The sequence below is a fragment of the Miniopterus schreibersii genome (genome assembly GCF_964146895.1).
Source record: "Miniopterus schreibersii genome assembly, chromosome: 1".
NCBI classification, from domain to species: Eukaryota; Metazoa; Chordata; class Mammalia; order Chiroptera; family Miniopteridae; genus Miniopterus; species Miniopterus schreibersii.
The window spans coordinates 133,424,436-133,538,883 of record NC_138101.1 but is presented as its reverse complement, the minus strand read 5'-3'; the positions used below and the strand labels follow the sequence as shown (position 1 = coordinate 133,538,883).

Below are 114,448 nucleotides of genomic sequence, written 5' to 3'. Positions count from 1 at the left end.
TGCACCAGGATAAGAAGATTCTGTGCTCGTCCGCCCACACCCAGGGATCTGTTGGTCACCAGTGTCCTGTAGTGGATTCTCCACTGGAGTCACTATGTTCCCTGGGAGAGGTGACCACTGCTCAACACCCTATGAGGCCCAGAACGGCTCCACAGCAAAAAGATGGGAGAAACCCTGGGTCTCCCAGGATGAGGCTGACCCCTGCCTTGGCTCCTGCTGTCCCCAGAGGACAAAAGGAATGCCGGGGACTGGCCTGGTGACAGCTGAGCCACCTTGGGTGCCCGGACATACACGTACAGGGTCAGCTTGGCCCCACAGCCACCTCCTGACAACGCTGGGTTTGATGCCAGACAGTGCGGTGACATCTGGACAAACAGGCTCATATGGAGATGGAGCCAGGGAGGAGACTAGTTAACCAGCAGGTGTCAGGGGCACGGGCACGTCAGGCGGGTAACAGCCCGTTATTCATGATGACACCAAGCTGGGCCACTTTCTTGCATTTTACGCAGCTTCTGTCATAGGCTCCCAGTCCGTGGAGCTCTGTCCCTGCCCCTTCCCAAACGGGGCTTGGACAGCCCCTCCTCTGGCCACTGGAGACCCTGCACCCTCATTGGTATCTCAGGGCACCTGCGGGGCCAGCTGCACTCGCTGCCCGGCCTCTCTGTCACCCCATCTCTTCTATCAGCAACAAGGGCCACGGACAAGGGGGTGTGGAGGGCTGGGCAGACTGTCCCCACGCAGGATGGGGCTCACGACCCAGAAATCGCCCGGTGCCTTCTGCCCGTGAGTCTCTCCTGGGTCAGAGCGTCTCCTTTGTGGACAGTCTCCTCCCGCTGCTCTACGGACCCGCCCGGGGTGGCTCTGAACGCGTCACCGAGCCGAGCTGCGTAGCATTTCTCCTGCGACCCCACCGGATCACTGAGTGCCCTCACCAGGCCCGCCTGACCTGAGGAAGGTGGAAGCTACTCTCAGCAGGACCGCCCAGGGCTCGTGTTTGGGGTGTCGTGGTAAAACACGTCGCACCCGACCGTGGACTGCGGCGTGCCGCGGGCGCCCGCCTGCGTGGTGCGGTGGTGGCGCCGTGCGGGGGGAGGACCGCATCGCCGCACCGGGACGCCCAGGTGCTTCTGCGCAGGACCTTGCGGCCCTCGGCCTGTCTGGAATCTAGCGCAGAGGTCACTGCGGGGCCAGGTTGGGGGCTGCGCAACACCCAGGTTCAGGGGTAAACAGAGGGGACCAAGAGAAAGCACCTAAAAGCAATTCATGAGCAGCTCTAAGGTCACTTGGGGGGAGGGGGGCGGGGGGGGGGGAAGCAATGAGCGCCGTTTGTCCCAGGTCTACAGTCACAGCGCCTGGCCTGAGGCTAGAGGCTAAGGATGGTGAAGGCTCTGCAGGGTCAGGTCAGGCCCTCCACGGGCGACCCAGCCTGTGGGTCATGTCACACTCACACTCCGGAGCCTGCAATTCTGTTCTTATGTATTTATTTTATCTTTTTAAAAAATATTTTAAAAAATTTATCTTTATTGTTTAAAGTATTACAGATATCCCTCCTTCCCCCCCCTCCCAGTGATCCCCTCCACCCTCGCATCTGCCACGCCCCCACCCCCACACTATTGTCTGTGTCCATGGGTTAGGCATATATGCATATAAGTTCTTTGATTAATCTCTCCCCACCCACTACCTCACCCTCGCCTTCCCACTGAGATTTATCAGTCTGTTCCATGCTTCAGTGTCTCTGGATCTATTTTTTTCCTTAGTCTATTTTGTTTATTAGATTCCACATATGAGTGAGATCATGTAAAACTGAATCAGGAAGAATCAGAAAACCTGAATAGGCCAGTAACAACTGATGAAATCGAAGCAACAATAAAAGAACTCCCAGCAAACAAAAGCCCTGATCCGGACAGCTTCACAAGGGCGATTTCTAATTCTTTAAGTTGTAGAGTTAGTTTATTAAAATTTTTCTTGCTTTTTGAGGTAGTCCTGTAGTGCTATGAGCTTCCCTCTTAGGACTGCTTTCTCTGTGTCCCATAGATTTTGGGTGGTTGTGTGTTCATTTTCATTTGTTTCCAAGAAATTTTTTATTTCTTTCTTGATCTTATTGGTAATCCATTCATTGTTTAATAACATGTTATTTAGCCTCCATGTGTTTGAATGTTTTTGAGTGTTTTTACTGTAGTTGATTTCTAATTTCATGTTATTGTGATCTGAGATGGCTGATATGATTTCAGTCTTCTTGAACTTACAGACACTTTTGTGTCCTAATATGTGGTCTTTGAGAATGACCTGTGTGCATTTGAGAGAAGTGTATATTCTGCAGCTTTGGGGTGAAAGATTCTGTAAATGTCAATTAAATTCATCTGATCTAGTGTACCATTTAGAGTCACTGTTTCTGTGTTGACTTTTTGTCTGGAAGATCTATCCAGTGAAGTCAGTGGGATGTTAAAGTCCATGACTATGACTGTATTGCTGTTGATCTCTCTGTTAAAGACCTTAAGGTTGTTATTGATAGGTCCTTATTTATTGCCACTTTAATTCTTTATGCCTATGTTTCTCTCTCTATTTCTTCTTATTACAGCAGTCTTTTTAACATTTCTTACAATGCTAGTTTGGTGGTAATAAACTCCTTTAGCCTTTTTTTTTGTCTAGGAAGCTCTTTGTTCCACCATCCATTTTGAATGATATCCTTGCTACATAGAGTAGTCTTGCTTTCAGATCCTTGTTTTGCATTACCTTGAATACTTCATGCCATTCCCTTCTGGCCTAGAGTTTCTGATGAGCAATCAGCTGACAGCCTTATAGGAGCTCCTTTGTAGGTAACAGATTGCTTTTTTCTTGCTGCCTTTAAGATTCTTTGTCTTGAATTTTTGACATTTTAATTATGATGTGTCTGGGTGTAGGCCTCTTTGGGTTCTTCTTGCTTGGGACTCTCTGTGCCTCCTGAAATTGTGTGACTTTTTCCTTGACCAGGTTAGGGAAATTTTCTGCCATTGTTTCTTCAAACAAATTCTCTATCCCTTGATTATTCTCTTGCCCTTCTGGCACTCTTATAATGCGAATATTGTTATGTTTCTTGTTGTCCCATAGCTCCCTTAAACTGTCCTCCTGTTTTTTAATTGTTCTTTCTTTTTGGATCTCTGATTGATTAACTTTATCTACTCTGATTTGGTCCTCAGCTTCCTCTAATCTGCTGTTCATTCCTTCCAATGTATTCTTTATTTCTGCTATGTTATCCTTCATAGTTTCCATATCTTTTCTCATGCTGTTGAGCATCCTTACAATCAGAATTCTGAACTCTAGATCTGATAGACTGCTTATTTCCATTTCATTTAGCTCTTTCTCTGAACACTTCTCTTGTTCTTTCATTTGGGGCTTTTTTTTTTTTGGTCTCCCCATTTTGGCTGCCTATTTGGGTTTGTTTCTATGTATTAGGTAGGCCTGGCAGGTCTTTTGGCAGGTCTCTGGTGCCGGCCAATGTCAGGCTCTCTTCGTGACTGACCTTGAGTACCCTGTTTGGAGCTATCAACAACCCACAGCTTGTTGTTCCCTCTGCTGAGACTGGATGCGTTTAAATAGGACCAAGATGCATACCCAAAGTCTGCTTTTCCAAGGCCTGGTCCAGAAGCAGATTAGGCAAAGACTCAAAGCTCCCGGAGGTCCGCCTCTGTCTGCAGGCTGATTGATCTTAATCTCTTAATGAGCCTCAGGCTGTAGGCCACAGCAAGGCATAAACTCCACAGGGTGAGGTGAGAGGTTTTCCAGTGGGTGGGGCAATTGCTTCCTTTCAGGTAAAAGCTGCCTAGCTGGCAAAGGGCTGCCTGAGAAAGATGTCCTCTTCAGAATAGGGGAATGACTCAGCACAGGAATCCAGATAGCCACCCTCTGAGCTCCATCTCCAGAGCCCCAAACCCCAGATTCTTCTCATACCACCCTAGTCCACTCAGCCCTCCCTCTGCGGAGCCCAAGGTGAGTGGCTGCACACAAAACTTTGTGTGTTGGCCCTTTAAGAGGGTGCCTGCATTTCCAGCCATCTCTCCCTGGCAGACAGAAACTGCTGCTTTTCACAGCCAGCTGTTATGTGGGCACCTTTCTCAGTTCTGGTGCTCTGGGCTGGGAAGCCCAGCTTGGGGTTTAGGTCCCAGCATTCTCAGTGGGAACTGCCCTCAGCTGAGATATCCCTCTGGACCTTCAGTTGTTGCCTGTGGGAGCCCAGCCAGCCCTCTTGCCCCTCCTCACTTCCTACCAATCTCTATGCGGTCTCTGCTTTTGGTCCTTGGTTATGAGGGTGCTCTCCAGCGAGTCTTCAGTTGATTATTCAAGATGGTTTTTCTCTATTTTAGTTGTAATTCCAGTTTGGTCCTGGGAGAGTGTCAGTATAGCTTCCACTCCATTTGCTGCCATCTCGGAATCTCATATACTTATTTTACAAAAACATTTACAATAATACATGCACAGCAGCTCTGTTTGTAGTGGGGGAAGGACCTCAGACTGCCTTGGGCAGCCTATATGCTTTCAACTTTTTCTTTACACTAAGCCTCTGTATTATTATTATTATTATTATTATTACTTCTTTTGTTTGTTAATTCTCACTTGAGGATAATTTTTCCATTGCTCTACAAAGAGAGTAGAAGGGAGGCAGTGAGAGGGAGAGAGGGAGGGGGGAGAGAGGGGGAGAGAGAGAAAAACATTGATATGAGAGAGATACATTGATTGGTTGCCTCCTGCATGCACCCTGACCAGGGCTGGGGAGTGAACCTGCCACCCAGGCACATGTCCTTGACCAGGAATCGAACCCATGATCCTTTCATGTGGTGGCGACAGTCTAACCACTGAGCCACACCAGCCATGATATTATTATTATTAATAGACTATTTTCCAGAGCAGTTTTAGGTTCACAGCAAAATTGAGTGGAAGGTGCAGAGATTTCCCCTATACCCCGTGTGCCCCCACATGCATAGCCTCCTCACCAACATCCCCACCAGATGGTGAACCTACACCAACACACCATATCCCCCAGAGTCCAGATTTTACATGGGTGTGGTACATTCTAGGGTTTGAACACATATAATGACACATATCCATCTTTATAATGTCACACAGAGTAGTTTCACTGCCCTAAAATCTTCTATGCTCCACCTGTTCATCCCCCCCTCCTGGAACCCCTGGTCTTTTTATTGTCTCCATAGTTTTATCTTTTCCAGAGTGTCACAGAGTTGGAATCAGACAGTATATAGACTGTTCAGATGGCTTCTTTCACTTAGTCACATGCATTTAAGGTTCCTCCATGTCTTTTCATGGCTTCATAGCTCATTTCTTTTTAGTGCTGAATATTCCAGTCTGGATGGACCATGGTTTCTTTATCTGTCATCTGCTGAAGGACATCTTAGTTGCTTCCAAGTTTTGGTAATTATGCATAAAGCTGCCATAAACATCCATGTGTCAGTTTTCGTGTTACTATTGTTTTTATTTCCAGTTCCAATTGTTCATTATTAGTATATAAGTAACTGACTTTTGTATAATGACTTTGTATCTTGTAACCTCACTATAATTGCTTATTAGCTCATTTTTTTGTCAGTTCTTTGATATTTTCTACATAGACAATCATCTGCAAACAAAGACAATTTTATTTCTTCCATCTCAGTCTATATACCTTTGGTTTCCTTTTTTACCTCATTGCTTTAACTAGCTCTTCCAGAGCAATGCTGGAGAGCAGGGGTGACAGACGTCTCTCCTTGCTCTTGATCTCAGAGGGAAATCATGTCACAGCACTAAGTAGATGTTAGCTGTAGGTTTTTGTGGATGTTCTTTATGAAGCTGAGGACATGCCCTCTATTCCTAGTGCACTGAGTCTCATGAATGGGTGTTGGATTTTGTCAAATGCTATCTCTCCCTCTAATGAGACAATCATGTGGTCTTCTTTTTGTGGCCTATTAATGTGATGGATTCCTTTCATTACTGACTTTTGAATGTGAACCAGCCTTGTATACCTGACACAGATCTCACTTGGTCATGGCATACAGTTCTTTTCATATACCTTCAGATTTGACTGTTTATTATTTTGTTGAAGATATTTGTATCTGTGTTCATAAAGACATTGGTCTGTAGTTTTCTTCTCCTGTATTGTGTTTGTCTGGTTTGGGTATCAGGGTGATGCTGGCCTCACAGGATGAGTTAGAAATATTCCCTCTGCTTCTGTCCCCTGAAGGAGATTGTAGAGAATTGGCACAATTTCTCCTAAAATGTTTAGTAGAACTCACCAGGGAACCCATCTGGGCCTGGTGCTTTCTGCTTTGGAAGGTTATTCACTGTTTATTCAGTTTAATACATATAGGCCTACTCACATTGTCTATTTCATTCTGAGTTTTGGCAAATTGAATCTTTTAAGGATTTGGCCCATTTCATCTTGGTCATAAAATTTGTGGGCACAGATGTGCTCATAATATTCCTTTATTATCCTGTCAGTGTCCTTAGGATCTGTAGTGATGTCCCCTCTTTCATTTCTGACACTAGTTATTTGTGTACTCTTTTTCTTTCTTAATTAACCTGGCTAGAGAATTATTGATTTTACTGATCTTTTAAGGAATCAGCTTTTGGTTTAATTGATTTTTCTCTACTTCAATTTCATTGATTTCTGCTCTAGTTTTTCTTATTTCTTTTTCTTCTGCTTACTTTGGATTTGACTTGCTCTTCTTTTTCTAGTTTCCTGTGGTGAAAGCTTAGATTACTGATTTTAGATCTTTCTTGTTTACTAACATTTGCATTCAATGCTATGTATTTCCCTTGATGCACTGCTTTTGCTGCATTCCACACATTTTAAGTTGTGTTTTCATTTAGTTCAAAATATTTTAAAATTTCTTTCAAGATTTCTTCTTTGACCCATGTTTTATTTAGATGTGTGTTTTAATATCCAAGTATTTTGGGATTTTCCAGCTTCTTTCTCTTATGGATTTCTAGTTTAATTCCACTGTGGTCTGAGAGCAAACACTGTATGATTTCTATTCTTTCAAATTTGTTAAGGAGTGTTTAAGGTCCAGAATGTGGTCTGTCCGAGTGAATGTTCGTGAGCTTGAGAAGGCTGTGGTTCTGCTTTTGTTGGATGGAGGAATCTGTAGATATCCATTCCACCCAGTTGATCGACTGTGCTGTGGAGTTAGGTTATACTTTCACTGACTTTCTGGCTGCTGGATCTGACCATTTATGACAGACGGGTTTTGAAGTCTCAAAATAATATTGGATTCATCTCTTTCTCCTTGCTGTTCTGTTGTTTTTGCCTCATGTTATTTTTTGATGCTCTGTGGTTAAGTGCATACATATTAAGGATTATTATATCTTCTTAGAGCACTGACCTCTTTATCTTCATGCAGTGCCCCTCTTTTTCCTGGTAGCTCTCCTGGCTCTGAAGTCTTCTCTGTCTGGAATTAACTTAACTACTCCTGCTTTCTTATGATTAGTGTCACCATGGTATATTTTCTTCCATCCATTTACTTTTAATCCTTATGTGTCTTTATATTTAAAGTAGGTTTCTCATAGACAACATATAGCTGGGCCATATATTTTTATCCACTCTGACAGTCTCTTGTGTTTTAATTACTGCATTTAGACCACTGACATTCAAGTTGATATTGACAAAGTTGCATTAAATTCCATCATATTTGTGACTATTTTCTCTTCATTGCTTTTTGTTTTCTATTTTTGTCTTCCACTCTTTTTCTGCCTTCTGTGGTCTCAACTGAGCATTTTGTGATTCAATTTTTTTCTCTTTTCATCAGTTCTCTCCTAGCATATCAGTTATATATTTTCTTTTACTTGTTTTAAGTGGTTGCCCTAGATTTTTAAATATACATTTACAACTAATCCTAGTTCGCTTTCGAATTACACTATACTAATTCATGGGTAGTGTGAACACCTTATAATAACAAAATAATCCCAAATCCACCTTCCCATCCCTTATATCATTAATTTCATTTATACATAAGCACATGTAAGTATATATATAAATAGAAGTATACAGTCAAATACAGTGCCCATTGTTTCATTTCCTCTCACCTACCAGAAGCACAAGAGATTGTTCTCTGAAATTTACTGTGAGAACCTAACAGAACTCCAAGAAATAAAATTCACAAAAGTGTGGGGGCCCCTTATGACTGAGCCCCTTTGGAGTTTTTAAATGAGCTATCCACACTTAGCCTCTATCACTTACAGAGCAAGGATCCCTTGGAGGTTCCTGCTCTGAGAAGCTGTGATTTTCTGTCTGCCTGTCAGTCTCTCCAATCTGAGGGTATCGGAGGTGTGCCCTGTGACCTCTCTTCTCTCATGGAGCTAAGAGTTACTGATTTTTCAGTTTGTTCAGCTTTTGTTGTTAAAACTAACTGGTGACTACCAGGCTTCTTATATGCCAGACTGGAAACTATTGTTTCTTAAAATTAAAGAAGGAAAGTGGTAGCTGCCCAAGAGTGGCTGGCCTACAAGAGCTATGTCCTCAGCCCCTCCTTGTAGGATGAAGGGGCTGGACACTCTGACCTCCAGGAGCCCCCATCCAATGAACACACTAACAAAGTGAGTTTGGATCTTTGCAACTGGGAGTCAGGCCTCACCCAGGACACTCCCAGGGAGGAAGACACCAGCAATGACTTAGAAATTTTTCTAAAGAAGGTACAGATATATGTGGGAACACAATGAGTACACCTTCCATCTCACCTGGCAAGACACCAAGGCTGAGTGAAGGTGCCTGGGGTGTACCTGCTGCTGGTATCCTCTGCTGGGAAGGGGCCACATCTGGGCCCAACATGAGGTTGGGGGTGCTGGGACCCAGGCCTGTGGAGTGGGGCCAAGGAGGCCAGGAGTAAGTAGATGTCAGGCCCAGGCCAACGCTCAGGGCCCTGGAGGCCTCCATGGTTCTGGGACACACCTAGGCCTCCTGCCTTTCACTCTCCTGTAAGCCTGAGTGTGGCTCATCCCAGGTATGAGTCACACCTCTGGATACCAGGCCTGGCAGTCACCCTAGGTCTCTCTACAGGGTGGCTGTGCCTGTCCCTGGCCAGTATGACCCTCGGTTCACAGCTCTACTCCACTCACCTTCTGGTCTGTGCAAGGAACTGTGCCAGGGTAATCCGTCCTCAAATGTCCCTCCCCCGCCCTCCCTCCCCCCCTTTCTGGGAATTACCTATCAGCCCAGCTAGATCTCATGTTGTCCCGAAGGAGCCAGCATAGCCCACACTCATCTCAAATCTGATACAAATAATCTAAAATCAAGCCTGTCTTCTTGCCCAGGGAGAGGTTCCCAAAGTAGGTGCCAGAAATGAGCGATTGTCACACTGCAGGGTGAAGAGCCTCAGAGGGCACTCACCTTGCCCCACACAGCCGACTGGACAATCAACAAGTCCCTTCTCCTGCATGCCGATGTCTGTGCTCAGCTTAACTGCTGGGCTGGACCCAGCTGAGGACGAACTCTGCACCTGCAAGGAGAGTCCTGTCTAGAAATCCTGACCCCCACAGTAGGCAGGAGGCAGAAGCAAGGAGCTACCTGGCCACCCTCCAAAACCCACACTCAGAGACTCCCGAAGCAGGTGGCCTTAAGTCATCCACAGCCACTTTGGACTTTAGCCTCAAGTGTTATTGAGGCTGGGGACCCCAGGACACATGGGAGTGGTGGGTGCAAACCTAAGTAAGGGTCAAAAGACCCTTTTCTTTTAAAGGAAAAACTATTCTAGCAGACCTCAGGTCTGCAAACACTGACTTAAAACTCAAAAGTTCAAGTATAAAAAGTGACTTCCAACATCTGATTACTCTCACAAAAAGTTTTGTCTTTATACCTGGCAAAAAATATATTATCAAAAAGTACACACAGCCCGGCTGACATGGCTCAGAGGTTGAACACTGACCTTTGATCCAGGAGATCTCAGTTTGATTCCCCATCAAGGTACATGCCGGGGTTGTGGGCTCAATCACCGGTGGGGGCATGCAGGAGGCAGCCGATCAATGGCTCTCTCTCATCACTTATGTTTCTATCTCTCTCTCCCTCTCCCTTCCTCTCTCTGAAATCACTAAAGATTATATATATATATATATATATATATATATATATATATATATTTTTTTTTTTTTTAAGTGCTTTTGGTATCAACATCTGTGAAAGGGAAGAGAGGGAAGCAGAGTTGGGCAGACCTTGAACTTTAGCTGCAGTGTAGTCTCAATGGAACACCTCAGTCATCTCTGTAGGGAGATCTGAAGATGAATGACCCTTCAGAGCTCTCCTGAGTTGGTGTGAGTGTGCTGGGCTCTTTATCACTCATTAATCAATCACTGGATGTGGGCTGCTGGGAAGGGGGCATGACCTTAGGCATGGCAGCACTCTTCAGTTAAAGAAATCCATGAGGGGGTTGATTTTTTTAAAAATATATCTTTATTGATTTCAGAGAGAGGAAGGGAGAGAGAGAGATAGAAACATCAATGATGAGAGAGTCATTGATGGGCTGCCTTCTGCACACCCCCGACTGCGAATTCAGCCCGCAACCCAGGCATGTGCCCTGACCTGGAACCGAACTGCGATCTCCTGGATCCTAGGTCAATGCCCAACAGCTGAGCCACGCCCAGCCTTGCAAGGGGTTTGATTCTTGAGAGCTTTCTACCAGAAGCACCCCCAGCAGCTGAGGTAATAAATCCTATAGTGCTGAAGGGTGACTGGGGCAGCAAATATTAGCAGCCACCACATAACCTGAGCCCTGAACTAGCCATAGCTGTTATCTAAACCCTTGGGTACTCTTTGTCAATAAAAAAATATACCTGGAGATTATGTGTTCTCTCCTCTGCTCATTCCTGGGAACAGGAACCCTGAGGGGTAATGTGTTCCTGACATCAAAGAGCCTGTGTCCTCACAGGTGGCAGAATATAGTACAATAATGTAATCATGTGGCTATATCAGTAGACTCAGTTCCCCACCAGATGGGCCTCTCCGTAGGTCTGAGTGAGTGTCCTCACAACACAGCAGCTGGCTTCCCCCAGAGCAGGTGGTCTGAAAGAGTGAGAAAGAGAAAGACTCAGCACCATTCAAGTCCTAATCTCTGACATCACAAACCATCCCTTCTGCCCTGTTCTATGCTTTAAAAGCAAGTCACTAAGTACATCCTATACTTAAGGTGACGGAGTTAGGCTCCAGCTTTTGAAGGAAGTAGTATCAAATAATTGTAGACATATTTTCAAACCACTACATATAGAGAAAAGGCTATTTCCCAAGTCAACAATGAGAAAGGGAATAAACTCGAGGAATCAAGTAAAAAAAGTTTGTTTTTCCTGTTTTTAAAAAATAATAATAAAAGTGATCTTGTCATACTTTTGTAATTGAAAAAATAGAAATATTATTGACAATTGAAATGTGGCAACCAGTGAAACTGGGTTAGAAGCTAGATGCTTATCTAAGGAGCAGTCTGTGATGTACTGCCCATCTCTGTCATGGTTTCTCCTGCCTGTCCCCATTCAAGGGAATGAGGGACAAAATGATCACTGTTAAGAGCTTCTCAGAGGAGTCATCATTTTCCTAGCAATAAACAAGGAGTCAGATGACTGCACTTTACTAAGAAGTGAAAGGTTGGAAAAAAACATTAGACCCATTAGTCTGTTTTCTGCATCCCCATTCTTCATCCACAGTTTCTTAATAGCTCTTAATCATCTTAATAGCTTTGATGGCTTGATTACAGGCTCTCTCTGGGGCACAGGCATCCCAGGGAAAATGTCCAAGAGGGTAGACTGAGGGATTCTACACCCGTATAGCCCCCCTCAGTCCAGGTCCTTGCGCTCATTCCCTTTCTTGTATCCCACATAGACTTCCATTCTCCAACATGCAGGGCCCACCCCAGTATCTCCAAGCAGGTAGGAGGATCTGTCAACGTACTATCAGGGAAACCACACAGCAGCTAGGCAAGGGGCCTGAGGGCCTTATTAGGAATTTTTTCTCTCCTTGGAGTCACCTTATGTCCACCCTTCCTGGGCCTTTGCTGACCCTTTCAGGCGAGGGAAAGAACTTCAGCTATGTCCACACCAGCTTAACACTCCTATCTACCCTGATTCCCAGCATCTCCCTTATCTGACCCTTTGCATAGGAAAGATTGCCAGAGTCCCCAAGCTTTGTGCTACATGGAAGAAACACATCTGTCATGGAAGCTAGCAGAACAAACAGGACCTCCTCCTGCCTATAGGAGAGTAATTTATAAATGTGGCCTATGACCTCATTGTACAAAGAACCATCCTTTGGGCCCCAAAGGCATTGCTCTAGCCACCCAAGATTCAAGTCATGCGTTTGTCATTTGTTTGTGACTCTTCCTTTTGAAGAAAATCATACACTGGAGAACTCCCAGCTTGGAGACTTTTTTGGGTTGGTCAAGGCTGTTTCCCAAGTTGGGCCTCCTGCTGGTGTGGGCCAGAGTTCAGGCATGAGGCAGCCACCCCGAGGCTGTGGGCAACAAGAGCACCACTCCGACTCCATCTGCTGCCCCTGGGGGCTAGTGAAGAGGCAAAGTCTCTCTCTGACCCCATTACCCAGTACAACATATCCTTTCCCCAGCCCCCCACTCCTCTGAGAAGGCTCACCAAGACCAGGGTCATGGGTCAACAAACCCCAAGAGTCATTGTCTTTTAGGAATGAGACTCCATCTCAGCAGCTTCCCTAGGTATAGCTCAAACATAGACAATGGTGTTTGCTTCCTACAGAGTAATTAGGTGGTGAAGATTTTCCCAAGGCCTCACTGGGTCTGACTACCAAAGACAGTGTTTTAATGGGGGATGTGATTAGAAGTGAGTTAACAAAGGGCAGATTGAAGCCTATAAAATAGGGATTAGTTTTGGAAAAAATGGCAACATTTGTCTAAAGGATTATCTTTTCCCCAACCATCCAAGCCCAAGTGAGAATGAGCTTGAAATGTTTAGGCTGCTACACTGAGGGTGCCTTTTAATTCTGCACAATAAGTAACATAGTCAATGACTTCTGCATAGTATGCTTTTTTGGTAGAATCCAACCTGGAAGTTGTCCTCTCTTCAAGAGTCAGGGCTAGGCCCTGGAGGGGTAGCTCAGTTGGCTAGAGCATCGTCCCCAAATGCCAAGGTTGCGGCTTCGGTCTCCTGTAAGGACACATACAAGAAGCAACTAATGAATGCATAACTAAGTGGAATAACAAATCTCTCTCTCTCTCTCTCTCTCTCTCTCTCTCTCTCTCTGTCCAGCATCTCCATGCTGTATATGCTCCCTGACCAGTAGTCACTTGATAGCCATCTGGGTTATTAGATGGACTGTAGCGGTATCACAGTGCTTGAGTTCAAGTAACCTTCATTTTACTTAATATTGGCCCCAGTGTGCAAGAGTAGTGATGCTGACAGTTCAGATATGCCAAAGACAAGCTGTAAAGTGTCTCCTTTAAGTGAAAAGAATAATAAAATGTTTGGGGAATGAGAGAGACTGCATTCACATAACTTTTATTGCAGTTATTGTTACTGTGCCTAATTATAAATTAAACTTTAGCATAGATATGTATATATAGGTAAAAAACATAGTATATGTAGAATTCTGTACTATCCACCATTTCAGGAATCCACTGCGGGTCTTGGACCATATCCCTTGCGAACAAGGGGGGACTACTGAGGTTAATTCTCTTTTGCTGCTAGGTAGTATTCTACTGTATAGCTATACTACAATTGCTTTATATACTCACCTATTAGCAAACATTTGAGTTGTTTCCATTTTGGCTGTTTATAAATAAAGCTCCTACGAACATTCATGTAACAGTCTATGTGCTTTCAATTTTCCTGAGTAAATACCTATGAGTAGAATGGCTAGATGATCTGAAAGATGTGCATTTTACTTTTCAAGAAACTGCCAAACTGCTTTCAAAGTGGTTGTACTATTTTACACTCCCAGCAGCAATAACCTTCTTTTACATTTTTCAATCTATTTAAGTGTTTCATTAAGTGGAGCTCCTCTCCACCCCCTAAATAAAGTAAGTAAATGCAGTGTTACTTTTTAAAATATATATATATCTTTATTGATTTCAGAGAGAGGAAAGGAGAGGGAGAGAGAGAGAAACGTCAATGATGAGCGAGTCATTGATCAGCTGCCTCCTGCACGCCCCCGACTGGGGATCGAGCCTGCAACCCGGGCACCTGCCCTGACCGGGAATCGAAACCCGATTGCCTGGGTCCTAGGTCCACGCTCAAGCGCCCAGCCACCCCCGGTCTGGCTGCAGTGTTACTTTAATGAAAAGCATGAACATTAAACAAGAGAGAGGAAAAGAGAAAATGAAGATAAGACAGAGGAGACCAAGACAGAAAGAAAAAATGGTAGTCAGAGGGAGGAACTCCGAGAAGAGGAAAGGGAAGGAGAACACGAAGGGAAAGAGAGGGAGAGATACTAGGAAGTGGCATCGGACCCAGCTAGAAACAGATGGCTGGTGCAAACCAGGCTAGCTGAGGTTTTAATAAAGGGGCTGTTTCAAAGAGCTTGTGAAACCAACAACGGTTACTGCGGTGCCTTGGTTACCACCTCTAGGCCTGAAGGGTCTCAGGAAAGGGAGATTCTGGGCACCTGCAGAGAGTAGCAACAATGACAGGGCCACCGTTGGAAAGGGACGCACCATCCCTCTTAAAGCGGAAGGGAGTGGGCTGCTGAAATACACACACACACACACACACACACACACACACACACACACACACACGCACTGCCCCTCCCCCACCCATCCCATCTGCTGCTGCTCATGGTTTCCAGCAGCCAAACCCAACCAGCAGCCAGAAGTCGTCAGAGTATGTTGATAGCATCTATATGGACCAGCCTCCCTGGCTGGGAGTGGATGGATGGAAAATGGGAAGAGGGGAGGAGAAGACACCCAGTACAGGAGCCAACAGAGGAAACGGACGAAGAGCTAAGCTGCTTTTCCACCTGCCTTTATTAATGACATCAAAAGATTGAGAAAACAATATATGATTTAGGAACAGCCCACAGGAAGACAGTGCCTTGTGATGCGTACAGCTAGGCACCAACATTTTGACTACAATTCATCCACTCAGTTTTGAGATCTATTTTGAAAGACTTATTAACTTGGGCTTTAGAAACAAACAAAATGATTCATTCTAAAACTGCTGCTGTTGCAGATCTTAGCCTGATTATATCCTCATTAAAAAGGGAAAGACTCTTGTAAATCATGAAGCACAGTGCCCATGGATTTGTGTGAATGTGGGCTAAAAAAGCAGGTATCTGCAGCAGGAAAGCTGGGTCTGCAGACCCAGAGACACTTTGTGGAAGGACATAAAATGTCTTTAAACCTTAAAGGAGCCACAGAAATTTTAGTAGGACAGGTCCTCTTGGCAGGCGGTTATCTCCGCCTCTGTCAGATGCGCTTTTTGGGTTGATTATCCCGATGTGATTTTCTTTGTTTCAATGTGAGGCCCGCTGACAAAAGAACAAGATGATCAAGGGAAGGACTCGAGCATTTGTCAAATCTACTGGAAGAGCTGGAAACTTTCTCCGCATCCTTCTTTCATTTTTTTAATTTCATAAAACCCTAAACTTCATCTCCCTTAAATTATATCTACATTTCATCTTTTATGGAATCTTTGGGGTGTCCATAAACAAGCCATTTGTAATAAAATGTTTTTAGAATTCTTTCCTATTTCAGGGGGGAAAGCTAGGTTTTTTTTCTATTGATTTCGGTGAAAACTGAAGGCTCAGACTTATCAGTGCCTGGCATGAGTGAATTCACCAGCTACTTTTTACAAAGTGGATGCCGAAGGTAAACTGGGGTGATTGGTAGCAATTTTTGGATCTGGATACGAGGGCAAGTTCTCTTTAATGACACTTTCTGATGATTTAGGTTTTTGTTCTCTTTGCTCAGTCAGAACCTCTGGAGGGGAAAGTTAAGAAAAGTCAAGCTATTGCTATTAATTGCTTCTTCCAGTTCCCACAGTCCAAGAATCTGATGAGCAGATACTAATAGAACAAGTAGACTGCTATGGTTCCACACATTTTGATAGGTGGGAAGGTAATCAACAAAATTTTCTACCCGTCTGTTCACAAATGTAAGGCAATTCAGGGGTAAAGAGGAAAGAACTGTTACGTATGAGGTCAGGAGTTTGGTATTCTAATTCTAATTATTTTACTAACTAGCTGTATGTGCTCAGGTAAAATGCACTCAGTTCCTGTGTCTGTTTCCTGTAGCTTTCCAACAGAATGATTATATGTCACAAGAATAATCCACCTGAGAGTGGGCATAATAAGATCATTCAACAGAAATGGCCCAGGACAGATTTAATGGTATGAATAGGAAGTGTCGCAAAATGCAGGTAAGGAACAGCCTAGGACAACACAGCAGTGAACAGAAAAAGAACACAGCACAAAGAAGCAGAGCACAAAAGGCTCCTCACAGGACAGCAGCACAGGCTGAATCACCACACCACACGGAGCCAGAAGCCATCCCCACGTCAGGAAATTAGCAGCAGGCATTTCGTAAGACATCTTAGAGCAAGTGCATAAGCAAAGGCCCTGTATTAGTCTGCAGGGGCTGCCAGAATAAAATACCACAGGCCTGGGGGTGGGGGGTTGCTTTGACAACAGAAATGTATTTCTCACAGTTGTAAAGCCTGGAAGTCGAAGATTAGGGTGTTGGGAGGTCCACTTTCTCCTGAGGCCTCTCTCCTTGGCTTACAGACAGCCACCTTCTCACTGTGTTCTCCCATGGCCTTTCCTCTATGAATGTGAACCTCTAGTGTCTTTTTCTCTTCTTACAAGAACACCAGTCATATTGGGTTAGGGTCCCACCCTTGTGATCTTGTTAAACCTTAATTACCTTTTTCAAGGCCTTATCTCCAAATATAGTAGCATTTCGGGGTTGGGCTTCTACATATGAATTCAGTCCATAACAGGCCATGATATCAGAGCGAGCTCTGTGCAGACTGACATACTGACATAGGACAAGAATAATGAAAGATACAAAGAACATGGAAAACACAACAGGGAAATCCAGGCAGAGCACTGTTTTCTTAGCCATATCTGGATAAGGGTTTTTGCCAATTCCCTGAGGATGAATTGATAAATAATTTATAATTCATTCAACAAAGATATATTGAGCATCCTCCATGTACCAGGAACTGTGATAGGTGTTGAGGGTATTAAATTAATTAAGCAAGGAAGCCATTAGACTGATGTGGCTCTAATGCCATGAGGGCCTACTTAAGCAAACCAAAATCTAAGCCTGTAAATGCCTCAAGGATATGAAATTAAAACCTAAAGACAACCATTCACAGCCAACTGGGCTTTAAGCTGTAGCCAATCAGTAAATTCCTTGCTTTGCTCCCACCTTTTCTCTACAATAGTCTCTCCCTGGTCTCCTGCAGGTGGAGTGCTCCTAACCACTCTCATTTGGCACTGCCCAGTTCAAATCAACTTTTGCTCAAATAAACACAAAAAGTTTAATATGCCTCGGTTTATCTTTTAATGGGGCAGGGATGAACTGTGAGCACTAACAGCTCACCTTAGAGCTTACAGCTAATAGGGAAGACAGAGTGGGGTGAAGAACAGGAGCCTTGGTGCTGTGGCAGCACACAGAGCGAGAGGTCGAGGAAGGGACGGACTCAAGCAGAGAGACCGGCTCGGCAGAGGCCCAAATGGCGAGCATATTGGAGAAACTAAAAGGCTAGCTCCTGAGAGCAAGGGGAGAGGGCTGTGGCAGATGAGTCTGGACACAGCCTGGGGCACCTGGGAGGCCTGCTTAGGGATTTGCTCTCTATCCTAAGATCAGTAGGAGGCCTCTGAACGGTTTGGAGCACCAGCTGACTCAACTAGATATCAGTTTTGAAAAGATTACTCTGGCTCCAGTTTGGAAACCAGATCAGAACCCCCTACATGTCACTTAAAGTTCATTATATAAAAACATGCCTGATTGCCTGTCTTCCCATGCCATGGCATAAGAAAGAGTTTTTTTGGTCTTCGTCCTGGGTTCCTGCAAAGAGCCTCTAAAACCCTTGGAATTTCCCGAGGAATAGAAATGTATTTGTTATTGGTGAGTTCCTGGATCACACCTGAGTTTATGCTAATAAGATGACTCAGGGTTCTCGTAGACAGCTTCAGGATGGGGACTGGTCACCAGGAAGACCAACCACCTGTTTAGAAGGTTGGGACTTTAAGCAGCATGCTGTCAGCCCAGCCCACCTCCGGGTGAGGAGGCGGACTGGAGATTGCATTCAACCACTTGGTCTGTGATTTAATCATCATATCTACGTAATAAAACCTGGACAGGGGAGCTTCCTAGTTGGTGGACACGTTCGATGTGCGGGGAGGGTGGCCGATCCTGATTTCCCTGGAGAGAATGGGAACTGCATTCAGGGCCCTCCCAGACCTTGCACACATGTCTCTTCTTTGGGCTGGCCATGTTCTGTATTCTTTATAATAAAATTATAATCATAAATATAGTGCTTTCCTGAGTTCTGTGAGTCATTCTAGCAAATTATCAAACCTGAGGGGACTGTGGGAAACTTCCAAATTTGTAACCTGTTGGCCAAAAGTGTGGGTGGCCTGGGGACCCCCAAGTGTGCCTGGCATCTGAAGTGGGAGCAGTCCTGTGTGTAACTGAGCTCCAAACTGTGAGGTCTGCACTAATTCCACAGGCAAGTGCCAGAACTGGATTGAGGTATACCAGGTGGTGTTAGAACAGTGGGTTGAAACAGAATCCAGGCCATATTTTGTCTTGGTCATTCTTAATTTCAAATCAAAGAACCTTTTGTCAAAGGGAGTAAAAAAAACTTGTCCCCAAACTAAAAAATGGGCAGATTTGTCTGCATTTGAGAAAAACCACTGGCTTTGGGCAGCTCAAAATTCAGATCTTGTTACGTGGTGGTGAGCCCCCTGGATGGATGCCATTCATATTTTCTTGTTACTGGCCTTAACATAACTTGAAGGTTAGATTGTTTTCCCCTTTCCTGGCCACACAGCAACTGCCTGTCATTTGTTCTCGAGAAGTGTTGTTTTCACCGGTCCTGAGAGTCTGCACACTGTCATCTCAGACTGTCCTGCCACAAACTCCCTTCCCAACAACCAATGTGCACTTGATGTTTTGGCGACCTTCGACATGAAACTGCAACCTTTTATACTTTTTAAAAATATGCTGCTAAATAAGCATCATTCACCAACTCTAAAACCTCTCCTTTCCTACCCTTTCTGGCCCAGCATTCTCCTGCTAACAAATTAAACTTTGAATAGTGCTTAAGATCAATTCATCTCAAGAAATTTTTTATACCTTTTCTAGGAATGACTATAGTAAAATTTCAGGTTAGTAGTGGACAGGGGGAAATAAACATCTCTTCCAGAATGTTGTCTTAATGAGGCTCATTTCAGTCCAGATAGATCACAGGTTACATGTTTAATATGCCCAAGCAAGTCACTGAATTAGAAAGATGTTGGTACTTAGAATTAATACATCATTTAACAAATTCTGCCATTAAAGGTCTTTAGCCTTTTTAATCATTTGTATTATAAATTTGGTTATCAAATTTTTCATAACTAGAAGTAAAATCCCATTACACCTGATCCTCAGTAATCGCTCTTTTCCAGGTCATCCACAGCAGCCGTGCTTCTGACCCGAGTGGCCGTCTGTGCAACAATAACCGTCCAGGAGGAAGGCCCGGTTGCCCACTCTCTTTGCTGTAGGTGGAGTTGGAAGAACTCGACCAGCCATGAAGCAATTCCATTTTCCCCCTTCCTTCGTAGCAAATGCCTTTCTACCACTTTCTTCTCCCCCTCACCACCTCGGATATTCTAATCCTTTCTCGCAGAAAACACATAAAAATAAATTTTCTTGATATTTAGAAGTTGGAGTAAAAAAAGAAATGGGTTGACTAGCATTTTTCTCCTTGTTCTACTGGGTACAGAACTCTTCCTACTTCACTTCAGAGTCTCTAGGCTTGATCCTGACTCGTCTCCGCCTTCTACACCCCTTGTCACTCCTGTCATCTGCCTAAGGCTGGTTTTACATGAATCACATAGAGCCGCAGGATAGAGAAAGAACGCGCAGACCCAACCACAGCTTCTGTGCCACCGCATTTATTTTGTGCCACCAGGGCTAAGCTTAACTACAGCTTCCCGTTCTTGATCAACCTTATCAAGATCTCTAGAAATAAGTCATTACTCATTGTGTTCCTGAGTATACAAGAAAATAATGTTCTCTATTGCGATGTAGAAGGAAGAAAGTATATGGCATATGTAATTTATTTACTTATATACACACACACAGGCACACACAGACACACACATTCTGTTTGTATATTTTGGCTTTGTTTTGTCTCAATGTGATCTGGGATTATGCACCTTCTCACATAACTTTCCACTTTTTCCCAAACATTTTGCCTTACAGATGGTATTTAGAGATATTTTTAGGTAGCAGTTACCAGGGGGGAAAAAATCAAAGGGCTTTAATAAGCATTTATAGTTTTCATCAAAATAAATGTTTTTGAATCAACTGGTCCTCATAATTATATAAATGTAGTTTCATTAAACCTGGTAATGTCACTGATGAGATTTTTTTGATCCCCAATCATTGGACCAGCTACAAAGCCAACTGAGATTTTTGTGTTATTTTCATTCCCAAAGAAAAGGAAGGGGAATAAAAGATAGAATCTTCTGGGTCACAGCAAAAACCCAGAGGACTATTCCACCTGTCTCTTTGCATGAATTTTACCTCAAACATACACATACAAAAATCTACTTCAAACGAACCACTACCGTTAACTCGAATCTGATCAATAAGGTCAGCAAAAGAAGGCCTGTCTCCATGCCATTAGAGAAAATACACCACCATTAGTTAGGACACCTAGGGACAAAGAGATCTAAAAATGTCCCCTCTTGAAAATAGTAGGAAAACTAAATAGCAGTCTTTTAGATTCTGTGAATGGGGGCAATATGGCTGGAATGGATTATACAGGATCTTCATAAAATCCTTGTCCTGCTTTAAATTTAACTTTAGAGCTTTGTTACATCTGGTGGTAGAAATAATTAGATCACATGTATTATGAGATAAAATGGTACATTATCCCTTGCTGGCTGACTTGGACTTAAATGCCATTGGTCATAGTACAGTTTTCCTTCTCAGCTACAGAAATCATTTATAATTTCTTGAGGATCCAGAATAAGCAGCATAGTTGTTCTGTAACGGGTCCACAGGGACACCAGCCAGCCGTCTCGTGGTGCAGCTGAAACTCAGGGGAGCAGCATCAGCAGGGGGGTGCTGCGGGGAGGTGCTGGGCCAAGTGAATGGACTATGTTACATTCAGCAGAGTGCCTGCCCCATACGCTTCATTCTGTGAGATGTGCATAAAAGTGGCCTCCTGTGGGGGGATACATACGCGTTTTAGCTATGCACACCAGTCCCAGTCTTTGGTGCCTACTATCTAGGCAGGGGTGAGGAATGTCCGGCCTGTGGGCCATATACTGCCCGCAAAATCATTTGCTCTGGGCCTGCCAAAGCCTCGCCAAAGAGAAGCAGTTCCAGCCATCACATTAGGAGTGAGTTAATTAAATGTTTGACCAAAGATAGCAAGTTAATTTTTAAGTTTATAATTTTGTACTGCCTGTAAATGATGTTATAAATATCTGAATGGCCCTTGGCAGGAAAAAAAAGGTTCCCCTCCCCTGAAGGGAATTTTCTGAGAAGCCACAGCTTCCAGACCTTGGAGAACTGGGAGCCCTCAGCCCCACAGGACATTGAGTCTGAGAGCTGGCTCGTTGCTAGGCAACTTAGAGAGAGGCTCAGGGTCAGGGTCACGCACCAGACATCTCTGCTTGTCTCCACATCATACAGCAGGATACAGTTGTGTACACATACACACACAACATACACAGTATACAGTTGTGTGGGGTTTTTATAATTAATATATTTTAATTTCTAGAGGAGTTTTAGGTTCTGGGTGACAATGATGTATCAGTGTAGGTTCATCGACTGTAATAAATGTGCGTTTCTGGTGGAGGATGGTAATGGGAAGGGGGACTGTGCCCGTGTGCAGGCGGGGGTTATATGGGAAATCTCGGTAATCTCCAGTCAGTTGTGTATTTTTAATGTTTAAATTTAAACAAATTTGCTTATACTTGCCTTTTTAGACATGTCCCATCATTGAGATGACCTAAAATATATTGGTGAAAATTGTAAAGTGATTTTTTCATCGTATCTTGAAACTCTTGGTCCCCTGGAAGACTCAAGAGAGCTGATCAGAATTGTTAACAGTGACAGCCTTGCTTTCAGACAAAATTCTTGAGAGGAAAAAAATCATTTACATTCCCTGAGCACTTCATACTGTGCTGTTGTCTAAACTTTAGCAAATTGGCTATTCCTCCTGTTTTTCTTTAATTTTTAATAGCTTCGCCATCACCCTAGCTAGAAATCATAACGTCATCTTTGCTTTATCTTCGAATCCATCACTCCCTGCATTCCAGCCAGTCAAAATGAGCCCATGCTACTTTACAGGTCTCAAATGTCACGCCACCTATTCTCCATGCCCTCCCGCTACCTTCATTCACACCCTCGGTGTCCCCACCTGGGCTATTGCAACAGCCTCCTTGGTGGCCTCCCTCACACACACCTGCGCTCCACAGCCACCAGCTGTGTCTGTCGTTCCTTTACCGAATGTTGATTTCTTATTATGAATAAAAGTATGTGTGTCTCACTAAAGACACAAGGGTGGCTAAGACACTTCCCTTGCTCTCAAGGATCTCACATCTAAAAAGCAAATTCCTTTTTGTCATCAACCTACCTGAAGTTTTTCAGGGGATCCCCACTGCCTGTAGGATGAAATCAAAACTTATTAGCATAGCACAGTTTGCTCTGGGATCTGCTTCCCATGAAGCTGCTCTGTCTCACCTCCCACCTTTCTGCCAAAGCGCCCAGGCTGCAGCCTGTAGGCTGTTCACCTTTCTAAGACTCACACAAACCACACCTTTTGCCTGGAATGCCCTCCCTCTAGGAAACTCTTGGAATTTTCTTCAAAATAAATTAACCCCCCCAATCTTCCCTCCCCAGGCTCAGTAGATTTCTCCTTCCTCTGGGCACCCCAGCACTTCATATATAGCTATGTGATTTCCCTGGATGTCTCTCTCTCCAGGGGACTGTGAGTCCCAGAGGCCAAGGGCCAAGGTACCTTGTTAGGGGTAGACAGGCAGCTTCATTTATTCAGTGCCTGCTCTCTCTGAGGCCTTACAGACAACATATTCAACATTCCCAACAATCCCAAGTGACATTAGAGTGTGGGAGAAAAGGCAGAACACAAGAAGTTGGTGTTTTCCAAGAGGTAACAAGTTGGGTCCCTGCCTAAGGGCCCCACAGGACATTACTTTGGAGAAGTCACCACCGCTGAACATCTCCCTCACAGGTCTACAGGCTCAGAAACCTGGTTCTACCAGTGCAGAGAGTTCTACCAGTTCTATGGTCTCTCAAGGGTGGCAGCACCCTGAGCAAGCTCACAAAGTATAACATGCAGAAGCCAGAATGCCAAGTTGGAGATTTTCCAGAAACACCACAGACGTATGCACAGGCCATACTGCATGCCAGAGGCTGAATGCTCTTACGTGATTTAACCCACCATTCCTCACAAGTATGAGACAGGTACTGTGAGGATCTCCACTTTACAGATGTGGATACTGAGGCACAAGAAGGTCAAGTAACTTGCCTAAGGTCACCAGCCAGGAAGTGGCAGGGCCAGAATTTGAATCTAGCTCCAAAGTCAGTGCTTCTAATGATTTTGGTAACCAATGAGAAACAACTTCCGAAGGGACCAGTTATTCTCTTCTTCTGGGAGCAAGTTTTATTCCCTGGGGCAGGCCCTCTGGGAAGCCAAGAGGGTTACTTGTTGAGCCTGTTACCATGATTCAAGTGTTTGATGGGGTCAGAGTAGCCTAATGCATTCCTTTCCACAAAAATACTAGGCCTCTCCCCAGTGCCCTCACCTGAGCCACGGGCTGTAGACCAGTGTCACGCCTGCCACTCCTCCTTTGGGGGGGTCTATGATTCCTCGGCTCTTATTCTGAGGAGCAAGTTAATATCTTCATTCATATTTCAGCCCGTCTGAAGTGGCCTGAGAGTCATTCTACCTCCTCAAAGTGACATGGCACTTCTGGGCTTTGATCTGTTTTGTGTTGATTTTCTAGTTTACAGCTCAGAGAGCACTTAGCGCCCACCCCCCACCTCCCCACCCCGTTTCCAAGTTCACGCAGGTGACCTTGCTGTTGCCTCCTCCTTCTGCCTCCAGAAAATCTACTGATATTTGAGGATGAGCAAACGGAGATTAAAGTCACAGTTAGTTCCCCAAAGCAGGACTGGAACCTAGGCCTCTGACTGCTAATCCATGTTCTTTCTGCCTCACGAACAATTGAAGAGAAGGCACTGAGGATGCTCCGCAGCTGCCCCCCCCCCCGCCGGCCCCAGGCCCTTGGGCCCAGCCGGCGTGTCTGCTTCCTTCCCAGCCCGCTGGCCTGGGCCGTGCGCCCCTGCAGGCCGCCTGTGTGGAGCCTCCCTGGTGTCTTCACTTCATGGGCCCAGAGGGTCTGGCCAGAGCGGCTTCCCACTCCACACCCTACGCCTTGGTTTCCATCCGCACCCTACCACAGTCAGTGGTCCTGTCCTCGCTGCCACTTGGCCCCATGGCGCCCATGACGCACGCTTTCCCTCTGTGGTCTTTGGCACTGTCTCTCTTCATCTTTTGCTTTGCAGCTTTCTTCTCCCTTAGCGCTCAGCCCCAAGGTTCAGCCTGGTCTCTGCCCCTTCAGTCGGACTCCGAGGAGGGCCCTCTCCCACCCGATGCCCTCTTTCTAGCCTCAGCGTGGTCTCCACTCCCCACCCTTGCAATTATTTGGCACACTGACTAAATTTTCTGGATTTTCCACAACAACGCTGATTTCAACTATTCTGTCCCATCATCAGATCTTTGGGCCCAATTTTTGGATCAGAAATATAGTCAATGTAGATGTATTACACCTGGACATCATTTTTTATAATTGGTGCCACATGAACAGGACACAAAATTCAAAAGGCATTGAAGGGTATAGAGTAAAAATTAAGTCCTTTCTGCCCTGGCCAGTGTTTCCCAACAGTTAGAGCATCAGCTCAAGCACCAAGGGGTCCTAGGTTCCATTCCCCATTAAGGGCATGTACCTGGGTTTCAGGTTCAACCCCAGGCCCCAACCGAGGCTCATGCAGGAGGCAATCAATTGCCTGCCCTCTCTCTCTCCCCTCCCTCCCTCCTTTCCCCTTGCTCTAAAAAGTTCAATGGAAAAAAATATCCTCTAGTGAGGGTTAACAATAACAACAAATTAAGTCCCTTCTTAACCCTGTTCCCCAGGCCCACAAGCTCCCAGTTCTCCAACTCAGACATGGCAACTGTATGCTGTTTCTTATCCTTCCAGAGGGATTCCATGAATCCCTGACCTGAGGGGTTGGCAATTTTTTAATAATTTATTAATTTAAAATTATTTAAGAAAGAAATGAAAAAATTTCAACATCAGTCTTACCACCCTAAATGAACGCATGTGATTTCTCTAAATTGCATTTCAATTTTTAACTACATGTCCACTTTTTTCATTGTTTAATCATGGTGTTATAAAAAGTTTAGTTTTACTTCCATTGCTAGTTTCATACACACATTTCATTTTCATTGATTTTAATAGCTACCTAATACTCATTTGTGCTAAAACCCAATTGGGGTTTTGGGGGTTTTATTTCAAGTTTTCACAATTATAAATAATATCAGTATAACCATCTATAACTTATTCTTCTTTGTATTATTGCTTTAGGATAAGTTCTGGAATAGTAGTATTGAGTCTAGGAGATGGTTCACGTCACATTTAGCCAAATAACCCTCTTAGAAAGGTGACAGCAGTTTGCAATGCCTCATTCAGCTATGAGCATACATCTTTACTTTTATTTCATCAAATACAGTGATTATACTTATCAACAAAAAATGCTTCCTCATACTGTGAGGGACAGACTAAGTCTTTGCCTTAGAAATGGTACCTTGTGTCATTTTGAGGCACACTATCCCTGCAGCTGTTAGATTTGAGACTCAAGAAAACTAGGCTGGATTTCAAACTGGGCAATGTTAAATAACCTATATCTTTACTAGTATTTTTGGGTACTCCCAGCAGAAGAAAAAAAATTAATTCAAGTGTTTCAGAATAAAGTTATTCAGAATGAAGTTGCCAGCTCTAGGGCTTTTGTCTCTCTTTCGAACTTCAATTACACTGTCCAGACTTGTGTCTGAAGAAGACATCGGTAGCAACTAGTGGCAGAGAAGTGAGGGGTGGAGTTGTTTTGACAGACTATGAATGGGAGGGTTGTGGCTACTTTAAATTATTTATCAGCCAACATCTGATGGATGTCTCTACATGTATTAATTTATGCAAGCAACAAATATTTATTAGTTCCTGTGCCAGTCATTGCCTTTTTGCTCTTAGGTCTCTTTCCCAATTTTCTCCAGAACCCAGTTTCCTGTTATCCTTGCCAACTGTCTTCCAGCTAGAATGGCCAAAGGGGGACACTAGGAAGATACTGAATGTTGAGAAGTAAGGAGAAGCCAGATTATTTTTTCTGTCCCTCTCTCTCTGTTCTGAGCATCATTTTTCTGTGTGGTTCCAGCTCCCCATGAGACAGCCCCTCCATCCAGGGTCCTTGGCAGTCCCAGCCATGGTATAGCCTCAACCTCTGATTCTGGTCACACCATCCCTTTCCTGTAGTGGCCCTTGTAGTGGCAGCAGCTTCCTGCTGTCGCTCATATCTGGTTGTTTCATCAGCCCTTTCAGCTTCTCACCTCAGTCCATTTCCTGCGTAATCAATTCCGGCAGCCGGCTGGTCCAGCCAGGGGAGAAACCAGAATCTTGAAGGAATGTATTGTCCCCCTGGAAACCTCCAAAACACAGGTGTCAGGCAATGTCCAGGCCAAGCCTGACTCAGAGAAAATGCTCTCCTAAACATTTAAGCTCCAACATTACAGTATTTCCCAGGCTTCCCCCCAGCCTGGCACCTTATGGGGAGTGAGGACAGGAGAGTCTCTAGGCTACTGTGCTTTGTCCCAGCAGGTTTCCATTCTTGTCTTGATGAGCTCAAGGCACCCTTATCTTCTCTATCTACTCCTCGATACTGGCAAATTCCAGATTTACTCCACACCTTGACTCTTCTTGCCAAATCATAAAATCTCTAAATCTATGTATCAGATGGGGCAGGCATAATTTCTTCTTCACCTTTGCCATTTAAGTCACTGTTTAGGAGATCTAAGTGTGGTTTTTGAACGGGGTTTTTCCAATTCCATACTACAGAGACGTCATTAGTCAAATGGCATGGCCATTCCAAGCCGCCCTGCCTTGCAGATTCCTTAATACGAACTGAGAGAGAGAGAGCAAGTTTGAGCACCTTCTCCTTCCTCCAAGTTCTAGGTTAATATTAGACCTTTGCATGTCTAATAACTTTATAACTCACCATACCACCACCACCAGAGTGCTGGTCTCTCCTTTGAACTCTCCAAGTGACTCAACACTGTCAAAACTCATGACTCAAGAAGTCGTTACGGGTCAGTTGTGGCAACTGAGGCAGGCCATGAAAAGGAGGTGCCCAGGTGTTGCTTGAGACCCGTGGACTAGGGTTTGGAGCAGCCCTTCTCAATCTGGATTTCATGAGAGAACTAAACCCTAATGTCCTAAGGCATCTATTGTATGTAACAAATTAACATATCTCATGCTCCTAGAATGGTACTAAGTATGCACCAGCCTTGGGAAAACTGAGAAAATAGTCACTCAAATAATATTATATAGACCTTAATTCTCTCCGGGAACCCCTGTTAAGAAAAACTGGCCCAATAGCAAAAGTGGTCCCAGTAATACTTTTGTCACTCTCTTGAACCTATTTAGTTCAAGAATCACACACAATTATACTCACAGAAGCATTAGCACAAGGTATGGGAAATGTTTATTTCAAGAATATGGGTATAAAGCATAGTAAGGAACATAGAAAAGCAACCAGAGGAACCCCAAGAAGTCCATGCTCAGGTCTCCTGATGGTCTTTTCCCTTCCTTCTGCATGTTTGAAACTTAGCGGGTGCTTATCGATTTAACAAAGTTCATCTGACGCATTCAACACCAACCTCATGCAATTTTAATAGAAGGTGATGAGAGAAATTAAGCTTATTTTATCTAAGCATGATCATCTTTGCAGCATCCATTTTCTAGAGATATCTCCACATAAACCCTATTCTCATCAACCCCCACTGAGCCCGGTGCAAAGGTAGGGACAGACGGGTGTGGAGGACAGGGACTAAGTCCCATGGAATAAGGAGTGGGTGAGACTCGGGAGGGAAGATTCATTTATCTACCCAGAGTGCCTCCAGAGTCCTGCCAACTGGGGCAGGACTGAGCCTCCCTGTGGGGAGACGCAATGCAAGGGTGGAAAGGAGGTGGGTAGGTGGATAGATAACACTTAGTTTAGCACTGTTTTTAGCAGTTGTTTTCTAAGTGTTTCCTTGATATGTCCTATCTCCTCAGCTCAACTGTAAATTCTTTGAGTGCAAAGACATGCTGTAAATCTTTAATGTCCTAGAATATTTAGCACAGTGCTTCTCCTACAGATGCTTACTCAGCATACTGTTGATTAATTAGAATCTGCTTTAGGGGAAAATGGTGTATCCTTGCAACAATTTTATAGTATAAAGTTAATGTGAAAGTGCTATATGAATATAATAAAGTGTAAAATATTTAATGCTTATGAACCAAGGATCTCCCCACAACCCAACACACCGTGCTTCATAGGAGCCACTCCACCCCACCCTGCTGGACAGAGATAGAATCCAGAGCTAGGGAGCCTCTTAGCACTGCTAGAATTGAGCAAGCTGCCCCTGGAGACAGAGCCCAAAGGCTTCTTTCTCACCTAACTTTCCAGCAACAAGTCAGAAACTGGGGACAAAACTGACCCCTTATCTCCCTTCCACCCTTGCTCTGCTCCCTAGAGTCAAAGGTTTCTCTCACCCCACCCACATGAACACTCCCTTTATTGCTGAACTCTACAGTCTCACCCAGAGTTAAAGCTTGCAACTCCCAGTCAGGAATCAGCTTGTACTACTTACCCCCAGGCTTTCCACTCAGCCTCAGGATCTTCTCTGGTGGGATCCTGGTGCTCCTCTGTGGTCTTGGAGCCTATGAAATCTGACTGCGCACTTCAGGCTGGGCCTCACAGGCTCCTGATCCCTGGTGGCTCTCAGACTCCTCAGCCAAGAACATGGATAGTCAACATCTCAGGGGAAACATGGTATTGACTCTCACAACCCAAACTCACATGAAATTGATTTAGTCTTAAATGCCAGTGGATTAAGTTTCATTGGGGACCATGCCTTTCCAGTCATGAGAAAAGGTATTGTCCATGATCCACACCTCCTACCTGGAAAACACTCAGGAGGCAGAGGAGGAATCTGGAGTCAGGCGAGAGAGCTGCTTAGTGCTGAAGAATCCTTCAGCCAGACCTTAATGGTGCTGATGAGCACCCATCCCCCCACACTGCAGCATGCCTTCAGGGTGACCAGGATATCCGCGGCTAGCAGAAAGCATAGCTCTTACCTGGGATAATACTAGAGGCCTTATAAATTCTTAACTCACAGCTGTCTTCATCCTAAATTTGATCACCTGAAACCTCCTTCCTTCTTTCTTTATCATTCCACCAGATTTTCAATTTATTTTTGTTCTTTTCTAAATATGGAATCAATCTTACATCATATCCTGACAAACAAGGATCTTCAACTTACACCTTGATGGCAGGGCCCCTGAGGCCTACCTGGAAATACGTGTATCTTGCCCTCTCCTTGGCACTGCCTTCCAGTTTCATCACCGCTATACTTTGGGAATTGGTGCTCTCTGCCCTCCACTTATGGCTTCCAGTGGGTTCTGGTAGCCAGGCCTGCCCTGGGATCCCCACAGCTCTGACTGACAGAGACCTTCCTGACTTTTGCTAGGTCTCACTGGTTGTTAGTGAGTGTGTGGTGTATCATCTTCCCTTACGTGCACTGTCTTTGGGTCTTTGGGGGTAAATGCAGAGCAATTCTGAAGACCCCACCTCCCTACATCTAAGCCAAGCCTCAGGCCAGAGCTCTGGGTTGGTGACTCTGCCTGTGAACCAGGCATACCCTCTGGCTTTTCTGCAAGGCAAACTTGGTCTTCTGTTCTGTTAGTCTGCAAAAAATTAACAATCAACCATTGTGACCTTTATACCACATTTATCAACCTTGGCAAGAGGAAATCTGGACTCTGAAAGCTACTTGGCAGGCTTGTAAGTTATATAAATATCTAACCACTGTACTATACAACTGAACTAATATAATATTGAATGTCAATTGTAGTTTTAAAAATTTTTAATCATTTAAAAAATGATTAAATAACTTTTTGGTGCCCTTCTGAGTTGGGGAGGGTGGTGAAGAAAGAAAGAAGGAAAGAAAGAAAGAAAGAAAGAAAGAAAGAAAGAAAGAAAGAAAGAAAGAAAGAAAGAAAGAAAGAAAGAAGGAAGGAAGGAAGGAAGGAAGGAAGGAAGGAAGGAAGGAAGGAAGGAAGGAAGGAAGGAAGGAAAAAGAAAGAAAGAAAGAAAGAAAGAAAGAAAGAAAGAAAGAAAGAAAGAAAGAAAGAAAGAAAGAAAGAAAGAAAGAAAGAAAGAAAGTTGGCAGGCTTGACTGTTGACTGCCCAAAAGAGTTCAAAAAATAGCCTAGCCAACTGTGTCAAAGTTGATGGGGTTCTCTAGACCCATTAATATACATTTTTATTCAATATATTTTAAGTCACTGTACTCAAAAAAGCAAGAACACTTGGAATCTGATCTGCAGTTCTGATTCTGGGGCATCCAGGAAACGTTCCAGCTCACTGAACTACACACAGTTGAATGTGGTATAGGACATCGGCTTTCAAACTTCTTGGTGCCACAGTAAGAAATGAATGTTAAATGGCAACACAACACACACGTACACACACACACACACACAACACACACACACTACATAGCTGAAACACATTCCTGAAAATAATTTTGGCTTATAGGAAGATACACGTGAAATCCATTTATTAGGAAATATTTCCAGGGGGGAAAATTAGAAGAGTGAGGAAGTTGGACCGGGAAGGGGCTTGGTAAGGCTGCGATATCAAGCTAAGTCACATAGAGGGTAATTCTGACTGAGTCCCGCAGAGGGCTTGGGGGCGTTGTGGGCCACACCTCAAAACCATCCCAATGAGAGGGCAAAAGAGCTGGAGTATGTCCATCCCTGTCCCCATTCGTCTTGATTATGAGCTATGGAGGGAGGGAAGGGACACAAACTCCCAGGCCCACCTGGCTCTCCTGCACTTTCCAACAACATGCTGGTTTTGAGGAAAGAACTCACACTGGGATTCAGCTGGTGTGCACAGAGAAGGTAAAGGGACTCCCAGGTGACAAGGACAGAGCAGGGACATCACAGACTGTGATGCTTTCCATTCTGGTATTTGTTTATTTGCTGGTCATGGATTTGAACCTCAGTGCAGCCACTTACAGGCTGTTATTTAACCTGCTTGAGACTTTTCTACATTCTTAAAATGGGAATAATAATATCAACTTTGCTCATTGTGGTGAAAATCAGAATTAGCATAGCAAATAGGAGGTGCTCAACTTGTCGCTACTGTGATTAATAAATGTATGCTCAAAATGTCTCAAAAGAGTAATACAGCAATTTTTGTTTGGTCTTGACTATACTTAAGACATGACTCCGTGCCTTTGCTCTTTATTTCCTTTGATTAATGTTGCAATCATTCAAGCTTTGTCTTTTTTTAAATATGTTTTTATTGATTTCAGAGAGAGGAAGGGAGAGGCAGAGAGAGAGAAAAACATCAATAATGAGAGAGAATCATTGATCGGCTGCCCCCTGCACGCTCCCCACTGGGGATCGAGCCCAAAACCGGGGCATGTGCCCTGACTAGGAATCGAACCATGACCCCCTGGTTCATAGGCCAAAGCTCAACCACTGAGCCATGCCCACCAGGCAAGCTTTGTCTTAAATGTCCCTCTCTCATCAAGCTTTTCTTAACCGCCCCAACTAAAAAGCTCTCTCCCACCTCTGAATTGCCATGCCATTCTATTTGAAATTATTTTATGGTACTTTACCACTTTCCTTTTTCCTCTTGCGGTACCTATTAAAATCCTGACTTGGGAACAGACGGACAAATCAATGGAATGAAACAGAATCCAGAAACAGGTTCAACTACATATGGGAATACTAAAGAAATCAAGGAGCGTGGCCAGGCTTGGCTCAGCGGTTGAGCGTCCACCTAGGATCCAGGAGATTGCAGTTCGATTCCCGGTCAGGGCACGTGCCCAGGTTGTGGGCTCAATTCCCAGTCAGGGGCCTGCAGGAGGCAGCAGATAAATGACAACTCTCTCATTGATGTTTCTGTCTCTCTCTCTCCTTCTCCCTTCCTCTCTCTGAAATCAATGAAGATACATTAAAAAAAGAAGAAGAAAAAAGAGAAAAAAAAGAAATCAAGCTTGTGAGAAACTCAAACAGTGCTGAGATAACTGGTTAACCCTTTGGGAAAAAAATTAACCTGGATCTCTCTCACTTCCCATATAAGAACAAATATCAAATGGGCCAAAGGTTTAAATACACACACATACAACATTGAATAACTACATGAAAACATGAATTTTTTTATACTCTTGAAGTAGAAAGACCTTTATAAGCATAACATGAAACTCAGATGCCATAAAAGAAAAGGTAAGTAAATTTGATTCCATAAAAATTTAAAAACATCTACATGATTACAAAAAGACAGATTCAAAGGTCAAACTGAGAAAAATATTTGTAACACATAGGTCAAATGGTTAATTTTCTTTCATAAAGAATTTATAAGAATAAATAAGAAAAAATGTAAACAACCCAATAAAAGTGGACAAAGGACATGAAAAAACAGTTTATAAAATAAGAAATACAAATACCTGTAAATGTTTGAAATAATACACAATCATCTTAATAAAGAAATGTAAATTAAAAAAAATTTTTTTCACCCAGATTGGCAAAAATTTAAATGTTTGGTGAACCTGAGCTCTCCGAGGGTATGATGAAATGGGTATTATCACACAGAATTGCCCTTCAGAAAAGTTCCCTAAGACTGGAAAAGGGCACAGCTGTTCTGGAGGGCAACTGGCAATGTCTATCAAAATGTCAAAGGCACATACCCTTTGCCCCAACACTTCAACTATTTACCTGGGGTTAGTACAAGTTCTCCTAGCTATGTGTACAAAAATGTTATTGCAACATCATATGTAGTAGAGAAAAGACATAAACAACTCAAGCCGACTTCAGTGGGGGGCTGATAGGTGATAGTCCATCCAGACAGTGAAAGAAGGAACAAGAAAGAAGTAGATCTGTACGGCCTGCTAGTCAAAGATCTCCAAGATATACAAACAAGTTAAGGAGCTTGCATGCGTGTGCTCACACACACACATTGACACACGCACACACTGACACACACAAATGAGTGCACATAAAAAATTATGAACACTGAATAAAGACTTCAGTGTAGTTTAATAGTACTGCACCAATGTCAATGTCCTGGTCTTGATATTGTACTATAGATGTCACCACTATAAGGTGTCACCACTGGGGGAAGTTAGAGGAAGGGCACATGGGGTCTCTATGATTACTGTGAGCCTGTAAGTACCTCAAAATAAAGGGTTTTTCTTTAAGTGTAGAAAGTATATATGGTATGATTCCTTGTCTTTTTATAAAGTATGAATAGGTAAGAACAATCCCTGTGTCAATAAATTCAAAATGAGGGAGCAGAGCATTTGTAACCAGGACCAACTCACCTATTCCCTTCACTCCTGAGGGTTTGCTCGAGGCAGAAGGATAATAAATTCTTAAACCACCCCCACTTCCTTTGCAGAGATTAAAACAAATGCAGCTCTGGAGAATTTGATCTAGCCCAACAGAGAGCCCTCGGAAGTGCGGCTCTGTCGGTTGGCAGGGCTGGTGATGGGCCTTTCCAGTTTCTTACCATCAGCCTTTTAGGCTGACTCGGAGCAGAACTGCTTTGCATAACAACGTCAGACGTTATCTCCAGGGAGGGCAGGCTGGCCCCTCCAGGGAAACAGTTCTCTTTCTTAATGTGGGTTTAGATTGCATTGTCCCTACAATTTGCTGTTGGTTCTTGGGTGCGTGCCCACAGTTGATCTGGAAATTCCTCACAGGAAAATGGAAGAGCTCAGGAGGGGCGAGGGGACATTTCTTCGCCTCATGCTAACAGAGGAATCTTAAAGGAAAACATGTGGAGCTCCAGACCTGAACCTGCCCTGGCGGGTGGGCCTTAGACTGCCAAAGCCCGGCCTGCAATTCTCTACGGAAGCCCCCATCGCATAACCGAAACTGGCAGGAGCTGGAGCGAGGGGGCTCCTGCTTCAGGGGCCCCGACGCTGTGAGGGCAGGAAAGATCCAGCCCGGACCTGTGTGCTGGGGCGGGGGGGGGGGGGGCATAGGAAAGATTCTGAAGAAAGGACACTGTCAGTGAGTCCTCGGCAAGGCAGATGCCCAGTAGGAGTTAGGGGGCCTAAGGTTCAGTAGGAGTAACGCCTGTGAAAGGAAAAGGGGGGTTCCCGAAGCAGGATTGAGAAAGAGGAACTGTTGGACCACACGATGTAAATCTGACAAACACCGACGGGAAGCTCCAAAGCAAAGGTAACTGTTACAGGAGCCCCATGTTAGGCAAAAAGGCCAAGGTCCTTGTACCACCATCATGCTTGTCACTGGCTGGGGCCACCCTGAGAAGGAGGTAACTGTCAGCTGGAGGCGGACAGCTAATCAGAGTCCCAGCAGCCAGCGAGTCCTTTCTAGAAAGAGGATCTGGGCTGTTATCTGCATCCCCATGTCTGCCACAGGGACTGTCACTGAGGGAGGAGAGGGGGAAACCACAGCTCTGAAAACAGGGCTAGGAATTTGGTTGTGTCCACAAGGGACCCAATGGGAAGTCTTGGGAAGTCTTATTAGGCATCCTGTTTGGGGGATTTGTCCCTCTATATCGTATTTCACTCCACCCCCAAATCTTCAGTGAATTTCTTGGTGAAACAACATTATGAGGAATTAAAAGGGTAAGGCAGCTGGAAAAGTTTGGCCTTTCCCATCTTGTCCCTGCATCTTAGCCTCCACTTGGAAATCACACCAGGGTTATAATCCTGGCATTTCCAGAAGTGACAGGCAGCAGAGAGCCCTGAGACCCAAGATGGAGCCAGACTGAGGCACATCCCCCCACACACACCCCTTCCCAAACACAACAGTTGAAAGTAATCCTGGGCCTCAGGGAAAAGATAAGCCTGTCTCCAAGAACCATTTGCCTGATGCTATACAGAGCTCTTATAAAAGACCTATACAAACATTGGATGGGTGATTTCTAAACAGTGTTCACAAACAACTGCCTAAATACAGGGAAATCAAGGGGGGGAATTGAAAAACCAGAAATTGAATAAGCTATGCAACAGAAGTATGAGATCCTAGGGAGAGCAATATCTCACAAAATTAATAATCATTACATTTAAATAGGCAGAGACTAAGTCAGTCTCTGGCACCTACAGAGTCATTCACTGTTTTGTTTGTGTGGTTTCTTAAAATTATTTGTCAACAGTTAAACATCAAATATTTCATATTAAATTCCAGACTTCTACCTTCTGTTAAAAATGCCAAGATCTGGTAATGCTGGGCTGGCATTCTCAATGACAAACGTGGGTGGAGCTGAGGATGCCTCAGTTCTGTGAGCTGCAGGTCAGTGGGACCCACCTCTCTTCACAGGCCCCCAGCCACTGAGGCCAGGGTATGTCAATACTTATCACTGAGCTTACACCATCAACCAAAGTTGAAACCTTTCTACGTCAATGTATAAGAGGGCAGGACAGCAGGTAAATTCACTGTAGAAAGACAAATCCATCAGAACTGTTTCTTAAGGTAATTTGACCAGAGTCAACCATTTAAAACATTTGATCCAAGGGACAAACAGATTTGCACCAAACACAAAATATATAGGGTGTCCCTCCCAAAATATACACACACACTTTGATTATAAAGGCAGTGTTTATTAAAACACATTTCACTTTCAAAATTGAGCTATCGGCTGTTAAAGTGTGTATACATATTTTTGGGACACCTTGTATATACATCCAAGGTTGTTCATTGTAACATTGTTTGAAATAGCAGAACACTGGTAGCTACTTAAATGTTCATCAGTAGGAGACTGGCTAAATAAATTATGGAATGCCCACATAATGGAATACTGCACTGCTATTTTTAAAAGGAGAGACTAGAGTAGATCTACTGTGTACCACTCAGAACAGTCTCTGAGAATGTGTTTTAACAAAAGAAAGAAGGGAGAAAGGAAGAAAGAAAAGAAACCAGTGATTTGGAGGGACTAGTGATGTATAGTGTCATTCCAGTCATGGGATCATTTTTAAGGGAAAAATAGACATAAATACATAGGAAGTTTCTGGAAGGATACATAAGACCAAGTGCTGCGTGGGTAGTAGTCGAAATAAGCATAGGGAAGAGTTACTTTTTTACTTTCACTTTATAACCTCTTTTTAAAATAATGAACATGTGTTATTTTTATGATTTAAAGAATAGATATTTTAGTTATTAAAACAAAAACGCATTGATGATGAAAGTAAAATTCCAATTCAGATAAAATTAATTTCTAAGAAAACTGTCATTCTCCAACAATGTCAGAAAAATTGAGTGTAGCTATTCGATACTAACAAGGGGTCAGAGTGTCATGAGTCACTGTGATTTCACATGCGGAAATAAAAACGCCTTCCTCACTGGATTGGAAATATTCAATAAAATTTATAGAAAGCACCCAAACTTTGCCAGCACTTAGTAAGTGTTCAATAAAAGTTGCTATCCCCAGCCCTCCCACACTGCCCAATCCTGACTTGTGCCAAATGATGATACATGAACCAATAACCAGTTGGCTACTGCAAAACCCAAGACTTTAATTCCATTCCAGGTGAATTTCCTTCTGGAACACAGTCAGCCCTAGAAGAAAATGGGAGTATAGTCCTCAATCACAAAAGCATTTCTTCAAATCTGCAGATGGTACCACCTCCATACAAGAGCAATCCCATTGCCTATTAAAATTCCCATTTCAAAGAGAATCCAACACACCCACGTATTTCCCCCCAAAATGTGCTACCCCCATCTCCAACAAACCAGCTTGAGGAGGAGGAGGAGCTAGAGATCCCTACACTTTTCTACCTTTTTCTTTTCAGATCACCTCCCTAGTGTCCCCTGTGCTCTCCCAAATGGTGCTGGAAGCCAAATATTGATCCTGCCCAGATAAAGAGAGGCCAATGTTCACGCAGCTCCCAGGCCAGAATCCTCTTCCCAGAACCCAATGCTCTCTGGAGTGTCGTCTCCCTCCGCCTCCTGCCAACCTCAGCTCCTGGGTCTGGCTGCCCACCTCTGGGCAGGAGGTGGTGAGAGATCAAATTTGCCCTGCAGGCCTGTCCCTTTGAAACAAAAGCCCTAAGAACCCCTACTCCAGTCCTCCTACACACCTGCCCCCAGCCCCTCACACAGGTGGAGAGCACTGGGAAGGGTTCCCACAGTGCATTAGCTCTGAACGGGGCAGGAGGAAGAGCAGTGTCACACTATCCAGCCTGTCAATAATTCATGAGTTTCAGACTGAGGGGCACCAGTTAGAGAGTCAGTTTTCCCCGGATATGGGGAAAATTAGACTTAAGCTCTCTTATCTCATTGGGATGTGCTGAGTACCAAAGCTGAGTACCGCAGCTATAACTTCTTGGTTGAGGAATATACTATAAATCAGTTGTGTGTTTTTATATTACTTGTTACCCAAACACCCTCTTTTGACTACTGAAATCCCTTTTTTTAGCTGATCAGCTAACCTATACATATACTAAATGAAACTTTAGCAAGTACAAATTCTATTAAACAGCAATCCCTAACACTGAATTTCACAGACCAGCATTCTGTCTCCTCCAGTTGTAGGGGCTGACATAGGGTTGCCAAACTGATGATTTCCCCAACTAACAACACTTTTCTCAGCCTACCCATCTGCTTTCATCATCTTTTCTTAACAAAAAGACTAACATACACACAAGCAAAAGCCTGTCCCAGAATAAAGGAGTATCTCTTAAGTTAAATAAGCCTAGCTTTAAGAAACTCACCACATTTTAGTTATTTTCCTCATTTTGCCTTGAACTAGTCAAAACTTTGCCATAATCTCAGTCTGGCTTTTGGAGGCCACTGTATTAAACCAATTCAGACACTGGCACTTGGGTTTGCCGGGTCCTCTCTGCAGTATACCATAAGCCATCCAGATTTATTAATTCTCCCAGAAACCCTGGAGGGAGATCATTTCAGCCCACTTGGCAGAAGTGGAGGCTGAAGTATTGGATACAGAATTTATAGCTGGAGAGGACTTTATCCATCACCTACTCCAGCATTTTCAGTTTACAGATGAAGAGTCTGGCCTGTGGCAGGAATAATAATTACTTTATGGTGGCAATAATTACTATGTTTAGTGGTTTACAGTTTATAAAGTGCTTTTACATTCAACAATTATTTTTTGAAGTAGGATGGAGGCCAAGACCTGGGGACTTGGTGATCGTGGAGAAGTGAGTGCCCCTGAGTTCTCTGTATTCCCACTGCTGGTTGGGGGGCCCTCTGGCCTCCTTGCTATCGCTTAGGCCTTGTATAAAGGGGAAGTCCTCCGGGGTAAAGGGTATAAGAGGTCCTGTCCTGCCAGAATCTTTATCCCTACACGTTGGTTACCACAGTGATCAGAGCCTGTCCTCCAGGCCTGTCAAGACGGAGGAGACCTTGAGGCAGAGTGAAGGGCAGTGCCAGGCCTAGACCAGCTGCTCCCCATCTCGTCTCTCTCCCAGGCTCCCCCACCCTCACCTGAGACCCTCTGCGAGGACCACAGGCCTGACCTCCATGAGCACTCTCAAAACATTTGCCCTATTGTGGGCTGTCACATACAATATTTAGACCCATACTTTTTCAGAGAAGGTGCATCCTGAGGTTCTGGGAAGCAAAAGCAACCACCCCGCCCCTCGAAAAATGACGTAGGCAAGCAGAGGTGGAAGGAAGGGTGCGAGGATGACTCCGGGTTCCCGCAGAGCGGCGGGCCCTTCAGGAAATCTGCGTGGACTGCGACGTCCCACCCCCGCCAGAGCAGAGCGGAGGGCTGCGGGCGCTGCGGCCAGGCGCCGGCAGGGGGCGCCCTCAACCACAGCCCGCTCCCTGCGCCGAGGTGCGGGCGCCAGGCGGGAGGAGCTGTCCCTCCGAGGGCGGGCCGGGAGCCGAGAGCCTGGAACGCGCCGGGAGGCGGTCCGTCCCTCGCGCCTCCCCACTGGCCCGGCGGAGCCTTGCGCGACCGGCCGCGCCATGCTTAAGGCGGGGACGCTGCTGGGCGCCTGTGCCCGGTCGTGGAAGTCGGTGCGGATGGCCAGCTCCAGGGTGGCGCGCCGGGACCTGCTCGCGAATAAGGTGGCTCTAGTAACGGCCTCCACCGACGGGTGAGTGCCCGGGCTGGAGTGTTTGAGGCCCCTGCTCTCTGGAAACAGGTCCTAACTGCTGTCCTTTGCCTACCGCCTGTGCTCAGGCCTCCCGCGGCCCAGGAAGTAAGGAACCACGTGGTTGCCCCGCAGCCCGCGGGAGCTCCTGGCGCTGCGGCCTCGGGCGCAACTGCGCTAGCCCAGCGCTGCGCCCCTCTACCCGGGGTCTCAGGCATCAGGGCTGCCCCATCAACCGGCCCCGCCTAGAGCAGACCAGACACCAGAAGTTCAAGACAGCCCAGGTTTCAAAACTACTATCCCACTGCCTCCATCGACCATGGAAATGTTCCAGACACCCCATTTGGGCACCCCGACAAGTCTCCCAGAGCCGCGCACCTTACCTAGACAGGACGCAAGACTCACGTATCCAGATTTATTTATTTTTTTAATATATCTTTATTGATTTCAGAGAGAGGAAAGGAGAGGGAGAGAGAGATAGAAACATCAATGATGAGAGAGTCATTGATCGGCTAGCCCGCAACCCAGGCATGTGCCCTGACCGGGAATCGAACCATGGTCTCCTGGATCCCAGGTCGATGCTCAACCGCTGAGCCACGCCCGGCCGGGCTGTATCCAGATTTTTGTTTGGCTGAGTACATTTTGGCCTCCCTTGCCCAGCCTGTCTCTGCACCCACCACTCTTGTCTATACTGCTTCTCCTTTTCACAGGACTGCTAGACACCAGCTCTACACAAATCTAAAATGCAAATGTACTTGACACGCTAATGGCTAACAATTGCAAAACGTGTAACCCTCACTCCCAGGAGAATAATGTAAAAAATTTACATTTCTAACCAGAGGCCCACCCTTTCATATGCACCCCAAAACATAACTAACGATAGAATTCTGAGATATGCAGACTAGTAAGGAAGATATTTGGGGCCAGGGCTCTTTTGAGTGAGACCATCCAGTCATGAAGTGGCTGCTGCTACGGCCCTAGCTCATTTCTTTCCCCTCAGTCCCTGCAGGGTATGAGGCCTGTGCTCTGTGGTGGGGCCTGTGGAAGGTGATTTCACTTTCTGGGAACCTAGTTTGAGGGCCAAAACCACAAGAAAAATAAGTAAACGAGTGCCCAAAAGGAGAGCTAAAATTCAAACTGAGGCACTCTGACTCCAGGGCCCATGCTTTCCATTACTGGCCTTGACAGTCCATCTCTCTCTCTGCCCACAGGATCGGCTTTGCCATCGCTCGGCGTCTGGCCCAGGATGGGGCCCACGTGGTGGTCAGCAGCCGGAAGCAGCAGAACGTGGACCGGGCAGTGGCAGCGCTGCAGGGGGAGGGGCTGAGCGTGACCGGCACTGTGTGCCACGTGGGGAAGGCTGAGGACCGGGAGCGGCTGGTGACCACGGTGAGCAGCAAGGATACGGGCACAGATCCAGGAGGTGGCAGAAGGGAACCAGCCTGAACCTCCTTCCCAGCTTTCCTGGACAACATTGGTGTGATCCAAGCCAGCACTATTAACTAAAACATAATATTGTGTTCTGCATACCCACACCAGTCCACCAGCACACTTTTATTGTGTGCCCTTCTTTTGTGTCTCTAAGAGTCATCCCATCCCAGTCAGAGAATCAAAAACCACTCTAATGCTTGCTTCAACCTGTATCAGCCCTTGGGGGCACCCAAAGAAACAGCTGGTCCTGGTTCTCCAGTAGTTTCCAATCTAATTGGGCAAGTGAGAAGGGCAGATACAATCACAAAATAGATGTTCCTACCTGTAAACAAATCAGACTCAATCCCCTGTTCTTCATGTAAAGGCACTCCCTGAAAACCTGCAGGAAGAAGCCCACCATGTTTTAGCTACTTATTGTGTGCCATTCACTTTGTTCAGAGTGACAACCACCCAAACAAGGCAAGGACTATTCTCCCTCTTTACACTCTGCTTAGAAAGGTGGAGCTATATCCCAAGGTCCCACAGCCAGTAAGAAAGGAGCCGTGAGTCAACCACGCCTGCCAAGCTGCCTACTAACTACCAGACATTTCTCCATTATCGTCAGGTGAGGCCATGGGTGCCCAGTTGGACTTTACTCTCAAAGACAGGTCTAAGCCAGCATCAGAGTTGTTACTTGGCACCAGCCTTCCAGCTATACAAGAAAATATGAACATCTGGCAAAGAAGGCTGCCCTTCTCTCAGGCGCAGGGCCCACACTTTATTCCCTGGAGTAGAAGGGAAAATCTACCCAAGAATGGAAAGTGTGGAATTGTACTAACCATTTGGAAGGCTGGCAGAAGTTATTTGGGTAATCTTAGAAGAGGGAGATGTTAAACAATTGTAGATGGCAAAGGTTATTCCAATTTTAAGAAACTGTTTGGAAATGCTCAAATGTGCATTGAAGTCTGGCTGGTGTGGCTCAGTTGATCGAGGGTTGTTCCCATGCACCAAGAGGTTGCTGGCTGATCCTCAGTAGTGGGTGAGCAGAAGGCAGCCAATCAATGTTTCTCTTTCATCGATGTTTCTATTTCTCCCTCTCCCTTCCTCTCTGTCTAAAAAACCAATAAAAACATATTTAAAAAAAATATATATATATATTTTTTTAAATGTGCATTGGAGAAATCCAAATATAGGTCCAAGAAAGTCACCTTGTCTGGCATAGGCTGCTGGACAGAGCTGGAGACTGGAACCTTGATCCTTAGGGTAAAGGGACCCATCTGGGATCCTGAGCCAATTAGTGACTAGCCATATGAAAGTACATAGAAACTTAATGTCAAAAACCTGCAGCCCTGGCCCAGCGGTGGAGCTTGAGCTAGACCTTAAGGAGTGGGTGGGATGGACAGATGGAATAGGACAGGATTCCAGATGACCTTGCAAAATGAGCAGGCAGCCTACGAGGGACTGAAGGGAAGACGGGAACATTGTCAGCCCCACAGCAGAGAGCACAGGTTCAGGAGTGTTGGTGTAATGGGTGGTGGGAAGGAGAGGGCATAGGGGCCCCCATAGCCTCCCAAAGGAGTTTAGACATCCTTGTAGGAAATAAGAGACCACGTGAGGTTTTGAGCAAGATGAAAATGGTTATTAAAGAAAGAGAATCTGGCACTGGTAGGAAGGATATATTGGAGTAGAGAAAACTCTGAGCCAACGACATCAGTGAAGAAGCTGTTGCTGTCATTCAGGTCTGAGCAGTGGTGGTGGGACCAGAATGGATACGCCCAAGAGACATTTAGTGGAACCAACCAATATTTGTTTTCTAACCTGGTGCCAAGAGATGGGAAACAGGAGGGATGAGTCAAAAATGACTCTCAGGCAATGCCAGGGTGGAGAATAATAGGATACTTGTTAGCAATTTGAGATGAGTTCTGCCTATTGCCAGCTGTCACCCTGTGATGAGGAAAGCTGCTGCCCTGAGGATAGTTACGACCCAGTGGCCTAATCCCCACCTTGAAGCTTTTCAAAGGTGTGGTGAGCAGAAACCACATCTACTGCTTCTCCATTTGATTATATTTTTCAAAAATATATACCTATCATGCCCTGGCTAGTGTGGCTCAGTGGTTAGAGTCAGCCCACGCATCGAGGGGTCACAGGTTTGATTCCCGGTCAAGGGCACATACCTGGGTTGCCAGTTTGTTCCTGACCCCTGTCTGGGCTCGTGCAGGAGGCAACCAATCAATGTAACTCTCTCACACTGATGTTTCTCTCTCCACCCCCCCGAACTCTCTCTAAAAAAATCAATGGAAAAATATCCTCGGGTGAGGATTAACAGAGATAGATAGATGATAGATAGATGATGATAGATAGATGATGATAGATAGATAGATAGATAGATAGATAGATAGATAGATAGATAGATAATAGATAGATGACAGATTAGGTAGATGATAGATTAGATAGATGATAGATAATAGATGATAGATTAGATAGATAGATGATAGATGATGATGATAGATAGATAGATAGATAGATAGATAGATAGATAGATAGATAGATAGATAGATAGATAGAGACAGAGAGATAGACAGACATCAAAACACAGAGCAAACAATGCTTAACCACTTTTGTGTAGTGATCACACAATTTAGAGAAAGACTTAGAAGACACCAGCTGGGTAGTCAGAGAACCTTAATCTTCTATGGTTCTCTGTCTCTGTTCAGTCTAAACCCAGCCTCACCCCCTCTCCATGCTGATAGGCCTGGAAGAAAAGGGGGGTAAGACGCAGAGCCAGAAATGAAAAGCATTCCAGGTGATTCTGGTGCAATCCACCACTTTCTCCCCCACCCCAAACACATGCATAGGGCACAGCCCATGACACTTTCTAATGTATTCTGTACTTTCCTAGCCACAAGTCCATAGGCCAGACTTACACAGAGCCAAGGCAAGTGACTGGGGCTTTGTGCCAGGACACCAAAATTTAGAAAGTGCAAGAAAGTATTGATACGGGTTTTAAAAGATAATGTGATTTTAAATTTTTGTGAAATTTACATGTTGACAGCTCAGGCGTTCGAAACATCTGAGCTTAGCACCTAGTTAGCAAGAATAATTAGTTAAAACCAGAGCTAGCAGATGGTACACGTTGCTAATAACATCCCTCCCTGCACCAAATCGTGAAACACAAAGTCAACTCAGGGCCCACTGACTGCTGCTTGTCCCAAGCATCAAAATTGCTAGTTCTGGCCCTGGCCAGTGTGGCTCAGTTGGTTGGAGCATCATCCCATACACCTACAGGTTACAGGTTCAATTTCTAGTCAGGGCACATACCTAAATTGCGGGTTCAGTCCCTGGTCAGGGCATGTATGGGAGGCAACTGATCGATGTTTCCCTCTCACATCAATGTTTCTCTCAATTTGTCTCTCTAAAATCAATAAAAAGTATATCCTCCAATGAGGATTTTTTAAAATTGCCAGTTCTAGGTAAATGCAATCTGATTTCCAGGTGGTATATTGTTGGCAGATTCTGTTTGGCCAGTCATTACTCCAGCACATTCCTGCCACCGCCTGCTTACAATTTATTAAGGAGGTGAGATGTTACCCTTCTTGGTTTTCCCAGTTTCAATATCAGCTCTGCCTTGAATCTTCCATGCCTCCTAGCCAAAAAAAAGGCAGGGATGACATTACAATCAAGTACGGTACTGCTTTAAGCCCAGGCTGGTGTCTCCCCCATCAGACCAATTTCAGTTCTGCCACCACTACCTAGCTTTGTGCCCTGAGAAAATCACTTCGCCTCTCCCAAAGACCAAAATGAATAGGCCTCCTGCTCTTAGCTGGCCCTAACATGTCATTACTGAGTCATAGGACCTTGAGAAATTAACTTCCCTGGACCTCAGAGTCATCACTTTCACCATGAGGACATGGAACTAGATGACCTAAAGGCCCCTCCCAGTGGTAACTTTCTATGAGTCTATTTAAACTAGTTTCTCCATTCAGGTAGGTAAGTTAATGGTAACTCATACCAAAGAGAACTGGACAGTAAGCACTTGGAGAAATGGGGCTGGGACTCAACGTGAAAAGAAGGGTCTAGAAAAATTCTGAGGCCATGAGAATAAAGGAGCTCCCCAAAGAGAAAGTGTAAAGAGTAAAGTGTAAAGATGCTGAAGAAATGAGACAACCGACTGACCTGAAGCCCTGATTCAGACCTTACTCTCTCCAGGCTGTGAAGCTTCATGGGGGCATTGACATCCTGGTCTCCAACGCTGCCGTCAACCCTTTCTTTGGAAACCTAATGGATGCCACCGAGGAGGTGTGGGACAAGGTAAGAGGGGATTAAAGCAGCAAGGGGCCAGCTTCGTAAAACAGTGCAAACTCAGTCTGCTTTTAGAATGCATTTGTCAAGTGCAATGTAAATGTGAGGAATCCTTGGGATTTCCCACGCACCTGGACTGCATCTGGTAAAGGGCTAGTAGGACGTGGCTTCCTCTCTCCCTGCCCATCTCTTTCATTGCTTCTTCTGACATTTTGTCTTCTTCCATTTGCTCCTTGCTAGTCGCCTTCTTCCCTACACCCCAATCCCCACCCTGCCCTTATCCAGGCCTAGCCAGGCTCTTCTTCCTGGTTTATTTCCAGGGGACATGGCAGCTAATCTGCCAATAACTAATACACTTAAATTTGCACACCACTCCTCCCCCTTTTCAGCTGCCAAAAAAGAGTATTTCTCATTAGTTGGAAAACTTTAATAGCTTCTAGTAAGTAAAATACCAATTCTTTAATAGCTAGTTTAATACCAAAACTTTAATAGCTGCTCATTAAGTGAAATACCAATTCTGGTGAAAAGACCTAAGTTGCCACTTTATAACATACAGCCTTTGAAAAAGACCTGTGCTCTTTTCTTCTTAACTGCAACAAGAAAATTGGAGATCCAGATATCTAAATTCAAGTGTGGAATTTTGGGGTTTATGAGAGTGTGTATAATTACATAATACCTATAATATATTTCACACACCTACATTCTTTAATTATAAAGCCTTAATTAAAACATTTGTCTTCATTTACCAAGGTTAATATTCCCACGTGGTTTGGAAATGCTAGTTTTTTTATGATGGCCCGTGGTTTTACTTTTCTTCTGATGTCATCAATTATGTCTCAACACTGCAGTTTAAGAATACTAAAATTCTTTATCCGTGCTTTATCCGTGTTTCAGAGACATAGAAACCAAAGTGCCAAATGCTCTTCAGTGAGTCAGTTCCTGATTGATGTTCTTTAAAGTAGAAACACGTCTTTCGTGAGCAGTCTGAATGGAGACCGCAGGAAAATAATTTTAAACCAAGTAATTTTTCTGTTTAGTTTGCATTTTAAAAAATATCACAGTATTTCAAATCTAAATGCCAAGGTTGATTCTTGATTGAACCTTGGATTTTTAAAATAAGGACATTTGGGAGACAATTGGGAAAACTTTATTATGGACAACACATTAGGTAAAATCATTATTATCAGTGTTAAATTTCTTGGGTGTGGTCATGGATTATGGTCTCTTAGAGAATGGATATTATGTAGGGATAAGTATGTAGGGTTAGAGAGCATTATGACATCTGCAACTTAACTTTCATTGGTTTAAGAAAAAATGGTATAAATACACAGATAGGGCAAATGGGGCAAAATGTGAACAATTGATGAATCTAGGTAAAGGATATTAATTGTACTTCTGTTTCAGCTTTTCTCTAAGACTGAAATTTTTCAAAGTAAGCCTGGAGGGTATGGGAGGGGACTATCCCAGCTGCAATGATCATGCATCTGTTTTAAATGATGGATGTGGGATTTTTATTCCAGCCTATGCCCCAGCTTCCCCAAAAAGTGCCTCTTCATGATCCCACTTTCCAACAAATGTTCAGCCAGACAATCCATCCTGGAGGGCCAAGACCATCTCACTCCCTGAGCTCAGGAGCCAGAGGAGTGCTGGAACACCCCCGGGCCCAAGGTCAGGCCACATTTTCCCTGAGAAGTATGCCCCACTCAATGGCAGGTCCCAGGAGGCCAACCTAATTCCATCCTCTCCCTGGTTAGGAGAAACAGAAAATCCAGCTCAAATCCAAAGTTGCCCTGAGAGTTTAGGTCCATACTAGGCCAAATCATACTTAGCTAGTTAGGAAACAAGATGAACCAGGCTCTGTTCTTTCTCACCCAAACCTATTGTTTCATCCTCTAGCTGAATAAGCTAGTGAAAGACACTTCTCCCTGGGCCTTGGTTTCTTCACTTCAAAGGTCCCAGGAAATCATCTCTAAGATCTCCACCAGCTCTACCAAGATGATGTGAGGGATCCTATTATGACTGCTCACCGCCCTGACCTCTCTAGCTCTCTCCTCAAGCTGTTTCTCCTTCTCTCGGTTTCAGATTCTGGACATTAATGTGAAGTCCACAGTCCTGTTGACAAAGGCAGTGGTGCCAGAGATGGAGAAACGAGGGTACAGAGAGGGAGAGGGAGAGGGAGAGGGAGAGGGAGAGGGAGAGGGAGAGGGAGAGGGAGAGGGAGAGGGAGAGGGAGAGGGAGAGGGAGAGGGAGAGGGAGAAGGAGCCTGGGTGCAACAGGCCCCACGTAGTCTGAGGGCAGGGGGTCTCTGCTGGGTAGAGGGTCATTCTCTTCTTTTTCCAGAGGCGGCTCAGTGGTGATTGTGGCCTCCATAGCAGCCTACACTCCGTTTCCTGTAAGAATCCCTTTCTCTGCTACTTCCATCCCTTCCTCCACCCTGCACCTTTCCACCCTCCAGTCACCCTAAGAAGTTTTTATCCCCCTTTGGAACACCACCAAGTCCCTTCCCATAAAATAGATGCCTTGCCTCCACGAACAACAACCTTGGGGAGGGTTAGCCTCAAGACAGTTTTCTAACTGGGACCCTCTATTACAGGAGATGCCCTATTATCTACTGCCCTTTAAGTCTTCCAATAAGAACCAAGAATGAACCAGAAACAAAGAGACTGTCCCATTTTCTCCTTTCCCCAGGGCCTGGGTCCTTACAATGTTAGTAAAACAGCCTTGCTGGGCCTCAGCAAGAACCTGGCCATAGAGCTGGCCCAAAGGAACATTAGGGTGAACTGCCTGGCGCCCGGAATCATCAAGACTAACTTCAGCCGAGTGGTGAGGAGGGGGAGTCGTGCATCCTGCTGGGGAAGCATCCACCTGGGTCCTGAGCTCCCAATCACTCCTGCCCCCCTCCCCAGGCTTTTCTGTACCCCCCCCCCCCACATGCCAGCCACCTGTCCAGACCAGACCCGCTCCTTTCTCAAGGTGTGCTGTGGAGACTGAGAAATTCAGACTCTACTCACACTGTTTTGTATTGCAAGTGGGTAGGAATTGGGGAGACCCAGTGAAATGTCTCACTAGAATCTGAAAAGAATGAAACAGAAGAGGGCAGTGGGGAGAGACTGGGGGCTAGGAAGTGAAAGAGGGCATCTGTCCACCCTTCCTCTCAAGGGATGTGCAGGCATGCAGTGTCCTCCTTTCTGTCCCTCCCTTTCTTCTTTCACATAAAGAGATCCCCCTTTTCTTGCAGTTTTGGATGGACGAGGCAAGAGAGGAGAGCATAAAAGAAGCCCTACGGATAAGAAGGTAAGGCTGTCACACAGAGTTAGGAGGGATAAAGATGGAAAGGTCTGGTCCATCATAGCCCACATCTTGTGTCTCTTGGTCCCACAGACAACAGGGGTATGCTCTCCTCTGCCTCAAACACACATACTTCACAAGTTTGTAAGCATTGCATCACTACAGTGCGGGGGGGGGGGGGGGTGCAAGGAGCCTGCTTCCATTGCAAAACAAACACAGAGGTGCCCAGGTTTCAGCAGAGAAGAGCTCTGGGAGAGGCCCTGAATCCTCTCTCCAGCTGGCTGTTTGCTTCCACCTCTAGGCATCCCTAGCTACTAGGGACCAAAACCAAAACATGCTTTTGTAGTTCTCTTTGAGTAAAAAGGCATGTTTTCAAAGCTCAGGTTGATGATCCTACAACCCAAATTAAAGGACTGAAGAGCTTTTACTAAGTCCCAAAACTCCCCTGCCTAAGAAAACTAGCCTCTTCCCCAAGGGGCTGGATGAATTGTTTAGGCACCATCTGGCTCCCTTTCCTCTAAGTTCCCTGCCTCTCTCCAACTTCTGGCTTCTGGGAACTCTTGTCTTTAGCTTCTCCATCTTGTCCTTCAAGGACTACTTGTGCAAACAAGGCCTACTTAAGGAAGGAGAGCCCCTCCAGTGTTCCCAAATCCATTCTGATGCAGGCATAACTCACTAATAAGTCAGGGTATTGTCATCTTAGAGCCCCGTGATTGACTAGCCCCATGCTTCTCAATCTTGGGTGCTTATTAGAATCAGCTGGGGAGCTTATGAAGCTGCAGATGCTCAGGCCCCACTCCCAGAGATTTTTTTTTATTGGTCCAAGGTAGGACCTAGGCATCTTTGGGGGGGGGGGGGGTGTTAAGCCTTCTTGGTGATTACAATGTGCAGCCAGGGTGAAGAACCACTAATCTGAGCTTTCTAGGTTTGAGATACCCACTCTGCCCCACCTCTAGAGCATTCTATGACAATTATGTTAAAGTATTCCCAACTATGCAGTCACTGATACAAACACTTTAACACATTCTCACAAAATGAACCTGACTCTAAGGGACAAAAATAGATTCCTGAAAAAGTTGTCTGTGAATTGAAGCTGTGCAAATGGAATCATTTTAAACAAACCATTTACTGTCTCACAGACTCCCTGACACTTGACTAGTATGCACTCATGTGAAACAAATTCTTTGAAGTATAAAATAACTGCTCACCAGTTTATATAACTTTGGATTTTGGTGTCCTAAGTTCTCTAAAGAACAAAGCATCTCTGTATTATTTGAATATAATTTATAGTGGTTTTTGCAGAGTACAGTATTTATGCTTATACTAAATTATAACAGCTTATCATTATGATAACCCTATTTGATGGGCTTGTACACTGGTCCTGAAAAATCATCTAATACTTCTTAAGCAAATTTCATTCTCTGTGAACCAGGTCAGGGAGCCTGGCCTGTTTGATTTTTACTCCTTTCCTTGTTTTCCCTATACCCTAGGATAGGCAAGCCAGAAGAATGTGCAGGCATTGTGTCTTTCCTGTGCTCTGAAGATGCCAGCTACATCACTGGGGAAACAGTGACAGTGGCTGGAGGGGCCCCATCCCGCCTCTGAGCACCTGGAGAGAGCCTACCAGGGCAGAGACTGGGCTCCAACTCCTACTCCAGTTCCAGCACTCATCCACTGGCCTTTCCCACCTCTGCCTATCATACCTTTACCCCGCCCCCCAAAAATCAGTTCTGCCCTGTGACAAGACCCAGCCTTCCCTGTTGTCCTTTGGTCTTATGAGGATTCCCACTGTTGCTGTAGCCTTAAGATAAAGATTTCCCCTGAGGACACAGAGAAGGCCTGCTGAGAAGGCTGAGTCTACCTTGGCAAAGACTAACATATATATGTTTTATTTTTTTCTGGGCATCTGGGCAATTTGAAGGAGGTGGGAGAAAAGGAACCTGGAGTTGAAGGAGGGGCTGGGAACGTTGAAGATTAATTTGCAAATGAGGTGCAAATAAAATGCAGATGATCGTGTTGCTTTGACTCAATGTGTTCATTATTTTAGTGTGGGATGCATAGGTGTGGTAGATGAGCAGAAAGCGTAATCTGAGTGGACTGGATCTCTGGATCCCCCTAACTCTCCTCTCTGTCACCAGAACTGAGCCTGATGCTCAGGGGTGAGGTGTCTGCAGAGCTGCCAGCTGGGAGGAGGTGGCACGGGAACTCCCAGGTGCTACATCCGCGAGGATGGTGCCAAGGGCGCCGCAGGGATCCCCAAGTCGGCGAGCAGGGAAGGAAGGACAGACTTCCCCAGATCTGGCCAAGTCCTCTCCTGGCCTCGCCCTGGGCCCCGAGTTCCCTCGCAGGTCAGCGAGGACGAGCTGGACCGGCCCACAGAGAGAGGCCTTGCGAGGACGACCCTGAGAACCCAGGCCCACAAACAAAAGCATGGATTTTGCTCAGGGTGCTCGAGGAGTGTGTGGCACGCAAAGCGGGGACGCTGCCCTCCGCTGGGGAAATGCCCGGGCTCCCGGCAACGAGCACCGGGCGCCGCTCGCGGGAGCCGGCGGGAGGGGTGGGCGCGCGCGGGGCTCCGGCGGCCGAGCGCGGCGCGCATGCTCAGTCCCGCACGTCCAGGCCGGGCAGGGGACCCGGCGCTCGGGGGCGGGGCAGGAGCGCTCGCGCAGCCGCCCCGGACTGGAGCGGGCTCGGCGGCTCTGCATCGCTCGGCGCCGGGGCCCTGCCGGAGCAGGGTCTAGCATGTGCCGCGGCTCCCCGGCGGTGGCGGCGGCTCCCCTGCGGCGGCGGCAGCGGCGGCGGCCGTCATGGCCAAGTCCAGCGCGGAGCTCACCCGCGAGCTGCAAGGTACGAGGCTGCGGTGGTCTCCGGGACGCCGGGTCCGGGAGCATCCGAGACCCAGCGCGTTCCTCCCGCGGTACGCCCCAGCCGCGGTGCCTTCCGCCCCCGCCCCATGCATCCCGGTTGCAAGGCAGCCCCTCCGCACACGCTCCCCACTCCGCTGCCCCTGCACCCCAGCTCCGGGCATCTGCCCCGGAGCATCCGCCACTGCCCCCCTTGTCTCCCCTGTCAGGACCTTCCTGTCCCGGAGCCGTCCGTGCCGATCTTCGGTGACAGGTGCAGTCCCCTGGTGCTCCCTAGGGCTGACTCTCGGTGATTCTGGCCCACCCCTCAGTGAGGCGTCTAGTCCCCCCTCCGGAGAGTCGGGGTTTCCCAGCCGGGCGGAGCCAGGCCCACCCGGCCTCACGATGGGAGCTGCCCCTGGTCCTGACCGCCTCTTGGCTCCACACCCTCCCTCTCTCGGCCCCGCCCCGGAACTGGCCCAGGAGAGCCCCCCTCTCAGCCTGGCAGCGCCCAGACCGGTGGGGCAAAGAAGGGAATCAGGGAAGAGGGCCTGGATTGGAGCTAAAAGCAAGAGTAGGGTCTCTGCAGCTCGCCTCCCACAGCCCCAGTCCCAGCCTGCCCCCTTCTCACTACCCTACACCCCCACCTCTAGGCCTCTCCAGGCCCTGCCCCTCAGCACTGCCACAGCCCTGACCCCCAGAGGCAGGCGCACAGGCTAGCCCACGCAGACACCAGGACGCTCAAGGATACTCTGAGGCATGCGGCACCTTGGCAATTTCCTACACCTCCACACACACAAGCACAATCCTGAGATGTGTGTACAAACATCTTCATAGCACCTGCACACACCTCTCCCTCTCGATATCTCCCCCCACCCCCTCTCGGATATCTGGATGCTTCTGCCAACAGAGGGTATGGTCTCATTTAAACACTAACTCCTTCCCCCCCCCACCCCCCCCACCCCCCCACACACACACCAGAACCTTCTGGCTCTGTGCCCCTTTCACAACTGCAAGCACAGCATACTCATTCACACTTACCCATCTCCAACAATGGCATCTTCAGAAGGCACGCACACACGTATTGTAAAAGGCAGACACACTCACACCCAGACCACCTAGAATATAGTCAAAGGGACACCCCTACACCCCTGCACGCTGACTCACTGTGTATGGGTTGACAGTTGCTAGAGTGAACAAGTTGGAAAAATCCTTCACACCCTCAGAAGTGTAAGACACATCCTCCCACAGACAGTGTCACTCAGCAACTGTCCCTTGACTCAGGAACATCAGGAACCAGTTTTCTCCACACCCCTTCCCTCTCTAATAGGAAGAGAAAAGTCACCCAAGAAGGAAAGGTGTGTGTCCCTGTCAGTTGTCTCTTTTTCTCTCTCCTCCCCCCTGACCCTGGCCCTGGAGAACCCTGGGGAGGTGGGCTGGCCAGGGTAAGGAGAGCTCTGAGCAGACCCATATCAACCTGCAGACAGCATCCGGAGGTGCCTGAGCCAAGGGGCTGTGCTCCAGCAACATCGAGTGAAGCTGGAGACGAAGCCCAAGAAGTTTGAGGACCGAGTGCTGGTGAGGGCACTGGGCTTGGGAACAGAGGGAGGTATCAAGGGCAGCTGGGCTGCTGAGGGCAGAGAGCCTAGGAGGCAGGGGAAACAGGTGGGGAAGAGCTGAGGCAACATAGCCTGGGAAAGGTGTTAGACTGGGTTGGGTCAATGTCCAGGAGATTAGGATGGGGCATAAGAGAGAGGGGGGACCCCCAGAGCAGAGGGCCTCTGCTGGCCAGGGCTGCACACAGACTGAGGGGCTAAAGGATAGCAAGAGTCAATGGCCCAGGAAACTGCCATTTGCTGCTTTCTTTTCTTTCTCTGAAGGCCCTGACCTCCTGGCGCCTCCACCTCTTCCCCCTTAAAGTCCCAGCCAAGGTGAGTTGGGCTGAGGATCGGGAGAGCACCTAGCATGCCCCCTCCTGGGTCTGGCAGCCAGACCCTTACCATGAGCTGAGCATCCCCATGCCCCCAGGTGGAGAGCTCCTTCAATGTCCTGGAGATCCGGGCCTTCAACACGCTCAGTCAGAACCAGGTGAGCACCAGGGTCTGGGGCCCCACTATTGGGTGAGCAGGAGGAAGGAGTCAATATGTGAGGCTCTGCTGCTCCCTCTGCCCCAGATCCTAGTGGAGACAGAACGTGGCATGGTGAGCATGCGACTGCCGTCAGCTGAGAGTGTGGACCAGGTGACGCGACATGTGAGCTCTGCCCTCTCCAAGGTCTGCCCTGGCCCTGGGTGAGTGGCAAAGGAGGAATCTCTCACGGGGTTGGACAACAAGGAGGCTTCTCCCTCCTTTCCTCCTTCCCCTGGACCTGAGCTCCTAGGACACCAAGGAGAAGAGCAAGCATGTTCCTGCTCCTGTTTTTTCCTGGGGATCCAGAAGTCATAATGGGAAGAATTGAGGCCCTCTTTTCACCTGTCTCTGGGATGGATTTGTTCATCTTCCAGGTGTCTCATACGGCGTGGAAATGCAGACACTCCAGAAGGGCCCCGAGACACATCCCCCAACTCTGAGACTTCCACATCTACCACTCACAGTGTGTGTGGTGAGCAGGGGCAGACTTGACGAAAGTGGGACCTAAACCACCCTGCCCCTTGTCTGGGGTCCTTTATATATGAAGTTTCACCTGCCCTGAGGACTCCATAGTTCCCGGACCTCAGAGTTTCATGGTGTAGCAGGAACCCAGGACACTAGCACATAAACTGACCTTGACCCCCCCCAAACCTGTTCCTTATGCTCTTGCCCCTCCTGAAGCCAGCCCATCTACTGCCCCACAGGTGGCTTCTCTGAGACCTACGCTGCCCTGTGTGACTACAATGGGCTGCACTGCCGTGAGGAGGTGCAATGGGTGCGTTGGGCAGAGACCCACTATTTGGGCAGGTGGGACCTGGAGGGAGGGGGCAGAGGAGGAGGAGGGGAGCAGGTATGAGCCAGTGCTACCTCTCCAAGGATGTGGACACCATTTATCATGCTGAAGATAACCGGGAGTTCAATCTTTTGGATTTCAGCCACTTGGAGAGCCGGTAAGCTGAGGGGTAGAGACTCCCCACCACCACCCCAAATGCCCTTCTGATCCCACCCACAGTACCCAGCTTTCTCTCCCCAACCTCACCCCCCACTGCCTTCTACTCATCCAGGCTTTCCCCAGCCCAACCTCTTCATCCCTTGTCTCCTCTTTACTGCCCAGCCACCTGCTCACCACTTTCCTACCCACTTCATCTCCCCACAGGGACTTGGCCCTAATGGTGGCAGCCCTAGCCTACAACCAATGGTTCACCAAACTCTACTGCAAGGACCTGCGGCTGGTAGGGACTAGGAGGGGTGGTGGAAGTGAGAGAGAGAAGTGTCTTCTCTGGTCCCTGATCGCAGCACCCCCTCTGTCCTCAGGGCTCTGAAGTGCTAGAACAGGTGCTACATACCCTGAGCAAGTCAGGGAGCCTGGAAGAGCTGGTGCTGGACAACGCTGGACTTAAGACGTGAGGCCAGCCTCCTCCTTGGGCAGTGCTGCCCCTTCATGTAGTCTTAGGGCCCCAGAACCTCAGAGCATGATAGGGGCCTCTGAGCTATCTCATCCTGCTCCTCACATTACAGAAGAGGAGACTGAGGCCCAAAGAGGGCAGAAAACAAGCCAATGATCAAGCTGGGACTCAGACCTGAGCTCCTGACCCCCAGCTCCATGGCCTTCCCCAGCATGCTCATCAACCACCAGGCAGGGTGGGCTTCTCTAATCTCAAGGATCCAAAGCTGGGCTTTGTCTCAGCACAACTTCTCGTGGACTCCAGAGTGGTGACAAGTTCTGTGGCAAACCCCAAGCTGCTCCCCACCTGTGGGGGCCTCTGGCCTTTGCATTCCCAGCCAGGCAGGCAGGTGGAGGAGGAGGGGAAGCCCAGGGACTGGGACAAACAAATCCTTCCTCCCCTTGCCTGAAGGGACTTTGTCCAGAAGCTGGCCGGGGTGTTTGGGGAGAACGGGAGCTGTGTGCTGCATGCCCTCACTCTGTCCCACAACCCCATCGAAGACAAGGGTGAGCCCCACCGGGAATCCTACCCCCACCACAACGCAGACCCCTGTACTAGCCCAGAACCCAACTGGGGTCTGAACAACCTGATACCAGCCCCTGTCCCAGCACTTTGATCCTTGACCCCAGGCCTGTACCCCACTCAAGCCCCTACTCTGACTCTGCACCACCTGCTCCCACTGCCCAGCTCCTCACTGGGCCCATTTCTCTCCCCACCCCCTAGGTTTTCTCAGTCTAAGTCAACAGCTCCTCTGCTTCCCCACTGGCCTCACCAAACTGTGCCTGGCCAAGACTGCCATTTCCCCTCGAGGTATTTGCACTGGGAACCCTGACTTTTGACCACTTACCCTGCCTAGTGTTGCCTAGGATGTCAAGCCCCACCCAGAGGTATACCCACACACCCACACAGCCTCCCAGAGATCAAGGAAAGAAGAGGAGCCACACAGGGGAAGTGGGGAAGAGTTGTATTCCTGGGGAAGAGGTGGGCATGGGGGCCAACCCAGCCCAGTGCTTGCTGTGCTCAGGACTCCAGGCGCTGGGCCAGACCTTCGGGGCCAACCCGGCCTTTGCCAGCTCCCTTCGATACCTGGACCTGAGCAAGAACCCTGGGCTGCTTGCCACAGATGAGTCCAATGTGAGTCTACAGAACATAGCCTCAGGCCCCTGCTGACATGCACTCAGGCTTCAGGGCCTGGGCTCTCTGCCCTGTAGCCAGGGGTAGAGGGACTCTGTCACCCCTTCCCCTGCAACTCCTCTGTCCTCCCTTCCCAGGCCCTCTACAGTTTCCTGGCCCAGCCCAACGCTCTGGTGCACCTGGACCTGGCAGGGACTGACTGCGCCATTGACTCGGTGAGGGGTTGGTTGGTGATGGCGGGCCAGCCTGAGGTGATTTAGGGAGGCCACGGTGGATCTGTGCCTTACCCCCTTCTTTGAGTATGGAGGTGAGCAGAGCGGGCAGGATGACTTTAGGTTCAGCTGATTTATAAAGCAACACCTATAGTTGGCACCTGTGCTGCACTTTATCTCCATCACTGCCCAAGGCTGTGCTGGTTCCATAGAGCCAGCCATCGCTCCATTCCCCCTGGCTCAGGGCGAGTCTGCCAGGAGGCTAAGACCCTGTCCTTAACGTGAACAAAGCACCTGGTGAGCCTGTGGTGACCCTGACTTTATACATCCATTGCCTGTGAGCCTCTCAACTACCCCTGAGGACCAGGCAGGGAGTAGACCCACTTTCCATAGAGGGGAAACTGAGGCAATGAGGCAAAGTGGGCATCCATAGTGGGGCTCGCATGGACTGACCGTGGAGGGTAAGAGCCAGGACCTTGATGGGAAGGAGGAGTCCTTACCCACCCTTCCCAGCACCCCTCCCAGCCCCTGTGAGACCCACCATGTCTCTCTCCACAGCTTCTGGGTGCCCTGCTCCATGGTTGCTGCTCCCACCTAACCTACCTCAACCTGGCGCGTAATAGCTGCTCTCACAGGTGGGAGCATGAGGGGTGCAGGAAGGGATGGGGCAAGTGGCGGGTGTCTCCCTCCCTTGCTGACCCCAGGGGTCTCTGCAGGAAGGGCCGGGAGGCCCCACCAGCCTTCAAGCAGTTCTTCAGCAGCGCCTACACACTGAGCCACGTTAACCTGTCTGCCACAAAGCTGCCCCTGGAGGCCCTCAGGTCGGGTGGGTGCAGGGTTGGGGGAGCATCCGGGGGGAACCATAAGAGAAGGGGGTGAGAGATAGAAGTGGGCTTGCTGACCTTCCTCCCACAGAGCGCTGCTCCAGGGCCTCTCCCTCAACAGTCACCTCAGTGATCTGCACCTGGACCTCAGCAGCTGTGAGGTGAGCCCTCAGTCTCCCAACCCCACTGCTTGTCCCCCACCCACTGTTCATTTCTCTGACCTAAGTCAAACCCTGGCAACATCTTGCTTCTGCATTACTCCTTTGTGATCCCCCAACCTGATCACACCTCCACTTTCCCCTCTCAGTCTGTGGTCTGCGTCCCTCTTTCCAGAGGTCATTTTCAGTCTTCAGTATGTTCCCCCTTAAAGCTTTGCGGATGGAGATACCAGGCTTTCCCAGCAGAGGGCAGGAGCGAGCTGTCTCCCGTGCAGCGGCCTGGAGACTTGTGACCAAGGGAAGGGAGAGAGCCCTAGGGAAGAATCTGGTGTGGAGAAGGGCCTCCTGATTTTACACCCCAGACCTGATATGACCTTGAGTCCTGGCGTAACTACTTTGGTCTCTGAGCATTAAAGGTGCCCTACCCCTCCCCTTACCCTGCCTCCTTGCCCCACCCCCACCTTGTCCCTGCAGCTCCGCTCAGCAGGAGCCCAGGCTTTGCAAGAGCAATTGGGGGCTGTCACCTGTGTGGGCAGCCTGGATCTGTCAGACAATGGTGAGTGGAGGTGCTTTTCTTCCTGGGGGCCAGGTGGGGACAGGGCCCGGAGCATGGGGGAGCAGCCTTAAGGAGACTCCTGTGAGCCTCCAGCCTCAAGGCCAGGCCTCTCCCATCTACTGGCCAGGGTTTGACTCGGACCTTCTGACACTGGTACCCGCACTGGGCAAGAACAAGTCCCTAAAGCACCTGTTCCTGGGCAAGAACTTCAATGTCAAGGCCAAGTAAGGCCCTTCTCCATACCATAGACCCCCCCACTCTGTCATCCACCTATCCTTTTAGCTCACTATATTACCTCTGACCTCCTCCCTGCTCCCCCAATAGCATGACCCCAGCCCCCTCCCCTCCTGCTCTGAGCCCTGACTCCCCTCAGGATCCTGGAGGAGATCCTCCACAAGCTGGTGCAGCTGATCCAGGAAGAGGACTGTGTGAGTGACTGGGCCTGGGAGGGGACCTGCTGTGGCGAGAGCTTTGGGGACTGGGCCCAACCCCCACTTGCCCACACAGTCCCTGCAGTCACTGTCGGTGGCCGACTCCCGGCTGAAGCTGCGCACCAGCATCCTCATCAATGCGCTGGGCAGCAACACCTGCCTGGCTAAGGTGGATCTGAGCGGCAATGGCATGGAGGACATCGGGGCCAAGATGCTGTCTAAGGCCCTGCAGATAAACTCCTCTCTCAGGTGGGTCCCCACTTGGACCCTCTGACCCCCACGCATGCACATGGGCCTGCACACACACACACACACACACACACACACACACACACGCACCCTCCCTGCTTGCCTTGCTCTGCCCCAGCTTCCAGGAGACCCTCAGTCCCAGGACCATCTCTGAGTCTGCCACATTACCCAGGAAAGGAGGGAGAGCTGTGTCCTGCCCCTTAACAGGGACCCAGAGGGAGGGGTAACAAGCTGTGTTCACCTTCTCCCCAGAACTATCCTATGGGATCGGAACAATACATCTGCCCTGGGCTTTCTGGACATTGCGAGGGCCCTGGAAAGGTGAGTGGGCCAGGTCTTTCCTGACCCAAGCCCCCAGCTTCCTGTGCCTGGACCAGGCCTGAACTAATTCAGCCCCACCCCAGCCCCCTTGACCTATTTGCACAGAAATGTTAGAGAGGGCCATGGACGAAGGAAGTGATCAACAAGAGGCGGGTTTGGGAGAGCAGGACCACTCCTCACCTCTTCCCCACCCAGCTGTATACTGTGTCCCACAGCAACCACACGCTGCGCTTCATGTCCTTCCCGGTGAGCGACATTTCCCAAGCCTACCGCAGTGCCCCTGAGCGCACCGAGGACGTCTGGCAGAAGGTGGTGGCCTAAGCAGGGTGGAACAGAGAGGGCAGGGGACAGCCCACATCCCCAGACCCTGATCTGCTCACCCCATCATCTCCAGATCCAGTGGTGTTTGGTGAGGAACAACCACTCCCAGACATGCCCCCAGGAGCAGGCCTTTAGGCTGCAGCAGGGCCTGGTGACCAGCAGCGCCGAGCAAGTAAACGTTTCCCTCTGGGACACATGGGGCATGCAAGGCACAGGTGTGATGTGATGGGTGGGGCATGAAAGAGGCATAGCATGATGCCCAAAACTGGGCTCAAGTGAGGGGGAGCAGGAAGACAAAACATTCAGAAAAGGGGCCCCAAACATGAGAGAACATGTGGGCAAACAGTGGGGGCCCCAGACAAGGGGTGCACAGAACTATGGGAGCTTCTGGGCATTCAAGAGGGGTTTCCCCAGAAGAAGTGAGAATAGGCCATCAAGACATCAGTACCACCCCTATAGTGCTGGCTCCAATAGCACTGCCCAAGGACACCCAGAAATGGGTTCCTGGGGTCCCATCTGGGAAGATGTTGTATGGGATCGCCCCTAACACTCCTGCTGGCTGTGCTCCAGATGCTGCAGCGGCTGTGTGGACGGGTGCAGGAGGAGGTCCGGGCCCTGAGGCTGTGCCCCCTGGAGCCTGTGCAGGATGAGCTGCTCTATGCTCGGGACCTCATCAAGGACGCCAAGAACTCCCGGGCGGTGAGCCCTGCATAGCAGCCCCCCCCCCCGCCCGACTCCCTGACAATCCAGAACCCAGGAAGGCCACCCATGCTAACCCAGAAGTGTCCAGGCCCTGCCCCGTGCATCAGCCCTCCTAGTGCAGGACACCCAGGGACCTAGTAAGGCCTGTTTCTGACCTTCTGATCATAACCTCTTCCTTACACAGCTGTTCCCCAGTCTCTATGAGCTGGGTCACGTGCTGGCCAATGATGGGCCTGTGCGGCAGAGGCTGGAGTCAGTAGCCAGTGAGGTGTCCAAGGCTGTGGACAAGGAGCTGCAGGCAAGTCCTGGGGAAGGAGCCTAATGAGGTCTGCATGGGGAGATTATTGGGGGCAAGAAGGAAATGCAGAGTTGAAACCACCCACTGTGCAAAGACATTACTAGAAAACTGGGCTTGAATTTTTTCCTGCTAGCTTCAGTCTTGGCCCCTGAACTCTTACCTCCCCCCCCCCCCCGACTGACCTTTCCTTGTCAATCAGTGCCCTGTCCATATGGCAGGGTGGAAGCCTGAGTGTCCTGGGCTCTGCTGCTAACAGGCCCTGTGACTTTGGCAAGCCATGGGGGACTGGAATAGACAGGCTAGAGTCTCTTGACTGTGAAGCCACCCCTGATCCTCCCCCCTTTGGGCTCTGGCCTCCCTTCCCCCATACTAGGTGATCCTGGAGTCCATGGTCAGCCTAACACAGGAGTTATGCCCTGTGGCCATGCGGGTAGCTGAGGGGCACAACAAGATGCTGAGCAATGTGGCCGAGCGCGTCACTGTGCCCAGGAACTTCATCCGCGGGGCGCTCCTGGAGCAGGCCGGGCAGGACATTCAGAACAAACTGGAGTGAGAGGCAGAGGGGCTGGGGTGGGGCTATATTGGGCCCAGAACACTTAGGGACTTGGGGCCCAGCTCTCAGCAATGAATAATGAATGGCACAATCTCCATTACAAGGGATAAATCTTTAACCAACTGCAACCTTGCTAGGGTCGGACTGGTCTTTGCCCTAGAAATCTAAGTGTTGAGCCGGGCTTTAGGAGATGGGGTTTATGAGCGGGGCAGTGCACACACTGGTGTGCACACACACATAGCCACACACATACACCCAGAGTCATCTCCAAAAACAAAGCACAGCCTCCTGGGAGGCCCGGTCAAAGAGAATTGATGCGATTGGAGTGCGTGGACTACACTCTCTCCCCCTCCCAGTTTTCAACCCTAGACCTCTTTCATTCTGGGCCTGGGCCACCACTTGCCAAAGCAAAGAAAAAGAAAAATTATTAAAAGAAGAGCCAGTTTCTGCTCTTACAGCAGAGACCAGCAGAGCTCACTCAGCACTCCAGTTTACTGGAGCTCCAGGGTCGTATCCCAGGGCCCCCTGCTCCCCTTCCTCCTCCACTCCTCTTTGCCCACCCTCCCAATCCACACACACCTAGGCTGGAGGTCTGTGGGTGGGGCTGGGTATGCCTTTATGGAGACTCGAGTGTGGACCTCAGTTGCGTCCTACAGCATGTTAGGGCCTCCTTGGATGGCCAGGCTACCTGGCCCTCTCCCTCGGGCACCTGCGGAATGGCGGGCTGAGGCTCGGGGCTAGGGAAGGAGTGGCTGAGCAGCCCCACCTGTGCCCACAGTGAAGTGAAGCTCTCAGTCGTCACCTACTTAACCAACTCCATAGTGGATGAGATCCTGCAGGAGCTATACCACTCACACAAGAGCCTGGTAAGGTTTCTGAACCCTGGCCAGGCTCAGACACGCCCTGCATGTGGGCATCATACCATCTCCCCCAGCCACCTCCCCTCAAGGCTCTGGGAGGTGGACCACTTCCTTGGGATCCTGTTTACACCTGTCCTTCCCTAGGCCCGGCACCTAGCCCAGCTAAGGACACTATCAGATCCATCAGGGGGGCCAGGCCAAGGGCAGGATCTGTCCTCCCGGGGCCGGGGCCGTAACCATGACCATGAGGAGATCACCGATGATGAACTTGGGACCAACATCGTGAGCATCCCATGCCCCAGCCCCTCCTAACCTAGGTCCTGCCCCCTGAACCTGCAAAACACTGTCCTCTTCCACGTCTCTGGGCTCCACTCTCCCCTTACTGAGCAGGTCTCATTCCCCAGCCCAGCCTCTTCCCTAATCCCAATGCCCCAGCCACCTTGGAGAGGGAGGCAGGAAGGACTCTAAATAGAAGGCTTTATGAGGAATGGAATCTCCAAGTGAGGTCCTGGCATGCGCAACCTGGCCCCACTATTCTCCTCCATTTCTGCAGGACACCATGGCCATCAAAAAGCAGAAACGCTGCCGCAAGATCCGGCCAGTGTCTGCCTTCATTAGTGAGTCCCCAGCTTCAATTCTAATGGCCCTGTTTCCCTTTCTTTTTTCTCTGTCTTGCCAGCCTGCTTTCACCCTGTCCCTCCTGCTAGTCCCTCTAATACTGCTGTCCCCACAGGTGGGAGCCCTCAGGACATGGAAAGCCAGCTGGGGAGCCTGGGGATCCCCCCTGGTTGGTTCTCAGGACTTGGGAACAGCCAGCCCACAGCTAGTGGCTCCTGGGAAGGTCTATCGGAGCTTCCCACTCATGGCTATAAACTAAGGCATCAAACACAAGGCAGGCCGCGGCCCCCCAGGACCACCCCTCCAGGACCTGGTCGGCCCAATGTGAGTCCCTAGGCCTCTCAAGAGGATTGACTTCACTTAGCAATGCCAGAGCCAATTGTGGCTTTAGGACCCAAATGCAAAAGCACCAGCGTTGGGGGATCTGACAGGAGCCCCAGCAGGCCACCAAAAGAGGGACTATCCAGTTTGGATGGCAGCTAGACCTTGTCACAGGTAGGAAATCTGTCTGCCACACAGTGGCAGTCCTCATTGTGGTGAGAGCCGCCAAGCTTAGGAAATTTCCAGGTGGACTAATGTCCAAATTTCCATGGGGCCAAGAGAAGCCAGTCCCAGTGCAGAGGGGAAGGCCCTGAGTGGATAGGAGGATCTCACTGGCCCAGATGAGAGTCCCTACAGGGCTTTCCTCCCAGCAGGCGCCAGTACCTGGGACGCGTCAGGAGAACGGGATGGCCACCCGCCTGGATGAGGGACTGGAGGACTTCTTCAGCCGAAGGGTCATGGATGAGAGTTCCAGGTGTGGCACCAGACACATTCCCATTTTCATCAGGCCCCAAGGCCTGGAAGGACCCGTGTCTGCCCAACTCCCATGGAGTCCTCTCCAATGCCGGAGCCCAAAGCCAGCCTCTCTGGGACATTTCCCCCACATTCTCATCCTTCCACACCTAGCCCTTATCTCCCGTGTTTCCTTAGTCTCAGAATAGCCAGCTAGAAGGGATGGGGCCACCACAGTGGGATGGTGGGGGCAGGGGGGAGCAGCACCCAGGGCTGGTATGACCATTAGGATAAGAGACCTGGAGGGCATGTTCTCAGTCACTGTCCTGCACAGAAGGCACTGTGTCACTTGGAGAGACTGTGAGGAGAGGGCAGGAGGGGTGCCTAGGAGGAAAGAATTGATCTGCTAGAGCATTATGACAGGGAAGGTGAGGACACCATCTCCCCTGAGATAAGTGGGGAGGACTACAGAGCAGCAGGAGAAACTAGATGAGAGGAAAGTGGGAGGTTTATGAGACCTGAGACTAGACTAAGACCAGCACCACCTTGGGCGCTGAGCCACCTCTGCACCTTTACATCTCCTCATGGCTCTGCCATTAACTCACCCTGACCCCACCCAGCTACCCCCGGACCCTTCGCACCCTGCGGCCAGGCCTCTCGGAGCCTCCGCTGCTGCCTCCACTCCAGAAGAAGAGGCGCCGAGGCCTGTTTCACTTTCGCCGGCCCCGGAGCTTCAAGGGGGACAGGGGACCAGGTTCCCCCACCACAGGGCTCCTCCTCCCTCCGCCCCCACCTCCACCTCCAACTCAGGAGAGCCCCCCCATCCCAGACCCCCCCAGCCTCCGCAACAACTCTTCCCCCTGCTGGAGCCCAGAGGAGGAGAGCAGCCTCCTTCCTGGATTAGGGGGGAACCGGGGGCCTTCCTTCCGCAGGAAGATGGTAAGTGAGGCAGGAGGTACTATGTCCTCCCCGTTTGCTGTCCCGCACATAGCCCACCTGCCCAGCCCACCCCAGGCAATTAATGGGAGAATGCTAAGACTCGGGCCTCTGGGGAACTGTGGTCATCCCAACTCCCTGCTCCTTGAGAGTGGGCTAGGCCTAGTGACCCACAGCATGCTGGGAATGCTGCATGCGTATTTGGGCAGTGGAAGGGCTCTTCGAAGGGTCTGGGCAGTGCTCCCCTGGGCTGGGGGCTCAAAGGGGCCGTGCCCTCCCCCACTCCCTTGCTGCCTGTGGAGCCCCTCCTCCCCCAGGAACTGCTTATAAACCTGAGACCTTGTTCCAGGGTGCGGAGGGGTCAGAGCCAGGGGAGGGGGGCCAAGCCCCTGGGACAGCACAGCAGCCAAGGTTCCAGGGTGTTGCCCTTCCTGGGTTGGGAAGAACCAAAGGTTGGAGCTTCGATGGGAAACAAGAGGTGAGGGGAGCCCAAAGCCATGAATTGAGGGTCCTGTGGGTGTCTGTCTACCACCCTCCCCTTCCCACACCCCCATCCCTGGTGGGTCAGTGGAGAGAGCGATGCTTTGGTTCAAAGGTGTTAACTGCAGCTCGGCCCATACCAGACACTTGCTGTGAATCCTGGACAGGTCACCTAATCTCTTGGAGCCCCTACTTCTTTGTAAAATGGGCAGACATCAAAATACTTACCTCCAGAGCTCTGTTTCCAAACTTCGGTGACTTGATTAACACCTTTAGGACTGATTTTTACCTTTTCAGTATTACACCTGTGTTATTTACATAATATTTTAATTTAAATCAACTCACCTTTTTTAACTTAGTCTGGACCTGTGCATTATTATCTTTAAAACCATAGTCATGTTTTCTTCTACTACACATAAAATAAACATATAACTATTAAAATAACAGTATTTTCATTCATGTGAGCCATTTCTTATGCCCCTAGGGTGGATGGGTGCCACTCTTTGGGGAAAATGGTCCAAGCATCTAGGGACTAATGACATGAGATGCTAGAGCAGAAGCCCTTGCTAACTGCAGCCCCCACCTGGAGGGGAGTTTTCTGATGAGCTGACTCAGCTGTCCTTTCAGGGCACAAGCCCCGAACTGGAGGGCAGTGTCCAGGCTTGGCAGAAACGGCGCTCTTCGGATGATGCAGGTAAGAATGGTCACCCTCTCTTCTTTCTTTTGACCCCTCTCTCAGGGGCCCCTCCTAATTTGCCTTTCCCGGTCCCCTTCTTTTCCTTTCCCCTCCACGCCAGGGCCTGGAGCCCGGAAGCCCCCACCACCACCCCAAAGCAGCAAGCCGAGCTTCAGCGCCATGCGCCGTGCAGAGGCCACCTGGCACATAGGTAGGAACGCCTGTTCTCAGCCAAAAGCACTGAGGCCTAGAGTGTGTCCAAAGAAACAGAAGCCATGGCCCTGCATCAGGGAATCCAAGGTGGGGCAGTGAGAGTCAACACAGTGAAAATGTTTAAGGATATTTACAAAACTATTTCCAAAAAAGACAACCCAATCCAAAGAAAGCCCCCCTGCCGAACAAAAGTGGCTTTGCGAGGACTGGCAGACGAGAATAACACTTTGTAGGTGATTCCGGACAATTCTCTAAGGCAGGGGCCACCTCTGGTCACTGTCAGCAGAGTGGCACCCTCTATAGAGAAGTCCTCTCTCTGACCCTCAGCTGGGAAGGGAGTGGCCAAGTACCAGCCATGCCAGCCCCACCTCAAACATTCCAGTCTCCTCCAAGTCAGCCTGCCAAGCCATCCTCAGCTTGTGTAAAAAAGTGCCACAGGGAACGGGCAAGAACCCGTCCTGCCCTGGGCGTTAGTCCCGGCTCAGCCACCATCAGCAGTGTTGACCTTATACGAGTTACTTACCTTCTGGCCTTGAAACTCTGAAGGAATAAAGGGGAGGGGTTCATGGTATGACACCTCCCTTCTGCTGGGCTCAGAGCACCTTTCACTTACGGAACCTCTAAAAGAAAGCTGGTCAGCTGAGCATCAATGTAAGTTCCCACAGGCCTGGAATCTGACCCTTCAACAATACTGCCATGGACAGATCTCACTTAGATATAGACACTCCACAGCCTTCCTCCACCACCCCGAGGCTGGGCACAGGGCATGTGCAGAACCAGGCTGGCCCTTGGCTTGGCAATGCCTATGTTCCTGCCCACCCTTTAAGGCCCGGCCAGTCTTGGGGGCATCTTTGCTGGTTTTCCATCCCCCACACAAACTAGTTAAACACCCAAAGTGGGGCTCCTTGTTTCACTTAGGAGACCACAAGTCAGATGCTCCACAGTGCACAGACTGACCACCAGCACCCTTCAGGTCTCTCTTACTCACTCCTCACAGATACACAGACACCTTCCAGGCGGATTACTCTCAGGCTCAATTTGCATAAAGCCACAGAAGTGGGGGTGGGGGTACCAGGGCGCCTCTCCTTGAGGCTCTCGTCATCTAAGTCAGACTGGGAGACAAAGTCCTGGGAGTGCCAGGCTGCAGCCTTGGCAGGGCCCCGGGGCACTGCAGCTCTGGATGAACAGCCACGCCTGTGGACCCAGACAGCCCCAGGCTCTGGCTCTATCCCAGCAGGAAAGAGCTCAGGCCCTGCTCTTCAAGAGGGACAGTCTGAGCTCACTCTAGAGGTGGCCGGCTCAGGACCATACTGGGGACCAAGGGCTAAGAAAATATGAGAGCAGAAGGGAACATTTAAGGCAGAGGCATAGGAGCAAATAGGCTTGGAGGGGGAAGCTCTGGCCTCCAGGGCTTCACAGGGACAGGGCACAGGGAGGGCTATGCAAGAATGCCTGTTCCTGCAGCTGCTCTTCTTTCTCCCCATTCCCTAGCTGAGGAGAGTGCCCCCAACCACAGCTGCCAGAGTCCCAGCCCAGCTTCCCAGGATGGCGAGGAGGAGAAGGAGGGGGCCGTGTTCCTGGAGAAGGCAGTTCCCGCTAGGAATGCCAAGGTGAGGGCTGGCAATGTGGGGGGGGCACTCTGATGAGGCGAAAGGATTAACTAACTGACCCAGCCTCTTCCTTCTTCTGCCAGCTGCAGGATCCCCCTTTAGCTCCACGGCTCCCCAAGCCGGTGGCTGTGCCCAGGGGCCGCCGTCCCCCCCAGGAGCCAGGGGGCAGGGAAGCTGAGGCTGGGGGTACAGCCCCAGGAATGAACAAACCCCAGCTGAGGCTGGGCTCACAGCATGACCAAGAGGAGCCCGAGGTCCAAGGTCTGCCACTTGGCTGGAGGGGGCCTTGGGATGCCTCTGGAACCCTGCTGCCCACACCAGGTCCCCATCCCAAGCATGAAAAGAGTCACAGCCTGGATAAGCACCCAGCCTGTGAGCCCCACTCATATGCCAGACCTGCCTGGACTGTCATTTCAGGGCCCCTAGATCCAGGCCGCCGGACTGCCCCCCTGAAACCCAAGAGGACACGACGGGCACAGTCCTGTGACAAGCTGGAGCCTGATAGGAGACGGCCCCCTGACCCCACAGGTGCCGGTGGGGTGGGCGATAGGGCAGTTCCCTTCCCACCCAGCTGTCCAACATGGCACACCCAACACTGGGTGGTGGCTCTCCCTGCCCAGGAAACAGGGCTCCCTGGATTTGTCCCCAGCAGGAACCAGTGAGCCAGGAACAGACTGACAGCTGCTGCAGCACCCTCCCCAGCCCTCCTCTCGACATGTGCCTCACAAGGACTGACCCCCACCCACCCCCACACCTCCAGGCCCCTCTGCCAGCCCATCCTACAGGGGCAGGATGGCAGGATGAGGTGTGGAGACAGGAGGTGGGGGACAGGAAGGGAGGGAGCAACCTGGAGAGCGGGAGGCTCTGGATGCCTACTCCCTCTGCAGAGAGCTTCGGGGTGGGGCTGTCTCCCTCCCTGGAGGGCAGATGTGTCCCTCGATCCCCAGGGGTTCTCTCCCCACTTGTATAGAATAAAAACCCAAAATTACTGCCTGCCTTGAGTCTTTGCTGGCTTCCCCATTTACTGCCCCCATGCCCCACCATCTGTTCCCCTTCAGTGCTTGGTCTCAGTGGGGAACAGTGAGGAAGAGGGAAGGGGCTGGGGCTCTGAGCAGAGAGGGAAAGACCAGAGAGATGATGGACAGGTGGGAGGGGACTGAGAAGTCCCCAAGCCACAGTAAGTATCATGTGTAGGATCTAGGCTGAGCTGCCTGGAGAAGAGACCAAAATGACAGAAACCAACACCAGTGTGTGTCCAGTTTTGGGGGTGTGGTGGGATTGGAAGACCCCAGTGTACCAGGAGGAGACTGGGGAGCAGCGTGGTGTGTGTGTGTGTGTTTACACATAGGCAGGCTCACTAATGGTGGGATTAAATGGTGTGTCATCATCCAGGCATATCAACAGTCAGAAATCTCAACAATAAAGTGGCCTAAAGGTGAACAGAAGTGTCTATGGTGTGAGAAGATCAATGATTAATTTAATTGTTTCCCATTGGTGTACTACCAAATACTAGCTTGGCATTCAAGACTCTGGCTCAAGAGCCTCTTCCTCCATGAAGCCCTTCCTGATGCCTTCCCCTGACTCATCCAAATAAAACCCTCTCTCTTTGTGGCCCACTGCATCCTGAACAGACCCCCAGAGCCATACCTTTGCATCTGACACACTTAATTGCACTTGTGTATTGGCTTGTCATCTCTGTCTGTGGGCCTGTCTGTTCTACATACACACACCTCCCCCAGGAACAGGAGCTGTGTCTTAATCACCTGTATAGCCCCAGCCCCTGGCACAGTGCCTGGCTGCTGCCCTAATATATGAGCAGCTTAGGGGGTGAAGGTGAAGGTGTTCTGGTGAACCCCGTTGTGTATTCATCCCAGATCACTGTCACCATGTACCCAAATATCTTCAAGCATGGCATGCAATTCCCAGGCAAATGCTCACTTCTAGTCTCACTAGGGAATGACTGAAGTCTCCTCTCCTGAATATCTGTTCATGCCCTGGCCAGTTTGGCTCAGTGGTTAGAATGTTGGCCTGTGGACTGATGAGTCCCGGGTTCGATTCCAGCCAAGGGCACATACCTCGGTTGCAGGCTCAATCCCTGGCCCCAGTTGGGGCATGTGTGGAGGAAACCAATCGATGTGTCTCTTTCACATTGATGTTTCTATCTGTCTCTCTCTCCGCTTTCCACTCTCTCTGAAAAGCAATGGAAAAATAAAATAGAAAAAGATCTCTGCATGGTTTGGCCCCTCCCACAAGGAATCTTGGGCAGAGGGGAGAGGGTGGTGAATTGCAGGCACTAGGAAGATGCCTCCGGAATCAATCCTTCAGCACATCCCACTGGCAGCCCCGTCTTCAGGAGGTTGGTTGTGTGATCAGGATGTGAGACTGTGTGCCCTTAAGCAGTTGCGTCCATGTCCTTGTGTCTCCCTGTTAAAAGGTGGCTGGGACACTGAACCTCATTCTCCGAGCTGTGAGGTTCAGCGTGGTTTTTAAGGAGCACGTGAATATCTCCATCTGCTGTATTTGGGTTGGTGTGAGTGAGTGTATGTGTGTGACAAGTATAGCCAGTGTTCTTTTATATGCGCAAATACCCTTAACAAGTATGATGTGGAGAGTGTTGTGAGACTGGGTGTGTTTCCCTATATGTATCTGTAAGGCTATAACTGTCGTGATGTGACAGCGAGTTTATGTGCTGGCGTCTGTGCGTGTCAAGATATGTGTGAGCCTGTGAGTCGTGGGTGCGTGTATCCATCGTTTCCCGGTGTGAATGTGTGTGTGCACACGCACCACCGCAATGTGTGCATCTCTGATGCTGGGTGTGGGCGTGGTGTGAAGGAGAAGATGTGTGTCATTGTGTCTGTGGAGGTCCTGCCTCTGAGCCACCCCCAGCCCACCCTCCTTCCCGGTTCTGTGGCTCCCTCCCAGGCAGTGTCCCTGCCACTCCCCTCTTCTCCCTCCCAACTGGAGGGAGGGTGAGGGGGGAGCTGGTGCTGCTGCCCCCCCTCCCCATCCAGGCCCCATAAATAGCAGCAGAGCCAGAGCCAGAGCTGGCGCCAGCGGCTGGAGAAGAAAAGGAGGCAAGGCCAGGGCCAGAGCCGGAGAGAGGACCCCCCCAACTAGAGCCCAGGTGAGCCCCCCCTTCCTCCCTAGCCTAGCCCCAGCCCTGCCCAGCCCAACCTGGTCCAGTCCCTGTAACAGCATCTCCCCCAGTCCCCAGAGAAGTCTCCGGCTCTGCAGGAGCCCCTCACTACCACATGTCCTTGCCCTTCTCAGGGGACCTACAAGAACCGGGACACTAGTGGCTATAAGGCAGAGACCCCCACAACCCAGACCCTCCCTCACAGATCCAGAAAGGCACATGCTGTGGGGAGGGGGCACTCAGACAGAGAAGGTCCCAGTTCTAAGGGAGGTACCTACAGGAACTGTCACACCCTCCTGGAGACAGACATAGGACTAGGGGACAGACATACAAGGTGGGAGCATTCAGACACACCAATGCACACTCGCTGGGAGAAGCACGACATGAGATCAGACAGCCTCACCCTGAGACGTGGACAGATACAGATAGATGGACTGACCGGCCATGAACTTGGGCCAGCATACCCCTGCCTGCTGCTGCCCGAGGCTTGGTACCACTGCTGGGGGAGGGTGACGTGCGTGCATCCCACGGGCAGCATGGAGGGGGCCACGGCTCCCCAAAAATCTCGTCGCTAAGAGACACTGCCAGTGCTGCCAAGAAGTGTGAGAACAGGGGAGGTGGGGAGGAAAGCAAGAGTTGTCATAGTGGGAGCCCCTGCCAGGAACCTGGAAGAGCTTTCAGCAGGGACAAGGCTCTGCCTCTAACTCCCCCCAAGCCCACCACCCCTCCCTTCCCATCACCTAACTATAAGGTGAGTGGGGGAGGTAAATAGGAACAGCCCAGGGCATCTTCCACCCTGCCTCCCCCTGCCCACTGCAGCTCCATCCGGAGGCCCATCCTCTTCAGAATTCCATGGGCTTTTCCACCCCTTTCCCCACCCCACCCCACCCCACCCTTGCCCCAGTTTATCTCCCTCGTGCCAGGACTGAGTGCAGCGCTGGCTCAAACGTCAGCTGGGAAATAGCAGAAGGTGCTGAGGCAGCAAAAAGTGTGAATCAATCGATGGCTTAGGAGCCAAGACTGCCAGGAACCCCCCAACCCTCTAGCCCTGTCCAGCCCTAGGCCAGAGGGGTGACAGAAGCACAGGCTGTGCAGGTATGGGAGACTCAGGTACTCTGCTCTCCTCTGCTCAGAGCTCCAGGGGAAGCCAAGCCCAGAGAGGGCAGGGCAAACAGGAGGCCCAGGAGGTCCCAGGCCTCAGGAAGCAGGGCAAGGGAAGGTGGGGCCCAGGCTCCCAGAAGACAGACCCCCTCCCACGGCAGGTGTTCCTTTCCAGTGTCAAAGCCATCTGCTCTGTCCCCACAGTGACATGTCGAACGCTGAGATGGGATGGGTGCCTGAGCCCCCAGCCATGACACTGGGGGCCTCTCGGGTGGAGCTTCGGGTATCCTGCCATGGCCTCCTGGACCGAGACACACTCACCAAGCCCCACCCCTGCGTGCTGCTCAAGCTCTACTCTGATGAGCAGTGGGTGGAGGTGAGAGCAGGCTCAGGTCTTTTCTTCACTAACCTTCTGGCCTGGGAAGGAGGGAGGCTGGGTGGGGGCAACGAAGGCCCCACAGGGGAAAGTGAAGACCCTGAGGGGCCTCTTCCAGGCTGTGTGGGTAATCTTGTGAAGGGTGTGCCATCATTACAAACACAAATCATTTATAGCTCCTAAAGCCCAGAGTTCCAGAGGGGCGTGAGATGGCCCCACAGGCAGTAGCACTGTTCCCAAAGGCCTTATGAGAGCCCCAGAGGGCTGATGGTCTAGTGAGTTGGCGGCCCCCTGAGCTCGGGGGCTCAGCCTAGGGAGGGAAGAGCTAGTCGCTGGGGGTGTGCAAGCCCAAGGAAAGCTGGCATGGTGGGTGGTTCAGGAAAAAAGCGCTTGGGTTCCCAAAGGGCCCTCACCCCTCTTGCTGCAGGTGGAACGCACAGAGGTGCTGCGCTCCTGCTCCAGCCCCGTTTTCTCTCGGGTACTGGCCCTTGAGTACTTTTTTGAAGAAAAGCAGCCCCTGCAGTTTCAAGTGTTTGATGCCGAGGATGGAGCCACCAGTCCCAGCAATGACACCTTCCTTGGTTCTACAGAGTGCACCTTGGGCCAGGTCTGCATTCCCACCCCACCCCACCCCACCCCTATCAGCTTCTGCCACTGAAATACAAATTAACAGAGAGCATGAGAGCTCTGGAGCTAGTTCATTCCAGGCTTGGACCCCCACCTCCGCCCTTTCACTGGCGGTGTAGCCCTGAGCAAGATACTTAACATCTCTGAGTCTTAGTTTCCTCATCTAAACAATAGGGGGTCACAGTGCCTACCTTAAGGCTATGGAAATTAAGTCCAATCCTAGCCCAACCTATTACCCTTGTCCCTTACACCCTGGCGAAGGCAAGGTGGGGCCTCACAGCCAGGTCTCCCTCCACCTCTATCCCCAGATTGTGTCACAAACCAAGGTCACTAAGCCATTGCTGCTGAAGAATGGGAAGGCTGCGGGCAAGTCCACCATCACGGTAGGCAAGGTCGCCTGTACTTACCCTTGGACAGGGCATTCAATGCCCCTGCACAGACATCCATGGTGACATCATGCCCAGAACTGGCCCCCACTTAAAAGAAAGGGCATAGGGTGGCCCTTGTGGTAGGAGGATGGGGGGGTTCTGCCACTTGTATTCTCCTTGCAGATTGTGGCCGAGGAGGTATCTGGCACCAACGACTATGTTCAGCTCACCTTCAGGGCCCACAAGCTGGACAACAAGGTTGAAACCCCAGAGTCCAAGCCCCTGACTCAAGACAAATCCCAGAGTCCCAGCCCTGTCCCTTCTCTGTGTTAGCTGCTTCCTCCTGCACACCTCACCAGGCTCATGGGCCTTTTCCCCTATGTCTCCAGGATCTCTTCAGCAAATCTGACCCTTTCATGGAGATCTATAAGACCAATGAGGACGAGAGTGACCAGCTGGTCTGGAGGACTGAGGTTGGTGCCTAGGGCTATGGGAAAGGAGGGAGGAAGAGCAGAGTAGGGAAACATAGATAGGAGGTGAGCAGTTTCTCTGGTGCCTCTCCAAGGTGGTGAAGAACAACCTGAACCCCACCTGGGAGCCATTCCGCCTGTCCCTGCACTCCCTATGCAGCTGTGACATCCACCGGCCTCTCAAGGTAAAGCCCCTGCCAAGCAAGGACAGCCTACTGAAGCATCCAGTCTCTGTCTGAGACCTTCCCCCAGAGTGTAGCAAGCTCCCTTCCTCTCCCCCATGAGATAAAATCTTCCCACTGTGGGGTAAAGAACCTATCACAGCTAAGTGTTCCTACATGTGTGCCTTTTATCAGAAGCCAAAGTCCCTGCCAGATAGAGCCAAAGAATTAAGTTCTCAGCAGATGGCCTCTCTGAGCAGGCTGAGTTCATCTTTTTGTGCCTAGAGACTGTTAGGTCCCTACCTCCCTGAGTCCCTCCCCCTGCCCCCGGAACTACAGCTAAGCATCCCTGACTCCCTTGTCTTTTCAGTTCCTGGTATATGACTATGACTCAAGTGGGAAACATGACTTCATTGGAGAGTTCACCAGCACCTTCCAGGAGATGCAGGAAGGAACAGCAAATCCTGGACAAGAGGTGTCACAAAGACCCCCCTCCACTAGGATCCCCCCCTAAGATCTCTGGGAAATACCTGAGGGTGATGCTGAAGAGGCCACCATGCATGATAGGAGGTGGAGAGAGTGGGAAGTCCCCAGACTCAGCCTAAGGACTGAGCCACGGAGGTCTTGCTCTGGAGGCTCTGTTGGGAGATGAGGGGTCACCTGATGGAACTGTGACCTGGGCTTTTGGGGTATGTGGGGTCTAGATGCAGTGGGACTGCATCAACCCCAAGTATCGGGACAAGAAGAAGAACTACAAGAGCTCGGGGACCGTAGTGCTGGCCCAGTGCACGGTAAATCCCAGTGCCAGCCTCAAGCCCTGCCCCAGCCCTGAGCCCTACTGCAACCTCACATTCAACTCTTCCCTTGCTTTTGGGAACTGAAAACTCTTGCCCTATACCACCACTAACTTCAATCTCAAAAACTCTGGTTCCTCCACTTCCCTCAGAGAAGCCCCACCTAGCTCCCCCCCCCCCCACCAAAGGACCATCCTCCCTCTTACCTCCCCTGCTTCCACCAGGTGGAAAAGATCCACACCTTTCTGGATTACATCATGGGTGGCTGCCAGATCAGCTTCACGGTAACCGCCCAGGGGATGGGGACACAAGAGGAAGGGGCTAGGCCTATAGTGAAGGGAAGGGCCCAGAATCCCCTCTGCCCTCCTTAGGCCTCTCATGAGCCTAGCATTGTCCCCTTGTACCCCTCACCCCGCCCTGTGATGATGCTGCCTGTGGGCTTGCCCAGATTCACCTTAGTCCTCCGTACGGACACTAGCTCTGAACTAGCCTCTCTGCTGGCTCTCAAGGATACAGCAAGTCCCTTTTCCCACCTCCACCAGGTGGCCATCGACTTCACAGCCTCCAATGGGGACCCGAGGAGCAGCCAGTCCCTACACTGCCTCAGCCCCCGCCAGCCCAACCACTACCTGCAGGCCCTGCGTGCAGTGGGAGGCATCTGCCAAGACTATGACAGGTAGGAAGAGGTGGGAGGCAGGGGAGGGGAGACAGGCAAGGAGGCTTTGCCCAATGGGCCCTACAGCCTTGTCTTCTCCCCAGTGATAAGCGGTTCCCAGCGTTTGGCTTTGGGGCTCGAATCCCTCCCAACTTTGAGGTAGGCTGGGTGCCAAGAGAAGGGAGGAAATGGTGGGAGAATGAGACAGGTAGGAATGATCCCCTTGTTCCCGCCTTACCCTCACAGGTGTCCCATGACTTTGCTATCAACTTTGATCCAGAAAATCCTGAATGTGAAGGTAAGAGGGGAGGTTCCCACCAGCCCTGCCTCCCTCCCCCCATACAGCTTGCTGCGCACTACTTACCCCCCATGCCAGAGCACAGATTGCATTCCCCTGTACCCATTCAGGGTCTGTCTTCCTTTGGTAAGACTTCCAGACCCAAGCCCAGCATCTACCTACCCAACTGCCCCAGTGCCTGGACCATCCACCTTAGGAACTAGGAGTTGAGGGGGCAGGACGTCTCCTTGCTTTAAGGGGTGTCAGGAAGGGCTCCTTGCTAATGTCTGACAGCTTCATCTCTGCCTACAGAGATCTCGGGGGTCATCACCTCCTACCGCCGTTGCCTGCCCCAGATCCAGCTCTACGGCCCCACCAATGTGGCCCCCATCATCAACCGAGTGGCCGAGCCAGCCCAGCGGGAGCAAAGCACCGGCCAGGCCACGGTGAGGAGAGGAAGCAGGCAACCAACCTTTGGGTGGGGCCAGAGACAGGGCCTGGGCTGGGCGCAGGGACCAACGCCCTTGCTAAGAGCCTACCCTTCCTCCCCGCCACCTGCCCTCAGAAGTACTCGGTGCTGCTGGTGCTCACAGACGGCGTGGTCAGCGACATGGCCGAGACCCGCACGGCCATCGTGCGCGCTTCCCGCCTGCCCATGTCCATCATCATCGTGGGCGTGGGCAATGCAGACTTCTCCGACATGCGGCTGCTGGACGGCGACGAGGGTCCCTTGCGCTGCCCTCGAGGGGTGCCCGCAGCCCGCGACATCGTCCAGTTCGTGCCCTTCCGGGACTTCAAGGATGTGAGTGTCCGACTCCCAGCTCCTCATACCCCCACATCTCACCTGGTCCCCCGAGCCGGTCCACGCCCTGGAAAGAACGCTGGAACCAGCTGGCCGCCCGAAGCCCCGCCCACACATGCCCCGCCCACATACGCCCCGCCCACACATGCCCCGCCCCTACGCTCCGGCTCCTAACCACGCCCCACGCCCCCGACCGGCAGGCCGCACCCTCCGCGCTGGCTAAGTGCGTCCTGGCCGAGGTGCCCCGGCAGGTGGTGGAGTATTACGCCAGTCAGGGCATCAGCCCAGGGGCGCCCAGGCCCTGCACGCCGGCCACCACCCCCAGCCCCAGCCCGTGATTGCCTCCCACCGGACCGACACTCCCTCAGCCTCTCAGTGAGTCCTGAGGGCCCAAAGGGGTGGACACTAGGGGGGGCAAGGTGGGGCTTGGTGGAGCCCACCTTGGTGGGGTGTGCTATAGAGGCGGGTGCTTATGACTATGCCACCCTCTCTCAGGTGCCTGTCCTGACCCTTGTGACTGGAGTGACCAGTGCCTCTCCCTCTTGGATCAGCTGTGCCCCCTGGGTCCTGGAAGTGAGTAGAGAGTCCTGCCCTATCTCTCCAGGCCCCATAGCCTTGTGGCCCCTCAATGACTCTCTTCAGTGATCCTAACCTTCTGGCCGTTAATAAAGGGAACCACTCTTAGCACCTCAGCCTCTACCCATCATGTCTCAGATGCTCACTGGACAGTCTGTAGCACCCACAAACACCATTAAGAAATAGGAACCAGCCCAGCCCGGCATGGCTCAGTGGTGAGCATTGACCTAGGATCCAGGCATTTGGGGTTCGATTCCCCGTCAGGGCACATGCCCGGGTGTGGGCTCAATCAATGACTCTCTCATCATTGATGTTTCTGTCTCTCTCTCACCCTCTCCTTTCCTCTCTCTGAAATCAATAAAGATATATTTAAAAAAAAAGAAATAGGAACCAGCACCTTTTGAAAACTGGGCCACAGTTCACCAGGCAGCCAGATGTCTCTACAGTCTCACCCCAACTATGTACCAATGAGATCTGACAAGCCCCTATCCCCACCTTCCAACCCCAGGGGGCCCACTCACCATGGGGGCTAATTATTGGAGAAGGGGGAAGTAATAAGGGGCTGTCAAGGGGGCAGGCTAATCCTTTTTACATCTGTCTCCAGAGAAGCCCAGCTGAGTCCCCAGGGGCTGAACTCCAGCTCCCACACAGCTGTGGGATGGGGACCAGAAGGGGTGTGTGGGCACTGCAGGAGGGCAGCAGGTCTACTAGTGAATTATGAATACAGAGGGGGCATCTAAGTCTATGCCACCTGGCTTTCCTGGTTATGTAAATGTGTGTGTGTGTGTGTGTGTGTGTGTGTGTGTGTGTGTGTGTTTTCATGCACTGCACATCACTGATTTTCCAGGAGTATGGCCTTAATGGTTCAGGTAGTCCAGCTGTGTATTCTTAATAACATTAACAATAGCAGCACACATTATTGTTTAGCCAAAGAAGAACCAGTACGCCTGGAACTTGAGCCCAGGACCATCTGACTAAAGTACCCACACTCTTAATCACTAGTGTGCAACTTCTGTGTGGGATGTATCTGTGTGACCCTCATCCTGTGACCCAGGTGTATGTATATGTGGCCTGATTGTGTGTATGGTGTAGGTGCCTGTGGATGGGCCTCGCTGCCCATGTGTATGCCTCAGCCAATCAAGTAAAGTGTGCAAGAACAGTAGTAGTGGGTCTGGATTGCAGCTCCAAAGAGCAGGTGAGACACTTATGAGACCCAGAGTGAGGGAAGAGGAGCTGGGCTCCTGGGGGGACCCTCCCTGCCCCAGCCTCTCCCTTCAGTGATGTGTGTGGAAGGGCATGAAGGAGAGGCTAAAGGTGCCATGAGCCAGCCACAGCAAAAGAGGGTAGCCAATAGCCAATAGTCAGTGGTAGGAGAAGAAGAGAAGAGAAAGAAATCCTGGGGGAGATGGAAGAGAGGCCTCTCATTGCAGGCTCCTGAGTGGAGGAGGGACAAGCTGGGCTAGAGGAGGGGGAGGAGGGAATAGAACTGGGATGGGAAGAGACAGCTGGGGAAGGGGTGGATAGAGGGGGCAGAAGGAAGAGAGACATATGGGAGCTTCTTCACCCACGCCTGACTGCTTCTCCCCATTTATTATGTCACTTAGAGCACCTATGACAGTAGCTGGTGAGTTTGCTGCTCCCGGTTCAATGCCTCTGATCTGCCCAGATCCCCCCACCCACTCTCACAATAGGCTGCTGAAGCAGAGGGCTGGATTACCATGGCAACTATGAGACTTCAGGATAGCTATAGAGAGGCCTGGCCCAGTCACTGATGCTCCTGGGCTTCTGTGCAGAAGTGGTGGGAGGGGGAGGCTCCATCTGGCCCAATCCCCACCCCTCCACCCCATTTTCATTGGGCCTCCAGAACTGAAATACACAACTCAGCCCAGCTGAGGGCTGCCCAGTGTCTCTTTCTCCCTCCCTCTCCCTCTCCCTCTCCCTCCCTCTCCCTCTCCCTCTCCCTCTCCCTCTCCCTCTCCCTCTCCCTCTCCCTCTCCCTCTCCCTCTCCCTCCCCCTCCCCCCTCCCCCTCCCCCTCCCCCTCCCCCTCCCCCTCCCTCTCCCTCTCCCTCTCCCTCTCCCCCTTCCCACAAGTCTGAAGCAAGGATAAAGAATGAACATTTCTTAAATTGCAAGAACATTAGTCAATAGCATAAAGTTCTGCTTAGACTTCAAGTTTAATTCACAAAAGCTGCATTCTCTCAGCTCCTCGTCATGCCTGGGAAAGTCTCACCTCAGCCCTCAGAAAGGCAGGAGGTAGCAGGGTCACCTTATGTAGGTCTGGAGGTTGCAGCAGCCTGCAGGGAGCAGCCGAGGACCAGTGTGTGGGCTCATCCACTGCCTAGGCCGCAGCCGGGAAGCTGGAGCCGGACAGGAAGCCCCTTTGTTGAGACTGTCTCGGGGAAGACGCTGGGCTCCCACACTAAGGAAATACCAGAACTGCAAAGGTGTCAGAAGTCATCCAATCCAAATAAGGGTTAGAGGAGGTAACCAAGACCCAGGGAGCAAATGATTTGCTCAAGATTACAGAGGTATCCTGTGGTGGAGCTGGAGTACCCAGGTCTCCAGATTGCTGCTCAGGGTTTTTCACAGCCCACACTAACCACCCCCAGCGCTCCTCAGGCCTTTGCAGCTCTGGGCCCTGGAGGCCACTGGGCTGGGTAGGAGGAAAGTCTCTTGGATAAAGTTCCTAGTCTATCTTGCTATTGAGAGTTAAAATCTTGCAAATGCAATAGTACTAAATGGGGAGGTTACAAGCCCCAGAATGAAAATACAGTCTTATTGTTAATTACTACCTAATGCACTACAGGTTGAAAACCTTGAATTAAAATCTAAACTGAGTGGGAAGCTGCAACACTCCCTCACCTCCCATGCACTGTCACCCAGTCATCACACACACACACCTCCCCCCCCCCCCCCCCCCCCACACACACAATGCCTGGCACTGGCTCCTGCAGATATCAGTATCCTGGTCGTGTGGATTTGGACAAAAAGGAGAGAGTTTTTGTGCATGGCCTGCTTGAGGGGAGGGGAACCCTCTCCCAGAAAATGACCATCATCTAACCTCAGAGCATGCCTTGAGGATCCAGTTAATTTGGGGATATTGCTGTGGTCATACAAAGGAGTGTCTGGCACTAGGCGCTCAATAACCACCTAGTGAATAGAACAGCTGCCTCCTGGATAGTGATCCCCAACCCAACCTATTCCACTACTCCTCGGCCCTAAGTGGCTCAGGGAAAGCAGTGGAGGTGGTCCCCGGACCCAGGGCCGCTGGAGGACAGCCGGTCACAACGAGCCTTGTAGAGGTCGCGCTCCCTGGCCAGGCGGGCCACCTCGGCCCGCAGCGCGTCCAGCTGGGCGGCCAGGCGGGCGCGCTCCGCCTCCAGCCCGCGCCGCTGCTGCAACCGCTTGGAGCGACAGGCCTGCGCGTACCCACGGTTCTTCAGCGTGCGGCGTCTCTGCTTCAGCCGCAGCGCCTCGTCGCGCCCGCAGCCCCGCAGCTGCCGGTTTAACTCCCGCACAGACATCGACACCAGCGCCGCGTCGGAAAAGCGCTCGGCCAGCTGCAGAGGGAGCAGGGAGAGACCGGGTCAGGGCTGGGTCCCGCCCAGCTCCACACGCAGGCCCCCGCGCCAGGCTGCCCCGCCCCCTGGGAAGGCCCCGCATCCGACTCCGGAATCGACCTGAATGCTCGCCCTTCCACCGATTCCATCTCCCGGTCCAGACCCCGCCCCAGGCACCGACACTTCCGAGCTCCCACGGGTCCTCGCTGAGGGACGCGAGCACCTTTGGACACCCCCCCCCACCCCACCCCCGCACCCCCGGCGCAGCTGGCCGCGCCCGCCTCCCTGTGGAGCCAGCGCATCCACCGCCTGAACCTCCAGTGGCCCTTGCGTGGCCCTCAGCATCCGGCTCCAGGCCCACTATCTCCAGTGGACACGCTCCAGGACAGACCCCGCCTTTCCAACGCATCTGGCTCTCCTGTCCTGACAGCCGCAACCCTGTGACCCTCAAAGGATTTGGATTACATCCTAATGCCCTCAACACCCCCATCTGTGTCTATAATTAATAGGATGAGTCCCAATCCTTACTGAGAAGGTTGGAGGCTGGGAAGCACCAAGTCTCGAAAGGCCAACTTCACTCGCGTTCCCAGTCTTAACTCCGCACCATTCCCTGTTTTCCACTCACGGTTTATATTTAACCTTATCTGCCCTCTTCTAACCTTATCTTCTCCCTCTTCCTCCTGGGTCAGCCTATTCATTTCTCTACATTTGGGGGGGGGGGAGAAAGAGGGGGCAGGTGAACGTTGTTTCTCTATCTGATTTCTTTCAAGGGCCCTTCTTCCCTAGTCCAGAAACTCCTTCTCTCACCCTGCTTCCCCTCAGACCAGCTCACTGATCACTCACCTGGACATGCTGGGCTCCTGTCTCCTCTGAGCTCCCTGCATAGTAGCTGTTAGGCCCCTCAACAGGGACTGGGCTCTGACCCTGCAGCAGCTCCACTGCCTCCTCAGGACTCAGCCCCAGTGCTTCCCCAGCCCCCAGCTGCTGCTGCGTGGTGGCCAGCCAGTACAGCTCTTCCAGGCCTGGCCGGGGGCCCTCAGTGGCCCCCACCATGCCTGGCTCACTGAAGGTGGGTGAAGGAGGCACTGAGCTGTAAGGTGTGGAGCCCAGTGAGGCTGTGAGGGTGCCAGGTCGCCCCTCAGAAGGTTCCCGTTTTACCTCAAACTTCATCAAGTCAAAGTCATTGACATATTCCATGGCCAGGGGGCTGGGAGGCATTGCCATTCTGTGGCTGGATTGGGAGGGGCACACCTGCAAAAAAAAAAGAGGAGAAATTTGGAGCACTTGGAGCCACCTGCTAGCCTCCTTCACCAAAACCTGCTCCCCCAAAGCCCAGATATCCTGGAGCTTGAATTCTGGAAATCCGGGGTGATGACACAGTCCTGTTCCCTGCATAGTCACCTCCTGGCTGGTAGCCAACTTTTCAGGTGGTAGGGGGCCCTGACCAGGGGCAAGTGGCTTAAAGGCCTGAATGAGGAAGAGGAGAGCACAGCCTCTGGCCCCACTGGTGCCTCTGAGGTCTATGAAAAACAAGAGGAATATGGCAGTGCTCCAACTCTACTGCTGGAACATGCTGCGACGCTGTCATCTCAAGAGGCATCATTCCATTTCCAAGCAATTAAAAAATTTTGCTTAATTAACTGTGAGAGTGTGTGTATATTTTAGGACAATGGGAAGCATGTATGCTGTGAATTTTAATGTATGTATAAGGATAACATGCTATTATTATATCTCTCTGTTTCTCAGAGCACCCAAGCCAATGCCTTGCATATAGAAGGTTCTTACTGTGCATCTGGATTGATCAATCAATGAACCCCTTTTATAGGAGTGAGAGATTTTGCAAGTAAAAAAGAAAGATCTTAGAATCAGTTTTAGAAAGATCAGGGCTCAGTGGCAACCATCTTTCCCCAAAGCCAGTCTCTCCCAGGGAAACCAACCAAGATTGGCTTCCCTTTGTCTATTCAGAACCCCCTAAGTTGTGTGAACTTGAGCATATCACCTTCTCCTTTCCGGCCCTAGTTTTCCCTTCTGTTCAGTGAAGGCAGTTAGACTTTAAGATTTCCCAAAGAGTTATCTGTGAAACACTAAGTTTGAAAATACCCAAGAAAAGGTCTGTGCTCAGATAACTTTGAGAAATGCTGCCTCCCATCCCCACCTCTTGCACGTTCACAAAGCACAGCAGCTAATTAATCTGAGAAGTCCTTCTGTAAACCATCTGTTCAACTTCAACACAGAGTGTACCAAACTTATGTCACCAAAGAACTCTCCTCCCTGTTATCAACCATGGAGCACGTGCTTACCTGAGGAACCTCTGGCTAGATGACCTCGGAGAGTCTTCCCAGCCTGGAAATCCCAAGCCCTAGCTCAGGTCCCAGTTCCAGCAGCAGCACCCACAGCCCCAGAAGGGGCAAAGTAGGGAGTGCTCATGCCCAAGGCTTAGAGTTTGGCTCCATCTTGATGCCCCAAACCTAGGTACCCCTCTTTTCTACCACATCTCAGACCCCAGGCTCTGCCCAAAGAGGCAGGAGGGAAGGACAAGGCCTCTCTTTCCTCCTCTACCAGGGAAGGGTTGTTGCCTATCTATTGAGCTCCTCACCTTGAGAGGACAGAGAAGATAGGAACACAGACATAGATTGAAGGAACTGGTACTTGGCAGGAAGAAGGTGGTGAGACACTGAGAGAAGTGTCCAGAGAGAATTAGATGAAGAGATAAGTGAGGAGGCTTGTGTTTCTGATGTGTTCGCAGTGAGGGACATAAAGCTAGTCAGGGTGGGAGTGGGGCAGGGGACAGAAGTGTGAGGATTCCTGAAAATAGATAACAGAGAACAGACAGCAGGTATTGGAGGAAGGGGCTCTAGGCTCTAGGTTAGAGGCCCAGCACCCAGGAAGGCCCAGGGCATATACTTACTTAAGGGATGGCAGAGGTGATGTGGTCAGTGTCAGAGCCAGGCAAGCACAGCTTCCCCAGAGACCAGAGGCCCCATTGAGCAAGGCCTGGTGTCTCCCTGCTCAGAACAAGGGGCTGTGGGCACAGAGCCCACAGGGCTCTCTTAAAGGGATAGCTCTCTGAGGTCATTTGTGCTCCTTAGGCCTTCAGCCAATGAGGTAAAGGGGATCATATGCCTATCTCATAGGCCTGGAGTGTTGGAGGGAACAAGAGGAAAGGACAAGTACGCTTGCTTTCAAGGAAGGAAAGCGGGCATCTTCCGCAACAAAGCTCCTCACGGATGGTCTGACTCACATGTGCTCAGCTCCCTGGTGAAGAACACCCTTCTGTGAACACAATCCTCAGCCCGCGGCGACTGAAAATCTGGGATTGGAAAAGAGAGCCAGACAAGCTCCCAGTGCCCTCACCCTCCAAGACTCTGTAGCCCCTTGTCATTGTTTTGGGGGAGCCCAAGCTCTCCCAAAGCCACTCTCACCTGGACTCTTGGATTGTCTCCTATTTTCAGGAATCCTCACATGTCTGCCCCCTGCCTCATTCCCATCGTATGTAGCCTCATGACTCTCGTAGCTATAACATCAGAAAGAGAAGCCATCTTCTCCACAGTGAATCTCCAGGACTCGACCATCCAATCCTCAGTTTCTCCTACTCTTGCTGACCCAGCCCCAGGACAGGCAGTCTAGCTTAGGAGAAGAAACAGGAGAAGGGAAAATGGGAAAGTTTGCTGCTTCCTTCCAGGCCACCGTGGGACACTGAAATCTAATCACCACCAATCTATCTGAGACTTTTGTAACTGCCCTCATTTGCCCTCTGCTTCCTCTCATCTTTTCCCTGTGTGTATCTCTGTCCCTCTCTCATCCTCTCACTTATCCTGGTTCCCAGATGGCTGATGGGTGACCTATATCTTCAGCCTAATCCCCTAACACCTCTTAGAACTATCATCCCCAAGTAGAAGTTGGAACAGGGATACTAGGAATTAGCCAAGATGTTTAAACCTGTCTGAAGCTTTTTAAATAGGGTCTGTACTGAAATAGAATAGAATTAAAGGTTATTTCCTACCTTCTGAGGACACCCAACCCTCCCAAGGGGTAACAGATCCTATTTCCCAACCCAAAGAAAGCTGCGGGTGTCTAGCAGCCCCAATGATCATCATTTATAAAAATTAACCTAGTCCCAGCCTTAGGTGTTGGGTGAAAAGGTGGGAGATTCATATAATTTAAGACTGGTTCTCAAGTGTGGTCCAGATCAGCATCATCTGGAAACTTGTTAGAAATGCAAATTCTCTGGCCTCACTTCAAATCTACTAAATCAGAAACTCTAGGGATGGGGCAAAACAAAACTATTTTAATAAGCAATTTTGATGAACACTAAAGTTTGAGAACCACTGGTCTACAGAATGCCTACACTGAACTCAGGTTCCCTTGGTGCGTTGAGTGTTTGTGTGTGTTCTCTACATATATATAAGAAGACCTAGATCAGATGACATCTTTCTCTTCCCACACCTGGCCTTCACTTTGTGGAGCAGAGATCATTACCATTATTCAAGAAGAAAGGCTTCTCAGTGTGATTGCCTGGATCTAGTGCTGTTTTATAGAAGAACCAAAAAGCCCAAGGCCTGGAAACAAAGCCACAAAATGGGAATGGGGATCATAGAGACAGGGAACCCCTCACACATGCCCATGGGATGTGGCTCTAAGGCAGATAGCCAAGAAAGAGACCCCATAATTTCCCTGGTTGAAGAAGGAATAGGAAGTGTTTTTTATGCCTGGTCTGGCCTAATCAGACACTTGCCCTCCCTCCCCCCAGCAGCTGTCAGGTCTGCACTGATCCTCTTGTTTACTGGAGATTCTAAGGAGAGGTGCGAGGGCTAAGCTGCTAACAGGCTAAAGGAATCAGACTAAACAAGCTCAGGCAGGTTGAACCGCTAGGGGCTCAGACCAAGCACTACTGACCAGGGAAAGGAGTCTGGGGACTAAGGGCTGGTCCAGGGGAAAGGACCAAGGACATGGAAAGGAGAGGCTGAAGCCCAGAAGGTGGTTAATGGGTCCTCTGTGGGGAGGGGGTGCATGCTGACACTGACTGGCCCAAGGACATCTGGGGACAAAAAAATGGGCATGTAAAGATGAAGCCAGGTGGACTCTAGGAATGACAGAACAGAGGAAGGGAGGCAGGAAGACTTAGCTAAGGAGGCAATGGGTGCAGACCTGGGACAGAGGGAAGAACAATTCAGGGGCTCCCCAGGGATCTGGACTGAAGGAGACAGAGGGATGTAGGCACATGGAAAAGATGGGCAAAGGGCCATAGGAAACTAAAAGAAAGGAAAGCTTCTGGGAGGAAACCAAGAAGGTAGTAAGAATAGAAAGAGAGGTGATGGGAGTAAAGGACTAGAAGAGCAAAAATGGTAGAAGAAAGAAGCAAAGGGAAGTAATATTGAGGACCAAGAACTAAAACAAATGCAGAGAAACAGACAGATAGATGGTCAGGTCACAAAGAAACCAAAAGACCAAAAGGTAAAAAGGTATGGACTGACGGATGCTGGACCATGGGGAAAGAGGGCCAAGTAGGCAAAGGGTTTGGAGAAGTGGGGTGGAAAACAACGAGGAAGGAAAGGAGAAGAGACAGTCAGTAATCCAGGATGCCGTCACTATGTTCTCTGTCCCACATCCATTTCTGGAGCCCTGTAAGATCTGTTCTCATTCCTAGTTCTGACTTTTGGTATCTAGATCTTCAGTAATGGACCCAAATCCTTAAACCTCTTCCTGGTCTACCTCTTACATTCATTTGGCAAATATTTGTTAAACACCTACCCTACCCCAGGCACTGTGCTAAGCATTAGGCAGACCTCAGTAAATCAGACTGACGCCAGCCCTGCCTCTGTGGAGCTTGCAGGCTGATGTAACAGAAACATCGCTGTTTTGGTGGCCCCTGCCCTGGGCACTGTGCTTTGGAAGGCTCCACTCCAGTCCTCTTCCAGCTAAGTGCCATGGAGGGAGGAGTCCAGGCCTCCTCTGCCCATATGCCCAGTCCTCACATTCCCGATACCTAGGAATTCCCTGCCCAAGGGACCTCAAGCCTACTTCTAGGGCACACGTGGTCCTCTTCCTGGGTTTGCCCACCCAAGGGTAAACCACACTACTCACATGCACATCCCTAGACCCAATGACTGGCCAAGGGGTGGCTGTTTGCAGGAGGCTGTGGACAGAATTGGGATGTAGAGACAGAGAGGTCCACACACATGCACATGAGGGCCCTTGCAGTAAAAGACAGTGTCAGGGGTGGGGAAAAAGGTGGACTCCGAGGGCCAGTGGCTGAAAGCTGGCTCTGTCCACACCACCACATTCTACTGTGGAATCCTGAGGATTCCAAATAAAATCCAAATTTGAATCCAAATTTGAACCAAATTCCAGACCATTATGTATAATTTGTCAAGGAAGAAGTGTAGAACATATTTAACAGTATGTTACCTTGAGTTATGTCAATGTTTTAAATATTAAACACAAGGTTTGTGAGCCTCTATCTGTACACTTGCTCCAGGCCTACATGTTAGGGATGGACCTGCCTGAAAATAAACCATTGTAACTGAGATGAGTGCTATGAAGGAGAAGAGCAGGATGCTATGAGATTTTATTTCATGAAAACTTAATCTAAAGTGGGGGCATGGGAGGAAGTAGCATGGTAGAGACAGCTTGTTTAAGAAATTCACATTAAGCTGAGACTAGTCAGATGAGTAAGAAGTGACCATGCCTGGAAGTGGGAGAAGGTGGGGATTGCAAGCTGCAGGAACAATATTTGCAAAGGCTCTGGACAGGAAAGAGGTGAACATGTTCACTAAACTGAAAAAAGACCAATGGAGCCAGAGAGTAGAAACCAGGAAAGATGGGAGGAATGGTGGTAAGTGAGGGTGGAGAAGTCCGCAGATGCCAGATCATGCAGAGAGCCCTTGTAGGCCAAGTTTAGAATGTGGACTTTATTCTAAGAGCAGTGAGAAGCTGGGAGCATTTGAGATCTTGCTCCACGGCATATGTCATCAGTATGGCTCAAATAAACTCTTATAAAAATTCTCTTAAAAAATAAATAAATATGAGCAATGAGAAGCTACTGAAGGGTTTTCAGTGGAGACGTGACATGATCAGATAGTTTAAAAAGATCACTTTGGATCTAGTGTGAAGGAGAGCAAAAATAGGATTAGAGTCAGATAAGGAGACTAATACAGTATCCAAGTTGTTTGGAGGAAATCTTTTTTTTTTTTTTTTAATATATATTTATTGATTTCAGAGAGAGGAAAGGAGAGGGAGAGAGAGATAGAAACACCAATGAGGAGAGAGTCATTGATCGAGTCCACAACCCGGGCATGTGCCCCGACCGGGAATCGAACCCTGATCGCCTGGATCCTAGGTCGACGCTCAACCGCTGAGCCACGCCCGGCCGGGCTGGAGGAAATCTTAAGCTGGAAACAAACTCTGAGATGGAAACTGTGTGCAGCTGTCTTACTGGGGAAGACTTTCAAAGGGAGTAAGACAAGCAGGACTGGGCAGAGGGAAAAGTTGAAATGCACTGCACTTGCAACAGAATAGGCTTCAGCTGATTCCACAGGAGCTCTGGATCCCGGATGAACTTTCCATGTTGTTTCAAATTGAGACAAAGGGGCCAGACCTTTAAACCCCTACATCAACCAGTCATTGGATACACGTTATCCCAGGAAAGGGGTACTGCATTCGATAAGACAGTTCCCTTAGGCCACAGATAGTTCTCAGGGAAACATTCAGTTGTGAGCCATCAGGAGCCAACACTCAGTGGCTGGGACAATGAGCACCGTGGTCCTGAAGGAGGGACCTGGGCCGCACCCAGCAACATCCACTACAGGGGGTCTGTGAACCATCCAACAGCGCCCAGCCCCTCCCCCAAGGAGAAAATGCAGATCAGAGCAAGGTTGGTCACACCCTGCCCCCTGGTGGTGATACACGGACAGAACATTGGGCCAGCTGGTGGGTCAGGCTGCCAGGAGGGCCAGGGAACTGAACAAAAGTGTGTGGCAGATAAGGGGTATCAGCAGTGCAAGGAAATCCTCACAGGAGCCCCTTGCTCAGTCTGCCTAAAGTTAAGGAAGGAAGAAACGGGAGGTTTGGGAGGGGAGGATTCACAAACATGAGACTCGTTCATTCTTTCATTTAATCAACATTTATTAAGTGCTTAGTATAGGCCAGATTCTGTTGGGAGCTAGGATAAAAAACAAGACCAAAAAAATTTTTTTAATCTTCACCCAAAGATATTTTTTAAAATTGATTTTAGAAAGAGGGGAAGGGAGAGAGAGAAAAACATCAATGAGAAACATCAATCAGTTGCCTCCTATATGCACCCCAACTGGGGACCAAACCCACAACCTGGGCATGTGCCCTGACCGGAGATAGAATTAGCAACCCTTCAGTGCATGGGACAACATTCAACTCACTGAGCCACACCAGCCAGGGCTGTTTTCACTTTTTTAAATGATAAATCAAGGGGATAACATTAGACTGCGGGGGGTGGGGGGGAGGCACGACAAGTTGATAATCAGACTCCATTTCTCAAGCTGACCAGCTATGTGACTTTAAGCAAATGACTTAACCTCTCTAAGTTTGAGCATCCATACCTGTAATAGGGTTGTTTTGAAACTGAATGAGATTATGCATGTAAAGCCGCCAGCAGAGAGCCTGGCACCTAGGCTACACAATAAACATTATACCTCTTTCTTAATTCTCCAATTTTACCTTAAGTGCAGAGTTTGGAAAGTAGCTTGGTGGGAGGGAGAGAGGGTAGCATTTGGAGAAGCCAAGAGGTAGCTTGGAAGCTATCACCTGAAACCAAGCAAGAGATAAGCCCTGAACTAAGACAGTGGCTATAGGGATAGACACAGATTTGAGAGATAATTGTGAACTACAGATACAAAAGTCCTGGTGTCTGATTGGCTATGGAGAATAAAAAAGGAATATTCTCGACTGATTCAGGTTCCCCTGGGGCAACTGGCTAAATGGTGGGGCCATTGGCTGAGATAGGGAAACATGAGAGCAGGTGGAGGATCATGGAAGAGATAATGGCCTTCAGTACGTTGACCAGTCCACCAGTGTGCACACCTATGGGCCCAAAGGGGCAAACAGGCAGCTGTTTGCAGTTGGGTAGTGTGGACAGTTTGGATGTTGGAACTGGAGGGAAGAGTCCCAAATACATACACATGAGGTTAAGTGCAGGATGGAGCCTGGGTGAAAGAGTGGAGGGCCAGCAGCAAGCCCAAGGTTGGAGGTAAGCTCTCCTTGTTTTTACTATATTCCAGCACAGAACTCTGAGATTAAGATTGTTTCTGTTGCAAATGGCGGAAATCCACTTAAAATTAGCTTGAGCAGCCTGGCCAGTGTTGCTCAGTTGGCTGGAGTGTTGTCCCATATACCAAAAGGTGACTGGTTTGATTCCTGGTCATGGCACACATACCCAGCTTGCAGGTTTGATCCCCAGTTGTGGCACATATGGAGGCAACGAATCAATGTTTCTCTCTCTAAAAAATAAAAATAAAAACAATTAGCTTGAGCAAGAGAAAAAACGTATTGACTCCTATAACCGAAATCACAAATTTGTTTCTCTCCATCCCTCTGCTCTGCTTCCCTTAGCTGGCTTCCATCTGGGGAAGTTTCCTGCTTTGCAGCGCTAAGCTGACACCCAGAAGCTCCAGGCTTATAGTCTACCAGCTCAGCAACGCCAGGATGGGAGCATATTTTGAAAGTTTACAGAAAAAGCCCCAGAGAGGGACCTCATGCCCATCCCTGAACATTCTCAATTGCTGAAGTCAGAGTGAGAAACACACGAATTGGCCAAGCTGAGAACCTACCCCCAGGAGACCCACATGACCACATAGACTGAGGAGGAACATCAGGGTGCTATTACCAGAAAGGGGGAGTGGATGCTGAGCAGATGCCTCCCATGGATATGTTGAGTTGAGATGCTGTGGCGTTTGGAGTGATACCCAGTGGTCTCAAGTTGAAGAGGAATGTCTGAATGGAGACATTACTTGAGAAATTACCTGAGAACTTTATGATGGTGGTTGCGTGGGGCAGATGCTTTCTCCAGGTGAATGTGGAAAGAACGACCAGGGCAGAGGCCTGGAGTGAAGACACCACATTTCATGGTAAGGCAGAAGGGAGACCTCATCAGGGGAGAAGAAACAAGGATTTGGGAGTTAGGGACAGAGGAGACCTCCAGTTAGGTCCTGGGGCTCCGAGTACCCAGTTCCTAGGGAGAAGGCGAAACGTAATGCCCAACGCCCGCTGCTAGACTTCAGGGCCCCACAGCCTCCCGCGCCCGCCTGTTTGCCGCCGAGTCTGTCACTATCTACGCGGAGCAAGAGTCCTCAAAGTTACATCATGTGCGGCGGGCGGGGCCTCGAGGGAGCGCGCAGTCCCCCAATGGGAGAGCGCGGTTTGGAAGCGGGGGTGGGGCGGCAGCTGGGCGGGTCTGCGACCCGGAGCCCGGGACCCCGCGAGCTGCCGGGCGGGGGGCGGGGGGTCGCGCCGGCCCAGTCAGGTCCCGCCCCTGCGCCCGCCCGCCCGCTTCCTTCTTAAGCGCCTCCCGCCCAGCCCCGGCTCCCTCCCGCCTCGCCGAGCACCCTCTTTCCCCGTCTTCCATCTCTCCCCGTCTCCGCCACGTCCTCGCGCCGCCCCACAGCCCCTGCCCAGGTGCCATGGCCGCTGTGTACCGCCCCGGCCTGCGGTGAGTGACCCCCAGCCCGGGGCCAACCCACACCTTCCGCGGAACTCGCCCCTCGGGGCTGCCGGTTGTGTTCTGCGGCTCATCAGCCTCGGCCTGGCTTCCCACCCAAGGAGGCAGCGGGCAGGGGCGAGTGTTCCTCGATCCCGAGCCTGTCCGGCCGGACAGCCCGCCGGAGACCAGGGGCGGCCGCTGCGGCTCCGGGTCTCCGCTTCCGCCCCTCCTGCCCCTCCCCGCTCCGCCGGTCTCCGACCTCGTCATCTCTGTCTGCCACTCGAGCTTCCACCTCTTCGCTCTTCCCCGCCGACCCTGGTCTCTGAGCCCTTCCCCTTGCCTTTACCGAGGTAACTCCTGTGCCCCAGGTTGCCCTGAAGAGGAGGGCCCAGGGATCAAGGGTGCGTGAGCCCCGGGGACCGCTCAGAGCTCTCTAATGTAAACATTCATTCCCTGGCCTCCCGGACTGGAACCTGGCGGGAAGCCTGGCACAGCCAGAGGGACCCGGGGCCAGGCCAAGAAGGCGAAGAAGGTAGAGGAGGGAGTCAAGTTGCCTTCCATTTCTAAATGGCTGGCTTTGTCTCGTCCATCACAGGAGAGCCTAGGCCCTGCTTGTCTGCCTTCCCCTTTTCATAGCTTCCTGTCTTAGCTCTATAGCCTCCCTTCTCCCCAGATTTTGTTCCAGAATCCAAGCTGACCCCATATTTTACCCACAGCTGGTTCCAACTGGTCGTCCATATAAGTGGTCTCTGGAGCAGAAGAAAAAGAGAAGGTCCTACTTAAGGGACTGGAAGGGAGTGGTGGAGCTTCCCCAGACTTCCTGAGCCAGGCTCCCCATGGAGAGAGGCTCTCCCAAAGACTGTATCTTTAAAATTAGTGCTCAGGGAAAACTTGTCTCTGAGGCAACAATAGATCCAGGTTCCAGGCACCCTCCTCCTCTGCCCCTGGGACAACACTGGGTTTCCATCTCACTCTGCCCAGTGGAAGCCACCCCAATTCCCACTCCATCCAGGCTCCAGCTCCCACATCTATAGTCTGAGATTTCTCCCTTCCCCAGGTTTACACCCTCTGAATTTGAGCTTCCTGCAGTCTGCTGTTGCACCCTACCACCAGTACCCAAAGCTCTCTAGGCATGTGTCCTCTAGGAAGGAGAGCCAGGGGAAGGATAGGATCACGTGCTCCTAGGTATGGGGGCACATTTTCCTATGCCTCCCTGGCATAGGAGGGCAACTTCTCTTTCTTGGCCTTTGGTCTCTCTGGCTTATTCCACTCTGGGTCCAGGCCAATCAGAGCAGACCCTGCTTCTCCCTCTCCCAGGGATATGAAGGGACAGACAACAGGGACTCTGCCCTCCTGAGAATCGGGGCATGAACCCCAGCCAGTGATATTTCCCAATAGTCAGCCTTTCACATGGTTCAAAAGTACCTACCCAATGGCAACATTTTTGCAATCCTTTTGGACCAGGTGGGCGGCAGCAGATCTGATGCCTGAAACCCCAACATCCGATCACCTACTCTCTGTGCAAGAGTCCTAATCTAGAAACCTGGCACTCTGTACCCTCTCAAAGAACAAGTTCTTTGCATGATGTTTTCACAGTCTTACAGCATATGCACCAGAAGAAATAAAGTAAAAATAGCTGCCTTTTTAACTTTTAAAAAACTAGACTTGAGAATGGAAAAAACAGGGATGAGAGCTTCTAATACCAAACACATGAAGCTGTCACCTAGGCACAGTTTATCAATACTTGGGAGGTAGGGTACCAGTTCATTTCTAAACATTGACCAGACCTAGTTAAACATGGGCATGAACTAAGCCTACAATAACATCAGCATGCCTATACATATTCTTCTACACGGCCTTTATGGTCATTTGAAAATACCTGTCCCTTGCTTACCAGGATACACCCTCATTAAGCCTCATAAAGGCCACAAGATACATGTGGCCTGAACCCATTCCACACATCTACTTGAACCTGCTCTTCATGGGATCTGCACCAGGAACTTCTTTAGCAGCTTCCTAGCAGCCCCAGCTTCCTATCCTCTTGACTTGCCCATCCTCCATGAGAACAGGTACCTGGCTCACTACCTCTGTTTTTTTCTCTCACAGGTTTAGCTGGCATAGGCTGAGCCCCTGTGGCTGGTCATCGAGGCGCAGCATCCAGACCCTGCGAGTACTCAGTGGAGATCTGGGCCAGCTGCCTACTGGGGTTCGAGACTTTGTGGAGCGCAGTGCACGCCTGTGCCAACCAGAGGGCATCCACATCTGTGATGGGACTGAGGCCGAGAACTCTGCCACACTGACCTTGCTGGAGAAGCAGGGACTCATCCGAAAGCTCCCCAAGTACAATAACTGGTAAGCCCTAAACCCTGTGACCCACAAGATGGCAGTAGCTGCTTGGACTGAAGCCTCTTTGTCTTTACCAAGACAAAATCATATTTAACTAAACCATCTCAGTGGAATGAGCAAGAATGGGAGCTTTAGAGGAAACAAAGTCAGGAGTTACTAGGAATGGTCTGTATTTTTATGTTAAATAAAGAAGCAGATACAAATAAAAACTTTTTTTTTTCTTTTTTTTTTTCCACAAGTTCAGGGAGTTTTTGCCAGGAGAAGAGGCCTTTAGAGGGCTGGGGCCAAGAGAACTACTTAGTTAAATATGGGCTTGGGCTAAGTCTGCAATAACATCCGCATACCTACATGTTTCCTCTGAAATGGGACAAAACCTGGAGAAAGAGACAGGTGCAAATGGATGGGGGGAAAGCAGAAGACCTAGAGTCAAAGTTGAACTTGAAAGAGTGGTCTGGGAATGAGAAAGATCTGCTGGCCCCCATCTTCCTGATAATCCCCTCTCCCCTAGCTGGCTGGCCCGCACAGACCCCAAGGATGTGGCACGAGTAGAGAGCAAGACGGTGATTGTAACTCCTTCTCAACGAGACACAGTGCCCCTCCCAGCTGGTGGGGCCCGTGGGCAGCTGGGCAACTGGATGTCCCCAACTGAGTTCCAGCAAGCTGTGGATGAGAGGTTTCCAGGCTGCATGCGGGGTAACCAGGGCAGGGACACAGAGGCAAGGGCACTCATGATATAAACAGTCTGGAACCCGTCATCCAGGTGACATTTTCCTCCACAGGCCGAACCATGTATGTGCTTCCATTCAGCATGGGTCCTGTGGGCTCCCCACTGTCCCGCATCGGAGTGCAACTCACTGACTCTGCCTACGTGGTGGCAAGCATGCGTATTATGACCCGGCTGGGGACGCCTGTGCTTCAGGCCCTGGGAGATGGTGACTTTGTCAAGTGTCTGCACTCTGTGGGCCAGCCCCTGACTGGGCAAGGTGAGATCCTGCTCTATCCATGGGAAGACGCAGAGGCCTGCTCACACTCAGAGGGAACCCCAAATCTTACCCATCCTAATTAATGAGACACCTAATTCCCCAGATCCAGGCCAGCAGTCTAGGTTGGGGGTGAGGCTGTTTGCAGAGCAGTTTGCACAAGATTGAGAAAGCCAACTATCCACATCTAAGAATACGGGCATGAGAGCTGATGGATACTATGAGGTGGGGGGCTTCAGCCACTCATTGGCACCACAACTGCTCTCAAGTGTCTCTCCTGCCAACCCCTGACCCCTCCAGCCCCTGACACCCCAGTTCCCGATGCCCCTGCCAGCAGCCCTGTGACCCCATTGTCCCTAGGGGAGCCGGTGAGCCAGTGGCCATGCAACCCAGAGAAAACCCTGATTGGCCATGTGCCCGACCAGCGGGAAATCGTCTCCTTCGGCAGCGGCTATGGTGGCAACTCCCTGTTGGGCAAGAAGTGCTTTGCCCTTCGAATCGCCTCTCGGCTGGCCAGGGATGAGGGCTGGCTAGCGGAGCACATGCTGGTGAGGGCCTGGTGAGGATTGGGTTAGTTGTGGGGACAAGGCAGTGGTGGGGCCTGGCCAGTCTGCCTCAGCGTCACCTCGCCTCCCCGCTGCCAGGTGCCAGGCTGGTGGGCAGGGTCTCTGCCCAAAGCCCAAAGCTTTGACCCCAGGCTGCTGAATGTTGGGGGCTTCCCCTTGCTGCCACCCCTGGCCCAGTGGCAAGGCGGTGCACCTCTTAGGTAAATAAACATCAGTCTTCCCTGTTAACTGGTAGCTGTCATTCCCATGCAGACCATGCCCTGACCTTTGGTGGCCTCCTCCTTATTCCCTTTCTCTGCAACATGCAGATCCTGGGTATCACCAGTCCTGCAGGGAAGAAGCGCTATGTGGCAGCTGCATTCCCCAGTGCCTGTGGCAAGACGAACCTGGCCATGATGCGGCCAGCATTGCCAGGCTGGAAAGTGGAGTGTGTGGGGGATGACATCGCCTGGATGAGGTTTGACAGTGATGGTGAGTGGCCCTTGGATTATACTCTTGGTTTTGGCTTTTACCAGAGCATAGAGGTCTCCCCTCCACTGCTCATGGTGAGTTTTGTCAGTAAGAAACTTTTCTTAAACAGTCAACCTTGCCCCAAAAAGCCTGGCAGAGACACAAAGCCTTTCCCCACTAGATGTAGGGTCCAGCTCAGGGCAGAGAGGAGCAGAGCAGGACCTTCCCTGGCTCACCGCTCAACTTTTCCTGGTTGGTCCTTCCTTTTTTTCACTTCTCCTAACAGGTCGACTCCGGGCCATCAACCCTGAGAATGGCTTCTTCGGGGTGGCCCCTGGCACCTCTGCCACCACCAACCCCAATGCCATGGCCACAATCCAGAGTAACACTCTTTTCACCAATGTTGCTGAGACCAGTGACGGTGGCGTGTACTGGGAAGGCATTGACCAGCCTCTTCCACCTGGCGTCACTGTCACCTCCTGGCTGGGCAAGGCCTGGAAACCTGGTATGTGGGGCAGGGGAGTCAAGACACAGCTCCCAGGGCTCAGTACCTTGATGATATAAAAGCCTACACAACCTACAGCCACCTTCCAGGACCTTCAGGAGGCACAGGAAGTTATGACTGTTTGCAGTTTCCAATCCCAGGCAAAGATTCAGTTCATATCCCACCTCCACTAAGTACTGGCTTTGGACTTGGCTAAATTGCTTAACCTCCTGAGTGTCGGTTTCCCCATCAGTTGAATTGGGGTAGCACCTATCACAAGGTTGTTCAAGGATTAAATGTATATAAAGGGTTTTAGCACAGTACCGAACACATAGTACATCCACAATAAATATAAGCTGAATATTTTTTTAAAAGGAAAGAGAAGGACTGTTTTGAAAATTATTACAGAAGGAATAGGGCTCACAGCATAATCCATAAAGTCTGACCTATCAGGAAAGGAGGAAGCCTGCCCTTCCCCCTGCCACTTGGTTCTCACCATCCCCCTGTATAATAACCAATGTCTAAAGGTCAGTATTTTTACTCTCACCCTTCCTGTCTCTCCAACTTACACAGTCTAATTCTTCTTCCAGACCAAATCAGACCAGTTCTTTAGCCTCTCCCAGAAGTTAGTTTCTCAACCCTGTCAATTCTCCCCATACCTTGCAATCCTGCCGCCTCCCCCAACCCTGCACTCTGACCTTCAGCTTTCAGTGGCCTTCAGCAGTCAGAGAGCCCAGACACCTAGGAATGGGAGCAAAGAAGAGCATGATGGGGGAGGGTGGCCCTTTGGTCTCTGAAGCCTATATTCAAGTTTTCCAGGCTGACCTAGCAGTTGCCCTCCTCATCTAATCACCCTTTTTTTCTCTAACATCATCATTAAGCCCTCCTCAGCCTTCCTACCCCACTGAGAAATCCAAGAAAACTTTATATTTCCCTACAGACTAATTTCCCAACCCTTTCATCATCTCTGGATTCAGGGGTATAACTAGGGCATGCTGTGCCCAGTTTCAGTTCCCAGAATAACACCCTGTGCTAGGGACCTGAATTATGGGCTGATGAAAGTGCGAGAGAGAAGGGTAAAGGATGGCTCTTCTCTGAGAATGGAGGCAGGAGATGGGGGGTGGCAAGAGGGCAGGGGTAACTGGCTCTTTGATTCCCTTGTCCCCTAGGTCTAACCAGCAACCTCCAGCAGAGAAGGCACCATGTTCATTTGGTGTGCCCATGATAATGCCTTACACATCTGCCCCTTACACATCTGTCCCAAACTGTCTCCAGGGCACCCGAAAGGGCCAAATGACCTGGGCTCCTCAGGTTCCACCTGCTCAAGTTATATCTTTGTCTGAGTTCTTCAAGTCTTATCACTCCATTAGGGACTGGGCAGACCCAGGGAAATCACCAAAATTCTGTTAGCTTTAAAATCATTTCCTATTTGCATTTTGATAGCTCAGGAGATTCTGTCTTCTTGCATTTGCTGATAAAAAGGCAATTGTCTGAATTACTCACCAGACAGACTCAGGTTTTGCTCTAGGTTTGAGTGTTTATTTAAATAATATCCCATAAATAAATCATTTTTGGGGGGGAAATTATGCCAACATCTAACCCCATTCCTTTGAGCACTGGTCAATGTCACATGGCTATAGTTTGGCATAAACATTAGTGCCCTGCTGAACTCCAATTCCTCTCCCACTCTTCTCACAGAGCTCAGCTGTTAGTACCATTATGGATAAATAACCTGATCTTTTAGGGGAGATGTCCTGACTCCCTACTCCCTACCACATGAGGTTGTAGGGAGCTGATGAGGCAAAAATAAATTGTGCAAGATTGCATGCGTGTTGGGGGTGGATGTGCCCTTGGAAGTGGTAGTATTTGTATTTCCTCTGCCAGGTGACAAGGAGCCCTGTGCACATCCCAACTCTCGCTTTTGTGCCCCGGCTCGCCAGTGCCCCATCATGGACCCTGCCTGGGAAGCCCCGGAGGGTGTCCCCATTGATGCCATCATCTTTGGAGGCCGCAGACCCAAAGGTAAACATTGTGTGGGCTCCATGCCTTCTCAGTAAAGGATCTGGGTCTACATCAAGGCTCACCTCCCTCTTGTCCTTAAAGCTCAGGGTTGCCAACCATAGTTGTCTGTCTCCATAGCTCTCCCCTGGAGAATACAAAATTGGGGGGAGGCATAAGGTTTGAAAATGGGACAGCTGAGGCCTAGGAGAGAGATTAGGAATTAGATTCACCAGAAAGGATGGAATGAGTGGCCCCGTTCACTGGTGTTCTAGGAGTGCCCCTGGTATACGAGGCCTTCAACTGGCGCCACGGAGTGTTTGTGGGCAGCGCCATGCGCTCTGAGTCCACTGCTGCGGCTGAACACAAAGGTACGCACCTTCCATTGTCCCTCTCCCGTGTGCCCACATTGCCTCTTCTCTCCCTGCCTGAGCCAGACCTTCCTCCTGCCCAGCCCTTCCCCCATCCCTTTTCATCCTGCCCTGGGGATATTCCAGAACCATGAACATTTTACAACTTCCTCCAGCTGGATGCTGGGTGGCTCGTCTCTTTTCCAGTAAGGAGGAAGGTTCCTTACCCATCCTCTCCTCTCCCCAGGGAAGATGATCATGCATGACCCATTTGCCATGCGGCCCTTTTTTGGCTACAACTTTGGGCGCTACCTAGAACACTGGCTGAGCATGGAAGGGCGCAAGGGGGCCCGGCTGCCTCGCATCTTCCATGTCAACTGGTTCCGGCGTGATGAGGCTGGGCGCTTCTTGTGGCCAGGCTTTGGAGAGAATGCTCGAGTGCTAGACTGGATCTGCCGGCGGCTAGAGGGGGAGGACAGTGCCCGAGAGACGCCCATTGGGCTGGTGCCAAAGGAAGGCGCCTTGGATCTCAGCGGCCTGGGAGCCATAGATACCACCCAGCTGTTCTCGCTCCCTAAGGACTTCTGGGAACAGGAGGTTCGTGAAATTAGGAGCTACCTGACAGAGCAGGTCAACCAGGATTTGCCCAAGGAGGTACTGACTGAGCTGGAGGCCCTGGAGGGACGTGTGCGCAGAATGTGACCTGAGGCTCCAGACTAGCCAGAAAGCATAGCATCCCCCACCAGCTACCACCATCTAGGAACTGGAGAGCAACCAGGCTTGCAGAAAATATGAGCAATTTGATAAAACTAACATCTTCTGGGTGCCCTGAGACCAGGCCACAGGCGTTTCCTCACATGCTATCCAATAATAAAAGATGCTCATTTATTTTACATAACATTTGTGTTTTCATTTCCCGTTTATCTTCACAGGCTTCCCTCTAACACCAATTTCACAATCTTCTTCCTACCCCTGCAAGCAACTGGTGTACTACAGGCAGCTCTACCATCTAAGTAGGAACTGCTGGGAGAAGGCTCTATCTACTCTCTGTCCTGAGGTCTTAAAAAGGTGGGGGCCTCTGCGAGCTGCTCAGTATAGCCTCCAGGCCTAAAATTCCTGATCTTCTACTCAGACTAGCAGAAGCCTCTATTCTCCAGTGATGCAGTTCCATTGTGGATTCTCAAAACTGTTCTTCCTTCTGCCTGACCTGAAATTGGGACTCGCAAAGTATTCATGAAAGCTTATTCAGTATTAGGACAACTAACACTTCTATAGCACTTTCTATGTGCCAGGCACTGTCCTAAGCACATACAAAACAACTCTTTGAGGCAGGTTACCGAAGAAGAAACAAAGGTACAGAGAGGTTAAGTAATTACGCAAGGCCACACAGTAAAGAGTAGAGCCAAGGGTAAATGATAACTGCAGAGACATGTCTCTGATAGCAGCCTAGACTTATAGAACTATAAGGATCTTAGAAGCTACTTATTTATGCTTCACAAACTTAAAGTGCATATGAATCACCTGGGGATCTTACTAAAATGCAGATTCTCATTCAGCAAGTCTGGGGTGTCCTGGAGATTCTGTTTTTCTTACAAGCTCCTGAGTAATGCTGATGCTGCTGGTCCAGGGACCAAAGTTTGAATAATAAGGCCTTGGCCTAAACTCTGAAATCAATTTTAGAGGGAAACTACAAAAAGAGTGATGACCCTACATAAATCAGGGGCATCAGCTAAAGATAACCTCACCTTGATCTGGATCAGGCTGAATGACTATAAATTGAGGTTGGTAAGATGGAAGTCTGTACATAGAAAATAAGAATAAACTTCAACAAACAACACAGAATTACTGGGGATTTCCTCAAAAGAAAACACAAGAGGAGGAAACACCAAGTGTTCTAGAAATCAGCAATAACCAGCTACAATGTGTAAGAGCAGAAAACTCTAAAGGTCAGAGTGGATCACATGCTAAAATACAGTGAGCAATGGAGTCCATTGTACTTACAGAGAGGTTAAATAATTACCCAAGGCCACACAGTAAAGAGTAGAGCCAAGGGTAAATGATAACTGCAGATACATGTCTCTGCTTCATAAATTCTCAGCTTCATATGCAAATTGTCAGCTTCATAAATAGCATGTGATGACTGAAACAATATGATCTGAGGCAGCATACCAGATGTTAGGCACACAGTAGACTCAAGCCAGGGGTGCCTCTTGGTTTCTTTATCTGTAGAATGCAGATGTGCCTACACCTTACAGTATTGTTAAAATTAAGTCAGTGGTGCCAGACACTCAGAACTATACCTGGCATGGAGTAACCTTTGAATGTATGTTAGCTGCCCTCACCTTTCCACTATATATTGATTAGATTAGGCCATGTAAGCCTATATTATATATTGCTGACTCTACAGTTTAAGAGTAAAATGAGCAATGTAAATAAATTTTAGAGGAGAAAGAAAATTGGTTAGGAAGTAAGTCCCTCCAGGAAAGAGGCAGGGAACTGGAGTTCCAGATATCGTTCTGGTATCTAAATGCACAGTGATGTGAAGATGTTAGTCTTAAAAATTATTGTGTCAATTAGAATAAAATTGGGCTGCATGCCTATAGCTCCAGATAAATGATAATAGATAATGCATTTTAATTACCCTTTTTATTTTAAAATACATAAAAACAAAACAAGGTATAACTTAATAAACTAAAGTAAATATCCTTGAAACTATCACCTAGAGAAAGAAACAGAACTTTGCCAGACACCAAAAGTAGCCCCCCATCACCACCACCACACACACCTCCTCACCATGTTCATCTCTGTCACAGTCCCTCCTTCCTGGCATAAATGAGTACTATGGTACACCATAATCTCTTCCTTGCTTGCTAATATATATTTTTTTCTGTAGTTTTATCACCCAAATGTGGATCCCTAAACATTATAGTTTAGCTTTGCCCATTTTTCAAAAATTTCATATGCTTTTTAAATATCTTTCAATCTAGAGGTTCCCCCTCCATTCCTTTCTTTTACTTCAATTTAACTACTGAAGAATCCAGGCCTAGATGTTCAATGCTTAGACTCATTAATTTATTAGGGATTTCAAAGCAGCCATATCTAAGCTCTGTCATAATAGTTGTAATACTTTTACAAAGGGACACTCCCTTTATCTTCTACACATTACCCTGGGATACAGTTTATATAGGAATAGCAATATAACTGCTTCTTTTTCTTTATTTACCATCTTCACAATAATGATTTGTTTTCTTATCCTTCAAAAAGGTGACCAATTAGTTACATACATACATACACACACACACACAAACCCCATTATGAACTCATGGATGTAAACATAATGTTTATTTATTTTTTTATTGATTTATTTTAGAGAGGAAGGGGGAGAGACAGAGAAACACCAATTTGTTGTTCCACTTATTTATACATTCATTGGTTGATTCTTGTATGTGCCCTAACTGGGGATTGAACCCACAACCTTGGCTTATCAGGACAACACTCTATAACTAACTGAGCTACCCAGCTAAGCCTCCTAAACATAATGTTTATTAAATTATCCTTATTATGCTCAACTTGTCCCATCTTTGGCCATGAGAACTAGGCTCCTGAGTCCTTTTGACATTACCCTGATAGTGTTTGCTGGCTTCTTTGTTCTCTGGTATGATAAGTTGTTCCGTGCTCATCTTGTACATTTCCTGCCCCAGACCTAGAAGCAGCCATTTCTCCAAGTTCTGGTTTCTTTCTGTGAGAAGTGGTATTTTAAGACATAGGTGGAAGGAGTATTCACTGATACTGAACTAATCATTGTTTCTAGACCTTTTCAGTAGATAGGGATCGAAAAATAAAACATCACATAAGTTCATACTGATAGTTCCTATTCAAACTCAGGGCTCAAGGATTTTTAACTACTTCTATATCACATCTGTACCTCCTGTCCGCCACACAAAAAATTCTGGTTCTCAAGAACACGGGACATGAAAGTATTATAAAACCTATCATTACTCAATTGCTTTATAGTCAACACATTTTAAGTCCTGGGTAAATTACCATACTTCCCCCTTTCCTCTACAAAGAGAATGCTGCAAGAAGATAACGTGAAAACACATCATCAGTCACTTCAGAAATTTTCCCTTCCATTGCCTGGAGCTGTACAAGTGTCCCAGGAGCTCTGTGCAGTCACCAGGTTAGGAGATGGGATCTCAAAGTGGGAGGGCAGTATCTGCCAGGGAAAGAAAAATTTGTTTTCCTCTCTCCTCTTTAGCCCAGCCTGCCCTCTAGTGGAGATACTAATGAGCAGGAAACCCCAAGGCAGGTCAGACAGGCAGTCAACTAGCTGACATTTACTTTGCAATTACCAGAACTGGTCCTAAAATGGGTGCTAAAGGTAGAAAGCCTCTCAGTGGCTTTTAGTGTAGCTGGGAAAGTAGAGCTGCCCAAATGAAAATCACTTGACAAACTGTCACCAAGCAACACACCAAATTGCAAAATCCTGAGAGTATAGGCCAATAGAGCTTATCAAACTGACTTAATTATAATTATTTTTAAAGAAATGCCATTTTCACAATGGGGTAAAGACAATCTATTCAATAAATGGTCCTGGGAAAACTGGACAAATACATGCAAAAAAAAAAAAAATGAAACTGGATCACCTTCTTACACCAGATACAAGAATAAATTCAAAATGGATTAAAGACTGTGCTCACTTGGGCAGCACATACACTAAAACTGGAAAGATACAGAGATTAGCATGGCCCCTGCACAGAGATGACACACAAATTCATGAAGCGGTCCATATTTTTTTTAAAACTGGATTAAAGACTGCCCTGGCCAATGCAGCCCAGTGGTAGAGCATCAGCCCACACACAGAAGGGTCTTGAGTTCAATTCCCCATCGAGGGCACAGGGTGAGTGCAGGAGCCAACCAACTGATGTGTCTCTCTCATATAGACGTCTCTCTCCCTCCCTCCCTCCCTCCTTCCCTTCTACTCTCTCCAAAAATCAGAAAAAAATATCCTCAGGTGAGGCTTAACAACAAAAAAATTTTTTAAAGGTATGCTACATATCTACAATGGAATATTACTCAGCCATAAAAAAGAATGAAATCTTACCATTTACGACAGCATGCATCGATCTACAGGATATTAGCTAAGTGAAATAAGTCAGACAAAGGCAAATCCCATATGATTTCACTTACATGTGGAATCTAAATAACAAAATAAATGAACAAACAAAATTGAAACAGATTCATAGATACACAGAACAGACTGTTGACAGAGGGAAGGGGTGTTGAGGGACTGGGTGAAAAAGGTGAAGTGATTAAGAAGCCCAGATTGGCCCAGATGGGTGTAGCTCAGTTGAGCATTGACCTAGGATCCAGGAGATCGCAGTTCAATTCCCAGTCAGGGCACATGCCCAGGTTGCAGGCTGGATCCCCAGAAGGGGCCGTGCAGGAGGCAGCCGATCAGTGACGACTCTCTCATCATTGATGTTCCTATCTCTCTCTCTCCCTTCCTTTCTCTGAAATCAATAAAGATATATTTATAAAATAAAATAAAAAGAAGCACAAATTGGTACTTACAAATAGTCACAGGGATATAAAGTACAGCATAGGGAATATAGTCAATTACATTGTAATAACTATGTTTGCTGTCAGATGGATACTAGATTTATCAGGGGGATCACTTCGTAAGTTATATAAATGTCTAACCACTATGCTGTACACCTAAAACTAATACATAATAATAATGAATGTAAACTGTAATAATAAAAAAAGAAATGCCATTTTCTTTCAATGGAACACATAGTATACCCTATAGATAAACTGTTCATTTTTAAAATACTATAAGTCACAAGTGACATAATAAAGTTCATAGCCTTAAAAAAATCTTACATACAAAAATCAATTAGTGGGCCCTAGCTGGTTTGGCTCAGTGGTTAGAGCGTCAGCCCTCGGACTGAAGGATCCCGGGTTTGATTCCGGCCAAGGGCACGTGATGAGGTTGCAGGCATCAATGCCTCTCTCACATCGATGTTTCTCTCTGTGTCTCTTCCCCTCCCTTCCATTCTCTGTAAAAAAAAATTAAAAAAATAAAAAAATAAAAAAATTTCAATGGAAAAAATATCCTCAGGTGAGGATTAAAAAAAAAAAAAAATTCAATCAGTGGATTCAGAGACTCATTTTGCCCTGGCCAGTGTGGCTTAGTTGGTTGAGTGTTGTCCCTTGCATCAAAAGGTTGCTGGTTCGATTCCCAGTCAGGGCATATGCCCAGGTTGTGGGCTCCATCCCCAGTAAGGTCCATGTAGGAGGTAGGATTGATGTTTCTCTCTCACATTGTTTGTTTCTCCCTTTTTCTTCCTCCCTCTAAAATCAACATAAACATATTTTTAAAAAGAGAAAAGACTCATTTTGATAATTAAACCTCAGAAATTTTTTTACATTTCCATGACTTTCATGTTTATTCAATAATGTACAAGTTACATATTTCAAAGGTTTGATATTGGATTTCATTCAGTTTTAAACTGGATTTATAAGTGCTAAGGAGAAGAGACCAAGAAGAGGAAAGAGGTCATCAAAAAATGCATTATTAAGATGAGTTAACAGTTTCTGTTTTTTTGTGGACTTCGGATGCTCCAGTTGTTTTAATCATAATGCAATGTTCATGCTATACCTTTGTTACTAATTCATGCAAGGCCTTTTCCATTTTGTTATTTGTTTAATGGTATAATAAGCCTGGGTATTTTCATACTTTTTTATGCAAAATTGAAACTATATTGTTTTTGCATCCACCACAATATGCCACCAGAACTATTTTTAAAACATAACAATGCAACTTGAACAGTTTTCCATAGCATAAAAATAGAAGACTACATAATTTTAATATCTTGCCTGGTATGTCCGTGTCCTACCACATGGACCATAATTTATTTAACCACTTCCATCCCATATTGGGGTATATTTGTTTACAGTGTATTGCTATTATCAGTAGTAAAATAAGCGTGGGTTGGATTGTACAAGTGAAACACTCTTGAAGCAGCCCTGGTGACCAGAGAGAAACTGGGGTCTAGCAGTCTACAGACCAGTGACAGTCACCCAAAGAACTGACTACACCCTGGCACTCCCAGGGAGAGTGAGGCCCAGAAGGGAAAGCCCAGGGATATTAAATGTCCTCCCCTCCCTGTCCTTAGGGGACTCTAGGCCAGGGACAGCTCAAAGCACTTATTTTTATTGTTGTTGTTAATCCTCACCTAAGGATGTTTCTTCCATTGATTTTTAGAGAGCGTGGAGCGGAGGGAAGGAGAGGGAGAGAAAGAAAGAAAAACATCGATGTGACAGAGACACGTGGATTGGTTGCCTCCCGCACCCGCCCCATAGGCACGGGGCTCGAACCAGCAACCAACGTACGCGCTCTAGACCGGGAATCGAACCCCCACCCTTCCGTGAGCGGGCGGACGCTCTAACCACTGCGCCACACCGGCCAGGGCTAGAAGCACTTCTAAGGGAGCGCGGGCTCGGGGCGCTGAGGTGCAGCTTAGACCCCTGACCTTTGCGCCCCGTACGGCGAAGTCACTTGAGCCATACCCCCCGCCCCCAAGCCTGGGCGAAGATCCTGAAACGTGGCAAGTCCGGCCTTGGACTCAACCAGGTTACTCATAAACCTGCAGAGTGGATAGCAGGCGGAGTCCTTGCACACCCTAGCCCACCACCCCGGGACCGGGAGGCGCCGCAAGGACTGAGGGTCTAGGGAAGGTTTGCAAATCGTCGAGCGTCTACGAAGACCGGGGAGGGAAGCCAGGGGTCATCTAAAAAGTTATCCGAGCGGCTAAGGAGAGGTCTAGAAAGGGCTCTCCCCACAAGAACAAGGCTTCCGGAAGCTAAACCCAGAAAGGAGGGTATGGAGGCCTGGGTCCCCCATCAGCGACGTGAACAGACCCTACAGGGGCACCCTTATGGTAGGGCCGACTGAAGCTGCAACCAACGAAAAGAAGAACGCTGGAGCCGGGGGGGGGGGGGGGGGGGGGGGGGGGGGGGGCGGCGCTCAGGGACCATCTGAAAAGTGCGAAGCCACAAGAACTTTTAGGGACCGACGGCAAATTGTATCCCCGTGCTAAAACCCCTCTCTTCAGCGAACCACCAACGTCTTTGTAAGCTCCACCCCTCACCTATTAATTGTAGTTCCGCTGTCTCTGATATGGAAAACAACCGGTTCCCCACTTACTCCTCCCAACAAGTAGCGAACGCCCTTCCACGGTCGCGCGCTGTCTCCTCCCCTCACACCCCTCACGCACTTTCTCCCACCCACCTGTCAATCACCATGCTCAGTTGTCCAGTTAGCGGGCCAAGGGGGCGGGGCCGTTAAGGGCGTCGCGTGACGTACGCAGTCCGCGGGCGGGGAAGCCGGGAGCTGAGTGACAGAGGAGGCGCATGACGAAGGAGCGGTTGGCCAACGCTGTGGCTGCAGTCGGTGTAAACAAGGCCTTGCGCTCCTGCGGCTCCTACGACAGCTCCTGGCTGGTGGGTGGTCCAGAGCGTGGCGGTGTCCGCCGGCTTCAGTGGGAGGGGCTTCTCGGCCTCTTCCCTGCCTTCCCACTTTGGCGTACACACACCCCGCACACCACGTGGGCGTGAGGCTAGGAAGGAGGGGGTGTTAGGCTGAATATAACGTCATTGGTTGTCGCCGCTGCCGACTTTTGCAAGGGGACACTCTGATTGGTCGGTAAGGGGGCGTCGGGGGTCTCTGAATCCTAAGGCTTCTGATTGGCTAAATGAGATAAGCTAATGAAGCGCTTTCTTCCGCTAGGGGTTTTGATTGGTCTGTGAGAGAGGTTACCTGGGAATCCACCCCCTCCAGGGACTTTGATAGGTGAGTTTGAGGTAGAAAACTGAGAAATTCCCCTTCAAAGGATTCTCATTGGTGAGCGAGGGTAGTCCCCTATGCTTCTCTCTTCTTTTTCTGCTTCGCAAGACTGGGGAAGGTTTGTGTTCCTGAAGCGTTGGGAGTTGTCACAGGCTAAAGAAAAAGGGTTCTCCTCGGTCCCTAAGAAGTGTCGTCTTCCTAGAGATAGCTACCCCATCTCAGGAGACCCTAGTATTTCTAGAGCAGGCTTTGCTTTCACCAAACCCAAGGAGGTGACAGGAGGAGTCCCAGCACAAGACGTAAGGATGCTGTGACCAGAAGATGGGATCACGGAACAGCAGCAGCGCAGGAACTGGGTCCGGAGACTCCTCCGAGGGCTTGCCCCGAAGAGGGGCTGGCCTGCGTCGGAGTGAGGAAGAGGAAGAGGAGGATGAAGATGTGGATCTGGCCCAGGTACTGGCCTATCTCCTTCGCAGGTAACTTGCCCTCTGGTGTGTCCCCACCAGGCTCTACCACAGTCCCTTGATCCCAACTCCAGACCAGGAAGTTACAGAGGATAGGGAATGGGATTAGCCCAGGACAACTGTCCTGTTTGAGCCGAACAGCTTTTTCTACTGGACACTCTTAGCACTCAGCTCCTTATCCAGTAAGAGTGGTTCTAACCTAGGGAGGGTCACCAAAATATCACTCTTGTGTTTGTGGGGACTGTTGAAGAGAGCCTCTCTAGCTATGACTACACAACTGTAATCTATTTTTCAAGTAAGTAAAAAAAAAAGGCCCTGATGGGAAAGGAGTGATTGGAGGGGGTGAAGAGAAGAGTTGGGGAGGTGAGTGTTGAACTTCATGAAGTTAATTACATGTGATATGAAGCCACCCAGATTTACTTGAAAAACAAGTTTAAATGAACCTAACTCTAACCCTGCTTTTGAAGAAAGAATGCTTTGAGGGAAGTGACCACCAGGAATTGACTGGAAAGGGTTTGAAACTGGTTTTGTTTCTTAGCTGTGGCTTCTTGAGAACACACCTTGGGGGTCCCTTCAGAATACTGTCTTCTGTGCTGGACTACTTGGGCAGAGGCTCAGAAGGAAATACTCTCAGAATTTTTAACTCTCTGGGAAGTCAACTTAGTAGGTCTGTTAGTCTCCATGTAATGTTGGTGTTCTCTACTCCTGCTGAAAGAGTGAGAATTAGTTTCCTACTGTGTCTTATAGAAAACTGAAAATAACAGCCAAGGTCTAGTCAACCTCAGACCTCAAAATGGGGACAGTATGAGTACCAGGTGGTCTAAGCACTGGATAGCCATTGATTCTGAATTTGGTTGGTTTGGGAAAGGAATCCTCCCCCTTTATCATGGGGGGGTGGGTATCTCCACAGGGGCCAAGTGAGGTTGGTGCAGGGAGGAGGTGCAGCAAATTTACAACTCATCCAGGCCCTCTCGGACTCGGAGGAAGAGCATGACAGTGCCTGGGATGGTCGTCTTGGGGACCGATACAACCCACCTGGTAAGAGGAAAGGCTGACTGAGACTTTCATTAGAAAATTTTTTTTTCTTTTTAATTTTGGCAAAGAATAATAGGTTAAATTGAAAGAAAATGAGATAATTAGGGAATAAGGGAGTCCTTGCAGACCCAGTATATGCAGCCATATTGAGTGGGCTTGATCACAGTTCTGCTAATTGTCCTCTGGGACTGAAAGACCTAGGATGAAACTTCTCTTTGGTCCTCACAGTGGATGCAACCCCTGACACCCAGGAGCTGGAATGTAATGAGATCAAGACACAAGTGGAATTGGCCACAGGTCGGCTGGGGCTTAGGCGGGCAGCCCGGGAGCACAGCTTTCCTCAAATGCTGTACCAGGTAGGCGTCTCCACCTCCTGCCAGCCTGGCAGCAGGCCTATCAAGGTAGCCAGAAGCTCTCCTAGCCCCAAAGAGGAGGGCAATAAACTTTCCAAAGAAGCCTCAAGTGCTGGAGCTGGAGAGTTTTAGCCAGCCTGCATCAGAGTTTGGTTGGACATACTGTATGTGGTGTCCATTTCTGTAACAAGAGCAACAACTTTGGAGGAGGGGGCTTGGTGTGGCTGAAGTGACCCTGTGTTTCCACTAGCAATATTCCTCAATCCCTTCCTTTAGAGAGAACGGGGCCTCTGCCACCGGGGAAGCTTCTCCCTTGGAGAACAGTCTCGAGTGATGTCTCAGTGAGTATGGGGCTTGGTGGAGAGACTCTAAAAGCCAGATAGGTCTTGTCTCCTAAATTTTGAAGGGATAGATGTTAGAGGATCCTCAGGGATATTAAGGTTAGGTTATGTGGGGTTAATGCTTTAAGAGTAAACAAAGTGGAAAAGTATAGTAATTGAGAGGATGACAGAATAAATGAAAGGAAATTCTACCCAAGGCCAAAAGGGAAGAATGCCCTTGTACTCACATCCAGCTTTCTTAGGATCTGCTAACCAGGATCTTCCTCATCCTGAGCTCCCCTTACCCTCACTTTCCCTCTGCTTCCCCAGCTTCTTGCCCAATGATTTGGGCTTCACTGATACCTACTCTCAGAAGGCTTTCTGTGGCATCTACAGCAAAGATGGTCAAATCTTCATGTCTGCTTGCCAAGGTACCTGACCTTGTCCTATGAACTGCCCTCAAACAAGGAATGTTCCCTCTGGCTGAGGCTAGAAAGGCCCAGATCCTGACTTAGGGATGCTTAGTCAGAGCACATTTCTCAGATACACTGAGAGAAGTCTGGTCTGGGGAGGATTCGAGGAGGGTATTCCCTAATTCTGCCTGGTCCCCACTTGCACAGACCAGACAATCAGACTGTATGACTGCCGGTATGGCCGCTTTCATAAATTCAAGAGCATCAAGGCCCGAGATGTAGGCTGGAGTGTCCTGGATGTGGCCTTCACCCCTGATGGGAACCATTTCCTATACTCCAGCTGGTCTGATTACAGTGAGTATGCCCCAGACTGCCAGCTTGGGATGAGATCTCCAAACGCCCACCTCCTCTGTACCAGGATTCCACGCCTTCTCCTGGAAAGACCATTTCAAGGGTCTAACATCCTGGCCCTTTGTTCCATCTCCTCTCTAGCTACACTTCCACCTGTCTTCCCCTAGCCCTGAAAGATTCTTGTTTCTCTTGCTTCTCTTAGTTCATATCTGCAACATCTACGGGGAGGGAGACACACACACTGCCCTGGATCTAAGGTACTGGCTTCCCTTCCTGGTCAGTCTCATCAGAAACTTCTCAAGGAAGGCTCTCCAGGAGCAAACCTCTTGAACTGGAACTCCTGCTTAGAGGGAAAAGTACACTGGTTGCAAGTTTCTCTGTGTGGATTCCTGGGAGGGACCCACCCATCCTGTCAGCAGAGGACCAGGGTAAAATAGATGGTTGCAGGATTATTTCTGGGTTCTCCCTGAGGTGATCCACATTCTGGCTCATGTTGGCAGGACTTCTTTTCCCCTGAGAAGTGTGCCTTACAACCCTCATCAGATTCTATTTGGATTAACAAAAGCTAAATCAGCTCCTCCTTTGCTCTTTTCAGGCCAGATGAACGTCGCTTTGCTGTCTTCTCCATTACTGTCTCCTCAGATGGACGAGAAGTGCTAGGAGGGTGAGTGCGGGGGATGTTGCCCTCAGTTAATGACACAGAGTCCTCCCAGAGACCAGCTCTACTGTTACAGAGACCAGCTCTACTGCTCTACCCAAGCAGCTATGGAGAACAACCAGCCCTTCTCCAAGGTCAAGGTTTACGACTCGCTTCATCTCTTGTTCACCATTTACCCAGAATGAGATGGGAGATCTCAAACCTCCTAACTCTTCTTCTACCTTCTGTATAAGAAGAGACAGAGGTTTGCCCCTCAGCAGGACTTCACAACAGGGACTCTCCAGAGCACACATAGCAATCCTCTCAGCCCTGGCTCCAGGAGCCTCTTTATCCCTTCCCTTTCAGGGCCAATGATGGCTGCCTGTATGTCTTTGATCGAGAACAGAACCGGCGCACCCTTCAGGTATTGCTCCTGAGACTTAGAGTCTTAATTCCTGGTCCTTGGCTATTAGAAGATCCAGAAAGAGGTCCTAGATATCCTGACCTCTTTCTCCCCTAGATTGAGTCCCATGAGGATGATGTGAATGCAGTGGCCTTTGCTGACATAAGCTCCCAAATCCTGTTCTCTGGGGGTGATGATGCCATCTGCAAAGTATGGGATCGACGCACCATGCGGGAGGATGACCCCAAGCCCGTGGGTGCACTGGCCGGACATCAGGATGGCATCACCTTCATTGACAGCAAGGTGGGCAGGGAGGCAGCACTGTGTAGCCAGGCTCTGGGTGTCCAGCAGAGGGTATCAAAGGGGACTGGTATGGGAACTCCCCTAGGGTCCTTATTAGCCATGTTTGTAAGAGCTGGAGTTTAGGAAAGGGGCTTAAGCCAGGAAATATGAGATCCATTGGTACCCAACACTGATGAAGCTAGGCAGGGCTTTCTGTACAAGAAAAGTAGAAGACACCCAGCCAGCATTGCTCAGTGGTTGAGCATCCACCTGTGAACCTGGAGTTCATGGGTCAGTTCCTGGTCAGGGCACATCACCCTATTGCAGGCTCCATCCCCAGTAGAAGGCATGCAGGAGGCAGTTGATCAATGACTCTCTCATCATTGATGTTTCTATCTCTCCCTCTCCCTTCCTCTGTGAAATCAATAAAAACGTATTTTAAAAAATTAAGAAAAAGAAAGAAAAGTAGAAGACAGTTAATCCAGGATAGGATAGGAGACCCAGCCAGTGCCTTGGGCACAGAAGAGGAAGCCTAACCAGGGGGTGGGATCTGAGGTAGAAAACCAATGTGAGCCCATCTGGATGAGGAAAGAAGCAAGCAAAATCAGAGGACTGGCATTTTTACCCCTCATATGGAGAAAGGAACTGGACTGACAGCACTGACATTTGCAAGCTCTGACACTTCGTCATCTATCTTGGGATTCACAGGGTGATGCCCGGTATCTCATCTCTAATTCCAAAGACCAGACCATCAAGCTCTGGGATATCCGGCGCTTTTCCAGCCGGGAAGGCATGGAAGCCTCACGCCAGGCTGCCACACAGCAAAACTGGGACTACCGCTGGCAGCAGGTGCCCAAAAAAGGTGAGAGTGGAAGATGGAGCCTGAGATCTGGAGAGTAAAGAGTCAGGGATGGTAGTTAAAATATTTAACCCCTGGAGAGGCCTGTCGTGGGTACAGTGAGTATGTCTGTAGCCTAGAGCTGAGTCCTGGAGTCCTCCCCCAATGTCCCCTTGCCAGGTATTACTCTTTGTTTGCTGAACCATGGGGATACCCAGGGATTCCCAGGGTTTGGGGCTGGGGATCACTCAGAACTAACCAATACAAAAGTATTTCAAGTTTCTTAACGATCAGCAGGAGGCCCAACTGACTGTTGGTAAATACCAGTTGACTGTTAGGTTGGGAAAGAGCCACCAGTTGGGGGTTAGAAAGATGATTGTGAGCATCGATATTTGCCTAAGGACTGGTGATTTGAGAGAATCCAGATTCTTAACCTAAGGCTCTCCCTGCACCCCTACCCAGCCTGGCGGAAGCTGAAGCTCCCAGGGGACAGCTCCTTGATGACCTACCGGGGCCATGGGGTGCTGCACACCCTCATCCGATGCCGATTCTCTCCCACCCATAGCACTGGCCAGCAGTTCATCTATAGTGGCTGCTCCACTGGCAAAGTGGTTGGTAAGGCTTGTGTCAGAACAGAGGCCCTTGGAAAGGGCAGAAATGTTTCTTGGGTATTCTACTGGTTGTAACTAGCAGTGACCACCTTAAAAAATTTAGTGACATATACAAGTGGAAGTTAATTTAGCTTGGAGCAAGGGAGGCTTAAACAGAAACAGAAAACATTCTATTCATCAGCATTTTAAATTAAGACAAGGAACATAGAATTCTAGTCAGTAAATATAATAGATTACCAGAAATATACTCAGTTCTGTTTTGTAGCCAGTCAAGGAAAGAGATTGCAGATGAAAGGTAAGAGGGAACAGAGGTTAAAAAGAATGGCACACACAGACATTCATCCCCTGAAGCAGGAGGAATGCACAGTTACAGCTATAAGGAACCTGAAACTGTGCAGTCAGACGGAGACCCAGAAAGAGAGAAAGGTGCGCCCCGTCTAGATAAGAACAACAGGTTCACATGTCTGTGGAGACTTTTATTGTTCACTTTTGTGGTGCCTTCCAGATCTTGTAGGCTTTTTAGAAAATTGCTGCTAAAAGCCTTAAAGGCACATTGCATTTTAAGCGTAGACCTAGTGAAATTTAGCTGAGGACCAGAGATACCCAGGTTCTGCTAGACCATACCCTCAATCTGAGGTAGGGAAAGGGAAAGAAACTGAGAAACAGCCCATCCTCTGCTGTGGGTTTTGTTCCCCTGGGAAAGTGGGAAGCTGCCTGAGAGGCAGGTAAGTAGTGTTGCTCAGGGAGAGGTGGCTAGAAGGCCCTGTGGCAGCCCTCTCCACTCTAGCCTTTGTCAACAGTGTACGACCTCCTTAGCGGGCACATCGTGAAGAAGCTGACCAACCATAAGGCCTGTGTGCGTGATGTCAGTTGGCACCCCTTTGAGGAGAAGATTGTCAGCAGTTCGGTGAGGTTGCAAGAGTTAGGGGGGCCAGTGCATGTCTGGGACTTGGAACTGGGAGGAAGCAGCACTCCCTGACTACTTGCCCCTTCTGCCCTGCAGTGGGACGGGAACCTGCGTTTGTGGCAGTACCGCCAGGCTGAGTACTTCCAGGATGACATGCCAGAGTCTGAGGATCACCCTAGTTCTCCTGCCTCAGTGCCCCACCCCTCTTCAGCCTTTTCCTCACCCCAGTAGATCTGACCTCCAGCCCATACATGGCTGAACCTCTTGATAAGTTCTCTGCCTTCTCTTCCTTTTCTCCCTTCTGGGGGATCTTTGGGGAATCATTGGCATTGGATGGGGAGAAACAGAAGCCCAGGCTTTCGGGGGCCCTAACTGAGCCCTGGAAAATCCTCCCCATGGGTCTCCTCACAATCCAACACCCCATTCAGCTTGGGTCTCTATCTCTGGCCGTGGTCTGGCAGGACTGCCATTATCTGGGGTGTGGCCTTTGTCAGCAAGAGAACTGTTCTGAGTGTTTTTAATCATGTTTGGATGTTAGGTGTTAGTTCCTAGAGTAGATGCCTGGGGCCAGATCTGACCTGAGCTGTCAGCCAGGCCCATTGCCCAGGCCTTCACATTAAGGATTAGACCGGCCAATCAGAGGGCCAGGCATCCTGGCCTTTCTTCCAGAGGTCCTGATGGCTAGAGCTGTAGCCCTTTGGGGGAGGGTAAGGCTTGTCCTCAGCACCCTCCTGGGGTGGGAATTATATCATTTCTCTCCTGTGCCTGGGTCTTTGGGATCCAACAGGCTGTGGTATGAGAAGCTCCATGTGGCCTCACACAGGACATGCCCTCCCTCCCAGAGTGTTCTGCCTTGCAGAGGCCAGAAGCTTCAAGGAGCTCCTTCAAGTAGGACTCCTTCGTCCTCTCACTGGCTTTGGCTCCCTCAATAAACTCTCTGTGGGAACCTGGCTCAGTGTCTGTCTCTGTCTCTCTCTCTTTTTCCTGTCTGAGGTCTTTTATCCTCTCACTTCAAGAAAATAGTTTCAACAGAACCTTCAGATATGCTCATGCTCCTCTATGGGAAAAATCACCCCTTTGATGCCCCAAGATGTAGGGAAATACCAAAATCATTTGTTAACTGTGCTTTTCAGTAGGCATTCCCTCACCAACCTCAGATACTTCCCAGCAAATAGAAATCAAGAGAGCAGGAAATAAGCACATTTTAGATCAACACACTTGCATCAGATATGTTCTGGAGCTGGCCCTGAGCTGGTCCAGTCTACAAGAAAAAGTTACCCAGAGCCAGAGAGAACCTGGTGGTCATTGATGCCAGGCCCCA

At 49.3% G+C, this 114,448-nt stretch overlaps 6 protein-coding genes across 23 annotated transcripts; 5 read left to right on the top strand and 1 right to left on the bottom strand.

Moving 5' to 3' along the window:
* Positions 1 to 39,171: 39,171 nt before the first annotated feature.
* Positions 39,172 to 50,589, top strand: LOC308548785 (dehydrogenase/reductase SDR family member 4). The gene is made up of 8 exons (XM_081120853.1): positions 39,172 to 39,576; positions 40,785 to 40,962; positions 45,190 to 45,291; positions 47,365 to 47,435; positions 47,624 to 47,675; positions 47,972 to 48,106; positions 48,522 to 48,577; positions 50,062 to 50,589. Exons 1-8 carry the CDS (start codon positions 39,446 to 39,448, stop codon positions 50,174 to 50,176), a joined length of 840 nt encoding a protein of 279 aa, XP_080976979.1. The 5' UTR covers positions 39,172 to 39,445; the 3' UTR covers positions 50,177 to 50,589.
* A 703-nt stretch (positions 50,590 to 51,292) lies between these two features.
* Positions 51,293 to 67,913, top strand: CARMIL3 (capping protein regulator and myosin 1 linker 3). The gene is made up of 40 exons (XM_081141994.1): positions 51,293 to 51,418; positions 52,898 to 52,992; positions 53,295 to 53,345; positions 53,443 to 53,502; positions 53,589 to 53,704; positions 53,918 to 54,015; positions 54,248 to 54,318; positions 54,420 to 54,493; positions 54,700 to 54,775; positions 54,858 to 54,946; positions 55,400 to 55,494; positions 55,712 to 55,798; positions 56,013 to 56,122; positions 56,260 to 56,337; positions 56,893 to 56,969; positions 57,051 to 57,155; positions 57,250 to 57,319; positions 57,791 to 57,872; positions 58,000 to 58,096; positions 58,246 to 58,300; positions 58,380 to 58,552; positions 58,805 to 58,873; positions 59,089 to 59,182; positions 59,268 to 59,366; positions 59,765 to 59,893; positions 60,081 to 60,194; positions 60,568 to 60,743; positions 61,526 to 61,613; positions 61,752 to 61,889; positions 62,161 to 62,224; positions 62,341 to 62,549; positions 62,921 to 63,021; positions 63,620 to 63,938; positions 64,285 to 64,413; positions 65,043 to 65,109; positions 65,213 to 65,302; positions 66,796 to 66,914; positions 66,998 to 67,175; positions 67,332 to 67,442; positions 67,567 to 67,913. Exons 1-40 carry the CDS (start codon positions 51,379 to 51,381, stop codon positions 67,590 to 67,592), a joined length of 4,119 nt encoding a protein of 1,372 aa, XP_080998120.1. The 5' UTR covers positions 51,293 to 51,378; the 3' UTR covers positions 67,593 to 67,913.
* A 2,040-nt stretch (positions 67,914 to 69,953) lies between these two features.
* CPNE6 (copine 6) lies at positions 69,954 to 76,472 on the top strand. The gene is made up of 17 exons (XM_081144700.1): positions 69,954 to 70,038; positions 71,356 to 71,527; positions 71,955 to 72,134; positions 72,463 to 72,537; positions 72,706 to 72,780; positions 72,912 to 72,995; positions 73,088 to 73,177; positions 73,524 to 73,628; positions 73,858 to 73,944; positions 74,172 to 74,231; positions 74,490 to 74,623; positions 74,707 to 74,761; positions 74,849 to 74,900; positions 75,192 to 75,325; positions 75,445 to 75,681; positions 76,177 to 76,254; positions 76,353 to 76,472. The coding sequence occupies exons 2-17, from the start codon at positions 71,360 to 71,362 to the stop codon at positions 76,434 to 76,436; spliced, it is 1,698 nt and encodes a 565-aa protein (XP_081000826.1). The 5' UTR covers positions 69,954 to 70,038; positions 71,356 to 71,359; the 3' UTR covers positions 76,437 to 76,472.
* Positions 76,473 to 78,382: 1,910 nt separating this feature from the next.
* On the bottom strand, positions 78,383 to 106,280 carry NRL (neural retina leucine zipper). 5 transcript variants are annotated; one of them, XM_081135338.1, is made up of 3 exons: positions 105,959 to 106,280; positions 80,663 to 81,070; positions 78,383 to 79,819 (listed from the first exon to the last, which is right to left on the bottom strand). In XM_081135338.1, the coding sequence occupies exons 2-3, from the start codon at positions 81,041 to 81,043 to the stop codon at positions 79,487 to 79,489; spliced, it is 714 nt and encodes a 237-aa protein (XP_080991464.1). In that variant the 5' UTR covers positions 81,044 to 81,070; positions 105,959 to 106,280; the 3' UTR covers positions 78,383 to 79,486. The 5 variants fall into 5 exon arrangements, with proteins under 5 accessions (XP_080991464.1, XP_080991466.1, XP_080991465.1 ...); XM_081135340.1 differs by having other exon boundaries at positions 78,384 to 79,819; positions 80,978 to 81,070; positions 105,959 to 106,274; XM_081135339.1 differs by lacking the exon at positions 105,959 to 106,280 and adding an exon at positions 105,819 to 105,924 and having other exon boundaries at positions 78,388 to 79,819.
* On the top strand, positions 90,352 to 98,560 carry PCK2 (phosphoenolpyruvate carboxykinase 2, mitochondrial). Its single transcript, XM_081135327.1, has 10 exons — positions 90,352 to 90,497; positions 92,595 to 92,840; positions 93,343 to 93,527; positions 93,614 to 93,817; positions 94,175 to 94,362; positions 94,689 to 94,851; positions 95,117 to 95,335; positions 97,199 to 97,336; positions 97,588 to 97,683; positions 97,910 to 98,560. Exons 1-10 carry the CDS (start codon positions 90,469 to 90,471, stop codon positions 98,362 to 98,364), a joined length of 1,923 nt encoding a protein of 640 aa, XP_080991453.1. The 5' UTR covers positions 90,352 to 90,468; the 3' UTR covers positions 98,365 to 98,560.
* DCAF11 (DDB1 and CUL4 associated factor 11) lies at positions 106,047 to 114,077 on the top strand. 14 transcript variants are annotated; one of them, XM_081135221.1, is made up of 16 exons: positions 106,047 to 106,170; positions 106,457 to 106,519; positions 106,783 to 106,989; positions 107,888 to 108,015; positions 108,241 to 108,368; positions 108,642 to 108,706; positions 109,016 to 109,116; positions 109,306 to 109,452; positions 109,652 to 109,706; positions 110,045 to 110,113; positions 110,453 to 110,510; positions 110,607 to 110,792; positions 111,480 to 111,633; positions 112,072 to 112,224; positions 113,021 to 113,127; positions 113,224 to 114,077. In XM_081135221.1, exons 3-16 carry the CDS (start codon positions 106,835 to 106,837, stop codon positions 113,356 to 113,358), a joined length of 1,641 nt encoding a protein of 546 aa, XP_080991347.1. In that variant the 5' UTR covers positions 106,047 to 106,170; positions 106,457 to 106,519; positions 106,783 to 106,834; the 3' UTR covers positions 113,359 to 114,077. The 14 variants fall into 14 exon arrangements, with proteins under 14 accessions (XP_080991347.1, XP_080991352.1, XP_080991341.1 ...); XM_081135226.1 differs by having other exon boundaries at positions 106,047 to 106,368; positions 106,783 to 106,966; positions 107,943 to 108,015; XM_081135215.1 differs by having other exon boundaries at positions 106,049 to 106,170; positions 106,783 to 106,966.
* Positions 114,078 to 114,448: the final 371 nt, after the last annotated feature.

Coding starts and splice junctions, on each gene's coding strand:
- LOC308548785 (XM_081120853.1), top strand. CDS start 39,446: ATGCTTAAGGCGGGGACGCTGCTGGGCGCCTGTGCCCGGTCGTGGAAG. Junction 48,107..48,521: donor AGACTAACTTCAGCCGAGTG/GTGAGGAGGGGG, acceptor CTTTTCTTGCAG/TTTTGGATGGACGAGGCAAG. Junction 48,578..50,061: donor GAAGCCCTACGGATAAGAAG/GTAAGGCTGTCA, acceptor CCTATACCCTAG/GATAGGCAAGCCAGAAGAAT.
- CARMIL3 (XM_081141994.1), top strand. CDS start 51,379: ATGGCCAAGTCCAGCGCGGAGCTCACCCGCGAGCTGCAAG. Junction 53,346..53,442: donor CCCTTAAAGTCCCAGCCAAG/GTGAGTTGGGCT, acceptor CCATGCCCCCAG/GTGGAGAGCTCCTTCAATGT. Junction 54,319..54,419: donor GCCGTGAGGAGGTGCAATGG/GTGCGTTGGGCA, acceptor TACCTCTCCAAG/GATGTGGACACCATTTATCA.
- CPNE6 (XM_081144700.1), top strand. CDS start 71,360: ATGTCGAACGCTGAGATGGGATGGGTGCCTGAGCCCCCAGCCATGACA. Junction 73,945..74,171: donor TAGTGCTGGCCCAGTGCACG/GTAAATCCCAGT, acceptor TGCTTCCACCAG/GTGGAAAAGATCCACACCTT. Junction 74,901..75,191: donor AGAAAATCCTGAATGTGAAG/GTAAGAGGGGAG, acceptor CTCTGCCTACAG/AGATCTCGGGGGTCATCACC.
- NRL (XM_081135338.1), bottom strand. CDS start 81,043: ATGGCAATGCCTCCCAGCCCCCTGGCCATGGAATATGTCAATGACTTT. Junction 79,820..80,662: donor CAGGAGCCCAGCATGTCCAG/GTGAGTGATCAG, acceptor CTCCCTCTGCAG/CTGGCCGAGCGCTTTTCCGA.
- PCK2 (XM_081135327.1), top strand. CDS start 90,469: ATGGCCGCTGTGTACCGCCCCGGCCTGCG. Junction 93,528..93,613: donor GTTTCCAGGCTGCATGCGGG/GTAACCAGGGCA, acceptor TTTCCTCCACAG/GCCGAACCATGTATGTGCTT. Junction 94,363..94,688: donor GGCTAGCGGAGCACATGCTG/GTGAGGGCCTGG, acceptor TGCAACATGCAG/ATCCTGGGTATCACCAGTCC.
- DCAF11 (XM_081135221.1), top strand. CDS start 106,835: ATGGGATCACGGAACAGCAGCAGCGCAGGAACTGGGTCCGGAGACTCC. Junction 109,707..110,044: donor CACACTGCCCTGGATCTAAG/GTACTGGCTTCC, acceptor TGCTCTTTTCAG/GCCAGATGAACGTCGCTTTG. Junction 112,225..113,020: donor CTCCACTGGCAAAGTGGTTG/GTAAGGCTTGTG, acceptor CTTTGTCAACAG/TGTACGACCTCCTTAGCGGG.